The 118152-nt window shown below is 43.3% G+C and overlaps 6 protein-coding genes across 7 annotated transcripts; 3 read left to right on the top strand and 3 right to left on the bottom strand.

The window, feature by feature from the left end:
• Nucleotides 1–5582: 5582 nt before the first annotated feature.
• Nucleotides 5583–13697, bottom strand: LOC139478635 (ERI1 exoribonuclease 3-like). Its single transcript, XM_071261197.1, has 8 exons — nucleotides 13466–13697; nucleotides 12885–12906; nucleotides 10242–10358; nucleotides 8560–8619; nucleotides 8301–8392; nucleotides 8070–8142; nucleotides 7003–7099; nucleotides 5583–6521 (listed from the first exon to the last, which is right to left on the bottom strand). Exons 1-8 carry the CDS (start codon nucleotides 13630–13632, stop codon nucleotides 6439–6441), a joined length of 711 nt encoding a protein of 236 aa, XP_071117298.1. The 5' UTR covers nucleotides 13633–13697; the 3' UTR covers nucleotides 5583–6438.
• A 1453-nt stretch (nucleotides 13698–15150) lies between these two features.
• LOC139478632 (zinc finger FYVE domain-containing protein 16-like) lies at nucleotides 15151–57212 on the top strand. 2 transcript variants are annotated; one of them, XM_071261193.1, is made up of 18 exons: nucleotides 15151–15252; nucleotides 21406–21481; nucleotides 32792–34927; nucleotides 35078–35281; nucleotides 35600–35832; nucleotides 36325–36424; nucleotides 38496–38648; nucleotides 39271–39420; nucleotides 42748–42861; nucleotides 43287–43340; nucleotides 43680–43748; nucleotides 44984–45148; nucleotides 45931–46155; nucleotides 46818–47005; nucleotides 47852–48002; nucleotides 49634–49877; nucleotides 50147–50426; nucleotides 51290–57212. In XM_071261193.1, exons 2-18 carry the CDS (start codon nucleotides 21433–21435, stop codon nucleotides 51440–51442), a joined length of 4668 nt encoding a protein of 1555 aa, XP_071117294.1. In that variant the 5' UTR covers nucleotides 15151–15252; nucleotides 21406–21432; the 3' UTR covers nucleotides 51443–57212. The 2 variants fall into 2 exon arrangements, with proteins under 2 accessions (XP_071117294.1, XP_071117295.1); XM_071261194.1 differs by lacking the exon at nucleotides 38496–38648.
• A 2171-nt stretch (nucleotides 57213–59383) lies between these two features.
• On the bottom strand, nucleotides 59384–74222 carry LOC139478631 (dimethyladenosine transferase-like). The gene is made up of 12 exons (XM_071261192.1): nucleotides 74056–74222; nucleotides 72883–72956; nucleotides 69802–69888; nucleotides 69051–69112; nucleotides 68720–68813; nucleotides 68004–68053; nucleotides 66706–66829; nucleotides 64084–64176; nucleotides 62295–62359; nucleotides 60353–60416; nucleotides 60088–60194; nucleotides 59384–59560 (listed from the first exon to the last, which is right to left on the bottom strand). Exons 1-12 carry the CDS (start codon nucleotides 74111–74113, stop codon nucleotides 59518–59520), a joined length of 921 nt encoding a protein of 306 aa, XP_071117293.1. The 5' UTR covers nucleotides 74114–74222; the 3' UTR covers nucleotides 59384–59517.
• Nucleotides 74223–77274: 3052 nt separating this feature from the next.
• LOC139479881 (2'-5'-oligoadenylate synthase 3-like) lies at nucleotides 77275–83839 on the bottom strand. Its single transcript, XM_071262801.1, has 6 exons — nucleotides 83755–83839; nucleotides 81132–81321; nucleotides 80239–80515; nucleotides 79141–79292; nucleotides 78132–78322; nucleotides 77275–77860 (listed from the first exon to the last, which is right to left on the bottom strand). Exons 2-6 carry the CDS (start codon nucleotides 81312–81314, stop codon nucleotides 77713–77715), a joined length of 951 nt encoding a protein of 316 aa, XP_071118902.1. The 5' UTR covers nucleotides 81315–81321; nucleotides 83755–83839; the 3' UTR covers nucleotides 77275–77712.
• A 6649-nt stretch (nucleotides 83840–90488) lies between these two features.
• LOC139479699 (regucalcin-like) lies at nucleotides 90489–102909 on the top strand. The gene is made up of 7 exons (XM_071262542.1): nucleotides 90489–90549; nucleotides 93752–93838; nucleotides 95746–95917; nucleotides 97072–97254; nucleotides 97790–97990; nucleotides 100461–100613; nucleotides 102548–102909. Exons 3-7 carry the CDS (start codon nucleotides 95755–95757, stop codon nucleotides 102754–102756), a joined length of 909 nt encoding a protein of 302 aa, XP_071118643.1. The 5' UTR covers nucleotides 90489–90549; nucleotides 93752–93838; nucleotides 95746–95754; the 3' UTR covers nucleotides 102757–102909.
• Nucleotides 102910–109087: 6178 nt separating this feature from the next.
• LOC139479932 (tartrate-resistant acid phosphatase type 5-like) lies at nucleotides 109088–117228 on the top strand. The gene is made up of 6 exons (XM_071262868.1): nucleotides 109088–109168; nucleotides 110896–111107; nucleotides 111957–112081; nucleotides 113364–113558; nucleotides 115789–115936; nucleotides 116923–117228. The coding sequence occupies exons 1-6, from the start codon at nucleotides 109120–109122 to the stop codon at nucleotides 117172–117174; spliced, it is 981 nt and encodes a 326-aa protein (XP_071118969.1). The 5' UTR covers nucleotides 109088–109119; the 3' UTR covers nucleotides 117175–117228.
• The last annotated feature ends 924 nt before the right edge of the window (nucleotides 117229–118152 follow it).

The following is a 118152-nucleotide window of genomic DNA, read 5'->3' as shown; positions in this document are numbered from 1 at the left end:
AACTAAATCATGTGTTAATGAATCGCTATCCGATAGTGATATTATTCCGGGTATTCGCTAAAAGGTCAGCGTATCCAGCCTTACCAGTGGCATCCATCATAAACGCATTCAAAGCCAAGTCAATTGTGTACCTGCAAAAAACATGGGAACACATAGTACAAGTCAAAATAGGGCATAGTATCGGACGTATTTGTTTATAAAACATTGCTAAAAAAGCTTTACGGAGACCTCAATTGTTGTAACCTTGGATAGACAACTTCTGAGCAAGAGTCTAAGTCGTGAACTTAAATTAAGACAATCCACTCATTCAAATAGCCCAAGGTCTCAAATGGAATGTCTCTGATGATACCTTTGCCTTTGGCCCCATCCACAAAGATGGCTTATCTACGAAAATAGAAGTTGTGAGCACAATCAGTTCAGCCTTCGACCCTTGTGGATTTCTCACTCGATTCATATTTAGGGCGAGGTTATTTTTGGACGACCCGCTTCCTAAAATTTTGGCAAAGAAATGGGAAGAATGGCTCTTAGAAAGTTGTTCTCTGACTTTTCCGCCGGAAAAGGGATTATTCTCTTGTGGCGTCTTAAACGCATGTTGCCTCATTGCAGCCATCCTTGACTATTTCTAAATTTCTAAACTAAAAGGAACAGTCTTGGCAGTGTGTCTGTCTCCCTAACACATTGAAGGATGAACTGACTATACCTGTTGAAAGGGTACAGCTCTGGACAGAGTCGACAAAATGTCTGTTGGAAACCCGACTGACCACTGTTCACATGGATAATCACGTAAACACCTGATGGCTCCTCATTCTTGGTTTCAAGCACCTGAATTCATAAAAAGAGAAGCAAACACGGGGCCTTCGGAAACACTTGATTCTTAAAATCAACTTTGTGAAATTTACCCTGAGGTCAAGGGAGAGTATGCACGACACATATCAACAAACATTTGCGAAACTCAGTACTCAGAGAAACGTTTCTTTTGTGACTTGAAAATATTAAACTTGCTCAATCCTGCTAGCTTTTCCTGCTGGCACAGATTATGTCGTTATACTGCCTGGATAGCGCGTGCTGTACATCATTTCTGTCATCGGTGAAGCGCCTGCATCTCACATCTTTCAATTATGATAATCTTGTCTTGGTTGTCGGAATATGAAGGTCAAACCACGAGTACTCAGAATGGCTGATCTGCCTCCGTGTTGTCTTGGTGCACTTTATTGGCCCTTTGTGTAAACTGGAGTTTACCGCTTTGGTCCCATGTTAGGGAGCTCGGTCAAGTGCTGGGAATGTTTGTTCGTCTGCTTATCTACTACAGCTTTCATTCACCTCTTCCTTTCAGGTGCCTCATTGAAAGACGACGTCATCTGCAACATTTAGACAGTGACAACAGGACAAATTGCAAAGGTGCTAACTTGGGCAATGCCTTCGTGATGTCAAAAAAGATTATGTCAATGACTTTCTAGCTCCATAAGGCATCCTTTGGTATTTTAACCAACCTCAAGGTCCATACGTGTGTGGGGCATGGGAAAGACTGGTCTACACAGACTCTTGGTAACACCTTTGTAACTGAATCAGTGCCTCGCTCTGCACTGATTGAAGTTGAGCCTGTTTTGAACAGTCGCCCATTGACTCACAACAGCCATCGCCTGAGGACTATTCCCTGCTGACACCCTACCCCTTTCAGCTTGGCGGAGTTGATACCTTTCTCCCCAAAGACATGGGCACAGATCAGAAAATAGATAGTAGGAGGCAGGAGAGACACAAGACATTGCTGACCTCGAAAGTCAAAAATGGCTTAAAGAGTTCAACATAGGTGGAGCCGTGACAATCCAGCAATATCGGAAGGGGATCTTGTTCTTATTGTTGTCAACAACCAACCGCGGGCACACTGGGATGTTGGAAGGGTGTGTGATGTTTTCGCTGGTGGTGATGGACAGACAATGTCAAGATCCCAAAAGGTGAGTCTCTGAGACCATCAACTAACTTTTGTGTGCTGGAAGAACATGACTCTTATACACGAGTTGTGTAATTCATGCATTATTTCTCTGACAAGAAACTGGACTTGACTCTGTCAGGGTTTGGGAATAATGTTCGCCAATGACAGTTGATCATTAGCGGTATGCAGTGTGATTTGGTGTCATGGATTGTCCCCTTGCATACAAACTCGATTAGACATACGTACAAAAGACACAGTAATGAACACAGAGCACACGATGAACGCACATGGTGAAACTCCACGTTGCTGCACATGAAAAAACGCATTGTGACGTAAAATAATCATTAGAGGAATTTCCGACAGTAAAACAGATTGAAAAGAAACGCTTAATCTGTATATTCTTTCAACAACAGTACGATTATAGCATTCCTGAAGAAATAAATCTTAATGACAAGATATAGATTTTAATAAACATAGATTTTCTGTCATGTGGGACTGATGTGTCGTATAATACTTTAATAATTGTTCTTTATGTGCATAGAGTTGTGTCCCTTGGTTAACGTCTGAGACCTGCATCACTTCGGACTTTCCTCCCGGATGAGGCACGATGTGATATAACTGGAGTACTGTTAAACCGAACTCACTCCCCCAAACTGTCTAAATTGATGATACGATTGAAAGCAATATTATTTCGTTCATTCATTCATTTTTCATAAACATGATATCGTTTCCATATACTTAATTTGACTAAATAACATTATGATATTATTCACTATAAAATCAGATACATTCCCATATTTTCCCAAATCTGTGATTAGTTGGTTTGTTTCTTGTTTTACGCCACATTCGGCAAAATTCCAGCTGTATGAAGGCAGTCTGTAAATAATCGAGTCTGGACCAGACAATCCAGTGATCGTAATCATGAGCATAGATCCATGCAATTGGAATACAATGACATGTCAACCATGTCAGCGAGCCTGAACACCCGATTTCCTTGTCGCCTCTTACGACAAGCATAGTCGCCTTTTTACAGCAAGCATGGGTTGCTGAAGACCTGTTCTACCCCGGATCTTCACGGGTCAAAACATTGATCTCAGAAGACATTTCATATCAGTTCCCCAGTAGTACTGCTGTTTGTGATCATATTGTGTCGTATGTTTCCAGGGTGGCTGGAGTACTGTTTAGGTCGGATGCAACTGCTGCGGTACTCCTACTTGAACTACTTGGCTGCCGTGTGTGACGGCACGACCAACGTTATCCATGAAGGACTCCTCACACGCGAATGTGGAGCAAGATTACTGTTAACTGAAAAGCAAAAGGAACCAGACGTCTATTTCCGTTGTGGGTATTAGTACACACGGGACCTGCAATGAAAAGTTGAGTTAATGAGTTGGGTATAACGCCGATTTTAACAGTATTCCAGTTATATCGCCGCGTGTCAGCTTAATGTGGGAGGAAAGCCCGAAGTGATGCAGGTCTCAGACGTTTACCACTTCGGTTTGATGCTGACAAACCTAGAAACATAATCGGGGCGAACCGGGATTCGAACCCACAATCATAGGTTTCTGGCGTGCCCAAGGGACGCAACTCTGCACAGCGAATCGCGGCGCCTTAGGCGACTGGGCCACCCGTGCCCCTTTTACGAAAAGGCAAAAAGTAACATATGATCGCCGAAACCGGTATGTGTGTCAGCCCACGCACCGGAACACTGAAAACCCGGGTGTCAAGCGAGAGGTACAGAGGTGTTGTCAGATATAATACCCCCAACAACAGTCATCTAAGAGCGGCATGGATACTGAAACATGATCGATGGCATCATGAGATACGATGGGGTGCACGACGGGTTTCGGAATTAACAAGATTTCAGATTGTGTTCAAGAACCTTAGGTATGTTGAATATGGTGTTGCATTTTATGATGTGAGTGTGTGTGTGTGTGTGTGTGTGTGTGTTGTGGATCACGTGGGATACTGAAAAGTATTGAAAACATTAAGGCTTTTTTAATGTTTATCCTCGAGACCAACCAACATCACCTGTGTGTCACATGACCAAGGATAGCGTACCTTAGTGATAATTATTCACCGATACAGGGGTTTGGCAAACCCATAGATCATACAGAAAGTATTAGCCGGGCGTTTTGTTTTCATAAGAAGAAATTATTAACAATTTATGTCACATGTAATACTGACTTGTAAACAGACAATTGACCCCACTATAGCCTGAGATAGTCACTTGTGTTGACACTGTCACGATCAATTCATGTTTCATAGACCAGAGTCAATATCATTAAGATGCAGAATCGTTCATTGTTTGCGTTTAAGCAAGGCTGATAAACAAGTATGACTGACATTAAACACTATTAGAAGTTCATCAAACTAGTGGAAGATGATCCTTTATTGAAAACTGACCGTGAAGATCCGGGGTGGATCAGAGGATCTGTATTGCTGGACGGTACAGAAATGAGTGTCAACCAGGCGAAGTGCCATATCAAATCGTCCCAGTTTTTCAAGGAGATGCTATTTGAACGACCGCTGCATCGAGTTTATGTGTAGTGTGTTGAGACAATAAGCAATCCTGCAGAGTCCTCCGCTTGGATGAAGTCGGCTGGCCTGAAAAGCTGCTCACTTCCCACTCGAAACCGTAAATGTTTGATTTTGCTTTAAAATGTAAATATGAAATGTAGATTATGCAATGAATTTAATGAGTCTGTCCAACACATTGTCAGTGGATGCCCAGCTTTGGCTCAAACACAGTATCTTAAGCAACATGATTGAGTTGTTCGATCATTTTATTACCGTCTTCACCATGTTTGTGATTTTGACACAGATGTCCCACCGGAATATGTAGAGAGCGTCATGGAAAATGATAAATACAAAATTCTTTGGAATAGGCCCTTATACAGCCCCAGACCTATCCAGGGCAACAAACCTGGTCTTGTCCTTTTTGTAAGTCCAATAAAATCATTTATATCATTGAATTTTCTGTCCCTTTTGACACTGTGGTTGACAAGATTCTGGAAAAAGAAGGCAAATATGCGGACCTCGCTTTTGAAATGTCACGCTTGCATCCCAAGTACCAGGCTGGGTAATGCAAAAGATTGCTGCATTGGGATGTCTTCACATTCTCTGAAAAGTTCTGGGTGGATTCGACTAGGTAGTGCTTCCTGGGAGAAGTCCCATTCGCTGCCTGGGCTGCATGTACTGAAAATAATTACCCTCCCCTAACGCTAGTCATATTTTTGGATGACCCTCCCTATGTCCTTGTAAATTATTTACATGATCCCCCTGAAAAGACAACATGCAAATGCTTGTTAATATTTTATAATAAAATGTCCATTTTTCCATGGCCCTCCCCAAATATGAGTTTTTTAATTCCCTTCCCTGATTCCCGCTGACCCTGCCTATAATAAATGTCTGGGTCCTAAACACACATATCTCCTGAGTCCACCTGAACACACATCTCCATTGTGCCTTCTGAAACACACATCTCCATTGTGCCTTCTGAAACACACATCTCCATGCAAATAATACCATACAGCTGCTTTTTCACAGCTGAAATAAATAAAAATTCCACTTACAAACAGCTGGGGATGTAAGGCAGTTCATGTATGCGAGTCGGATAACTCTGACATTATAAGGACAGTATATTCTGGGGATGAATGTTTTATTCAAATATGATAGATACAGTCAAAAGTAGAAAGTCTCCAAGGATGCGGGATGACTTGCAAGTATCTGAAGCCAGAAACCTTGCAATGTGCCACCATATCTCATTCAATCTAGCTATCTCAACGGCCTGTCAGGGCACGGGTGGCACTGCTTTTGCTGAGTATGCTTGAAACCTATGATTGTGGGTTTGAATCCTTGTTCACCTAGATTATGGTTCTTGGTTTTTAAGCACCATGCCCATGTTCGTGGGCTTGACCAAGTTGGTAAATGTCTCAGAATGCATCACCTCAGGCTTTCCTCCCACAGTAAGATGACACGTCGTGATGTAACTGGAATACTGTTCACAAAAAAAGCCATAAGTTCACTGACTCTTCTTCACCTGTTACACAACCTGTCACACCTTTCTCAATAAACCCGACTCTTGGACATTCACGCCACATCACATACACACATCATGTTACTATTCTGCTTAAGGTACATAGCAGCAAGAGGTGTTTACCGATCTACAGCTTTAACAATGTGGCCAACACATTAACCTCACACTGCAAGATTAGATGATACAGACTGGTTCATAGCAGTGATTGCACTGCAGCACCTTTATGATAGGAAGACACACATTACTTCAGTGAATCAACATAAGCAGATAAGGTCATAGCTGTCGGATATTCATGTTGGTATTGCTTAAGGTGGACTGGCAGCGACATCTCTCGAGTCATGAAGTGGAAAATACAGGTTCTCACTCATCCGAACGAGTAGTCAGAACTCCCCAAACAAGAATATTGGTATCACAGAAAGCAGTTCTTCTCAGTTTGGTTATCTTGTGTCAGCTTGTGACTGTAGTCCCACTACCTCAGCTGGCCCGTGTGCTTGAACACATACTTCCTTCTGATCAGCTCCTTCACAGCGGCAGCGATGTTGGTGCAGTCGTCTGAAACAACAACAAGCATGCCGAAGTTGATACTCTTGATTATATGGCAAAATCACCTCAAGCTTTGTCATTACTTGCACCATGGGTCTCCTGGCCAATACACATTGACGGTGTGTCAGCTTAATGTGAGAGGAAAGCACGAAGTGATGCAGGTCTCAGACGTTTACCACGGGTGGCCCAGTCGTCTAAGGCACCGTGATTCGCTGTGCAGAGTTGCGTCCCTTTGGCACGCTAGAAACCTATGATCATGGATTCGAATCCCGGTTCGCCCCGATTATGTTTCTAGGTTTGTCAGCACCATACCCGTGCTCATGGGTTTTACTGAAGTGGTAAACGTCTGAGACCTGCATCACTTCGGGCTTTCCTCCCACATTAAGCTGACACGCCGTGATATAACTGGAATACTGATAAAAACGGCGTTAAACCCAACTCACACACACACATATTCCAATAGACAATGTTCCTGTTTTTCCCAACTGACCTATTCCACTGTGATGTCTGCCCTGGTGCTGCAACTGTAACAGGGACAGCATTCCAATCATCCCCCTGGGGAACACCGACGTCGACTCCGCACAACTCTGGAAAAATACAACTGAAACATCCAACAACAATAAAGCTGCCCTCCCTACCCAACATGCAACAGCAAATTAGATCTTTCACTCTTACATGATACCCATGATTGTGAAGCTGGGACACCATCACAGGAGCGTCAGGTGATCTTTCTAATTGACCAATCAGCATAAACTATTCTGTATAAGCGTGAACAATGCATTCTAACATCCAAATTTCATTTCTGTACGCATGGCAAGTACACCCACAAGAATTAAATGCACAATTGAATCATGACTGTAAATAAATGAACCCAAATTGTTGTAGAAAGCTGACCTCTTCTTCATTTTGATTGGGCGGTCAAAGTTTGACCGTAGTGAGACTGTAGTGGGACTGTAGTGAGACTGTAGTGGGACTGTAGCAGGATTGCACACCATGTCAGCAGTATCAGCTGTTGGGGCTACATATACAGTAAGCTATGTTTATAACCAAACTAAGCGGGACCACTTATTTTAGTTGGTTATAACCGTAGTTTGTTATAAGCATATATACATCATATATATAACAAATAGCCAGGGAAAATATGTTTGTTTGTAATAAGCTTAGTTTACTGTAGCCCCGAGTTGCTCGGCCAAGTGTTGAACGATATACACTGATCTGGAGCCGACATCCCAATTGTACCATGGTATCGTCCTATAAAGCTCTCGAACCCACACTACACCAGATTGCAGGGACTAGATGAATAGTGTTTTTAAATATTTAATTTAAATACCCACATGTGTAAAAACTAGTGGGTTACAGAAATTTGAATACCCAAATAGAATTACTGATACCCAATGATTTTAAAATGCATGGGTGAAATACCCACAACACCAAAAGCTGATCTGGAGCTCTGACGTCTTACTCCTTCATGAGGTGATGAAGGAGCAAGAAGTAGCTCTGAAACATACAAAGAATAAAAGAAGTTGCTATCCTTAAAAAAAAACGTAATATATCTACCTTCTTTATGTTGATCCACTGGCTGAAGTATGGTTTCGGTTTGATGTTGAAATGGCGGCACTGTCCCGGCAGCCTTGAATGACAACAAAAACAACAATAACAATCATTTCATCCTGTTACGGACGCTGATGCCACGACTGTGAATACTATAACCACCAGATAATAGACACGATCAAATTAAAGTCAAGGATTAAATTTCGGGAAATAATTTGATTGCACTGAAGATCTTACATGGTGCGGAGATCCCAGTCCCCACAGGTTACAAAGGCTGATGTCGTCTTCCCGTCGAGCAGCCCTTCCTTTGTCATCCATTCGTCAAACATCTGCAACAGCAAGTTCGGAGTGGCTTAATTCTATTGTCAGTTACTTGGCAGGCATTCAAGATAAAGTGATAGTATTAACTGTATATTCAGTTTCAGTGTTTAGAGGACAACGAGAGAGAGTTTAACAACAAAGCCATAATACTGAGAATGTATGAGCAGGGTCTTACCTCAAGCACAGCTTCAAGATGGGGCTGTCCATCAACCATGTCCTGGATTATGCCTGTGAGCTGCAACAACAACAATAACTGTGACTGCAACAATGATGGCTGTATTGTGGGTGGGTGAGATTTTACACCACTTTCAGCAATATTCCAGCAATATCGCGGCGGGGGACACCAGAAATGGGCTTCACACATTGTACCCATGTGGGAATCGAACCCAGGCCTTCAATGTGACGAGCGAACGCTTTAACCACTAGGCTACCCCACTGTCCCTCATGTTAGGGAATTTGGGTGTATTTGTGTTGTTTCTCACATGTGAGTGAGGGAGTCAGTTAACGCTGTTTTAACCTTATTTCAGTCCTATCACACTGCCATCTTACTGTGTCAGGAAAGCCTGAAGTGACACGGGGCATTGTTCCACAAAGTGATCGTAGCATAACGACAGTTGTTAGTCTACATATGGCAGGTACGATCACCTTAGCGCTAAGATCACTTTGTGGAACTGGCCCCAGTCCAAAGATGTTTATGACTTCGTTGACATAAACTAACAATCAAAAGCATGAGCATCGATCTATGCAATTGGGATATGATGACATGCATCAACCAAGTCAGCAAGCCTGACCACCTGATCCCGTCAGTCGCCTCTTACACAAGCATAGTCGCCATTTACAGCAAGCATGAGCTGCTGAAGACCTATTCTAACCCGGATCTTCACAGGTACTTTTTTAGAAATAAAAACACAAATTCATGGAAGGTGAGTTAGGTAACAAACGTAAAATTGTCACAACTTGCAACACTTGAGCTATGGTGCACGTATAAAACGGCTTTATGCGGCATAATTTCACGGCATGTGAAGCATGATACCTGTGCATATGAGGGTTTAAAACTGTTGCCATGGCAACATAAAGTCAGTATTAAAACACCAGTGAACATGGTAAGGTAAACTGCGGAACAAGCAGACAGCAACTGGTATGGTGCCCTTTGTTGTAGATATGCTCAGCCCCTCAAAACGAGGACTGCATACCCAATGAACAGATACTACTCTAAAGAAGTAGAGGATCACGCAATTTTTTCACATGACCATAGTTAATGGGTCTTGCCATCACAGATTAACTATAGTAATACGAAAGAGTCTAGCCAAAATAAAATCTAACTTGTGCTGCTTATTTCGAAGGTTGTGGGCAGATTAGAGCTGGGACGGGTAACTCGGGTACTCGGGTTTGGTGGGTACTGAGTAGGACCCGGGTACCCACAGGACTACCCAGACCCTGGTTAGTCACGTGATATATTGTTTAATGACAAAAAATATCTAGAACTCCATGGTTACACTAAAAGTCACTAATGTTCGCATTTCTTTCTGACTATGTATGCTTGAATAAAGATAAAGCTTGACCAGATCATTTCATACGTGTATTTAAATACTTTTTGCAAGGTCTACAGTCAAACTTTTCCCAATCAGACATTTTGTACCTATCTCTTGAGACCAGCAGCGGATACACGGGTAGGGTCGGGAAATAGTGGGTAGGGTCGGGAAATAGGGGGTAGGGTCGGGAAATAGGGGTTAGGGTCGGGAAATAGTGGGTAGGGTCGGGAAATAGGGGGTAGGGTCGGGTAATAGGGGGATGGGTACCCTGGTAGAAACTTTGGACTCGTCCCAGCCCTAGGGCAGATGTCCGTTGCCTCCTCACCTCTGTGCAGAAGTCTGTGAGTTGAGGATGAACACGCGGCCTCACATACTGGTGGAACTGCGACTCGATATCTCCTGTCTGGGCGTTCACCTTGAGGCACGGGAACTCAATGATTTCCTGACAAACAACAGTCTCATACTTTACAACAAGAAAAGTTTCCCATGGAAACCAAAACAGGAACAAACACCCTGACCTGCTGTCAGTGTGCCCCAAATAGGAACTGAACATGGACACAAACTTAGGACTGTAACAATACACTGTAATGCAACACGATGCAATACCATATATTGATAGTGAGTTGGTTGGTTTGTTGTTTAACACTGCACCCAGCAATATTACAGCTATATGACGGCAGTCTGTAAAATAATCGAGTCTGGACCAGACAATCTAGTGACTGATATCATGAGCATCGTTCCACGCAATTGGGATCGATGGCATGCATCAACCAAGTCAGCGAGCCTGACCACCCGATCCCATTAGTCGCCTTTTACGACAAGCACCGTCACCTTTTACGGAAATCATGGGTTGCTGAAGACCTATTCTACCCCGGAATCTTCACGGATAGTGAGGCTGTGATATGAGCATGTTGAGAGAGTGAGTGAGTTGGGTTTAACGCCGCTTTTAACAGTATTCCAGTTATATCGCAGTGTGTCAGCTTAATGTGGGAGGAAACCCCGAAGTGATGCAGGTGTCAGACGTTTACCACTTCAGTGAAAGCCATGAACATGGATATGGTGCTGACAAACCTAGAAACATAATCGGGGTGAACCAAGATTAAAACCCACAACCAAGGGACGCAACTCTGCACAGCGAATCGCGGCGCCTTAGATGACTGGGCCACCCATGCCCCTGGATGTGATAAGATACACGATACCATACACAATATGAAAACAACACTTGCCTTGCAAGGAGACATATTCTGTAATCAGTCAGACTGAATAAAAAATCCATTCAAAACAAATTTACTACATGTAGCAGATCTTAGTAATATATTCTTCTAAACAAAGTTAATCGGGTGGTCATTAACTTGTTTCACTGGTATATTTAAGAAGTGGATCCTAAGGACATACAGGCAGAAATTTCAAAAATAATTTTCACACAATATAACATATCACCCTTAGACACTAAACACACAATCGTATTGTATCGACCGTATTTGACATAATAAGCGCCCAGGACGCTCTCAAAATTAGAAATAGGGGGCTCTTATTAGAATATTATTTTGATGAAGAAATCAAGTTGAAAGATAAATTTCGTGGTTTATGCCGACAGCCTGAAATGTTTACATAGGAGAGATATATTTTTCCAGAATTTAATTGCCCATATTTAAGGGTGCATATAACACATAAATGCATATTATACACGAATAAATAAGTCTTGTGTACATTGATCAATCGGAAGGGGTGCTAATTGGGATTTTTCACTAGCCAATATATTAGCAAATATTGCTGTGGGCGCTTACTACAGAGGGGCGCTTATTACATTGAAAACGGTATATATGATCACGTGATGTGACACATAGTACATTAGTACCGGGATGCACTGGACATTTCTGTGATTTGTTGCCCCCCACAGAAATCATATGTCCTGCTCATGTGATTTTTATTAACAGATATGACATTTTAACACAACCACTAGTTTTAACAGCTTCCATATTTGTGTTATTAAGTCACAGTATGAAGGAATGGGACTGCCATTTCACTGAAGTGAGATTTGAGATTGGCGTATGAAAAATGACATTAGCCAGCTTAGGTCTTGTTTTTCTTGATTTTTTCAAACTGACTGGAAGGACCAGAGAGGGTGGATTTTGGTGATTTAAATTGTTTTAGTAACTTTCACGCCTTTAACAGTCAATTTGATTATACTGCACTATGATTTTGACAGCAGACACCTACAACGTGAAGACTGAAGACTGGCCATTGTCACCATGGCTATAGATAGCAGGTAATGAAGACTGGCCATTGTCACCATGGCTATAGATAGCAGGTAATGAAGACTGGCCATTGTCACCATGGCTATAGATAGCAGGTAATGAAGACTGGCCATTGTCACCATGGCTATAGATAGCAGGTAATGAAGTTCAACCCTTATTCTGCTTCTAGTTCAAAACCTAGTAACTTATCAGGGATTATCTAGACCCACCAAGAATCTGATATTCAGCCCTCAGTATGCAGCAAATGACAGTAAAAATTCCCAATTTGAATTAACTATTCCCCAATTTCTCAGGATTTTTAAAACTAAGAATATCAAAACAAATCAAATTTTGAACAATATCATGATTTTATTACTAATTTGGCTGCCGAAGGAACTTGAGTGGAATTCTAGATATATCCCTGCTTCTAGCAACTGACCCCAATCAAATCTAAAAAAGCTGTCCATGTGGGTTGAGATGGGTGGATGCCTACGACAGGACCAGAACCACTCGGTAACGCAATTCGAGTGTACCATGGTGTACAGTCCAATATATTTACAAATTAAAACAAAGCACAAGAGAGATCAGAGATACGAATGAAACATGTCAGAGGAAGAACTAAAGTGTTGTATTTTGTTTGAAATTTTAAAAATATATACACACAGAGAATATGCAGATAAAAATAATAAGAAGTAATCACTTCTTTGCAATTAAGAGAACTACTGATTTACCTGAGGTTGAAGTCGCTCTCCCCTGTCAAGAGAGAAAAAAACAGAAATAATTCAGAAGGTAATTCAGAAACAAAAACCTAGAGATGAATTTCAGGGATGTTTAATGTTCTCATGTTTTTATATAGGTTATACCAGCAGACATCACAGATTAATATCTATTTTCCACTAACAAATGCTTCTCACAAAAACAAAATAGAATGAGTACAAGGTATGATAGATCTGTCCTGGGCCCACTTGCACAAAGCGATCTTAGCGCTAAGAGGAACGTAACTCCCATACTTTAACATAGGCTTACAATAGTCTTAGCGCTAAGATCGCTTTGTGCAAGTGGCCCCTTATCAGCTGCTTACCTTTGTAACTTCAGATATGAGTTATAAGTTACACCTTTATGAAGTTTTATAAGTCTTCATATGACAGCCGTGTTATATACTTGGAATATTATGTATTCTTGTGCGGCTATTTTGGCTTTGCCAAGCAATGAAAAAGTCCAACCTTAGTAGATATACTGATATGAATTTGTCTTGTAAGAAAACAAATGTTGTTAGTGGTTGGTACATTCAGGAGTGATGAAAAAGCCCTACCTCGCGACACATGTTGCCTCAAAATCTAAAACTAAGAGAAAATCAAACTGCTGTCCAGATGTTTGCGGAAAGGAAGCCATCTTCCTGTAGACAAAACGAAACCCAGTTCTAAGTGTGACACTTTGCAGAATATTCAGGGTATAGGATGAAACGAAAATAGTGCACATGTTGTGAAATCCCGTTGAGCTCCATAACAGCACTTTTCGTCTGTCACTAACAGTTAAGTAGACTGGTTCCCGTTCGTTCCTGCGGTCCTTTGATTGGAAAGCGGAACTAGTGCAGCGATACCAAGCGGAGGATCCGGGAACCAGTCTAACAGTTAAGTGGAAAAGGCACTGTTTGGAGCTTTTAGACGTGGATACTATTCTCTTGACACATAATAACATTCCAAAAAAGGAGATGCGGTTCTCTGGTGATGATCTAGAATTCATAATCTGCAAATATATATTCCCTGAATACATTTACTGATAGACAGTTATTTTACCGTGACCACGTTATTACAATGTGTGTCTTTTTTCGCTCTTAACAAGTTCAAAGATAAAAAGAAATCCCGAATCATCGAAGAATGTTCACTGTGGTATAAAATTAATTCGGTACGTTGTTGAGTCGACTCGAGTTCATGTGAGCACGGGTGACCCGCTAGTCTAGTTAAAGACGTCATGTATATTTTCTGTGCAAAGTTGCGCCCCTTGGTTGTGCCGGGATACGCGGATCATGTGTTCCAATATCAGACCATCCCTGATTCCGTGCTATGAGGTAACTGAAATACGGTTAAAAACGGCGAAAAAAATACACAGTTAACTCACTAATTTGTATACTTCATTTTACCACAGGGATTAAAACACATAAGTAAATATCTTACTTTTAATTTTTCAATTTGAAAGAACAAACGCAACATGTTTAACTTTGATTTAGCAATCTATCCGTCGTGTTTCCGAAGTACAGCCTAGGTCACGGCGTATTTTTTTACATGGGTAAAGCTGAAATATTATTGACATTTCGGAGAGAATACTTACGCCTTCATAAGTACTTCATACCATAAAAGACATTTATTTGTCAGCTTGTCTTTTCTCATTAAACATTCATTCTGCAACGAAGATATGTGATACATTTTGTGGACGAGAAAGATATGTTTCAAACACTTAATTAAATATGATACTATAAACGTATGTTTTCACACACGGTACTTTCATATTTTTGGTGTTTCCACCGAGCGGTATTTCCATGTACATTATTTCATCTGCTATTATAAGTATAGTAATCAAAAGATTAGATGGCATTCAAAAACTATATGTGACAAATGAAATCTCTACACCGTAACACATTAACATCTAGAATATGTTGTTACATGGTAGTTTCCTTTAACAAACTGGGTCCACTGTTGGTACACGCAGTTTATTGTGCTCTTACTTTTCTTCATTGAATTTGTAGACAGAAGCCCAGTAAAATGCAATTTTTAAAGCTCCCCACGGCGTAAAAAATGCGCACTAGCACGTTGTTGAGAGTTTAGTATTTTTAGAAGGTTATTGAAATTAGATTAGATGCAGATTTTATAATACAACTTGCCCTGTTCGGAGCTTCAAAGGCATGGAATGATAGTTATCAATAAGCAAATAAAACAGAATAAAACTCCGACGTCTTCCGACAAATCACGAGTAGTCACGAATGGAAATAGGCTATCTAATATGGCGACTGCAAGAGACTACCTCTACTGAGTCAGGGAAAAATTGTTGTGATTTGGTCTCCAGAAGTGCCTCAAGAAACCAACGAAATGATATTTAGTTAAGGTATTCCTTCTTCTATTCATCATATTAACTATTTAATTTGTTTACGATCACAATTTCCAGTAGATATATAAATAGCAGGTTTATTCAGATGTCAACACTGACAACAATTTCGGGGATAGGTCAACATCTAAGACACCATCGTAATATTTGGTGCTATTCCTGGTGATGCTGAAAGTCTTAAGGTTGTCTTGTTTGATGGTGTATGTTCATGGAGGAGATAGGGGATGTGGTTTTCTATTTTCCCGAGAACGCCGGATCATCATTTTTGCTCTCAATGTGGTTACATTACAAAATGTTGACATGTGTGTCTAAGACTATTACTATTAGCACTCAACAATTAATCACATTTTTAAACAAGAGTAAGTGTGAGTTTTATATTTTTACTTTTGCAAAACTTTTTAATTCTACATTATTCATGTATACACCATGATTGAGTGTGTACAAGGGCATATGGTTCCTATGTGCAAGGGAGACATACCAGGTACAGTGACAATCTGGATTAACTTTGACCCAGGAAGTGACAGTAGATGATAAGATCACTTTCTGTAACAAAAAGCCTGTCATGAAACATGAATGTTATTATTCAAGTTAAACTAATATTTCCTGTCAAGCTTTTATAATAACACATGCATGTATTTACTTGTCCACAGTATTCACACATCACAGATAGATTCCAACATCTAAGATTCAATTCAATGTCTGAAACTATGCATGTGTGATAACGTTCTTTGCACACAACATGGTTAAAGATCATATTATGGTCATTATTTTTTAGAACTCGGAGGGAACTCTATTTTGCAGAGGGCATGAGAATTTGAAACCTTTCAAATTAAATGTTGGGCTCATGATATGTAACAGAAAGCTGCAGTTACATAATTTCTTGGGATGATATTATTGAACCCGAATCCCACATGAGGTTGATTCTCTGTCTTTCAGTTGACTCAGGTCATTTATTGATAGGATTCTTGTTTTTGCCTCAGTTAGTTGTTTGTCGGGACGATCTTGTTTGCTCTATGACAAAAACATGTATCTGGTAACTACTGTAAACAGGGAATTTTTGCGACCGTTTTATTATTGCGAGTTTTGCGAACGAGACTCAATCGCAAAAGATAAAAACGCAAAAATAAGTATGAATAATACATACATATTTTATTCATTGCAACACGTCATCAAATGTTGAAATCATCAACCAGAACCGCAGAACCACAAGTTACTTTAAAACACAAATGAATGCAGAATGGTCACACAATACATCACAAATGACAGTGTAAACAGACCAATTAGTGGCACTGTTACCCCTCGCAATCCCTTCCGGTCAACTTTCCGGCCAACTCAGATTAACTAGCTTCTGAGAGAAGCTGTCTATTGTTTGGTAATCGAGGGGTCATCTCAACACGGCAACTCGCAAAAATATCTCGTCGCAGTGTTGTCTTTGGTGTGATATTCGCAATATTTTAACGGCGCGGAAATAAAGCTGTTTACAGTATCTAGTATTTTGACCAAACTTACTGATGACTTTTCAACATTTTCAATTTCAAACTCTGACAGAAGTGATCTTTTATACAATTCATGTTTAATATAGATATTTCCATTAAGGGTGAAATGATACATCAGTGCACCGGTGCATCGTGAGTTTTCATGTGACGATACAATACACGATACCTTTTTTTGTATAGATACTAGATGATATACTTGCTGAAATAAATTACTTGCTACTCATTTAATGATTCCTGGCGTTTTTGTCAGTCAGATAGAGTAAAATAGGTTGTAAATGCTGTTTCAAGTTCACTACTAAAAATAGCCGCTACGACCATGTGTCTACTGATAACTTTTCCTTTTGAAGTTCCATGCGATTTGACCATGTTGACGTAAACATGGTAAATATGCGCTACGTGATACATATCGTATCGTGACCTATGTATCATGATCATGCTGTATTGTTTCACCCCTTATTTCCATACACCATTTTGAGGAAGTACAGTACATTGTGAATTCACACCCTTTGTGTTGTCATGATAATAATGTACTTTATGTAGTATGCCAGCGTGATAAGGAAGTTCAATGAGTGCCTTTAGTTCATATTTTCAATCTCTATGTTATTTAACTTTAATTAACTCAATTTATCTTACAATGATAAGTTACATGATGTCTATTCTAACAAAAGACTGTAAGAAGATGTTCACTTTCAAGAAATTGATAATTGTTACCATGGTTACAATCGATTGTGTACATTGAATTAACATGATTATGAAAGTAGCTTTTTTGTTATTAGCTGGTAAAACCTAAGTATATCTTTTACAGACTGTGTGTTTTAAAAGTGTAGCTATTTTAAATCAAGTATGTCAACATGGTCAAGGAATATTATATTTGAAAATTCCTAGATCTATCCAAATTTTCATTTGACTTTGTAATGAACACATGATGAACTTAACAGTTCAGCAAAATAGTACCTGAAGTTAGAATCCATGCTGCTCATTTTGAGTTTCTGTATCATAATCATGATAATAATAACTTTAACAATTTGTGGATTTAAGGAGAGTGAATGTCATAAGATCAGCCATTTTACTTTCAGTGGAAAGCTAATTCCTCACTACAAGGAGACATTTGCCTGTTTCCCATGTGTTGAACCATTGTCTTGCAAAATCATGAATGAAAATAATACTAGAATTCTTGGAGAAGAAATCTCCCTTGAAATAATTGTAGGACCAGAGCAACCGTAGAGTCTATGGTAGTTGTACACATTCAGCTGACATTGCTTGCATGTTCAAGGAAGGGGAAGTTGAAAATTTTCTGTTTTTCGTAAAACAGGAAAAGCCTTCATGTGGTCTCCAGTGGTTTTCTTCACCCTCTCCCAATTTTATTTTAAGGTCAACAGTGATTGAGAAAAAGTCATGCTCCATGCACAATTCATGCATAATTTTTTTAAAATTGCACATAAAGATATGAGGAAAGGGCCTGCAAAAGCAGTAGTTTTGTAACCTGCACCACCAAATTTACACTGACTAACATATCACAATATAATTTAGTCATCACAACGAATAAATCGCTGATTTGCTGCCATCTTTGTTTACACTACAATAGACATTCATACAAATTTATTTGTTTTCTGATTCTTCCCAAACGTTACGATAATGTTGATTTGAACTGGCTACGTCACGCATTTGCTCAGAACTGTTCCTAATATGGAATGTGGGGTGGGTGGTACCATACTTTCGTCATTTGTCACCACTCACTCCTTTCCGAAACCTGCAAGATGACACGAGTTGTCACAAATGATATTCAAGCTGATATTGCCAAATGATTTACGTGTATGGAACAGTTAGACAAGTCACTGGTTTGGCGTCCCGCTGTTTTGCTATTTCAGTCAATAAAACATTATGTTGACATATAATTACGATAATAGGCAAACTGCTACAAAATTGACTTTTCACAGGTCAAAGCATGTAAGATGGCACAGGGATATTTGTTGAAATGACATGTTATTGTTTGGAGACTATGATTATAAAGGATAAAATGTGTTACAGCTGCAATCATTTTTAAGGTTTTTTTAATTTATGGCTAATTGCAATAATATAGTAAAGTAAATGGCTCAGACTTGCAAAAAATGGCCCATAAAATGTTTACACATTGGACTTGAAAATGTCATTCCCAAGCACGGGGTCTACTGGCTAGAGATGAGTGCTCGCATGGTCAGTTATTGCCAACAACTCATTATTGCACACTCAGGGTTATAACTCATTTCATTAACCCTTGTTTTCATGAAAATGGAGACACATATTGTGTACGTGATATCTGAGCTAAACAGATTCTTGTTAGATAAATAAAAATATACACCTGATATGTCCAAATATGACTTAAGAAAAGAGCAGGAAAAGTTATGTGACTTGTTTCCATGTACACAATGTCAACAAGAGGATGCACATTTAGTTCAGGGATGTCTCCTCGAAAATATGATTTTGTGACCATATATAGCCCTTTTTGTCCAATATGCATGACCTGCATATATATTGAGATGAGAAACCCACAGCAGATAGTGTTATTGATATACATGTCTAGATCCTTGCTGGTATCCATTGGCAGAGGACAAATTGATAAGATGTCTTTCACATTATGATCAACAATGAACATGAATGTAGTGCTAGAGGTTCTGAAAAATGTAATTTGTGTAGCTAAAGACCTATATTTGATCATGTGCCCTGTGCTGATGTAGATGACAACCAGTAGACGGAGTCTATGAGAGAGTTCTGTGTCTGCTATTCCATCTCATCTTGGTATGAAAGAAGTCAACTCTAACGTTTTCATTGTTTCATTCAAGTACCTGTGTAATATTTTAGAGAGTTAAGAATACGATGAACAAGTGCGAAAAATTAATTTCATGTTCATATTATCCCTTGACTTTGTATGAAATCAAGCATGAATGATATCAAGAATGTATCACATAGGCTGTTTCAAGAAGATCCTTCTGGGGACTGCTTTTACACTTACGACAATGTTATAATGGACTTAATTTGCTCCAGGCTGTTTGACCACTGTGGGTATTCTGTGGTAGAACAGATTCCCAGCAACCTATGCTGGTCATACCATGGGGATTCTGGGTTAGAACAGGTCCCGGCAACCTATGCTGGTTCTACCATGGGGATTCTGGGTTAGAACAGATCCCGGCAACCTATGCAGGTTCTACCGTGGGGATTCTGGGTTAGAACAGATCCCGGCAACCTATGCAGGTTCAACCGTGGTGATTCTGTGTTAGAACAGATTCCCAGGAACCTATGCAGGTTCTACCATGGGGATTCTGTGTTAGAACAGATTCCCTGGAACCTATGCAGGTTCTACCATGGGGATTCTGTGTTAGAACAGATTCCCAGAAACCTATGCAGGTTCCGGCAACCTATGCTGGTTCTACCATGGGGATTCTGGGTTAGAACAGATCCCGGCAACCTATGCAGGTTCTACCGTGGGGATTCTGGGTTAGAACAGATCCTGGCAACCTATGCAGGTTCAACCGTGGTGATTCCGGGTTAGAACAGATTCCCAGGAACCTATGCAGGTTCTACCATGGGGATTCTGTGTTAGAACAGATTCCCTGGAACCTATGCAGGTTCTACCATTGGGATTCTGTGTTAGAACAGATTCCCTGGAACCTATGCAGGTTCTACCATAGGGATTCTGTGTTAGAACAGATTCCCTGGAACCTATGCAGGTTCTACCGTGGGGATTCTGTGTTAGAACAGATTCCCGGGAACCTATGCAGGTTCTACCATGGGGATTCTGTGTTAGAACAGATTCCCAGAAACCTATGCAGGTTCTACCATGGGGATTCTGTGTTAGAACAGATTCCCAGAAACCTATGCAGGTTCCGGCAACCTATGCTGATCATACCGTGGGGATTCTGGGTTAGAACAGGTCCCGGCAACCTACGCTGGTCATACCGTGGGGATTCTGGGTTAGAACAGGTCCCAGTAACCTATGCTGGTCATACCGTGGGGATTCTGGGTTAGAACAGGTCCCAGTAACCTATGCTGGTCATACCATGGGGATTCTGGGTTAGAACAGGTCCCGGCAACCTATACTGGTCATACCATGGGGATTCTGGGTTAGAACAGGTCCCAGCAACCTATGCTGGTCGTACCGTGGGGATTCTGGGTTAGAACAGATCCCGGCAACCTATACTGGTCGTATGAGGTGACCAAATCGGGTGATATAACCAGTGACTTGGTTGATGGCATGTCATTGTACCCCAACGGCATGGATCATTGCTCACAATATCAATCACTGGTTTGCCTGGTCCTGTTTTTTATTACTTACAGGCTGCCGTCATATATTGCTGAATGGGGTGCAAACCAGCCAATTCTACCTTGGCAGGATACTATCAATGATTATGTAGAGCTTCATCGGTGTGTTGTGAATGTTTTGAAGGGATTGAATAGCACTTGACCCGTGAAGATCCAGGGTAGAATAGATCTTCAGCAATGATGTCAATCACTGGATTGTCTGGTCTTGACTGGATTGTTTACAGACGGCCATCATATAGCTGGAATGGTGCTGAGTGCGACGTTAAACAACAAACAAACAAACAAACACAAACAAACAAATAGCACCACACCAAAGACAGAGACCTGACAAGTTATGACTATGTTTTATTTTGTGTTTCAGTGACATCTTCTTCTGGTATCATCGACCATGGATTTTGTTGATCTCGACAAAGTTCTTGATGAGTTTGAAGAAGAAGGTGAGTTCTTGTTACCATGGTTACACTGTTATCATATGTGAATGAAAGTTCCAGATGTCAGTCTTTTTTTATTGTCATTGGCAGAGGTCATCCAGCTTGTAAAATCAAAACTTTCTAAGACTGCATGAACTGGACCTGATGTTGTGTCATCCCTGTCTTACATGAAATCACAGGCTGTTAGTTGTTGTATATGCAAGGTCTTGGATGCTATTGATTAACATTTTCTTACCTCCTTCGTCAGAATGTTGAGATCTGATTGGTTCATGTGATCTTGATAAAATACTACATATTCCGCTTGGGAGGGAAATATATTTCTGAGCTTTCTACAAAGCTTTTGAGTCAATGAAAGTCACGTAACACAGCACAAGTTGAACTCAGATCAATCAAACAGCTGTTTGGTATCAATTTTCCATTTGTTTTTATTCTTTTACAATGGCAGATTGAAACATGCTGCAAGATAAATTCATTGTATCAGTATTGCGATGTGTTTTATACATCCCACGTTAGGTTTTATACCACAAAACCGGATATACCCCTCCTGATACTGTCGGAATGACTATTACCCTATTACTATTATTGTTACATGTAAAGATTGTGGAGTTTATGAAGAACGATAAACTTTGAACATTCAATTGAAAACTTATTATCGGAAGTAGTAACATGCATAACATTTTTTTAATAATGACAACATTGATGTATAATAATAACCTTATTGATAATTTATAACAATAATGGCTCTAGTCGTGGCAACTTCCAAACTTTCGGGAAGGTGTAATCTACCGTCATTCAGGCGATGTTTCTGACAGATCACGGTCTGAAAAATACTATCATGAAAGTGTATCCCATGGATAAGCCAACCCCTTTCTACAGCATCTTTTTTCTGGTCCTCAAAATTTGGCTTATATGCGGTCATATACGGTACTTCTTGGAGGAAAATGTGTTATCCAGTGCAAAAATCATCATCCACTTTTAACATTTTTTGGTTTGAAACTCAAATAGCCTTCTGGTGGACATTTTGTTTGAATTCTGTGTAGTCTGAATAACCCTTGATAATGATTATTTATGACTGAAGAAGTACTTGCTGACGTACACGATCCCTACCTGCATGCGTGTGTCAGGAAGTTTGTTACATGTCATAAATCACAGTTTTATATCAATACTGTACTTCATCTAACATGAAGAATGGGTCTTCAGCAACCTATGCTTGCCATAAAAGGCGACTATGCTTGTTTGTAGGAGGCGAATAACAGGATTGGGTGGTCATCCACTTTCAACATTTTTTGGTTTGAAACTCAGATAGCCTTCTGGTGGACATTTTGTTTGAATTCTGTGTAGTCTGAATAAGGCGACATTTTTTTTATTTCTTGGTTTACGGATTTCAAACTCATTTAAAAAATGAGGTAGGCCAGTTTAAAAAAAATCCTGAGATATTTTTTACTTGAATTTTGTCCTAAAAAGTTAGAAAGCTGAGATGTCATTTGACTTACTTAACACACGATCGCCTGAAAAGATGGAAATAATAACTTAGATATCAGTTTGGCAACATTTAGATATACTTTTATTGATTATATTACTTTGTATAATATATGAGGACCCGTTGTCGAAGTGTGTCCAAGAATTTTATTTTCAACAACATTTGGGGAAATAGTGATTAAGTTTTTAATCTATTGATAAAAAATGATAAAAGCAAATGGAATATGTATTGTGAAATTGGAAGACATTGTGAAATGTGATGGATTTAATAAATGATTGATATGACAAGTAGGTTAATAAAATTATGAACTATTTTGACGTGACTTGGACGGTCTACCCTGCGATGTCTGGTGACTTGTGGCTTCTGCAGCCTCCCTTCACACATCTTTTTCATCAATATCACATGACTCCCAGTTTGACTAGCTTAACATACTGCATTTGCTGCATTTACAGTCAATTCACAGTTAACATGCTGCATTTACCATCAATTCACAGTTAACATGCTGCATTTACTGTCAATTCAAAGTTAACATGCTGCATTTACAGTCAATTCACAGTTAACATGCTGCATTTACCATCAATTCACAGTTAACATGCTGCATTTACTGTCAATTCACAGTTAACATGCTGCATTTACCATCAATTCACAGTTAACATGCTGCATTTACCATCAATTCACAGTTAACATGCTGCATTTACCGTCAATTCAGTTAACATGCTGCATTTACAGTCAATTCACAGTTAACATGCTGCATTTACCATCAATTCACAGTTAACATGCTGCATTTACCATCAATTCACAGTTAACATGCTGCATTTACTGTCAATTCAAAGTTAACATGCTGCATTTACAGTCAATTCACAGTTAACATGCTGCATTTACAGTCAATTCACAGTAATGAATTAATTGGCTTCAAATTTATTAATTTCGAATTGACAGTTAGCATGATAATATGGGCTGCAAGTAGTTGTCAGTTGAATATCACTGCAAATTATGAATGGAGTAAAATGCACCATTTTGCCCAAATATAACCACATTAACGTACTGATATTGTGAAGGTTTCTTATCATGGTTATAGATTTATGTAGATCATCCCATAAACAAAAAATTCCACCACTAAGGGGAATCCCATTATTGGGGTTAAAACAGGTTTCGGTGTTTGATGTGTTTCAATGATTTGGCTAACGCCCAGTTTGTCTGCTTCTGCCCCGGATTTTATAGTACATTATGCTGCTCATCTATTTGATTACTTGTGCACAACTTATGTCACCATAGTTGTTTACTCAGGGGATTAATCCCTGACATGCATTCATTGTGTGGAATTGGGCCGAGGGCAGCTGGTGTTTTATCCCCCAAACAGGATGTAAGTAATAAAATGCTACTTACCAATTTTAGTTGTTATTTTAATTATTCACAATGTCAAGACTAAAGGGTGTTTCACACATTCAACAATGTATGCAATTTTGCTATTTTTGTCGGATTAACAGAAATAACAGAAACAGAATATGTATAACGGCTAAGAATTACAACATAGATAAACGTCGCAAATGTCCCAAAACAGAGTTGTTTTGGAAGCTGATTACGGAGCGTGAGATTTCAGCGCTTTCTACGAATATTGTGAATTTTTCTCTCTCGAGGAGCTTAAAACCATATTCAACAAAATCAGGATAATGTTATAATATACCAGATTTGTTCAAGAAATTGGATCATTGTAAGTTTGCTAGTTCTATCAATATAAAGTAGTGACAATAGTAGCCAGGGTTTACAAGTAATAAGTCCACTCATGCGAGAAGAAGTACCAGGGACATGTGACATTTCCTTGTGGGCTACCACGTTTACCATTAGGTAGATGTCAACTCTGAAGCAGTTCATCTTTGCGAACTGTGAAAACAAAAATTTATGTCAAACACCAGTAACATGCTCAAGTTTATCTTGAAATTGTAATACATCATGTCCAATAAAACCCATTGCCTTTGATCCCGTCACCTGGAGGTGCATTAAACATGTTAAAGTCTGTCAACTCGCTGCAACAGACACATATATTTGACACAACCTGCCCACCTACACAAGCAGCCGCTACATCTGTCCCCCGCCCTAGTCTCCTGTTTCAGCTGCCTGACATATTGTCAGACCTTGTCATGGTGTATACTGAAAACAGGAAATTTTCTAGGAGTAAACAAAGTGTCTGACAGGCAAATTGGGAAAATTATGATTATTTTTACAAATTTGGGAATTTTTAAAAGTCCTTATTTTCTCGAATTCAGAACTATTATGACATTGTATTCAATACAATAGTGTCTCTCCTATGTATTGGCTCTGTTATCAGTGAAATACTATTGGATATAACTATATCATGTATATTATTTGTTTGTTTGTTTGTTTGTTTGTTTGTTTGTTTGTTTGTTGTTGAACGCCACACTCAGCAATATTCCAGCTATATGACATCGGTCTGTTAATAATTGAGTCTGGACCAGACAAACTGGTGACGGACATCATGAGCATCGATCCAAGCGATTGGGATACAATGACATGCATCAACCAAGTTAGCGAGTCCGACCAGTACACAAAATGGGAGTGAGCCTGTCTCCCCGACCCTTGTGTCCGGAATCACATCTCACCACAACCACACATACAACCAGTCCAGGACTTGCCAGCCTTGTGCAGATTGTAGGACTGTTCCCTTTTCCCCCAAACTAGTACACAAAATGGGAGTGAGCCTGTCTCTGAGACCCTTGTGTCCAGAATCACATCTCACCACAACCACACATACAACCAGTCCAAGACCTGCCGGCCTTGTGCAGATTGTAGTGAGTGAGTTGGGTTTAACGCCGCTTTTAACAGTATTTCAGTTATATCACGGCGTGTCAGTTTAATGTGGGAGGAAAGCCTGAAGTGATGCAGGTTTCAGATGTTTACCACTTCGGTGAAACCCACGAGCATGGGTATGGTGCTGACAAACCTAGAAACATAATTGGGGCGAACCGGGATTCAAACCCACAATCATAGGTTTCTGGCATGCCCAAGGGACGCAACTCTGCACAGCGAATCCTGGCGCCTTAGACGAATGGGCCACCCATGCCCCCCTGCAGATTGTAGGACTGTTCCCTTTTCCCCAAAAACACAAAATGGGATTGAGCCTGTCTCCCCGACCCTAGAGTAAAAAATTAAAAAGGAGTCCAACTCAAGTGTAGAATGACAAGTAGACACTCTTTATGGATAACAGCATCTTTATTTAATTGTTATTCATAAATTGTGTCTACTTTGACATCTGTCAACTTCTTGGTCATGCCTATCAAACAATTCAAGTCAAGAATGATTTGGCAAGTCTAGATTGCCTCAACTCTGGGAAATTATGGATTGTTCTGGGCTTCATTTGGATTTTATTTTTATTATTTTGTAGATACTTATTTCGAAATAGATAACTTTACTAAGTCCTAGTGTTTACTCTGATACTCAGTGTCGACCGATCCATGTATTCCCACATGGTATAAGCTGTGTCACTGTGACTGACACTCTCTACCAGCAGTTTCAGATTTGTTACATGATATATGCCTGTGAGTCACAGGCAGTGTCATGTGTGTCTCCATATTCATGGGGCTGAAGTGGCTTGGTCCTATCAGCACATTGTAAATTGTATCATACATGATTAGAACCTACCAGGACTTAGTGTTGAGCTGTGACACACTGACAGCAGTAGGCCCAGCAACAGAACTTACATGCTGATTACACACGAGTGTATTTCTAAATAGATATTGTGCATAAAGATGTATATAGTCTAATTACATGTGGTATGTGGCATCTATGGGTTAACTCACCTGTGGTTAAATTTTGTTTGATTGTGGCAGTATTCCAGCTATATGACGGCGTTCCGTAAATAAATCCATGCATCATGATGCATCAATCCATGCAATTGGGATACAATGACATGCATCAACCAAGACTGCGAGCCTGACCACCCGATCCCGTAAGTCGCCTCTTACAACAAGCATAGTCACATTTCACAGCAAGTATGGGTTGCTGAAGACCTATTCCACCCCGGATCTTCACTGGTCCTGTAGTATAAGACACACCACAGGTATGTTATCTAATTTGTGTCTAATACTGAAGGTATGCTATCCAACCTCAAGTATAAGACACAATTTGGATAACATATGTGTTGCATAAGACACAAGTCTGTGGTTAAAGACACAAATTGGATAACTTTGGATAAAATGCCTGTGGACCCTAGTCTCCAAAAACATTGAGGTTAAGATTCTGGAAATACCTGATTTGTTTAGCATTTTCAGTTGGTTCAGCGTTAGAAATTGGCACTAGTCCTATAGTCCTTATAGTAATTAAAGGTATCCTAGGGACTAGTAGAAATTTGCCCATTTTAAGGGTTTTGCTATATCTTATCATTATAAGGACTAGTGGACAAAAACTGTTAGTTTCTAACCCTGTGGTTAAATGTAACATATTACTTCAATCAATTTTTCTTGCATATTTTAGATATTTTAGATGTACAATATTTGTTCTCCAGGATACTAAATGGATCTGCCCAATATATGCTAGACCAGATGATTATCCAATCTGAGCCAGAGTTGCTGTACACTTGCCACTATGTTTACAGTAATCATAATTATCACCATTATCACCCTAACGAAGACAAAGGCCAAAGTAGGTGCTTATATTAGGATACCAGCTAGACATCATTGAGGCACTTGTTCTGGACCAATTTTAATCAAGCTGAAGATCCGGGGTAGAATACGTCTTCAGCAACCATGCTTGCCATAAAAGGCGACTATGCTTGTCAAGAGGCGACTAACGGGATCGGGTGGTCAGGACTTAATTGATGCATGTCATCAATCCCAATTGTGTGGATCGAGGCTCATGATGTCAATCACTGGATTGTCTGGTCCAGACTCGATTATTTACAATATTGAAATATTGCTGAGTGTGGCGTTAACAAAAAACAAAAAAACACCACACTAATGAAGCTTTACCATCCAGACCATGAAATAACTAGATCTGAATAACAAAACCGAAGTGGGCAGCTTTTCAAAGTGTAATTACAGTGTTCCCGCTGGCTTTTGAAACTGACAGTTCTAGTGGACTGGCAGCTCTAATAATTACCAGTCTCCCCCTAATTTTTGCCAGTCCCAATTTTCAACAAATAAAAAAAGGTATGAAAATTGCCTGGTTTTGATTCTTTCAACATCATGTTCAGTGCAAAGACGTCATCTCTGAAGTAACTTATTTAGATCTATACATCATTCACACTAACTGCAGTCACAATTTTCTCCTTTTTTTAAAATATTTCATGACAAAGTTACTACAAATGGATATTAATTAACCTTGAAGCAAAGGAAAATGTTATTTCCTTGCAATGAAAATAGACAAGGGGAAACCCTGATGGTAACAGACAAGCTGACTTTGTTCGAAAAAATTTACTTATATGAATATCGCCAATGTTTTGTTCAACAACAAAGATATATATGACTTTATTTGCCGGTCCAGAGGGACTGGCAGTCACCTGAATTACCGGTCCAAGCCTAATTTTACCGGTAAAAAACTGGTAATTACCGGTAAACGAGAACACTGAATTAACTAATGAATCATGATGACAAGTCAGCACTTATTAGGGGAGGGTGCTAATTAGGTCAGTACAACATTTAAGGATGTGAACGGGGTCAAGGTTTGCACAAGCCCTCTGTTTGCAGTCACCATAGTCACAGAGTGCAGCAGTCTCAGCAGCAGGCACCGGATCCAGCGTCATCGGTCAGATCAGCACTGATGGCATGCACTCTCAGCTGACACTGATTTCTGCCTCATCACAACACTGTCAGATGTCCCTAAATACCCCGATCAATATCACTCCTAATTCGGTTTCCATGGAAACACAATTTCTCTCATAAAGTACCAAATCTATATGAACATCAATCTCAGTGTAATGAAAGACATCCAACATGTACTAGTCTTTGAACTTGCAGTCACCCTTTAACTTGAAGAAAACTGGATCTGAATTATTTCTGGAGGAGCCAGCATGAGGTTGCACCAATAATATCAGTCTAGTCTAGTTTACTTAGTAGGAGTTCCTACCATTTATCTACAATGGTTCAAAAACCAATTCCAGCAAGTAATCAATGGTAAGTATCATATCCCAAATGCGTGGATTGATGCTCATGATGTCAATCACTGGATTGTCTGGTCCAGACTTGATTACTTACAGACCGCCACCATATGCTGGAAGATTGCTGAGTGCGTCGTTAAACAACAAACAAATAAACAAACAAAAGTGTCTAAATACCTACCTAAGTACATTGACTGGAATCACACTTTTGAAGTGTGTCAAGTATATACCTTTAATAAGGATGTTTGCCAGTGTGCATTAAGAATATTTAACTTTTGTTTTCAAGAATGGTGTCTTTAACATCAAATGCTGTTAACATGGAAAAAAGCCTCACTGGGTGCACCATTGCTCCAGATTTACAGGGCAAGTACAGTGAAAAAAATTATTGCCATTTTGTTGCATTTTTATCAATTGTCGTATAATAATTAGGCAATTTAAGCAATATTCCAGCAATATCAGGCGAGGGACAACAGAAACGGGCTTCACACATAGCACCCATATAGGGAATAGAACCCAGGTTTTCTGTGTGACAAGCAAACACTTTAACCACTAGCCTACCCCAACACCAATTCTATAATGAGTTGACAGATGTACCATTAGCAGGGTTTACTCAGCTCATTATAATCCTGTATACCTGGTAAAACCAAGTCTGCATCCACTGCCTCAACTCCTCAGTCTCAGTCATGGTTTTCTGAAGAGCATGTCTGCTAAGGCAACATTTTAATAATATAAGTACAGATCTGCTGATTAGACTGCTGTTAGGAAAATATAAATGAACTTTAAAAATTCTGTTTTTATTCCTGTCTGATTCTTGAAACAGAATGACGTCCAGCTGACACTCACTTGAAAGTCGGCCTGACATTGTCAAGCACTTTTCATTGACCCACAGCTAGGTTTGATGGAGAAATTGTTTTTAAAAACCTGTAAAGTTTTAAAAATTGTGTTTATGACTGACCTCCCCCAAAACAAATGTAAATCTAAAAATGAATGTCTGTGTCCTAATGATAAACATTTTGATAAAAAGTTAAAGTGTGTTTGCATGACAACTTGTTCCACCATGCCGGGCCCTACGCAGTTGTAGTGATTGTTTGGGGCCTATACTCGAACATAACCACACTTGGAGGATATAAACAAACACAAAGATTATTAACATCTTCCAAGTGGCCCTGTGGAATTCTTATGGCCATATCATGGTCAGCATGGTCAAGGCCACAATATTGAAATCACAGACTAGTTGCACTTTTCCAAAATTATTAATGACTGTATCAATGCTATCATTAATTTGTGTAAGCACTTTCACTAGAATAGGGACCTGCTTTGTAAAAAAAATGAATTTTTGTTTTTTCAAAGATCAAGATCGGTGTTCTGTTTTTTTTATGTCAATGTCTGTTTTCGGAGGCTTAGTTAACTCTACAGCCATGAAAATCTATGTTTTCATGAAACAAATGTTAATGTTGTCTCTTTCAATGGATAAGGTCATCTGGGAGGATATTGTCAGACTGTTAATTATTGGATCTTAAGAAGTTCAAGGTACAAGTACAAACTTGGGACTACTGGTGACCAAAAGTAGTTTTGAACTCTTCGACATTTCAGGAACATTTACAGACAGATATGTCATGGTGAAAAAAATCAGTGGGAATATGAGTGTACATGGCACAGATTAGCACATTATGGTAGATGGGCACATGGTAGTACTTTGGCACATCATGGTAGATGGCCATATGATGGTAGATGGGCACAGATGGGTATACGTTGGTAGATGGGCACATGATGTTAGATGGTCATGTGATGGTAGATGGCACAGATGGGTATACGTTGGTAGATGGGCATATGATGTTAGATGGTCATGTGATGGTAGATGGCACAGATGGGTATACGTTGGTAGATGTGCACATGATGTTAGATGGTCATGTGATGGTAGATGGCACAGATGGGTGTACGATGGTAGATGGGCACATGATGTTAGATGGTAGTGTGATGGTAGATGGCACAGATGGGTGTACGATGGTAGATGGGCACATGATGTTAGATGGTAGTGTGATGGTAGATGGCACAGATGGGTGTACCCGGGTCCTACTTTGTACCCACCCGACCCGAGTACCCGAGTTACCAGTCCCAGCCCTAATACATATGACCTAGAAGTGTTCAGGAATCACAACTGGACCAAACTTTAGTCACACCTTTCATGTAGTAGGTGTTGAACCATACTTTATCTCCCAGGCTGTGCTCCCTTACTATACATGTCCACAACCTCCTCCACCTTCCATTTGGGGGGCGGTTGGGTAGCCTAGTGGTTAAAGCGTTCGCTCGTCACACCGAAGACCCGGGTTCGATTCCCGACATGGGTACAATGTGTGAAGCCCATTTCTGGTGTCCCCCGCCGTGATATTGCTGGAATATAGCTAAAAGCGGCGTAAAACCAAACTCACTCACTCACTCACTCACTCACTCACTCCCTTCCATTTGGAGCTGCCAGGCTGATCTGTTATTGTCTGTGGGAAGCAGCACTGGAGCCACCCACTCCTTCACTTTAGGATCTGAATTGAAGACTCATCTTGTTCTTCATAGATGCGACTTAACCTAGACCTGAAATCACTTTCCTATTCTCAAGCTGACATTTAGTTCATGTTTAATTGCATTTATGCAACTACAATGTTTTGTGTATGATCATCACTTGCTGTAACTAATGGAGATTGATAGCTCGGATCAATACAAACACAGAGGCATCAGTCTGTCGTGTCAGAGCATGTCACTGTCCAAGGCTGTCTCTGCATGCAACCTTGTCATGCAGCACAAGCAGCTTATGATGCCAGCCTTTCATTCCTTGTACACTCTGTCCCCACACACACACAACTTGCACACCACGGCCAAGGTAGTTGACTTAGCAATGGATTTTTGGCGAAGGAAGGACGTAAATTTGTTCTTTTTTGGTAAGATGCTATGGTGGTAGATATTAATGGTGATCCTATGGTCTTTGAGAGTTGCTGCTTTGAATATGTTAATATATTTACCCCCTAACTCTATAAGTTTTGACTGTTATGACAATTATACATTTGTTATGTTTGCATCAAGATGTCATAACACTGGTCTGTTGTCAGTTGTAACATGGAGGTTGGTGTGTTCCATGATGTATGCCGAGGTTCGAATACCTGATCAAAGGATTGGTTGGTTGGTTGGTTTGTTGGCACTCAGCAATATTCCAGCTATATGACGGCGGTCTGTAAATAATCGAGTCTGGACCAGACAGTCCAGTGACTGATATCATGAGCATCGATCCATGCAATTGGGATCGATGACATGCATTAACCAAGTCAGCGAGCCTGACCACCCAATCCCATTAGTCGCCTTTTACGACAAGCATAGTCGCCTTTTACGGCAAGCGTGGGTTGCTGAAGACCTATTCTACCCCGGAATCTTCACGCGTCTTTGTCAAAGGAAACAGATAGTATATGTTGTGTCTCTTGATCTGCAATGGATATCGGCTGGTCAATGAGTTCATGTGCAAGTGAAAAAATCATCTATAATATCTTGTACCCTCTGCTAATGCAGGAATGATATATACTTGCATACGAGACCAAAGGTACCCTTTGGATAATGTTGTCATTATTAGGCAAGTGCTGAAAAGGACCTGGAGTTATTTCGGAAATAAACAAGACTTGGAATAGTGAGTTGTTATTTAGACTTGTGCTCATGTCAAGTTCCTCCTATGTTGTGTATTGTGTTGCAGAGAAGGCAGCAGACTCTCTGACCCCAGGCCAGGAAGTGAGGCCCAGCGGCTACTCCGAGTACTTGGAGTCCCACCGAGACAAGCCATGGGAGTCCGTGGCGGAAGTTCCTGTCTCTGGACTTGGCCTGCAGTTGGGGTACGGCCTGGCAGGGAAGGGGACCTTGGAAGGTAGCATGTACGACTATGATACTCCATACGACGCTGGAGGTAACAGGAAACACGACTTCATCGATGCCACACATCTAGCTAATCTGAAGAAGAATGTCACAAATGTGGAGTTTGGCCGAGGTGACTTGGACCTGGGAGGTAGCATCCAGTATGGAAGTGGTAGCAGGCAGGATGGTCTTCAGTACAAGAATAGCTTGTCTGACAAGGAGGCTGATCTAGTCTCCATGAGTAATGATCTGTGTATTGAGCCAAACTCAGTTTTGACATTGAGAGCTTCAGGAGAGGCTGAGAAGGAGCACTGGAACAATTCGGATCAGGGCACTCTGCATGGTGATAATGATATTGATAATTCTATGTATTCCAAACATAATGGCGTAGTTGTTAATGACGACTTCCAGAACTCGACTAAAGGCTTGGTGGCTTCCCAGGTGACGGCAGTGCAGACTGACGCCTTGACACCAAGAACTGAGAGAGAACTCGATTCCGTACCGTTTCCAAAATCTGACATCATTGTTGTTGGTCATGGAAACTCTGAGGTTAATGTTATAGCTAATTTCCATGAACATAATTCAGTTCCCATTGGTTCTCAACCACATGCCCCCCATCAGCATTCTGCGCCCTATGCAAGGCTTGAGAGTGTGCCAACAAGACAGAGTCAGGCAGACCCTGTACAGAAGGATTCCAATGGCAAACCAACCGATAAGCCAACTGGCATGCAGATTCCCGATAATGTAAATGGGACACAATCAGGTCAAGGTCATTTCCAGTCCACAGGGGGAACAACTGTGGGGTTTGACAGTGTTAGTGGTGATATTGATGAAGATGAAATCGATCAGTATCTCAATGACTCATTGGACTCGTCTGACTCCAAGCAACAAAACCAGCCAAGTGCTGTTGTAAATACTGACGAGCTGAGTGCTCAGCGTGGAATAACGAAACAGGTTATTCAAAATCCAGACATTGTGCTCGACATCGGAAGAAGTGAAAACTTCATGCATGATCAAAAGGGCAATGTGCAATATTCTGCTCCACCAGGAGCTGGTGGCATGGCAAACGTTCCTTCGCAGATCCCTCGGTCAGAGGGGACGGATGTGACAGGGAACCAGAATCAAGTCTGTGAATCACTGAATAGTAAACAGTTGCAAAGTGCATACAACGGTTCTGATGTGTTGCCACAGACTGAATGTCAAGGTCAGGTGACAGTGTCAAATCTTGTTCCCGCTCTTCAAAACAACTCCAGAGTTTCGTCTGATTCCAGGGCAGAACAAAGTTCCTTTGGAAATCAGAACTCTACATCTGAAGAATCATCTTTAAGTGATGTTGGGAGAACTGGCAGTGCTGGTGGTTCTCCAGAGGCAAACTCCAGCCCCAGCGAGCAGGGCAGTCCCCCCATTGTCGGGGTAGGAGCCAGACCTAAAGATCCATCCGCTATTAAAAAGAATCGCCCTAATAGTTTATTAGGACTTTCAAAAATCAATATGGATTCTCCATATAATATTGTTCATGAGGTTTCTGAAACTTCGGAATCTGTAGCTCAAGTGGCTGAAGGACATTTGCAACCAGAGTCATCACAGAGTAGTGACATGGTTGCTAGTGAGGTGACAGGGCTTGCCCCTGGCAGTGGGAGTCAGTATGGAGGTAGTTTCTCGCAGCCTCCTGGAGGACTGGTTGGGGAGGATCCTGCTCCTGGCAGTGAACACAAGCAACTGACAAACTTTGAGATCCGCCAACAGATAGAGCAGGAGCAGAGACAGAGGATGGACAGGATGCCGGCCGAGCAACACAATAACCAGCTAAACCAACAAGATGGACATCCTGATGATGGAAGGATGGAGGGGGAGACTAGTGAAGATGAGGTGGTTGGAGAGGTGACTGCCCTTGCTGGAGCTGGGGAGACGATGGACGACATGCCGATAATGAGGCGGGGTGAGGAGCAGCTTGTCCAGCCAGGGCTCAACGTACAGGCTGGTAAGTGTCCCTGTTATTGCCTTGACACATGCTCCTAGGATCAATTACTTAGCTCTGTGGCTTTATTGTTAACAACAGCAGATTTGTTTCTATATGTGGATACACAAGTACAGTTGTAGGATACCTGTTGATACGGTTGGTTGTTTCCAGGTATGCCAGCCCGGCCCCACTCCTGGAGTCCAGGATCAGGTCAGATAGCCCCCCCTGGCAAACTAAGGCGCCCCACCAGCCTGAATCTGCCCCCTCGAGGAGAGCTGTCTATGCCCGGAGACCGGTCCCCGGACACGAGTGGGCGGATGCGGGGCATTGGCATGATGCAGGAGGAAATCCCCGAGGAGGAGACTGCAGAGCCAGGTAAGTACACAGTCCACGGCTGTCATGGAAAATATGTAAACATTGTTTCAAATTATAGGGTATTCTAGGTTCCTTGAAGTTAACCCCTGTATTTGGATTTGGGGATCTCCTACTTTTGTCTGAAAACAATGTCAATATTGTAACATTCCTGACATCAATTTGTTAACATGTGATATAATTTCATCAATTTTCATTAACAGAAAAAAGTAACAAAAATGGCATTATTTGTATATAACTGCACTATCCCTTCTGAATAGCACCCCTTGTTCATGTGTATGTACCGACAGGTCAGCATGTGTTTGTATGTTGTGCTTGCAGTGGGGGAAGAGTGCAGTGAAGGTGATGAGGGGCTCATGGAGGCTTCTGGGGTAACAGAGGAGGAGGGTTCTCTACCCATGTCCAGTGAGCCTCCCCCGCCCTCCATCATCCACTCCAACCTGGGTCGGGTTGCCCCCACCTGGGTGCCGGACCACGAGGCTCCCAACTGTATGCAGTGTCTGTCTAAATTCACCTTCACCAAGAGGCGGCATCACTGCAGAGCCTGTGGCAAGGTCAGTTAGGTCATTGTGAGGAGTCGAAGCAAGCCAGGTCGACTCATGTTTCCCTCCATCTTATCATAGTCCATATGATCATAGTAAATTATGCAGATAATTGTGCCAAGATACAGATTTACGCTAGTCGAGTCAGAAGTGTTTTGCTCAGGCTGATTAGGCGAAAATTGTTTTATATTTTGTAAGACCGATACCAAGTCAGTTACATGATTATATTGTAGGTGAATTCTGTGGAATGACCTTTCTAATCAAAAACCAAATCATTTGACATTTATGTTTGTGAAGCTCAAGTTATTAACCATCATGTGTGCAGCCTAGTTTCTTCTGACTAGGTCTGTAGTTTCTGTGTGATGTCTTCCAAAATAGGTAGCAATTAATAAAAGCATATCCACTGATGAGGTAACAACATCTGAGTCCCCGGGGCAAGACTCGTGTCTCGTTTCACCTGTTATATTGATGTGTAGGTGTATGCAGTGGTTGTCTGTTCTGCAGGTGTTCTGCTCCACATGCTGCAGCCAGAAGAGTGCTCTGGCCTACATGGACTTGAAGGAAGCCCGGGTGTGTCAGCAGTGTCATCAGCTTCTGCAGTCAGGTGAGACACAGTACCAGGACAGACAGACAGGGAACCTCCAGGACAGACAGACAGACAGACAGACAAGAAACCTCTAGGACAGACAGACAGACAAGGAACCTTCAGGACAGACAGACAGACAGACAAGGAACCTTCAGGACAGACAGCCAAGGAACCTTCAGGACAGACAGACAGACAGACAAGGAACCTTCAGGACAGACAGACAAGGAACCTTCAGGACAGACAGGGAACCACCAGGACAGACAGGGAATCACCAGGACAGACAGACAGACAGACAAGGAACCTCCAGGACAGACAGACAAGGAACCTCCAGGACAGACAGGGAACCCCCAGGACAGACAGGGAACCCCCAGGACAGACAGGGAACCCCCAGGACAGACAGGGAACCACCAGGACAGACAGACATACAAGGAACCCCCAGGACAGACAGACAGACAAGGAACCTCCAGGACAGACAGACAGACAGACAGACAAGGAACCTCCAGGACAGACAGGGAACCATCAGGACAGACAGACATACAAGGAACCTCCAGGACAGACAGACAGACAAGGAACCTCCAGGACAGACAGGAACCTCCAGGACAGACAGACAGACAGACATACAAGGAACCTCCAGGACAGACAGGAACCTCCAGGACAGACAGACAGACAGACAGACAAGGAACCTCCAGGACAGACAGACAAGGAACCTCCAGCACAGACAGGGAACCTCCAGGACAGACAGACAAGGAACCTCCAGGACAGACAGACAAGGAACCTCCAAGACAGACAGACAAGTAGCCTCCAGGTCAGACAGACAAGTAGCCTCCAGGACAGACGGACAAGGAACCTCCTGGACAGACAGGAACCTCCAGGACAGACAGACAGACAGACAAGGAACCTCCAGGACAGATAGACAGGATCCACCAGGACAGACAGACATACAAGCCTCCAGGTCAGACAGACAAGTAGCCTCCAGGACAGGCAGGGAACCACCAGGACAGACAGACAGACAAGGAACCTCCAGGACAGACAGACAAACAAGGAACCTCCAGGACAGACCGACAAGGAACCTCCAGGACAGACAGACAGACAAGGAACCTCCAGGACAGACAGACAGACAAGTAGCCTCCAGGACAGACAGACAGACAAGGAACCGCCAAGACAGACAGACAAGTAGCCTCCAGGTCAGACAGACAAGTAGCCTCCAGGACAGACAAGGAACCTCCAGGACTGACGGACAATCAACTACCATGACAGACAGTCAACTATCACGATGGACAGACAGTTCCACCACCAGGACGTACAGTCAACCACTTGACAATCAACGACCAGGACAGACAAACTGTGAGATAGACACAGGACATGGTGTGTTCATTTTGACAGCAAGGTGGGGTTGCCAATGAAGAGGAGGATGAAGAAGGAGGACACTGTATCACAGCCTCTTTCCTAGAGAGTTTTTCACCTAACTTTGCCTAATGCCTCTATAGACACACAACACCCTCACCACTACCATCTCCTTGATGGTCACTGATCGTTCAAGCTTCCTGATAAACCTGGAGAAGGCCTCTCAACTCATATCCTCCTCTGTCAGTCACATGTGGGCGGGGCACTGTCAGACCACCTGTCTATCTTCTTTGATTGACATCTAGTGAGCATGTTCCTAGACTACTGCATCTTCAGCTTTCTCGCATGTGTCGGTGCCTAATCCAGTGTTTGTGTGTGTCAGCCCTTATAACAATGAAACTATACAAACTTGTCTGGCCATATTTGGAGAAAACATATAGCAATAATGCAAAAGTAATATTCCCTTCCTGTAACTACTTCCAGAAAAAGAATGAAAAAAAACTTTTTTGTGGGGGTGTGGCTTTTTCATTCTGCGAGTTAAGACTTGAAAAACTAGGGTTTCATTGTGGAACATGCCAATGAAGTTGATCACTAATAGTTTCTGTAAATAATATGGGACCATTGTCAAACTTGTGCCTTTATTGGATTGGTGGTTGCTCCAAATGCTTGCATGTGATTGGCTTGCTGTCATCATGTGATCACGTGTGGCGGCTGGCTCATCCTGCTTTCTGCTTGGTGTTCCCAGCTGATTGGTCGCCGACCGGTGGTTCGTCTCGCCGGAGCCCCAACCCCAATAACCCCAGCGAATACTGCTCTACTATTCCACCTCAGCAGCAGGCTAATGCACGTGCCCCCCTGCCCACTGTTTTGGTACCGGTGGGCGTCCTTAAACGAGAGGGTGAGTTGTAGCCATGCTGGTGCCTTCAGTCTCAACTCATCAACAGATTTATCCAGATGTTCGATTGTTTGCTCATGTTAATAGAACTTTCAAGCCAAATTTCAATAAACACACATATCGATAATTTTAATGGTGGATGTTCTTGTTTTGTTTACTGTGAAACAGTGTTTCAGTTTGTTGCCCACTTCGTTATAGCTCTTCTCCAACATGCATAGAATCAGGATGTATACGGTGTTTATCCTGAGAAGCGTGTGTTATGTACCCAGCTCTCCAATCACCCCTAGTTTCGGCTTCCTCCATCATCTCTTCTGTTGATTCAGTTGCACTCGTTTCACTCTGTTCTTCATCACACGATTATTACAGTTCGGGAATTTATCGACTACCATTTTTACTTCCCTTTTGCATTTTAGTATCTGACCTCAAAATTGTTTTAAGTGATGTTTTCATTCATTTTATGTGGTTTTTTTATAGTTTGAATGGCTTAATTGTTCTTTTTCACCTTATTTGTGTTTTCTATGATTTGTGTTGAATGTTGCTGTGGCCTGGTAGCTAGCTAGTTAGTGACTTGCATGCTGTCTGTGGGTGTCGCTCTGGTCCAATTTTTCTCCCACTCCTTGTGTAGGGAGCCAGCGAAGAGCGGAGCCTAAACAAGTGATGTTCTCGGATGGGATTCGGCCGGGCGGAGATTTGACAGAGCTGGATGGGTCCAGTGAAGCTCGACTTCCCCCCCGGCGGACGGGACGACTTCAGAAGAAGGTGGAGAAGGCACAAGGTGAAATTTATCAAAATGTAGCTTTTGTGTAGGATTATGCATGTTCTTGCCTTGTCATATTTTGAGATGGAACAATCTCTTTGTTACCTTTGAAGGGAGGAGATGAGTTTTAACACTTTCTGTCAATGATTTATCAGTGATGATGTGCAAGTATAATTATGTAATCAAAACAGTGAATTGATAAATTTGAAGTGTCTTACAGAGATGCTTTAACTTTACATTTCTGGCTAGGATCTGGACAAGTATATTCTAGTAGTTCTGCTTAAGTCATAACAATCACAGTCCTACCACAGTGGTACTTAGTTTTATTATCCCCCGCCAAGTGGAAGGGGATATAGGAATGGGTGCCGGCCGGCCGGCCGGCCGTCACATTTCGTTTCCGGAGCAGATCTTGAAAACCGTACCATATTTCTTCACCAAACTTGACACATAGATAGATCTAGTGGTGAACTGGTGCCTTTTGATAGTTCGGGATTTAATTTTTTTTTTTAAAATTCGAGTTTCCATGGCAACGACTTTGATTTAGACTGAAAATGGCAGTAGTACTGGTTTCCAGAGCAGATCTTGAAAACCGTAACATATTTCTTCACCAAACATGGCACATAGATAGATCTAGTGGTGAACTGGTGCCTTTTGATAGTTCGGGATTTAATTATTTTTTTTTAAATTCGAGTTTCCATGGCAACGACTTTGATTTAGACTGAAAATGGCGGTAGTCCTCGTTTCCGGAGCAGATCTTGAAAAACGTATTATATTTCTTTACAAAAAGGCCCATCGAACATAGTTCTCAGGAGCTTATGCATTGCACACACCAGACATGTCATATTGGCGGGGGATGTGAGTATTTCATGCTTGTTTTTCACTGCTTTCATTCTTATTGCTGCTGGTGTGACGTATTTCTCTGTGTCTTTTTCCATGACACATGTGGCACTGACATGGGGATTCCGGGTGGGAATTGGTCCCCAGCAACCTATGGCCGTCGTACAATTGGGATTCCGGGTGGGAATTAGTCTCCAGCAACCTTTGGCCGTCGTACAATTGGAATTCCGGGTGGGAATTAGTCTCCAGCAACCTATGACCGTCGTACAATTGGGATTCCGGGTGGGAATTGGTCCCCAACAACCTATGGCCGTCGTACAATTGGGATTCTGGGTGGGAATTGGTCCCCAGCAACCTTTGGCCATCGTACAATTGGGATTCCTGGTGGGAATTGGTCCCCAGCAACCTATGGCCGTCGTACAATTGGGATTCCGGGTGGGAATTGGTCCCCAGCAACCTATGGCTGTTGTACATTGGGATTCCTGGTGGGAATTGGTCCCCAATAACCTATGCTGGTTGTACCATGGGGATTCCATGTGAGAATTGGTCCCCAGCAACCTACGCTGTTTGTACCATGGGGATTCCATGTGAGAATTGGTCCCCAGCAACCTACACTGTTTGTACCATGGTGATTCCATGTGAGAATTGGTCCCCAGCAACCTACACTGTTTGTACCATGGTGATTCCATGTGAGAATTGGTCCCCAGCAACCTACACTGTTTGTACCATGGTGATTCCATGTGAGAATTGGTCCCCAGCAACCTACGCTGTTTGTACCATGGTGATTCCATGTGAGAATTGGTCCCCAGCAACCTACACTGTTTGTACCATGGTGATTCCATGTGAGAATTGGTCCCCAGCAACCTACACTGTTTGTACCATGGTGATTCCATGTGAGAATTGGTCCCCAGCAACCTATGGCTGTTGTACATTGGGATTCCTGGTGGGAATTGGTCCCCAATAACCTATGCTGGTTGTACCATGGGGATTCCATGTGAGAATTTGTCCCCAGCAACCTACGCTGTTTGTACCATGGGGATTCCATGTGAGAATTGGTCCCCAGCAACCTACACTGTTTGTACCATGGTGATTCCATGTGAGAATTGGTCCCCAGCAACCTACGCTGTTTGTACCATGGTGATTCCATGTGAGAATTGGTCCCCAGCAACCTACGCTGTTTGTACCATGGTGATTCCATGTGAGAATCGGTCCCCAGCAACCTACGCTGTTTGTACCATGGTGATTCCATGTGAGAATTGGTCCCCAGCAACCTACACTGTTTGTACCATGGTGATTCCATGTGAGAATTGGTCCCCAGCAACCTTGGTAAGGTGACTTTGTGGATTGGATGGTCAGACTCGACTTGGTGGATGGCGTGTCAGTGTACCCCGACTGCTTGGATCCAGACTGGTCCAGACTTGCTTATTTGCAGGTCATACATAATACAGCTGGAACGGCTGTCAACACAGCGTTGAACATCCAACACCGCTCACGTTAGGATTGTTATATCACTTTTGGTTACAAGGCTTACATCATAACAAATTCTGTTGTTGTGTGTTTTATGTTCACCTTTGATATTGACCCGTAGTGGTGCATAGGAATGGGTTGGAGGAGAGTATATAGGAATACGTGGGAGGAGAGTATATAGGAATGGGTTGGAGGAGAGTATATAGGAGTACGTGGGAGGAGAGTATATAGGAATACGTGGGAGGAGGGGGATCTAGGAATGGTTGGGAGGAGGGGGATGTAGGAATACGTGGGAGGAGGGGGATCTAGGAATGGATGGGAGGAGGGGGATGTAGGAATGGGTGGGAGGAGGGGGATGTAGGAATGGATGGGAGGAGGGGGATGTGGGAATGGGTGGGAGGAGGGGGATGTGGGAATGGGTGGGAGGAGGGGGATGTAGGAATGGGTGGGAGGAGGGGGATGTGGGAATGGTTGGAGGAGGGGGATGTAGGAATGGGTGGTAGGAGGGGGATGTAGGAATGGGTGGGAGGAGGGGGATGTAGGAATGGTTGGAGGAGGGGGATGTAGGAATGGGTGGGAGGAGGGGGATGTAGGAATGGATGGGAGGAGGGGGATGTAGGAATGGTTGGAGGATATTGTTAAGGGCATCAGTCGGCAAGAAGCAATCAGTATTTGAGTGGCATCATTGGCGCTTTCTGTCCCAGGAAGTGCTTTTGGTCTGGGCCTTGAGCATTGCACTCAATGGAACATATGATCGGCGGGGGATATGATTATTTCAAGCTAGTATTTGTATAATTAATGGAGGATTAAAAAATATATTTGGAATTTAATGAATTTTATAGATTTCTTTTGAAAAAGCATGTTATTTGTTACTTGAGAGAAAAAATTGTCATTTCTTTTGTAAATTATAGAATATTTGTTCTTAGTGATGTTGTAACCATGAGCCATGTTTGGATCATCTGTGGATTTGTTTGAGCAGCAAATCATGTGACAAATCTTCTGTTTGTAATCTCTTACACTGATAGTGATGTGTTATGTTAGGTGGACAATCCTCACCCAAGACCAGGAGGCTGAGAGGAAGTGAGAATGCGAGGAACAGGTGCTTGATCCCAGAAGATGGTCTGCCCCCATTGTACTCTCTCACAGATGCAGGAGGTAAGACTAACTCCAGTAGTGCTAACTGACTCATTCTCACCTTGTTAGCCTTCTTGACTCTCTCCAGTAGAGTGCTGACTGACACATTCTCACCTTGTTAGCCTTCTTGACTATCTCCAGTAGAGTGGACCATGACTCATTCAGGTCTTGTTAGCCTTCTTGACTAGACTCATTCTTACCTTGTGAGCGTTCTTGAAAATCTCCAGTAGAGTGCTGACTGACACATTCTTACCTTGTTAGCCTTCTTGACTAGCTCCAGTGGAGTGCTGACTGACACATTCTGACCTTGTTAGCCTTCTTGACTAGCTCCGGTAGAGTGCTCCATGACTCATTAAGGGCTTGTTAGCCTTCTTGACTTGCTCCAGTAGAGTGGTTGATGTATAGCCTGGCTGTTGCATTAAAAGAATCCATTCTTTCTTTTGCAGATGTCAGTCTGGAAGATAACTATGACCCAGACAAGCATTTGCCACAGATTAAAAGTAAGGACAGATACTTTGAGATCCATGTTAATCATTATATTAATGGACCAAAATATTTTAGTGTTTTCAAATAAAATGAAGTATGTTGAATGTTGTTTGAATGGGAGAAAGGTTTTGCAGGGACAAGTGGTTCAGTGAGTGAATGGTGTTTTATGCCTCCAACTATATCACTGTGTTAAAAAAGTAATCAAGTCTGTGCCAAAGACACTACAGTAACATCTGTAACACAACTGATGTTTTTCACAACTTTTAGCATCATATGATGGTGTATAAACAACAGAAAGCTTCACATGTTGTGCCCATGTGCATGGTGTTGAGGCCATCTTGTCTTGTCTCCAGATGACGAAGCTGAACCCATCATATTTGCAATCAACAGCAACCTGCAGGTGCTTGTCAAGATCCTCATGTGTAAGTAGCATTCAGCCACTATTCACTTCTTCCATACAAGCATGGCTTTGCTCCATCAGTTGTACTTGTCAAAGTCTATATGAATTTTGACCGCCTGCGTGGTCTAATGGTAGAGCGTCCGCCCAGAGAGCGGAAGTTCCGGGGTTCGATCCCCTGCCGCGTCACACCAAAAGACGTGAAAAGATGGTACTTGTTGTTACCCTGTCAGGCGCCTGGCATTAAGGTGCTAAAACAAGGACAGGTCGGCTTGGAGTCAGTATACTGTGTCTGAATGGAGTAGTCATGTTAAACTGCGGCATGGTATCTCAGTGAGCTAGCACTATAAATCGGCATCAGTCCGGACTAGTACAAGCAGCCACACACACACATACACGTGCATGCACGTCGCTTTATAAGTGCAATAATTTTGGACGCAACATTAAACCCCATTTCACCTCACCACCTATATGAATTTTTTTGGCAGAACTCATTTATAACAGAATGGATTTTGTGGGTTCTAACAATAAAACAAGGACTGGTCTGCTCAGAATCAGTATGCTGTGTCCACGAAGGATATCCTTTATAAACTGCAGCATGGTGTTTCAGTGGGCTAGCACTATAATATCAGTCTGGCCTACTACAAGCAGCCATACACATACACACGTGCATTCAATAGACCCGTGAAGATCCAGGGTAGATTATGTCTTCAGCAACCCATGCTTCGATGACTATGCTTCTCGTAAGAGGCGACTAACAGGATCAGGTGGTCAGGCTCGCTGATGACTTGGTTGATGCATGTCATCGACCCCAATTGGGTGGATCGATGCTCATGATGTCCTTCACTGGACTATCTGGTCCAGACTCGATTATTTTCAGACCGCCGTCATATAGCTGGAATATTGGTAAACAACAAACAACAAGCATGCAATAACTGCAATAACCTTGAACACAATCTTAAACCCCATTTCACCTCACCACTTTCTAATCCCGTGGACTTGGTCTGAAAACTCGCCCGATATCCCAGATGTTTTCTTGGGCCTGTTTGTATGTAAATGACGTAGTGAGAGCTGAAGACAGTTTGACAGAACTTAAACAATGTAGAATGCTGGTTTGGACAAATTCCTGAAGCTATTTAGCTTTAGTAAAAAAAACACAGGAATTATTCCTTCTCTCGGCTAATTGTTGAATGTTTAAAAATGTCAGTATGGATACTTGAATGTTGATGCGATGTTAGCGACTTGTTGCCATGGTTACAGTGGACTGTTGCGTGAACCGTGAATGCTGGTCCTTCACGACGCGTGGGCTGTGCACCGTGGGTCAGGACGAGATTGTCATCATCCTGGAGTGTTTCCCTGACGAGAGCCGACCTGCCAGGGACATCTTCTGTCACTTTGCCACCATGTACGAAGAGGCCGGGAAAGGTGGGTGCACTGGCAGATATTTCTATACACACCATGTACGAGGAGGCCGGGAAAGGTGGGTGCACTGGCAGATATTTCTATATACACCATGTACGAGGAGGCCGGGAAAGATGGGTATATTGCAGACATTTCTATACACACCATGTACGAGGAGGCCGGGAAAGGTGGGTGCACTGGCAGATATTTCTATATACACCATGGACGGAGGAGGCCGGGAAAGATGGGTATATTGCAGACATTTCTATATACACCATGTACGAGGAGGCCGGGAAAGGTGGGTGCACTGGCAGACATTTCTATATACACCATGGACGGAGGAGGCCGGGAAAGATGGGTATATTGCAGACATTTCTATATACACCATGTACGAGGAGGCCAGGAAAGGTGGGTGCACTGGCAGACATTTCTATACAAACCATGTACGAGGAGGCCGGGAAAGGTGGGTATATGGCAGACATTTCTATATACACCATGTACGAGGAGGCCGGGAAAGGTGGGTGCACTGGCAGACATTTCTATATACACCATGTACGAGGAGGCCGGGAAAGGTGGGTATATGGCAGACATTTCTATATACACCATGTACGAGGAGGCCGGGAAAGGTGGGTGCACTGGCAGACATTTCTACACAAACCATGTACGAGGTGGCCGGGAAAGGTGGGTATATGGCAGACATTTCTATACAAACAAAAATCTTGCCCCAGTAATTGTCGTGCAGCATGACAGTATTGTAGATGGCATTCTGCTACTTGCTGCCACTAATCCCCATCTGCTTGCTACAGGTAACACTGTGTCAGACATGGGGCACACAATCTTCAACCAGAGTTTCCTGGACAGTCGAGACCACGGAGGCTTCCTCTACCTGCGACCAACGTTCCAGTGTCTGCAGAAGCTGCCGCTGCCGTCACCACCACATCTGTTTGGCGTCCTGCTGCAGAAGTGGGAGACGCCCTGGGCCAAAGTGTTCCCCCTACGACTCCTGCTCCGACTGGGGGCTGAATACAGATGTAAGGACTGCTCTATTGTTGTATTGACTTCAATTTTATTTGGCATTTATGGAGGTATAAACATAAAAAGCAGTGTGCAAAAAATCGGTTGTTATATATAAGTAATATATATTGTTTGGTTAGCCAATCAAATGCCACGGAGTCACTTGATTTTTTTTATCCCCCTACCTTTTGCTATTTAGAAATTTTAGAAATTTTTATTTTTTTACGTTTCCATGGCAACAAGATGGACTGTGAGGTAAGGTTCGTTTCCGGAGCATAACTCATAAACCGTTCAATATTTTTTCGTCAAACTTTGCAGGTCTGTCAGGTACATGCTGAACTGGTGCCTTTTGCTATTGAGAAATTTTAGAAATTTTTATTTTTTACGTTTCCATGGCAACAAGATGGACTTCCAAACTCATCTTTTTTTTACTATTTCCATGACCTGATGACAAGTTCCACCTCGGTTAAAAAAGGTTAGGGTTTGTTTAGATTTAATTATGTTATAAATTCTGCAACAGGGGCGGAGGATATAGCCACGTTAGTGGCAAACTCTTGTTTTATATTGAAATTTGAATTAACAGTTTATTATATTTGCATGGAAGAATTGCAGGTGGTGGGAGTCACCTGGCACATCTAGAGGTCCACCATGTGTATTTAGTCTATAATTCAATCCACAGACTACCCCTGCCCTCTGGTGAGTATCCGCAACCGCAAGCCAGTGTTCTTCGAGATTGGCCACACCATCATGAACCTGCTGGCCGACTTCCGGAACTACCAGTACATGCTGCCACAGATCCGAGGGGTCCACATACACATGGAGGACAAGAAGACTGTCATCAACTTCCCTCGCAACAGATACGATGAGGTGAGCTACATAACACATTACCCTTCAGCCAAGTGAACGAGTAAAGCTGATTGTGGTTTCAAGGTAGTGTTGTTTCACACAGGAAACTTGCAATAAATAAAGTAAGCCTCCCAAAAGGGTATGGTCTGTTGACATGATGAATAATTGTCAGTCCAGTGCAATAAAGAAAAAAGAAAAATCAAGTTGGGGTCACCTTGCCACCTGGGCCCTGTTTGACATTGCGATCTTTTCGCTAAGACGATCGTAACTCCCATGCTTTAACATTGACCTGTGACACCACTAATATGATCTTAACTCCCATGCTTCAACATTAACCTGAGACAGCGCTAAGATGATCGTAACTCCCGTACTTCAGCATTGACCTTTGACACCACTAAGATGATCGTAACTCCCATGCTTCAGTATTGACCTGTGACACCACTAAGATGATCGTAACTCCCATACTTCAGCATTGACCTGTGACAGCGCTAAGATGATCGTAACTGCCATGATTTAACATTGACCTGTGACAGCTCTAAGATGATCGTAACTCCCATGCTTCAACATTGACCTGTGACACCACTAAGATGATCGTAATTCCCATGGTTCAACATTGACCTGTGACAGTGCTAAGACGATCATAACCGCCATGATTTAGTATAGACCTATGACAGCGCTAAAATGATCCTAACTGCCATGCTTTTTAGCATAGCCCTATGACAGCGCTAAGATGATCGTAACTGCCATGATTTAGCATAGCCCTATGACAGCGCTAAGATGATCGTTACTGACATGCATTAGCATACACCTATGACAGCGCAAAGATTGCCTTGTGGATTAAGGCCGTGATGTCTCTTGTTGCTGCAGCTGATGAAGATGGTGAACAGCAGTAATGAGCATGTGATGGCCCTGGGCTCCAGCTTCAGTGCGGATGCGGACTCCCATCTGGTGTGTATTCAGAACGACGAGGGCAACTATCAAACACAGGCCATCAACATCCAGAACAAACCTCGCAAAGGTCAGTTTTCATTCCTCCATCTGTCCACGACCTCCACCAATGTGACCTATGACCCTGTAGGAACTTGTATCCACTGTATCACACCCTCTCAATGTTTAAGGTGATCACATCTCCCATACTTTAACATAGACTTACGTCAGCCGTAGGGCTAAGGTGATCATATCTCCCATACTTTAACATAGACTTACTACAGCCATAGGGCTAAGGTGATCATGTCTCCCATACTTTAACATAGACTTACATCAGCCGTAGGGCTAGGGTGATCATATCTCCCATACTTTAACATAGACTTACATCAGCCGTAGGGCTAGGGTGATCATATCTCCCATACTTTAACATAGACTTACTACAGCCGTAGGGCTAAGGTGATCATATCTCCCATACTTTAACATAGACTTACTACAGCCGTAGGGCTAAGGTGATCATGTCTCCCATACTTTAACATAGACTTACTACAGCCATAGGGCTAAGGTGATCATGTCTCCCATACTTTAACATAGACTTACATCAGCCGTAGGGCTAGGGTGATCATATCTCCCATACTTTAACATAGACTTACATCAGCCGTAGGGCTAGGGTGATCATATCTCCCATACTTTAACATAGACTTACTACAGCCGTAGGGCTAAGGTGATCATATCTCCCATACTTTAACATAGACTTACTACAGCCGTAGGGCTAAGGTGATCATATCTCCCATACTTTAACATGTATGTACAACAGCACCCACAGCTTTAACCTTTTATGGTTTTATGGTAATAATTTTTGCTGCAACACATTGTTAACCAGGTTTATCATAGTGTTCTCAATGTAATAAACCAATCCATTAACTTCATAAAGGGCTTTGATAAATATGTAAATAAGGTCATTCAGCAGGAACTTCTTTTAATCTCTGTACATAGATTCAGATGCTTCGATGGGATTTCCCAGTGTGTGGGTGATTCTGTAGACAAACCTGGCTGCAGACTACAGTGTCCCCATTTACCAGTAAATACCAGTTTATTACCGGTAAAATTGGGATTGGACCAGTAATTCATGTGACTGCCAGTCCCCGTGGACCGGCAAATAGAGTACCTTATAAATCTTTCTTGTGGAACAAAACATCGGCAATATTCATAAAAGTATATTTTTCAAATGAAGTCAGCTTGTCTGTTGCCTTCAGGGTTTCCCATGTCTATTTTTAGTGCAAAGAAATAGCATTTTACTTTGGTTCGAGGTTAAATATATATTTGAAGCGACTTAGTCTTGAAAAAAAAAAGAGAGAGAGAGACATTTGTGACTGAACTTTGTGTGAATGATGTGTAGATCTAACTAAGTTACTTCAGAGATGATGTCTTGTTGAATGAATCAAAACCAGATTTTTATATGTTTTTTTAAGTGTTGAAAGTTGGGACTGACAAAAATTGGGAGGGAACTGGTAATTTTTAGTGTTGCCAGTCAACCAGGACTAGCAGTTTCAAAAGCCAGGGAGAACACTGCACTAACATATGGGGCAGTTCACTCAAACACTGTTCATACACGGTTTCTAAAGTGTATGTTAAACTGAGTGCGGCGTTAAACAACAAACAAGCAATCATAATATGAGCAATGTCTAACAAAGTGTCACTAGAAAGCAAACCTTGTCTTTGCAGTGACTGGTGCTAGTTTTGTGGTGTTTAATGGTGCACTAAAGACAAGCTCAGGACTACGGGCAAAGTCGAGCATAGTAGAGGACGGCCTGATGGTGCAGATCCTGCCAGAATGTATGGTGGCAGTGAAACAGGCCATCAAAGACATGACAGACTACACCATCGGCTGTGGCAGCGCCACAATTGACAAGCCGGAGGAGGTGGTGGTCCTTCAATGGGTGGACGACGACAAGAATACCAATGTTGGGTAGGTGGACCATGACAAGATCGCAAATGTCAGGACAAGATCACCAATATGGTTGTTGTTGTTGTTGTTGTTGTTGTTGTTGTTGTTGTTGTTGTTGTTGTTGTTGTTGTTGTTAGGTGGACCATGACAAGATCACAAATGTCAGGACAAGATCGCCAATATGGTTGTTGTTGTTGTTGTTGTTGTTGTTGTTGTTGTTGTTGTACTCACAGTCTCCATCCTCATGTTATTTTGTCTATTAATCTATTAAGTTATTAATCCACTTTCAGTGTGAAGAGTCCTATTGACAAGATGTCCCTCGATGGAGTCGAGAGTATCCACATCCACAACTCCACCGACTACGTAGGGGAGCACCGCGCCATCCGTTGGACAGATGTCTTCTTCATCCAGAACGAGGACAGTGGAGCACGCTGGGAGCCGGTGGACCTGAGTCGACTGGCGGAAACGCTAGCATCAGCGACGTGCATCTGCCTCACACAACACCTGGACCGATTGAAGGAGGCAGGGACCGTCAAGATAGGACTCCGGGTCACGCTGGATACAGAACAGGTGGGTGGAGCACACTTTGGTAGACTTCAGGCATGATTTTGACGTAAAGGTTTCACCTTTTGTGTACAATTTAGGAAATTACTGGCATGTTGATAATATATAAACCTAGAATCCTACAAAGATAACCATATTTTTGAAAGCTATTTCTCAGTGAATTCTGAGGCCTTTCCTGCATCGTGTTATTTCCAGAGGGCGTTGTTCTGATTGATGACAAACCTGATCCACCTTGACCCGCTTCTTTGAAAATATTGATGCTGTAGAATTATCCACTGTTTATTATCCCCTGCAGTATGTGTGTGACTCCTACATTACTTTTGGTGACCGCTTCAGTGGTCTAGTGGTAGAGTGTCCGCCCGGAGAGCGGAAGGTCCGGGGTTTGATCCCCGACCGCGTCATACCAAAAGATGGTACTTGTTGTTACCATGTCTGGCGCTCGGCATTAAGGGGCTAAAACAAGGACTGGTCGGCTCGGAGTCAGTATACTGTGTCTGAGTGGGGTATTCATGTTAAACTGCGGCATGGAATCTCAGTGAGCTAGCACTATAAATCGGCATCAGTCCTGACTAGTACAAGCAGCCACACAAACACACACACGTACATGCAGGTCGCTATATAAGTGCGATAATCTTGGATGCGACGTTAAACCCCATGTCACGTCACCTCACGTTTGGTTTTCCTCCTGCATTCACCAGACATGCTATGTATCACCGTTCAGTGTACAAGGCATCATTATGAAGTATGGAATGATAATTCCCTTAGCTGTTTCTCACACTCAGATAAGTTTTGGGGGGAACAAATCAATAAATCCAATAGAAATTCAGTCCTTTAAAGAGACTGAAGTGGCACAATTTGTATACTTGCAGGTTGGGTACGAGATTGGATCCAATGGCGAGAAGCTGGCCGACTTCTACATGAACGACCTTGACAGTGGTCTGATTCCGGTGATTCATGGGGCAGTGTCACAGAGTCAGGACGGTCCTATTGTCCTAGAGCTTGTATTCTATGTCCTAGAGTGACAACACTGAACAATTACAGGTTGATTTTAGCTGCTTCCTGCCATGAACAAAAATATTCAAATCCATGCTCATTGCAAGTGCTTCTAAAGATGATATGAAGATTAGAAATGAGACACTCCAGTATGGTATATTTGATCATCTTATTGTGGGCAACAGATATATTTTAAGATGAAGCACATTTGATGTAGACTTCATTGCCCTGTGTACAGAGTGGGGATTTGTGACACAGTTTTAATTTTCCAGTTACCTCTGAGAATGTATAGTCCTGTATGGTGTGTGAAGCCGCAACGTTGTGAATATTCCATTTTCTCTTTAATCATCCTCTCAGCACTAATAATGTTTTTTTTATAAAATACGGTACACAAATCACACCAGTAATATCAGTGAAAGCCCATTGACAGTTGGGATGTGGATAAGACTGGTGTCCAAGAAATCAGAATTTGCTGTGCAGAGTTGCACCCCTTACCCTACCAGGATCTGCAGGTTGTGGTACGAATCACTCTGATGATCCTTGGTTTGTCAGCACCATACCCATTCTTGTGGATTTCACCCGAGGGGTAAATGGTGATGATGTCACCTGGTGTTTTCCCCCCACATTAAGCTGAAACTAAAGTCACATTAAAACCAACTTACTAACTCTTACGGGGCGGTCGGGTAGCCTAGCGGTGAAAGCGTTCAATCGTCACGCCGAAGACCCGGGTTCGAATCCCGACATGGGTACAATGTGTGAAGCCCATTTCTGGTGTCCCCCCGCCGTGATATTGCTGGAATATTGCTAAAAGCGGCGTAAAACCAAACTCACTCACTCACTACTAACTCTTACATTTTCATCAACCAATTTCCAAGTTTTGTTGTGGCTGGACTGTGGACTGACATTGTAGTGTAAATATTACTCAGTTTTAACTGTAGATAATTTGTGTATATAGTGTTGAAACTCTACACTTATGATGCGGCCCATGTAATGATAGGAAATAACTATTGGACAATTCTCTCAAATAGACGAGTTTTTTTGTGAATATTGTGCATTACTGTTGTGTATTGTGTACGAAAAGTGTTATATTTATTATATAGTGGGCAGATTGTTATAAACTCTGGAGAGAAATATATTATTGCAAAGACACAGATCTGTAAATGACATGTACAAATTTGTATCTACTATGTAAGTGTAGGTAGGTTGGCGTATGTAATCAGTGGTGTTCATGGACAGAACGATGAGTCAGGACTCCAGGGCCCCGTTCCTCAAAGCGATCTTAGCGCTTAGGTGATCCTAACTCCCATACTTTAACATAGGTTTACGACTGTCATAGTGCTACCATCGCTTTGAGGAACGGTACCCTGGACCTCAAACTTCAACATGTCACTGGAGTCAGTCTTTAATGCTCAGTATTTCTGTTGATGGCATTGTATGTGCCAGACTAACAGCCTCTCTAGACTGTGCTGTGATGGACCAGTTCATTGATGCAGTGCTTCAGGTTGACCCTTGGCTTTGTCTTTGCCCATGAGTGAACTGTGTGACACTCCCGTGTGAGGTGCATGGCTGTGGTCCATTACGGACACCAGGTCCATCGTTTTGAATGGAGTTACTTAACCTGAGTGGTGCCCTGAGCGGTGATCCTGTCTTCACAAGGCTACTGCCTCACCTTCAGGTTGCCTCCTATGCTAGACCAGAGGAGGGGAAAACTACGATGCCAAGTGACAGGCCGTGAAAGGAAATAAGTTTAACTACCAAGAGCAAGGAGAAGGTTGGGGACAGCCCCGGTGTCCTATGTATTCATGCATCTGTTGGCCCTTGTGCCCTAGTGTCCCAGTGTCTTGTGGGTCCATCTGTTGGTCCCAGTGTCCATCTGTAGGTCCCTGTGTCCATCTGTTGCTCCCAGTGTCCATCTGTTGGTCCCAGTGTCCTTTGTGTCCATCTGTTGGTTCCAGTGTCCATCTGTAGGTCCCTGTGTCCATCTGTTGGTCCCAGTGTCCATTTGTTGGTCCCAGTGTCCATCTGTTGGTCCCAGTGTCCATCTGTTGGTCCCAGTGTCCATCTGTTGGTCCCAGTGTCCATCTGTTGGTCCCAGTGTCCTTTGTGTCCATCTGTTGGTTCCAGTGTCCATCTGTAGGTCCCTGTGTCCATCTGTTGGTCCCAGTGTCCATTTGTTGGTCCCAGTGTCCATCTGTTGGTCCCAGTGTCCATCTGTTGGTCCCAGTGTCCATCTGTTGGGTCCCAGTGTCCATCTGTTGGTCCCAGTGTCCATCTGTTGGTCCCTGTGTCCATATGTTGGTCCCAGTGTCCATATGTTGGTCCCAGTGTCCATCTGTTGGTCCCAGTGTCAATCTGTTGGTCCCAGAGTCCCTCCTTTGGTTCCAGTGTCCATCTGTTGGTCCCTGTGTCCATCTGTTGGTCCCAGTGTCCATCTGTTGGTCCCAGTGTCCATCTGTTGGTCCCAGTGTCCATCTGTTGGTCCCAGTGTCTATCTGTTTGTCCCAGTGTCCATCTGTTGGGTCCCAGTGTCCATCTGTTGGTCCCAGTGTCCATCTGTTGGTCCCTGTGTCCATTTGTTGGTCCCAGTGTCAATCTGTTGGTCCCAGAGTCCCTCCTTTGGTTCCAGTGTCCATCTGTTGGTCCCTGTGTCCATCTGTTGGTCCCAGTGTCCCTCCGTTGGTTATGTGTGTCCATCTGTTGGTCCTAATGTCCTTTTTATTCAACTGTTTGTCCTAACATTGTTTTTATCCATCTGTTGGTCCACTAAGTGTCCTGTGTCCATCTGTTTGTCCTGTTTATCCATCTGTTGTTCCCATGGTCTTCCCATGGCCATGCATGGTAGTGCGGTCACACTGGAGGGTGGGTCATGACTGATGTAATGATGAAACGTGTTACTGTAAATATTGTATGTTAGTCTTGTGTTTGTGAAGCTTTTAAAAAGCATTTCATCATCATCATCATCATCATCATCATCATTACCTTGGGGGCGGTGGGCTGGCCTAGTGGGTGATGGGTTGTTTATCAAGCATTAAACAGGTTCAGTAGTACTGACATTGCTCCAATACTGTTTTCAATAGCAGCTTCAATCCTACCCTCTCTCTCATAATCCTCCTCCTCATCATAACCCACTGATCATCTTCAGTGTAGCACCATGCCATCATGTAGCGTAGACGTGTGATCGACAATTATTTCCAATCAATGCATTTTGATCCTTTACAGATCTTATTTCATAGGGCTTTATCGTGTTTGTTGTCAGTATATTGAGTTGCACCTGATCATCCTTTGTATGTTTGTGACAATAAGTTTGGGGTTTCCCCTGTAGGTCTACATGTGAGAAACTGTGTGGTGTGTGAAAGTATGGTTCTCCAGGCTACTAGCTCAGACTCTGTGGACTGTTCAAATTTGTATCAAACAGGCAAGAAGATAGTATCTTGTAACATAATGGTTAGAAAATATACCAAATAAGGCACAGGATATGTTGGATATTCAATGGCAATGAGATCAACAGTATTAATCTTGTAAAAGTTCCTTTGTGAAATAATTTGTATTGAATGTTAACCAAATTGTATGTTATATTACCATCAATAACATGAGTATGTCATTTCTTATCCACGAATAACTTTAATTCACTACATGTCTTGGCATGTTTCATAATAGACTGGTTCTTTCTGGTTTGGAGAGAATCAGTTCAAGAGGTAGGTCTTTGTAACATGACACAATCGGTGGGAACTTGTGGAACAAACATCCTTCAGTGGGTGTTGCAGCTGTGAATTTTTCAGTGTATATCAATGTAGTTGGCAGAGCATCCCGATCCATACACCCCAAAAAACCCACAGATTCCCTAAACAATACATTTTCAAAAAAGAACTAATAATAAATGCACATTCCTTTAAGAGGTTTGGTTTTCATGAGTAAGTCTGTATCTTGTATTTCTTCTCTTCCTTGAGAGTTATTTTTCAGTGTGTTTACGGTCTTCTGGACGCTTATCCTGACCTTCCCACTCATCCGTTCATGTCACTCCCCCCACAATCTGACTACATGCTGTCATGGAGTACTTCTATGTCTGGACCTTACCCATAACCTGACTACCAGTCTGTCACAGAGTACTTCTATGTCTGGACCTTACCCATAACCTGACTACACTCTGTCATGGAGTACTTCTATATCTGGTCCTCCCCCATAACCTGACTACACTCCGCCACACAGCACTTCTATGTCTGGACCTGGTAACATGGTTGGATGTGTCAGTCCGGTCATGCTGCACACCAGGCAGCATTAGAAACTAACATGACCACACTGCATCATCTCATAGCAGTCAAGGCTTAAGTCAGCTTCATCTTACCAGCTGCATTACATTTTAACTGACTTCCTTCAACCATGCCAGTGTTTTTCTAGCATCAGAAATAAGATGCATTCACGTAGCCATCTCACCCATGGAAAAGATCCATTTCGACAGTAGTTCGTCAGGGCCAGTAATTGTCTGACTTCTGGCCCACATTGCTAGTGACTTCTTTTGTCTTTTTATGCTGCAATGGGTACAAACACTCAAGCTTATGAATGATGTTCTTAACTGACTTGCCCCTGACCTTGTGAATGATAGGCTTGTCATTGAATGCTGTGATGGTTGGGTACATGTTATGTGCTGTTGACTAAGTTGCAGTTTGTTGTCTTTTGGCAAGAAAATGTGTGGACAAATGCTGGCAAATCCACTGAATTTAGTCAAATGAGGAAATGTAGCTATTTCAAGGACTCATTACCATATTTGGGATAGAATTCATTTCAATGTGTAATGATATCTTGCGTGCAATGGTTCTTTAATCAAAACTTTTATCTCCCACTGAAAGAAACATACTGAGCTGTTGGTTCCTCCACAAGCTGCTTCATGTTCCGGTATTACTGAATCATTAGTTTGGTGGAGTCATGTACATTTCCTAAGAGGCGACTAACGGGATAGAGTGGTCAGGCTCCCCGACTTGGTTGATGCATGTCATCGTATCCCAATTGCGTGGATCGATGCTCATGATGTCAATCATTGGATTGTCTGGTCCAGACTCAATTATTTACCGACCGCGGTCATGTGGCTGGAATATTGCCGAGTGCAGTGTTAAACAACAAACAAACAATGAAATGTGCATTTTGAAATTGTTTCTCAAAGGGAGATAAGTAATTGTGCATCGGTCAGGTCAGTTCATTTTCAGTATACACGCCCCAGCTGTTACTGTTGAATTTAACATATTTAAATTTAGCTCAACTTGTTTTCAAGATATTTGTTGATCTGTTCTACAGTAATACCAGCCAGACATCACTTGTTGACTCTCACCGGAACATCAGGCTGTGGTCTGACTATACATAACCACAATGTACCACCAGTACAATGCTTGACATTCATCATTGATGTTTTATTCAAATATACAAATCAAAATAAGTTAAAGAACACTCATGTTTCCATGACTATACTTAGTCATGGCTAGTGATTATTGCAACTCACAGCCTTCCATTGTGAGTATTCCTTACCTTGTGTTGTGTAGTACATAATGAGTAATTGTTTCAAAGAAGAACGGTTTAATTTGACACGTCAACAGTTAATAATGAAATATTTGCTAATACGAGGACGTTTGAACAACAGTGTAAGTATTTTCGGAAAACAGTTTGAAATCCATAATCTGTGTATACATGTCCTCATCTTGGAACAATCAGCTCGTCATGCATAGGACTGGTGGCACACTGTTTTCTATTGTAATATACTACTCAAAAGAAGTCAAGGATCACCCGATTCTTTCATATTATGGTAATGTTAATCTGTCATGAGAGATTAACTACTGTAATATGTAAGAATCAGGTGATCCTTAACTTCTTTTGAGTAGTATATGTCATGTAATCATTCAGGGATGAACTTAATGGTAGCTCCAGCCTACAGCAAGTCATATGAATCACTGACTGTTATTGTTGACCATAGTTACATCTACACAGGCAGCCAGGCAGGCAATATTTTGGTCTGTTACGGACGTAGCGATATGGTGGCTGCAGGTAGCACAATATGATATGTATACCAATTAATATAGTAGGTATGCAATCAGTATGTATTCCCAATAATTAAGTGAGTATGTAATACGATATGTATTCCCATCGATATGGTAGGTATGCATTCCTATTATGTATTGTGGGAATGCAATATATGTATTCCCAATAATAGTGAGAATGTAAAATATGTATTCCCATTAATATAGTAGGTATGCAATACGGTTTGTATTCCTGTTAATATTGTGGGTATGCAATACGGTATGTATTCCTATTACGTATTGTGGGTATGCAATATATGTATTCCCAATAATATAGTGAGTAGGTAATATATGTATTCCCAATATAGTAGGTATGCAATACTGTATGTATTCCCATTGATATAGTGGGTTACAGTACAACTTATGTCATCTATATATCCATGACAATATGGTTGGTATGCAATATGATGCATATCAACTACCGATTGTTTCACCATATCGTTACCACCCTTAATGCACTCCTAATTATGCCATAGAGTGAGTCATTGTTAAAACAGTTTGACTGTAGCAGATTTGTTCTGTTTCACGTAAGACCACACTTTTTTTTAGTTTATGGTTAATGGATACATGTTAATCAGCTGTTAAATTGTTGTACCGTTGACCCTAGCTGGAACATGGACTTGATTGCTGAAAAGTGGCAATACTTAATTCATTAATGTCAGTCTTTGTTTACCAGGACTTCTTTATGTGTACTTTATGTATAGGCAAGGAAATCTTCCTCTTATAACTGCAAGGTTATGCTGATATCTGTTCCAGTTCACTGACAGTATGGCAACCATTGCCTCCTCATGTACCATCTCCTGTTCCTAATGGAATATTACACAACAGCCATGCTCACGGTGGGCGGGTTGTATTAAAAACCTGGAACCTTATTTCAACCAACACCAAGTTTACTTTGGAATAATAATCATTCTCTGAAATCGTATGTGGTCCTATTTGTTGAGATCGGAAGTTGGAGCATAATGACGAGCGTTCTTATCATGTTCCAGGAACCGGGGATGGTATTAGGTGATTACTGCCAGGAAATGTCATCAATGCAGATGCATGTGTATTTGTCATCAGTTCCTGTGTACGTAGGACCACACACCTGTATATAGGTGGAGCAAGCTGGAGAGAGCGTGAGCGTGCAAGCGAGCGAGCGAGGCTGGCTGTGTGTGAGACTGGGCGTTGAACGTTTGACATCAGTGTCAGGGAAACAAGTGTCTGCAAGATGGGTGTGTTGAACCACCATGCCACACACATCCGTCTCGACAGAGAACACCCAAATGTACATACATATTTATTTTCTGGCACTGACCAAATAAACAAGTGTTTATAGAATCGATTTACAGGCTTCGTGTATTTCTTTTAACGATTCTTGTAGTCACTTGTCACCCATCATGTTCTGAAAACTTTTTAAATATACAATGGCTTGAGAACTCCTGCACACGCATATATACACACTGTCAGCAAATAGTATAAAATTCATTTTCATACCATATGACAAGCTGCTGATATACGTCACGATACAGTTCACACAATGGAGCTCAAGGTATCGCAAGGTATCGCCACAAATGTAATACCTGTCATCTGGTCAGACTGACGGTCACCACTGTTGGCAGTCAATAGTGTTCCACGATATTCAGTGTCTGAGATTCCTCGACACAAGCTTCATGACAGACTTCAGAGTGTTCCAGCTCATGACGACGTGTACTGTACAACTGGCATTCATGCATTCAGATGTCACAGTTGGTTTGTTGTTTAACGCCACACTCAGCAATATTCCAGCTATATGCAGCGGTTTGTAAATTATCGAGTTTGTACTAGACAATCGAGTGATTAATATCATGAGCATCGATCCACGCAATTGGGATCGATGACATGCATCAACCAAGTCGGCGAGTCTGACCATCCAATCCTGATTGTCGCCTCTTACGGAGATGTCACAGTGTTCAGTGTTCACAGAAACAAACAAATGAAGCTTCACTGTCCATGAAGAGCCCACTGCCTGTTGTCCATCGAAAGTTCCCACACTGCATCAGACAATACTGGAACCACATCTTGCATCAGGAAAAATGGAAGCCGTCCTTGTTGAAACTGTTCAACAGCCTGGAAAGAAGATGAATAATCATGATAATCATGATATTAATAATTGCTCAATTTAAATATGCATTTATTATCATCACTACTACTACTACTACAACTACTAAATGCACATTTAAATTTAGCTGTTCACTTGCCCTAAAACACGCTCATAGTGCTATACAATTATTACTAGTGGTGGGACGATGCATCGGTGGATCGCTATATTTTACTTCCCTAAGTATCGATCTTAGTCGCAGACTAAGTACAAAATATTGATTCATGCCATAAATATTTACTTTAATGGCTGTTACACCAAACACTAATCAGTAGTGAATGAGTTTTGTTTTATGCCGCTTTTAGCAATATTACAGCAACATCATGGCGGGAACATCAGACATGGGCTTCACACATTGTATCCATGTCGGGAATCGAACCCGGGTCTTTGGCGTGACAGGCGAATGCTTTAACCACTAGGCTACCCGACAACCCCTTGCTAGCTGGATAATGTTAGGTGTGGAAGTATGGGAGGAAGGGATGGACATGGTACGTACGCCAGGAAGTCATCAATATCCATCGTGCGGGCTCGCTTCTTGTCAAAGCTGGTCTCTTCAAGAATCTTCACTACTTTTTCCTTGATGTCAAAATCTGCAGGTATTGTCTAGAAATAAACAGGGACAAGTTGCTATCATGAACACCTTTTATGACCCATTTAGATTTATCACAAAACGCAAATAAATAGAACGTCCAACATCAATAGAATACACTTCCGTTGTGGAATATGAGCATGTGGCAGTACAATCACAAGCCAGTACTTACTATGTTATTGACAGAACAATGAATCTTGTAGTTCTTCTCCATCAGATTCAATACTTTGGTGAATCTGAAATGCAAGGAATACAGTAACAACCTCAGTCATGCTTTTAACAGTCCTTCCTATTACCCTGCGAGTAACCAGGCCATAGAGAAGCTGTGGAGATGAGGACCTACAAGAGTCGCCTCCCTTGTTCACAGTATTTATCTTTCAGTATAGATACCAGGCCATAGAGAAGCTGTGGAGATGAGGACCTACAAGAGTCGCCTCCCTTGTTCACAGTATTTATCTTTCAGTATAGATACCAGGCCATAGAGAAGCTGTGGAGATGAGGACCTACAAGAGTCGCCTCCCTTGTTCACAGTATTTATCTTTCAGTATAGATACCAGGCCATAGAGAAGCTGTCGAGATGAGGACCTACAAGAGTCGCCTCCCTTGTTCACAGTATTCATCTTTCAGTATAGATACCAGGCCATAGAGAAGCTGTCGAGATGAGGACCTACAAGAGTCGCCTCCCTTGTTCACAGTATTTATCTTTCAGTATAGATACCAGGCCATAGAGAAGCTGTCGAGATGAGGACCTACAAGAGTCGCCTCCCTTGTTCACAGTATTTATCTTTCAGTATAGATACCAGGCCATAGAGAAGCTGTCGAGATGAGGACCTACAAGAGTCGCCTCCCTTGTTCACAGTATTCATCTTTCAGTATAGATACCAGGCCATAGAGAAGCTGTCGAGATGAGGACCTACAAGAGTCGCCTCCCTTGTTCACAGTATTTATCTTTCAGTATAGATACCAGGCCATAGAGAAGCTGTGGAGATGAGGACCTACAAGAGTCGCCTCCCTTGTTCACAGTATTCATCTTTCAGTATAGATACCAGGCCATAGAGAAGCTGTGGAGATGAGGACCTACAAGAGTCGCCTCCCTTGTTCACAGTATTTATCTTTCAGTATAGATACCAGGCCATAGAGAAGCTGTGGAGATGAGGACCTACAAGAGTCGCCTCCCTTGTTCACAGTATTCATCTTTCAGTATAGATACCAGGCCATAGAGAAGCTGTCGAGATGAGGACCTACAAGAGTCGCCTCCCTTGTTCACAGTATTTATCTTTCAGTATAGATACCAGGCCATAGAGAAGCTGTGGAGATGAGGACCTACAAGAGTCGCCTCCCTTGTTCACAGTATTTATCTTTCAGTATAGATACCAGGCCATAGAGAAGCTGTGGAGATGAGGACCTACAAGAGTCGCCTCCCTTGTTCACAGTATTTATCTTTCAGTATAGATACCAGGCCATAGAGAAGCTGTGGAGATGAGGACCTACAAGAGTCGCCTCCCTTGTTCACAGTATTTATCTTTCAGTATAGATACCAGGCCATAGAGAAGCTGTGGAGATGAGGACCTACAAGAGTCGCCTCCCTTGTTCACAGTATTTATCTTTCAGTATAGATACCAGGCCATAGAGAAGCTGTCGAGATGAGGACCTACAAGAGTCGCCTCCCTTGTTCACAGTATTCATCTTTCAGTATAGATACCAGGCCATAGAGAAGCTGTCGAGATGAGGACCTACAAGAGTCGCCTCCCTTGTTCACAGTATTTATCTTTCAGTATAGATACCAGGCCATAGAGAAGCTGTGGAGATGAGGACCTACAAGAGTCGCCTCCCTTGTTCACAGTATTTATCTTTCAGTATAGATACCAGGCCATAGAGAAGCTGTCGAGATGAGGACCTACAAGAGTCGCCTCCCTTGTTCACAGTATTTATCTTTCAGTATCGAGGTTTCTACTTTCAACTAAACCTCATTTAACAGCTCATGTAATCCGAGAAAAAATTGTATGCGGAAAAATAATTTGCGGGTAAGTTTGTGTCTGAGTCATGATGAAAATTGGTCTTGATTGAATCCGAATAACATTCTATATATCTGATACTTCAAATTATATACTCACTTGAAGGCGGCTCCTATAGTCTTGTTTTTCCTCGCAAAGCAGATTCTCACCAGGCCATCCCACTCCTGAAACAACAGAAGGACTTGTGAACCTGGTACACTAGCACCACCACATATATCTGACCTGTGATGATCCAGTGAAGAATAGGTCTTCAGCGACCCATTCTTGCTTTAAAAGGCGACTAACAGGGTCGGGTGGTCAGAATCGCTGACTTGGTTGATGTATGTCTTCGTATTCAAATTGCATGGATTGATGCTCATGATGTCAATCACTGGATTTGTTTGATCCAGACTCAATTATTTACAGAACGCTGTCATATAGGTGGAATATTGCTGTGGAGTGCGGCATTAAACAACAAACAAACAATACTCCCACTCCTCGAACAGCAGTCCTCCAAACTAGGCACACACACACACACTAGCACTGCTACACTGCAGTGTCCAACCCAGAATTGCAAATCAAAGGGGGACTTGTCCCCCCATCATGTAGAAAATAAGGGGGATTTTGAAAATGTAGTGGGGAATAACTGCTTTCTTAAAAAATGTTGTATTATGTACTGGAACATCATCACATAAAAGTGTAACAGATCAGAATAAAGAACTGAAATGAATAACAATGCTTTGTGCTTTTTTCTATCAGTAGTAATTACAGTGACTGTGGTTTCAGCATTGTCTTTTTTAGAACATCTATTTTGATTAAAAAAGTCTGTAATTTATTTGTTTTTGCGCGACATTTTCACTATTCAAAAGATTGTCTGCAATGACAGTCGGCGATTCATATTGTTTGATTTCAGAAACGTAACTAAAACGAACTAAAATGCTCAAAAATATTTTCAGAACTATTCAAGATAGAATATTTATTGTCTTTTGACATCTTGTCAAAGGTTTTTGATTACTAAACAACAAAATACAACATAATTTTGATCAATGTTTTGATACACTTTCTTTTTAAGTAAATTAAATTTTGTTTCCTATGCAAATCCTGTCGATAATTTATTCAGCAACCCAAGGGACGTAACTCGTGTTCGAACTTCTAAATATATCGATCGGGTCTTCGACAGTTTACAATGTTTGCTGTGAACTGTCTTTCTTCGTTAATTGATTAAAGATTTAGTGAGAATTGAATCTAAAGGTAGGGACTGTACAAGAAATTACTGTGCGCGACAGATCGCTCTTTGAGTTTTTTATGATGGGCGATTTGATTTTTTTTAGCGTGAATCGCCCAATCGCGCGGTCTAGGTTGGACACTGCTACACTGACATCATGACTGTGACAAGTCCTGGGGGATCACTTAATAGTGACAGAGATCCTATCAATGGACGGTAGGGCTGGGACGAGTCCAAATTTACTACCCGGGCCGGGTACCCACCCCTCTATTACCCGACCCTACCCGGGTACCCGCTGTAGGTCTCAAGAGGTAGGTGAAAACTGTCCGATTGGGAAAAGTTTGGCCGTAGCTCTGGTAAAATGTGTTTAGATACATGTGTGAAACGATCTGGTGTATACACTGAAGTTGACTGAAGTTTTATTTTTATTCAAACATATAAAAGTCAGAAGGAATGGGCGAAGTAGTAAGGAAGAACTGCGAACATCAGTTTAAACAGAGTTTTAGATACTTTTTGCCATTAAACAATATATCACGAGACAAACCACGGGTCTGGGTAGTCCTGTGGGTACCTGGGTTTTAACTCAGTACCCACCCGACCCAAGTACCCCAGTTACCCGTCCCAGCCCTAATGGACGGGCTGAGGGTTAATCTCAAAGGGAGATAATCAGGAAGCAAAATGTACCTTGAAGTTTATCGGAGGGGGAGGGTTCCGGGGCTCTATCCTGACAACGCTTGACTCAACTTTGGGGGGCGGTCGAAAGTTGTTCTTGCCAACCTGAAAAGAATCATTCCTTGATGCTGAATGATTTCAAAGCTGGATAGTAACTAGAACTCCTAATGTGCTACAGCCTGCCGTCAAATACACAGATAATAGTAAGTGAGTGAGTTGGGTTTAACACCGCTTTTAACAGTATTCCAGTTATATCACGGCGTGTCAGCTTAATGTGGGAGGAAAGCCCAAAGTGATGCAGGTCTCAGACATTTACCACTTCGGTGAAACCCACGAGCACAGGTATGGTGCTGACAAACCTAGAAACATAATTGGGGGGAACCCGGATTCGAACCCACAATCATAGGTTTCTGGCGTGCCCAAGGGACACAACACAAGGGAGTTAAGGTTTAAGGATACCAATAGTACTGAAACTTGCTATATATCTTTTACCCATTATACAGGAACAGAAAAAAATATTGCGATATGAATCATTTGAAGAATGTATTGCAATATTGTAATACCCTGTAGTCCCAGCAGAAATACATCTTACCTGTGTCTGAGTACTCTGTATGGAGATTAAGTTCTATGCTAACTGTTCCAAAGATTTATGTTCAACGTGCGGAGTGATGAAATAAAGTCTGTCATCACCTTCATCGGGTCGTCAACGCGGGCCAGAAGCTGTGTGTCCACAGACAGTATAAGACCCTGACCCCCACTCTACACACCTTCATCAAGTTGTCAACCCGGGTCAGAAGCTGTGTGTCCACAGACAGTATAAGACCCTGATCCCCACTCTACACACCTTCATCAAGTTGTCAACCCGGGCCAGAAGCTGTGTGTTCACAGACAGTATAAGACCCTAGTCCCCCACTCTACACGCCTTCATCAAGTTGTCAACCCGGGTCAGAAGCTGTGTGTCCACAGACAGTATAAGACCCTGATCCCCACTCTACACACCTTCATCAAGTTGTCAACCCGGGTCAGAAGCTGTGTGTCCACAGACAGTATAAGACCCTAGTCCCCCACTCTACACACCTTCATCAGGTTGTCAACCCGGGCCAGAAGCAGTGTGTCCACAGACAGAATAAGACCCTTGCCTCCCACTCTACACACCTTCATCAAGTTGTCAACCCGGGTCAGAAGCTGTGTGTCCACAGACAATATAAGACCCTAGTCCCCCACTCTACACACCTTCATCAAGTTGTCAACCCGGGTCAGAAGCTGTGTGTCCACAGACAGTATAAGACCCTAGTCCCCCACTCTACACACCTTCATCAAGTTGTCAACCCGGGTCAGAAGCTGTGTGTCCACAGACAATATAAGACCCTGAACCCCCACTCTACACACCTTCATCAAGTTGTCAACCCGGGCTAGAAGCTGTGTGTTCACAGACAGTATAAGACCCTAGTCCCCCACTCTACACACCTTCATCGGGTTGTCAACCCGGGCCAGAAGCAGTGTGTTCACAGACAGTATAAGACCCTAGTCCCCCACTCTACACACCTTCATCGGGTTGTCAACCCGGGCCAGAAGCTGTGTGTTCACAGACAGTATAAGACCCTAGTCCCCAACTCTACACACTTTCATCAAGTTGTCAACCCGGGCCAGAAGCAGTGTGTCCACAGACAGTATAAGACCCTGACCCCCACTCTACACACCTTCATCGGGTTGTCAACCCGGGCTAGAAGCTGTGTGTTCACAGACAGTATAAGACCCTAGTCCCCCACTCTACACACCTTCATCGGGTTGTCAACCCGGGCTAGAAGCTGTGTGTTCACAGACAGTATAAGACCCTAGTCCCCCACTCTACACACCTTCATCAGGTTGTCAACCCGGGCCAGAAGCAGTGTGTCCACAGACAGTATAAGACCCTAGTCCCCCACTCTACACACCTTCATCAGGTTGTCAACCCGGGCCAGAAGCAGTGTGTCCACAGACAGAATAAGACCCTTGCCTCCCACTCTACACACCTTCATCAAGTTGTCAACCCGGGTCAGAAGCTGTGTGTCCACAGACAGTATAAGACCCTGACCCCCACTCTACACACCTTCATCAAGTTGTCAACCCGGGCCAGAAGCTGTGTGTCCACAGACAGTATAAGACCCTAGTCCCCCACTCTACACACCTTCATCAAGTTGTCAACCCGGGTCAGAAGCTGTGTGTCCACAGACAATATAAGACCCTGAACCCCCACTCTACACACCTTCATCAAGTTGTCAACCCGGGTCAGAAGCTGTGTGTCCACAGACAATATAAGACCCTAGTCCCCCACTCTACACACCTTCATCAAGTTGTCAACCCGGGCTAGAAGCTGTGTGTTCACAGACAGTATAAGACCCTAGTCCCCCACTCTACACACCTTCATCAGGTTGTCAACCCGGGCCAGAAGCAGTGTGTTCACAGACAGTATAAGACCCTAGTCCCCCACTCTACACACCTTCATCGGGTTGTCAACCCGGGCCAGAAGCTGTGTGTTCACAGACAGTATAAGACCCTAGTCCCCAACTCTACACACCTTCATCAAGTTGTCAACGCGGGCCAGAAGCTGTGTGTTCTTAGACAGTATAAGACCCTGACCCCCACTCTACACACCTTCATCAAGTTGTCAACCCGGGCCAGTAGCTGTGTGTTCACAGACAGCCGACAGTAGAGTTTGTCCCCAGGCTTTGCCACCAGTCTCTGGGCAAACTCTCTCTGAAACATCAGCACAGCACATCTGGAACAGCAACAAGCCTCGTGGTGATACAAAGTTGTGGTTAATTCAGCACATAACAGCACACCGAAAAATAATGAAAATGAAGGGTTGGGTAAATTTCACAAGTAGAAATTACCTGCACTAGGCATGCTATGTGCACCCTGCCCATGACATCAATACCTGGACAACTGGTTGCACTATGCATGCTATGTGCACCCTGCCCATGACATCAATACCTGGACAACTGGTTGCACTACGCACTATGTGCACCCTGCCCATGACATCAATACCTGGACAACTGGTTGCACTATGCACTATGCACTATGCATGCTATGTCCATCCTGCCCATGACATCAATACCTGGATAACTGGTTGCACTATGCATGCTATGTGCACTCTGCCCATGACATCAATACCTGGACAACTGGTTGCACTATGCATGCTATGTGCACCCTGCCCATGACATCAATACCAGGACAACTGGTTGCACTATACACTATGTGCACCCTGCCCATGACATCAATACCTGGACAACTGGTTGCACTATGCATTCTAAGTGTACCCTGCCCATGACATCAGTACTTAGACAACTGGTTGCACTATACACTATGCATAACCTGCCCATGACATCAATACCTGGATAACTGGTTGCACTATGCATAACCTGCCCATGACATCAATACCTGGATAACTGGTTGCACTATGCATAACCTGCCCATGACATCAATACCTGGACAACTGGTTGCACTATGCACTATGTGCACCCTGCCCATGACATCAATACCTGGACAACTGGTTGCACTATGCATGCTATGTGCACCCTGCCCATGACATCAATACCTGGACAACTGGTTGCACTACGCACTATGTGCACCCTGCCCATGACATCAATACCTGGACACGGCAGTTTATGAACCAGGTGTCGATTTTGATACTTAATTTCGACTGGAATATGCATTGACTCCAGCCAATAGTATAATTTCAGTCTAGTTGAGCAAGGGTGGAAACTGGACTTTTATAGTCAGTTAAGATTGCCACCGAGTAACAGTACCATCACAGACACTTGTATTCTGTCCAGCTGGATCACGATGATAAACCACCCCTCAGACCTCTCTATACCCAGCCTGTCATTCGGAATTGCTTGTGTCGTACAATCAGAACATCGCACAATGTTTAGTCCCACAAACAAACTCACCTGAAGAATGGTCTGTGAAGAAGTAACTTGAAGACAAAGGGAGATGAAATCTGAAATAAACAGAATACTGCGCTTAATAATATATTTTCTGTCCATTAGCTGGCTCATTCTTTCCAAAAGCTTTAATCAGGGCAATCAGGTAAACCCAGACCCATGAAGATTCCGGGGTAGAATAGGTCTTCAGCAACCCATGTTTGCCATAAAAGGTGACTATGCTTGTCGTAAAAGGCGACTAACAGGATCGGGTGGTCAGGCTCGCTTACTTGGTTGATACATGTCATCGATCCCAACTGCGTGGATCAATGCTCATGGTATCAATCACTGGATTGTCTCGTCCAGACTCGATTATTTACAGACCGCAGTCATATAGCTGGAATATTGCTGAGTGCAGTGTTAAACAACAAACCAAACCAAAACCTAGCGGTTTAAGTGGTTAGTGGTTTTGCCGAAATGCCAAAACCCCGGGTTTGATGCCCCACACAGGTACAATGTGTGAAGCCTATTTCTGGTATCCACTGATGCTTTGGCAGGAACATTACTAAACGTGGAGGGAAGCCATTCTCACTCAATCACTTTAACAATCACACCCCATACTAAAGTCACAGAAACCCCCGTGATGTCTAGTCCCTTGGAAACAGCAAAACCAGTCAGGAAGTGTACACAAACTAAACCTGGACACAAGCACATTCCCTGTATAAATCTACTAGTCTCCCTACCTGGTAGGGGAGATTGGCCACACAGATGTCAAAGAAGGGCAGCTCTGTCTTGAGGACGTCCCCCACCATCACCTGCAGCTTGCTGGCCTGGGGGCTGAGACGGAAAACAACATGCATTCATTTGTGTAGTGTGACATGCATACTATAGGGCTATTCCTAAAATACAGCATTGAAAACATTCTTTTTTTTCATTGATTTGATCTCGGGGTTTTATTATCGGACTTCTTGATAAGACTCAAACCTAAGCACGTTTAGCCGCCAACACTTCCTATCATTGTGTGAAATAACTCCATAAATACAAGACCCAACATCTAAGTGGAGGTGCACTCACGTTCCTTGAACTCTCTTGTGCAGCTCTGCCACCAGACGGGGGTCAATCTCACAGGCCACCACCTGAAACATGAGACAATGTTAACCACCGCTTGAAACATGTGACATTGGTATCTACAACCTGAAACATGTGACATTGTTAACCACCACCTGAAACATGTGACACTATATCTCCCACCTGAAACATGTGACATTGTTAACCAACACCTGAAACATGTGACATCGTTACCCACCACCTGAAACATGCCACACTGTTAACCACAATCTGAAACATGTGACACTGTTAACTACCACCTGAAACATGTGACACTATATCTCCCACCTGAAACATGTGACATTGGTATCTGCAACCACCTGAAACATGTGACACTGTTAACCACCACCTGAAACATGTGACACTGTTAACTACCACCTGAAACATGTAACACTATATCTCCCACCTGAAACATGTGACATTGTTATGACTGTAAGATCTACCAGCAAGCCAGGCCATTATGTAGTTGGCAGAAAAGAGAAAGTGTTGCTATTCAGTAATAAGCAGCACCCACAAGTAGCCGACGCCAGTGCTCTAGATAAAACTCTCAGTGAGTATTTACTCCAATGTAATCATTCTCTTTCGCTCATTGGGTATTCATAATTTTCTTTTTGCACAAAGTATATCTTTACTCCAGTCAAGTACTGGTCCAGTATATTAGATCTTATTAAACCCAACCATAGAAAGTTTGAATGATTGACCGCTGGTCCAGACTGACCTTCTTGACCTTCTCCAGCAGCTTGACCGTCATGTTGCCTGTACCAGGGCCGACCTCCAGGACCACATCTGTCGGCCGCAGCGCAGCCTGCAACATCATCACAGCGACTTTAACAATCAGCTGCCACACACTTTCCTCCATCAACCAACTTGTAAATTATTGACTTATTTCCTGTATAGTTTCTGTAGATATATACATCTTAACATGCTTAATGTCTGTTTTTCTTAATATTGTTAACTCTAGTCCAACATAAATGACAATGTTGGATTGTGAATCAAAACAGTGAAAATAGAAGATTCCCATCAACCAGCTGTACCAGTTATCGCCATTGTCTAAAAAGCAGGTGCCACCTGACCACGCTCACTGCTTCAGTTATACAAATTACATTTTTTATTTTCTTTAGTATTGCACTCAATTTTTATAGTCATTAAAATTAATAAGATATGCCTGTATCTATTTGTTGTTTGCAAACTGACGTGAACCGATATTCCCCAAATTCGATTTACACAAGCTTATCCTTAACACCATGTTCTATGGATTTTGCGACATATACAGGCTATGCATTTTTGAGAAAATAGCTTAATTAGATTTTAGAATTGTATTTTAGGAAGAGGGAGTGAGTGAGAGAATATGGTTTTATGCCACTTTTAGCAATATTCCCCCAATATCAAGGCGGGAGACACCAGAAATGGGCTTCACACATTGTACCCATGTCGGGAATCGAACCCAGGTCTTCTGCGCGACGAGCGAAAGCTTTTACCACTAGGCTACCCGACCGCCCCTATTTTAGGAAGAAATGATGGTAGGCAATGACAGAACTTAAAGGGCATCATCATGTTGTTTTAGTTTAGTTTTACACGTGAATGAGTCACATGACATCGTCCACATGTCTTTTCTAAATTTGTATTTTGAGCAAGGTGATTTTATGGTGTTTTTTAATATTTCCTGACAAGAGTCAGTTTTGTTTATCATCCTTGGATAAATATTTCTAACAAGATGCAATCATGTATGTCATGCTATATAGGGCTTGGACGAATCAAAGTTTACTACAGGGGTACCCACCCACCTATTACCCAACCCTAACCGGGTCCCCACTGTTGGTCTCAAAGATAGGTACGAGGGGTGTTCATCAAAGAATTCCCCTGACCCACTTCCGATGGACCTAGTGGAATGAAACTTGGCATAGGTATCAGTCTTTCTCCACATAGGAACCACCAAGTTACACACTTCTCCCATCGTTTTATGCAACTATGGAGACCTCGCTTGTAAAAGCCCTCATTTTGCGTCTGAAACCAGGACTTGACTTCAGAAATCAGTGTTTCATCATCTGTGAAACGTTTTCCCTTCAAAAATGACTTCATGGTTGGAAAGAGGTGGAAGTCACATGGTGGAAGGTCAGGAGAGTAAGGAGGATATGGAAGGGTTTCATAGCCACAGGACCGTGCTTCTGTCTGGGCAACATGAGAGTTGTGTACTAGTGAGTGAGTGAGTGAGTTTGGTTTAACGCCGCTTTTAACAGTATTCCAGTTATATCACGGCATGTCAGCTTAATGTGGGAGGAAAGCCCCAAGTGATGCAGGTCTCAGACGTTTACCACTTTGTGGAACCCACGAGCAGGGTTATGGTGCTGAAAAACCTAGAAACATAATCGGGGTGAACCGGGATTCGAACCCACAATCATAGGTTTCTGGCGTGCCCAAGGGACGCAACTCTGCACAGCGAATCGCGGCGCCTTAGACAACTGGGCCACCCGTGCCCCCTGTTGTGTACTGGAGCACTGTCAGTGTCTTGCAGGAGACGGACACCCTCGGTCAGCATGCCATGCCTCTTAACCTTGATAGCGTCCCGCAATTTCCACGGCAGTGAAGCATAATAAGCTCCTGTAATTGTGGTACCCTTTGCCAAGAAATCCATCATCACTACTCTGTGCTGGTCCCAAAACACCGTGAGCATGACCTTGCCTGCAGAGGGTTGGACACGTGCCTTCTTTGGGGGTGGTGACTCCGTATGCTTCCATTGCATCGACTGAACTTTAGTCCTTTGTGATAAGTCTGTCAAAACAGTTTGCCTGATTTTTTGGGCACATGTCCAAAAGATCCTTTGAGCAATTGACTTGCTCCTGCTTTTGGAAAGGTGTGAGCAACCTGGGAATCCATCGTGCAGACACCTTATGCATGTTCAAATTGTCATGGATGATTTTTTCCACAGACCCTACACTGATCTGGACATCTTGTGCTAACTGGCGAACAGTTATACGTCTGTCTGCCAAAATGGTGGTCGCCACTTGATGGATAGTGTCCTCATCAATGGCTGAATGGGGGCGACCAGGAATGGCAGCTGTTTCCACAGATGTCCGACCACACTTGAACTGGCGATGCCAGTGTTTAACAACGTCATATGATGGGGCATCTTCCCCATAAGCATGATAAGTTGCTTTCATTTCATTGAAAGTTTCTTTTGGTGTGCGACCTTTCAAATATAAAAACTGCTCGGTATTCTACTGGCTCCATTGTCACACCCTACTCGATCATAACACCTGTGAAAGTGGTAAGATTAATAGTTCGGTGCTGCAAATTCAGACATAACCCATAGATACATGTATCATTACACATGTGAAATTCCAACCAAATATGATAACCCTAAGTGGTTCTGGGAAATCTTTAATGAACACCCCTCGTACAAAATGTCCGATTGGGAAAAGTTTGACTGTACCCCTGGACAAGATGTATTTAGATACACGTATAAATCGATCTGGTCATGCATATACTGACGTTGGCTTAAGTTTTATCTTTATTCAAACATATAAAAGTCTGTGTGCATAGACAGAAAGAAAGGCAAATATTAGTGACTTTTAGTGTAACCATATAGTAAAAGATCATTTTGGTCATTAAACAATATATCACATGAACGGGTAGTTCTGTAGGTACCCGGGTCCTTCTCAGTACCCACCCGACCCGAGTACCCGAGTTACACGTCCCAGCCCAAGTGCTATAACAGGGAGTTGGCGATGTCAACTGATCGCTAGCCAGTAACCATTTCTTTGAGTGCTGAGAACAAGAATGATGTCCAATGTAGACTGACCTTCTCCACCATGCTGACGACAACCAGAGGGTTCTTGAGGATGTGCTGGCCGAAGTCATGCTTGAAGGTGATGCCTGCAATGACAGTGTGATACAAGATTTGGATACTACCGTGCATTAAAATCCTGTAAAGTTATATCATTGGGTGTGTCTTGACCGAATCACCGGTAGATTCCAAGAAAACGTGTGTACAGCTGATTGCTGTTTCCGCCTTAGTTTACGAGAAAATACACAAGGTAATCTTAATCTTAAAACTTGCACGTCTATACGATCAAATACCCCTTTTCGGTCTTAGGGAAACTTACACGTCTTTACGATCTAACACCCCTTTTCGGTCATAGGGAAACTTACAAGTCTTTACACTCCATCACCCCTTTTCAGTCCTTAGGGTTAGCTTGCTTAGGGCAAGGGCAAGCCATAAACTCCTAACTCAAGCGTTAATCCAGTTAATCCGATGAGTCGGTCATGTTGACATAAACAATGGCGGGTGTGGTTTCATGAAAAGATGAATGAGCGAGCGGACCGTGACAACACATGCATGCACAATTCAATGTTTACTTGATTACACATGTGTGTTAATGGGGTGCTAAAGACGAGCACTGATTACATGTGATAGCGCTTGTTATGTTAGTTATTCCTTCAAAATCAGGACGGACGCAGGAGTGTGTTTGAGACACGTTTATTCGTGTGGGCTACATCATGACAACTGTTGTTGTCTCCCTTTGTGCATACCACTACAGCGCTTGTGGTCCAGTGGTAGAACATCGGCTAATTAATTAAATGCACTAATGAGGCAAGCCCATGAGCCTGGGAAGCACGGTCGAGTCCCCACAGAGCTAATTTAGGATCTGAAAAAGTGTTCCCAGTAAAGTGCACTACTCCCACAAAATACTTTGAATATTATCCTTATTCCGAAATGAATAAGACCATATTTCAAGCTTTAGAAATTGGCACTAGTCCTGTTGTCCTTGCTAAACTGCCCAATAGTTAAAGTATCATATGGAATAGTAGACATTTGCCATTTTTAATGGATTTGCTCTATGTTACCACTATGAGGACTTGTGGTCTAAAAATGTTAGTTTATACCGCTGTATATCGATATCAGGTCTCTGGCTGCTTTTACGCTGTGCACATGAACGCCATGATTCCTGACTGTTCGCATACTAAACCTCACCTTGTTTTTGAATTTGTTGGTGTTGACGGCTTTTCTTGTCTTGTTTAACTTTCGGCATATCTAATGTTCTTTTTGAGTGGAAATGATTATCACGATGTCAGCCCCGAACAGAGCAAATCTGAAGTTTCAACAAACACGTGTTCATGTTTTCACAATTGCATGATAACTTCCGGTTTCAGGGGCAGATAACTCTAAACGTAGTCGCTAGAAAGAAGCGGCGTTACAATGTCAACGAGAAATCAGAATACCCCAATTCGCCAACACTCGCATGTTTCCGTAACCTATGGAATGGGACGAGTCGGTCACGAATGCCGAGCACCCATTTTATTGTCTCCGTATGAAGAAGAACATAGCCTCCAAGTCCAGTATTCTGATAATCAACCAAATTAGTGTGATTTAAGCGGCGTGTGACTGTTTCTATAACATTTTGTTATGAAGTCAAAACCTTTGAGGGTTTTCATTTTAGAAAATGAAATATGACTAAATAAAAATTTATGAATGTTTGCTCTACGCATTGTTATTTTACTCTTTGCCGCAATGTATACTTTGCGGATTAGTTCATCAGAAAGGATATAGGTACTCTCTAAGTGTATACATGTGTGTCTTATGTAAACTCCCTGCTCTAATAGCAGTCGGGGCGGTCGTGTAGCCTAGTGGTAAAAGCGTTCGCTCGTCACACCGAAGACCCGGGTTCGATTCCCGACATGGGTACAATGCGTGAAGCTCATTTCTGGTGTCCCCCGCCGTGATGTTGCTGAATATTTGCTAAAGAGGCGTAAAATCAAACTCATTCACTCTAGTGTAAGCCAGAGATTAGATCACGTGTCTGTGTCTTTATATAACCATATTAACAGTCAGTGTGAAAACACCATGCTTGTAATGCACATTAATAAGTATGTAAACTATGACAATTAAAAAGTACTCCCCCAGTAGTACACAGGGATCTTTTCACCAGTTATGCGAGAAGCTTTCTCCATGTTAAGTCGGACCGCGTCCGTGCTATTGGTAGAGCGTCCGCCCGGAGAGCGGAAGGTCCGGCGTTCGATACCCGGCCGCGTCATACCAAAAGACGTTAAAAAATGGGACTTGTTGTTACCCTGTCTGGCGCTCTCGGCATTAAGGGGCTAAAACAAGGACTTGTCGGGCCGGAGTCAGTATACTGTGTCTGAGTGGGGTATTCATGTTAAACTGCGGCATGGTATCTCAGTGAGCTAGCACTATAAATCGGCATTAGTCCGGGCTAGTATAAGCAGCCACACAAACACACACACGTACATGCACGTCGCTATATACGTTAAACCCCATTTCACCTCACCTCACCTCCATGTTAAGTCACGTGTTTTATCCGCTGCGTGTCGTGATAAACCAATGGCTGCTTCGTGAAACCAATACATAACCAATCCGTGAAATATAATTCTTATCTCACCAAGATAACTAGGGATGGTCTCCGTTCCTCGTACAATTCATCCAAATCAGTGTTCTCTCGACACAGGGTCTCACAAAGCGCAAAATCATTTGTGCCCTGGGAATGATTTTCTATCACGTCCATATGCATGGACGTAATAGCTGCAATGTCGTAAAGGATTTCAACTCTTAGAGCACACGCACGACAGGCACACACAGACACACACCGCTTTTCATTGATTCACTGATGCTACCTAACAAACCTCACGTACTGGAAAGCCATGCTTGAAGAATTATATACATAATAAATTGTGCATACTTTATTTGATACCCCAATTGTTCTACTCTGCCCGTATATAGCATGAATGTATTTGCTACCTCAATTGTTCTGCTCTATGTTCATGTGGTAAGGATGTATTTGACACCTCAATTGTTCCTGTGTGTGGAAAGAATATGAGACCGTATACCATCAGTAGCAGCCATCTTGGATTTTCAAACACACTCTTCACATATTGCACAGGAAAAGTCTGGTACAGAAATTCGTTATTCGACACTGTTGTGTGTTGATTAATTGTGATGTGCAAGGACATTAAAAAAAATTAATCACGTTCGTGACTTTATTGATAAAGATTATAGTTAAAATGGTCAACACGGTTTGGCCTCAAAGATTAGAAGAGTAGTTTGACATGGATGCCACATAGTGTAAACTTGCTTGATGGATTGCTGACTCTTTCTCTCTATACCTGATGGATGTTCCTGATAAACATGTGAGTGAGTGAGTTGGGTTTTACGCCGCTTTTAACAGTATTCCAGTTATATCGCGGCGTGTCAGCTTAATGTGGGAGAGAAGCCCGAAGTGATGCAGTTCTCAGACGTTTACCACTTCGGTGAAACCCACGAGCACGGGTCTGGTGCTGACAAACCTAGAAACAAATCGGGGCGAGCCGGGATTCTAACCCACAATCATAGGTTTCTGGCGTGGCCAAGGGACGCAACTCTGCACAGCGAATCGCGGCGCCTTAGACGACTGGGCCACCCGTGCCCCCTGATAAACATGTATCCGCCGTAGAAAATGTATGTTGTTCTAGGGGATACTTCTTTAATCTACAACACAACTCCGTCTGCGACCCCACAACGTTTTATTGTGCATGGGAGCTTTACTAGTTGTTTCATGTTCAGCTCCCAGGTCTCAACTGCTAGCTTGCGCCGGTCTGGCTGCATATATCTCTTTCTAACATTCATACTATTCTTTATAAGGTAATACAGCTATGCCACGTAGTATCTTGTCCACAACCCACATGCCTCTTGTGCAGTGGTCATCCGGATGATCATAACATTGGCCTTATAAAACAACAGCATCAAGTTTAGTCCCTTAACTCCAAGAGTATGTAGTGAAACACTGACCAGTGCACGCCTGTCCTGTAACCTGGTCACTCCCCCACGAGGGGTTTGCTTGAGTGAGTGAGTGAGTGAGTTGGGTTTAACGCCGCTTTTAACAGTATTCCAGTTATATCGCGGCGTGTCAGCTTAATGTGGGAGGAAAGCCCGAAGTGATGCAGGTCTCAGACATTTACCACTTCGGTGAAACCCACGAGCACGGGTATGGTGCTGACAAACCTAGAATATAATCGGGGTGAACCGGGATTCGAACCCACAATCATAGGTTTCTGGCGTGCCTCAGGGACACAACTCTGCACAGCGAATCGCGGCGTCTTAGATGACTGGGCCACCCGTGCCCCCCGGTTTGCTTGAGGGAGAAGGAGGTGTGTGTGTGTGTGGGGGGGGGGTGGGGGGGGGGGTGGGGGGGGGATATGCGCTACTGCCCAGCGCACACTGCTCGCGGTATACTGTATGTTACTCTTGAAATACTGTATACTGCATGTGATACATGCATTCGCTGTGGTTAAATCACTGACCCGAATCCGTCATTACATATCTGTCAGGGTAGTAATATTTATGCAAGCATTCAGCGCTACATGTTATTGTTATGTTATCCTGTTTGTTTAATTCTGTCAACATGTAAATGATATATCCAAAATAAGCACCCGCTTGACTGGTAACTCGATATTGTTCGATGGTCCCAGAACTGAGACTGAGTGATGTTTCGCTGAGCTGGTTGTGCGCGGACTTTATCTTGAGAACTCCCGACATTTCCACACAGCTATCGATTGTCATATGATATGAATCAGTCGGATCCATATATCTATGATAATCACATTGCTCCATAAATTGCACTCAAATAGACCCGTCGTTTCATCTGCTAGTCTGAGTGGATACACTTCCGTCACGTGCAAGGCTTTCTAGCACAGCGTCCGCCTTCTTCTTTACCATGGGAATGTCACCGATAGAGGGCGCCATGTTCTTGTAAGGGTCACATGGGTCTAGCAGGTATGGCGGCTTCCTGCAGAAACAGAAACAATATCTGTTTGTAAATCCAGTAATGGCTTCAATGAACAATACATATACACTTTCTTGGTTAAAGTATTGATACGCACTTACAAGTCAGAAATGTTCAAATCAGTGATTTTTTTATGTATGTAGAATATCCAGTTAATATATAAATTGACTAAATGAGAAAAGCCTCTATGAGCTTCTTTTTTGGCAATGCATATATTGATGTTAAATAATTGTTTAGTGACAGGAATGTGATGTCACATTGATCACAAACATACAGGTCGTTTCTGTACAAGCGGTGGTTGTAGTTGTCGTCGAAGACGACGGCGAGAGTCTTGATCTGTGACAGACGCAGCATGACGTGTCGGAGGTACTGGTTCATATCAAAGTTTTGAGGTTTGTGGTCTTCCCGCCAGACAGCAATCACAAGTGTCTCGATGAAGCCGCTCCCAATGGGCACGTCCTCGGCCTGTTCAAGGACAAAGTAAACAGTCAACGAGGCGCCTTTATCCCTTTCAGGTCAAGTGAGTGAGTGAGTGAGTATGGTTTTACGCCGCTTTTAGCAATATTCCAGCAATATCACGGCGAGGAACACCAGAAATGGGCTTCACACATTGTACCCATGTCGGGAATCGAACCCGGGTCTTCGGCGTGACGAGCGAACGCTTTAACCACTAGGCTACCCGACCGCCCCCTTTCAGGTCAAGGAACAGAGTAGGTACCAGCTACCCAATGCTAGTCTACATACCCACTGATCCCCATACGTTGACAATAAGGACCAGCAATGTAGGAACCAGCCTTCATGTACAGTAGTATAACATGTCATTGATTAATTGTGAGCACATTTTCCCATGACAACTGGGTGTTGATTGGTCAACAAAAGGTACTTAACACACGTTAACAAACTCTGTGTTCAAGTAGTAACTGGGAAGTGAGTTTTAATCACAAGGCAATCCCACCAGGTTTAAAGAGATTTTGAAACTAATTTTGCGACCCCAATTCATCTTCCCGAGGCAAGTGAAACTGGACTTTTGTAGTCAGTTATAACTCCCTTGCCTCGGAAAGATGACACCAATTGGGATAAATAAACAGTGAAACTGGACTTTTTAAGACAGTTAACTCCCATGTCTTTGGAAGATGACCGCAATTGGGTTAAACAAACAGCATTTTGAATTTTTTGGAACGTAAATTTAGGCCAGAGAATGTCATTTTTACGGTACGAAGCCTTCAAATTATAAACACAATAAATGGGACCCGAATGGCTGAAGAATAAGAAGTACACTCCACCCTTCTCCAGTACTTGACGAGTCTGATGAGATCTTTGACCTTGGCCGGCACCTTTTGGTAGAACCGGAAGTGGAAGGGGGCGAGACTCACGCCGTAGAACCTCCGGATGTCTGTCTGGTCCTTCATCTCTTCATAGATGGCGCTCTGCGACACTGGAACAAACAGGATATTAGTTATTGATATCTTGCCGAAGAACAATGAGCCACCTGCAGACTGTGTCAGAAACCGACATAAGGACAGTCTATAGTACACGCATTATTGTCCAAAAGGAATCGAGAAGGACAGTTAAAATTATTTTTAATCTGCTATACTACTGCTTGCTACTCCCCCACAATCGCTAGTATTAAGAGATTATTATTGTGTGATTTTCTTTGGACGGAGTCAGCAATATTGTATAACCAGTAATGGAATCTTTACCTAGCGAACCAGTGAAAGCTCAGCAAAGATGGACGCAATCACAATCTCCTTGATATCAAATCCTAGTGCTCGTAACACAACGCTTTGGTGTAGCGGCAGCGAGAACTAAGATACGATTTGATGATTGAATGCAATCGGGATGTATGCTGCTACACTATAAGCAAGATCACACTTAGAACATTATCATGATGCGATACCATGGGAAGGTGTGGACGATTCTTCTCCTAAATTCTGGGTTCGTTATGCTGTGTGAAGGATTATATAATGCCAAAATATTTATTCATGACATGACATTTTTCAGCGGTACACAGTTAATCACGTTTGCTGGTGTGACTTATCTATTGGTGTACAAAATCATGATTGGAATAAGCACAGCACGCAATAAACGTCAAGCCCAAGGTGAGGTTAGGTGAGGTGAGGTGAAATGGGGTTTTTCACCTCCAAGATTATTGCACTTACAGTATACTGACTTCGAGCCGACCTGTCCTTGTTTTAGACCCTTAATGCCGAGCGCCAGACAAGGTAATAACAAGCACCATCTCTTAACGTCTTTTGGTATAACGCGGCCGGGGATAGAACTACCACTAGACCACGGAGGCGGTCACATTAAATTAGATGAGTGACCATCCGAGACCCTTGTAATACTATGACATGCAAGATCAACTAGGTTTCTGCAAGTACTTGTTTTCGCGATGTCCACAGCCGGGAGCAGGTCGACTGTATGTTCGGTGTCGTTATCGCCAAGCTTGAGGAAGAACTGTGCAGAATGTGGTGTCATTGCCTTGAACACGAGGCTCTTGGCCCAGATGACGTCTGTTTCAATGTAGGTCTTCAGATGTCGTAGCACGTTGCCAATGTCTCTGCTGAGATCTCTGACGCTGCTGTAGTCGTTGAGATAGATGATGAGGTCGATGTCGGCCCTTGCCCTCTCGGCAGTACCACTCACGAGAGATCCTGTCTGGAAGAATCATTAACCAAAATAAGCTGATATACTGCAACGAAGACAACGATTCCGTCTACTACTACGACAAATACGGCAATAACTAGCACTGGTGCACAGTTTCAAATCTTAATGACACAATGGCACACACCACTACCATGCCAGTGGCTAATAAATTAATTCTTAAACAATGAAAACTAGGAAAATCTGGAAGAGCATAGGATATGCAATGGATTTTTCCGTAGTTGAAGTGAGCGGAGTGTCGACGTTAGACAATACTGCCAACATGGCATCTAGCGGAACCTTTATACAGAGTATATCCAGCCTTCTAATTGCATTTATGTAATTGGGGTAATCGTTAACAGAATACATATAGTGAGTAATGAATGGCTTCAAATCACTAGGACTGTTGCGTTTCCTGAGCGTTGCCCCGTTAAATACATCGACTTAAACGATACAGGGCCATACCTGAATTCGAGTGTTTCACTGAACGTACCAAGAAGCATATTTAAGATCAAATATGTATATGTTCGTGTTTGCCATAATGGAAAGAACAACGGTTAGATACCTCTAAGATACAGTGTGCTGGCTGCACTGGACCGATGTCTGCATTGAACAAGTTCACAACTCTCACCGTTACTATTTTATTCACATTCAGGGGTCCGTTTTTCGACTCAAGAAATTTGACGAACTTCCCAACTTGTTCCTGACATTTTGCTATATACCCTGCGTCAGGGCGGACAACTCTGTCGATGAACTTGAGTAAGGACTCCCCCGAGTTCATGCCCTTGACAAGCGGGGATCCGGCGCCTGCCATGACGAGGCTGTGGCAGAACAAACACATGGCATGTCAAATACGTTGTCTACAGTGAGTGAGTATGGCTTTACGCCCCTTTTAGCAATATTCCAGCAATATCACGACCTTGGACACCAGAAATGGGCTTCACACGTTGTACCCATGTGGGGAATTGAACCCGGGTTTTCGGCGTGACGAACATTGTCTACAGCTTTTAATGCATCGTCTTCCTTTATTTGCAGACACACGTATAACCATGCAGAGCGGAACCTGTGTTACCCGACACCTGGCTACTCAGACACATTGTACCTGGGTTTAGCCACAGTACGGGAACATGGAGGGCTGATCATAATTGAGGTGATCCGAGGATTCGAACTCACCGTCGTCGGATCCTGGTATGGTCAGAGTCGCAGCTGTTTATACAACTAAATAGAAAACACTTGACATATCATTTAGAATACCAACGCCTCTTTCACTTATATTATAGCCCACCCGGGTTACAATAGGTCTTCTTATGGGGCACGGGTGGCCCAGTCGTCTAAAGCGCCGCGATTCGCTGTGCAGAGTTGCGTCCCTTGGGCACGCCAGAAACCTATGATAGTTGGTTCGAATCCCGGTTAGCCCCGATTATGTTTCTAGGTTTGTCAGTGCCCGTACTCGTGGGTTTCACCGAAGTGGTAAACGTCTGAGACCTGCATCACTTCAGGCTTTCCTCCCACATTAGGCTGACACGCCGTGATTTAACTGGAACACTGTTAAAAGCCGCGTTAAACCCAACTCACTCACTCACTACAATAGGTCTCCAGCAACCCAAGCTTGTCGTAAGACACGACTAACGGGATCGGGCGGTCAGGCTCGGTAACTTGGTTCATACATGACATGATCCTAATTGTCTACATCATTGCCGATGATGTCAATCACTGCATTGTTTGGTCTAGATTATTGTCGCATTGTCGCATATCTTGAATATTGCGGCGTTATGTAACAAACAAACAAATCATATGTATAGGGACGTGTTAGCCCTGTGAAATAAGGCGACCCACCTCGTCAAACGGAGTTGTCAGCCGTGCACATATCCCGTGGTAGGTTTGAGAGTAAAGACCTGTGTTTGTGAGCGTATTGACCGTGATATTCCCGAGGCAAAAGAGTTAACTGACTATAAAAAAACAGTTTCCACCCTTGCCGAACTAGGCTGGTATTATGGAGTTACATTTTGGCTGGACTAACGAGTCTTTGCATAGTCCAATCAAAATCGCGCACCGAAATCGAAATCCGGTTCGTAAACTGTCGTGCAGGTTTCGATCGACTGCAGGATTTGCAAAGCATGAGCACCGCTAACTCGTTGTCAACAGATATTATTCCAAATCTTTTCATGTTTTTAATCAAGGTGCTCACGTGATTTGATGCATTTCGCGATGTGAGACCCGTTTTATTACAATATAGATCTTGATTATCGATCAAATCGTCCTGACTGGGTGCCACCATTTTGTGTGGGTGCGTGAAGTGACACGAGAATTGGAATCCGATTGGTCCATAGGAGAGGCTTAGAATGGTCATAACTGGTAATAGCCACTGGTGGCGCTACGATCGAGCCAAGTAATTCCAGCCTAGTTCGGCAAGGGTGGAAACTGGACTTATAAAGTCAGTTAACTCTCTTGCCTCGGGAAGATGGATAACAGTTGACTCATGTGGACTGCGTCACTTTTGACTTTCCTCCCACATTAAACAGACAGCAATGATATCTGACTCTTATAAACTGCTCACAGAAGGGTTAACCCGATAACTCACTCATGCTTTCTATCCCAATGAGTACACGTTTTTAGTAAGAGCAGATATCAGGTTACTATTTACAGCAATTGGATTCAGATATGATTATTATTTATTAAACAAAGGTAAAATATATTTCTCTTTGGCAAGGCATCAATAGTCGGGTATTTCTGGGAAGTAGTGCATTAGGGAAGAGAATATATGGATGTCTACTTCTTTATTATGAGGAACACAACGTTTCGGAGTACATGCTTACTCCTTCATCAGGTGAATGATGAAGGAGTAAGCATATACTCCAAAACGTTGTGTTCCTCATAATAAAGAAGTTGACATCCATATATTCTCTTCCTTATCCGAATCGCTTCTAAATGCCTTTCAAAGAAGTAGTGCATTGTATGTGATATTTTAGCAGTACATGTATTTGATCTTTGACGCTTGTATCGACTTCACAATGTTAAGCACAGAGTAGCCATCGACCAGCATTAGTAATTTGATAAGACGTTATACTCTAAGTAAGACTTTATCGTTATATAGAGGGACTCCTAATCCTGCGGATGATAAATCCACTAATAAGGACTTTACCTGAACAGCACATAGCAGTACTTAATACGTACGGTACATGGGTCTACTCGTTGAATAGGCTTGAAATAAACCCCCAGTTAGTATATAGCAGTACATAAATGCGTGTACTTACTGTATATATATATAAGACCGGACTCGCGAAGCCTTCAGTGTATCCGTAGTACAGGGCTAACCCACGTTGGTTGACTACAAAATGGCTGTAGAAGACTGCGTGTATATCTCAATAGGTCCGGTCCTGTGAGGGGCATTGTTATGTTGCTACTCTGTTACTGGCGACCGTATAAACAGTGTGTGAGGTCATAGATGGGTGGATACATAAATATCTGTCAACTGACGAGGCAGGACGTCTTTGAACACTGTCGATATACATAGGGCAATATCGGGGTATCGTGTGTGATAAAAACAGTTGTATTTCAAGAGTCGAAGACGGTGACACAAGTGACCTATTAACTACCGCGATACCGCATTTCTTCGGGTAAACGTAAATGTCGAAAATATAAGTATGTATATTTTATCAAAGTATTTAAAGGGGTGCTTTTTTAGAAAATGTTTCGTTTAAACTGTAAATGTCATGAAGAACTCTTCAATCGAGACTGTTCGTTTCGAAAAGCCATTTTTGTTACTTGACCAGCGTGTATTCTTTCGATTCCAACAGCGGTCTCGTAGTTTTCAAGAATATTTTTTTGTTAAAGTTGATTTTGTACATAATCATATCTATAAGTACGATAAAGAATTTTCTTGATACTTTTTTGATACTTTTTTTAAAGATTTTGCAAACACAAAACTATTTTTTAAGTCTCAATTACAGGGTGTGATGAACAATCCCTGTGTGTTAGGTAGGAATAATTTACATTTCAAGATTTTACATCTGTAATGAAATAGTTTAAACTACATACAAAGTATTTAATAATTAGAATATTCCATGTGTCTCATGAAATATCACGTTTTAATATAAGTATCATGTGGCTATGCCACTCGTTAAAAAATATCCTTGGCCCCCGTCACTTGATGAGAGAAACATGACATTTCATTCGACACATGAAATATCCTCTATTTATTACCCATATGGTTAGAAATAACCCAGTTTAAAACATGACATGTGCACTAGTGCAATATCACATTGTTTGCGTCATCCCGACGGCCTTGTTAACGTCATTCGAAGCCTATTGTGACGTAAGGTCGGAATAACGTCACACTAGAAACGACGTCTAGTAAGATGTTACTCCACAATTTGTTTTTTTTATAAGACGGCGGTCGTGATCAGTGCATTTTTCTGAAGGTGTGGTAAAAAGGATTCAGAAATAATGGGTAATAAAAAAATAATGGGTAATAACAAAAAATATGTGTAAGGATTCATGTATGCTATCGCTCGGGAAATACAACAATTCTAACACTCGTTTTGGTAAAATCGGTATGGTTGGTGGGATTGTTGTTTAACGCCGCACTCAGCAATATTCCAGCTATATGACGGCGGTCTGTAAATAATCGCGTCTGGACCAGACAATCCCGTGATTAATATCATGAGCATCGATCCACGCAATTGGGATCGATGAAATGCATCAACCAAGTTAGCGAGCCTGACAGGATCGAGTGGTCAGGCTCGCTGACTTGGTTGATGCATGTCATCGATCCCACGAGCACGGGTATGGTGCTGACAAACCTAGAAACATAATCGGGGCGAACCAGGATTCGAACCCACAATCATAGGTTTCTGGCGTGCCCAAAGGATGCAACTCTCCACAGCGAATCGCGGCGCCTGGTTGCAGAGATTTACACTATCAGGCATGTTTTTTACAGGGAATATGATATTACAAACAACACACCTTACCAGTCTGTGCAGGTTCAGTAAATACCAATACAATTGTTCATTCCGCATGCATTATCAGCTGTAAGACATGCCTATGGGCACAGCGTGGCAAAGCGGTATTCAAAACACATTATCTGTGAGGCTCGCAACATGTCACACTGTGTATATATATATGCTAAAGGAGATTCCAAACACTTGAAATGAAATCGCTTACAGTCTATACGATCAATAGGCACTGAGTCCCATTCAAGAAATATCTTGAATTACTGCGTGTTCTATTTTAATATATTCTGAGGATCGGCTTTGGGTGATAGATTATATCAGGCATACGAGTTAATCTGTTGGGTGAGGTGAGGTGACATGGGGTTTAACGTCGCGTCGTTGGTTTGGTTGGTTTACTCGGAGATTTAACGTGCGCTTTCCGCATGTAATAATAACACTTTAGCGTATCTCGCACACGGGGCTGCACTTATACTATTGGGGGAAAAAAGCGTAATGAATAAGATAAAGAAGTGCAGCCCAAAAAAATATAAATTGGGATAACCTAATCTAAGAGGCTAAGGGGGGTGGATGATTGGCTGGGTGGGAGTGGGAGAATGAAAAGAAGATATAATAGTAACAAATTTGGGCTTGGGTTGGAGGGGAGGGGACGGAGCGTGGTAAGGCTTGGAGTAGGCGGCCGAGCGTGGGTGGCGGTGTGGCGTCTGCTGCCGTCTAGTGGAGCTGCCCGTCGAGTAGCCTGTTGGCTAGGGCAGCTTCCTCAGGGCTGAGACTCCTGTAGAGGCTTCAGGTCAGCCTGGCGGCGCATTGGGCGATGAAAGGAAGGGTCGACTTGAGACCCCACAGTCGGCCAGGATGTCAGATAGATCCTGGTAACTGTGGATCTCTTGTTCGAACCTCTCTGTCCCCAGGAATTGGACCATGACCAGAGGTGGTGGGGGCTTCCTGGTGCTGACGTAGAGCTTCCCGTGGTCGTTGGAGAGGGCGATGGAGTGGCCGGACTTGTTGCGTCCAAGGACCTGGGAAGCTTGATGGTCCAGGCTGTTGCGGGGGTCCTCATCCCCACTCAGAGGCTCAGTCTGGCAGAGACTGTCGCTTAGAGTGGGGCCAGTCACCTCGACCGGAGTGGTCTGGGTGTGGCTGTGGATGAGGGACCTGGACAGCGTGGGTGGTGGGCTGGGGGATGACTGGGGAGAGGGGATGTCTCTCCTCTTCCTTTTCTTCCCATCTTTTAACGTCTTTTGGTATGACGCGGCCGGGGATCAGACCCCCGATCTTCTGATGTCCGGGCGGACGCTCTACCACTAGACCACGGAGGCAAATTTTCACTTAAGTAATTTATTAAACGCCTTAATATTCAGTTATTTTACAAATTGACTGGAAAATATGTCCATCTGTAATATTATGACAACGAATTCCAAACATTTCTATGTTTAATATCATCACCAAGAGATTGAAAATGATACGATTAAAAGTACATCTCTATATTGTTTGGCTTCTAATCCTACATAATTATCTATTATGATCGTCTTAATCATTTTTAGTCAGTCTGTTAAAGAAATGGACAGAGTTTTCAATCACTGATGACTGAAATATTTAGACATTTTATAAATTGCCTGTAATATATACACGCTTACAAAGGAAAAGACTTGTGAAAACAACGTCTATCGCGCATCGAAGAATTCCCACGGTTTCCACGGTACCTAAAAAAATCTATTGAGTTAGATAACGTTGTTTTTACATCGGCACTTCACGCCATGATATGTATTCCCTTTGCTTTAGTAAACCTAGACATGTAAACACTCACTTTTGACATCTCCGCTGTGCAAGATAACAGTGATTAATCAATCAACGTAATTTCTGTTCATCCTTTGATGACGAGGAACGATCCGTTGATTTACAAAAAAGTAAATCAACAGATCATTCATCTATTGCTGGTCAGCCACGTGCATATTACATAACACACATTTCACCTCACTTCAAACTTGGATTTAGATTGAATGATTACCCCAGACACAATAAATGCCAAATGGGAACCTTTGTCAGGTAATCTGAGAGGTGCGACCACTAATCATACCTGTAATAAATTCATTAACTGAGCATCAAGTGAATGACGACAAATACACAAGTGTAGGGTTATACCAGAAAACGTGGAAGATGCCTGGGGAGTTTGAAGTCGTTATGACAATTTTCACTTTTTGACAGCAAATACGACATTGAGCACCACACTTGGCCGTCTTGGCCCCGTTTCCTACCAATAAATTGTCGGATGGGTCTCAGACCTTGTCAAACTGAGATTTAGGTCACCTGACCGGCCCATAGCCACTCGTCATGTCGGCAACGAAACGGATTCCATAACCCCTGGATAAAAAGGGGGAAATGTCAAGGTCGATTGCCAACACTGTTGGAGGGTCAAGGCTGACCCGCCTGGCGAATTTCAATTTGTAAACTTCACCTTCAATACGTTTTATTTTACGTCTTGGCTTTCAGGAAAGGTGCCCCCTAACCCCTGGAGAAAAAGGTAAAACTAAAATTCGACTGCCAACGTTTTGGGAGGGTCAAGGCCGACCCGCCTGGCGAGTTTCAAGTCCTTATGACAATGTTCATTCTTGCCCGGAGATGAGACCATGGGGATTATTAGACTTAGGTGTTTTCCCGACCAAAAAATGAAAATTTTCGGATGGGTCTCATGCCTTGCCAAACGAGGTCTCAGGTCACCTGGATGGCCCTTAGTCGTTAGTTTTTCGATTTTAGCAAGTCATGTAGGCCCCGAAACGGGCCCCCTAACCCCTGGAGAAAAAAGTGGAAAAGGTCAAGGTCGACTTCCAACGTGGTCGGAGGGTCAAGGTCGACCCGCCTGGCGAGTTTCAAGCATTTATAACAATTTTTAAATTTCACCTCAAAACGTCGTTAGGTGGGGTTTCAAAACGTTCTACGGTTCGTCAGCACCATACCCGTGCTAGTGGGTTTCACCGAAGTGGTAAACGTCTGAGACCTGTATCACTCGACCTTTCCTCCCATATTAAGCTGACACGCTGTGATATAACTGCAATACCGTTCAAAACGGCGTTAAACATAATTCTACCATGAATTTGGAATTTACTCGATTCTGATTGGTCAATCAGAGGCTATTAAATCACATTAACCCCTTCTGATTGAAACAGCTGGTTTGACGCCCGCATCACCGCGGAAGCTTATATTCATAGAATAGTACTATTTTCAGTCATTGTCGGTAGGCATATTTAAATAACTATATCTACAATTACAGGTTACAAAATGCACAGATGGGGTTACTACATTATTGAAAGGATGTGTGGCAATACATTTCGTGCAGAAAAACACGACAGAAATCTACAAAGGGAAATGTATTTACGTTTTGGAGACAACAGAGAGCTTGAAATTTTGGCGCTTTTCTATATACGACTGTGACGTCATATCTTTTGCGTCACAATGAGCGATATGACGTCATAATGGTGATGCGCGATGTAGAGCGAAAGCCTTGCAAAGCTTGCTTTGTTTTCTTTAGGGATTCCCCCCTCATGTTAGCTTACCAAGTTGCCGTGCTTATATGCTTTCCATGCCTGTCATATGTTCGAGTGAAGTATTACGGTGTAAACAAACTGCTTGAGTATATACAGCACCATATTTTGTTGGGTGATTCCGTAATTCAGATCGATAACCAACTCAAAACACTGAACTCAACCCATGCCGCTTCACTCAGTATATTTGCTAACACCAAAGAGTTCGCGTTTTATTTAGTCATGGTAGAATGGAGATAAACATACTGTGTTTTCAATGTAGAGCTAGGTTACCTGTAGATAGTTATATTTAAGAACGAAATATTTATATATTTATGTACTCGTCACAAAGCTGTGTCCTCCTCCATGCCCATCTGTTTCTTTATGTATTCGAGTAGGAATTTCAGAATTTCAGCTCAGATTGGCAAAATCAAAACAAGAAGGAGAGCGTAGGAAGCAATTTATCATCCAAAACTGGCCCCCACAGGAGATATCGCTTGGGTGAGATCAAGCGATATCTGGGGCGCGTTGCAAGCCACGAATCGCTAAGAGAAAGCAAATTAATCGCTCATCCCAGGGTCTGCAACAGTTGGAAGCGCTTGCGCACACTTCCAAAATGGCGGCGCAACTACCGCTTGATTGCCTTTACGTTATGAAGATCATAATAGAAGAGGCTCGATGACGAGCTGATGAAATTTATGACTACTTTGAAGATGTGGAGCAGACTGAGGATGATGGTGTGTTAGCTACCTTTGCTCATTTTCTCGTTGATCCAATCAATAATTCCTTGTTCCGCTGTCAAAGTAAGCCGCCATTTTGGTTTGAGAACGAAGCGACCTCAGTCAGCGATTGTTTCGCTTGCAAGCGGCTGAAAGTTAGCGCACTGTTGTGAGGCGAATCGCTGTACATCGCTTACAAGCGATTGGCGCTTTGCAACGCACCCCTATACTATAGATATCGCTGCAATGAAATTGCATCACAATGCTTTGCAGACCATTGTGACGTCATTGGTTACCATGACGTCACAATCAAATGACCTCACTAATGGCTCTGCTACTGAAGCTGTTAGCAGTATTTTTGACACTTAAGACACTGCTTATTACTTTCTACAAACTGAAAAAGATGGAAGAATGATGTTGGATGATAAATAAAATCTCATCCTCGTGTCTTTTGATATCAAATATATCAACACCAGTTGATAAAAGCGGGGAAAAATCCTCGGCAAGCCTCGGAGTTTTCCCACTTTTATCAACTCATGTTGATATATTTGATATCAAAAGACACTCGATTGAGATTCTCTATATACACGACAGTGGAATAGTAGAACATGATTCAAAATGGCCCCTACCCACTCATCCCCCATGTTTTCTGCTTGGGAAGTTGATTCATTATTAGTTGGAGCTTTTACTCACAGAGAAGGACAGCAAGCGCAAGATAGCCATGAAGGGGTCTATCATTTCAGTTTGTGTGTGTGTGTGTTTCTAAAACGGGGGCGCGTCCCTGTTCACAACCGTGACTAATGTCAGAGTAACCTCGGAATCTAGTTCACTGGCCGTCGTGACATGTCCTCCAAAGACGCAAGGTGAGTATCTACCACGATTATCTTTCTGTGTTTGCTGTGTATCGCTGTCTATCGCTGTCTACTCCACACCCTGTGTGCACATGTGTATTCTGGAGTGAAATGTGCGTTGGTGAACCCAGAGATGTGGCTATGTTTAGTGGTGCCTAGAGTGAAATGTGCGTTGGTGAACCCAGTGATGTGGCTATGTTTCGTTGAGTCTGGAGTGAAATGTGAGTTGGTGAACCCAGAGATGTGGCTATGTTTAGTGGTGTCTGGAGTGAAATGTGTATTGGTAAACCCAGTGATGTGGCTATGTTGAGTGGTGTCTGGAGTGAAATGTGCGTTGGTGAACCCAGTGATGTGGTTTTATTTACTTGTGTCTGGAATTGAATGTTTAATGTGCATTGGTGACCCAAAGATATGAACGCACACACACACACACACACACACACACGTGCATGCACGTCGCAATAAAAGCGCAATGACTTTGGAGGCGACGTTAAACCCCATTTCACCTCACCTCTAATTATTTTGTACTGTGTCGATTTTCAAAAAATAATACGTACGAAGTTTTGCAACAAACATAATGTTAAATGTGATTGCATATATCATAAAATTGGTCCTAAATAACCATTCATGTGAGTTAGACGTGAACAGATTGAGAGCACTGTAGATAGCCTCATTGATAGCATCGTTGATAGCATCGTTGATAGCCTCGTTGATGACATTGTTGATAGCATCGTTAGTAGTATCACGATGCATATCGTGATCAAGTATAAAATCCCACGTGGAATAAAACAAAATGGCATTATGTTACATTGTTTGTCTTCTGTAGCATCCACTATCGTGGGTGCAGCTTTGGAAGAGAATCTCTCCTTAAACCCCATGTCCCATAATAACGTCTATTGAAAGGTATTATGGAAGGCATATCCATAAGCGGATATTGTAAGCGGACGTTAAAAGGTGGTACTTGTTGTTACCCTGTCTGGCGCTCGGCATTAAGGGGCTAAAACAAGGACTGGTCAGCTCGGAGTCAGTATACTGTGTCTGAGTGGGATGTTCATGTTAAACTGCGGCATGGTATCTCAGTGTGCTAGCACTATAAATCGGCATCAGTCCGGACTAGTACAAGCAGCCACACACACACATATACACGTGCATGCACGTCGCTATATAAGTGCAATAATGTTGGACGCGACGTTAAACCCCATTTCACCTCACCTCTCAGGTACATTTAATCATTAAAAGCAAAAAGCAATCAGATTTTTTTATGAAAACAACAAAACCCTTTCCATGACATTTCTGCTTACAGCGGAGTCGATCGTACGATTCCGACTGTATCATGAGCACGAAATTAAGATACGTTGGGAATTTGAGTGAGTTGAGTTTAAGGCTGCTTTCGACAGTATTCCAGTTATATCACGGCGTGTCAGCTCAAGGTTGGGAAACCTGATGTGACGCGGCTCTCAGACTTTACCACTTTGATAAAACAAAGGAGTACGGGTATGGTGCTGACAAACCTAGAAACATAGTAGGGACGAGCCGGGATTCGGACCCACGATCATAGATTTCTGGCGTGCCAAGGAACCCAACTCTGCAAAGCGAATTGCGATGCCCTAGCCTACTTGGCTACCTGAGCTCCCTTATGAATTTGTAATCTACTTAAATAATTTACCTATAATCATAATCGGTTGGATTAAGAACACCGTAGAGGTGACTCGATGGACTGGTATTCCACAAATCTCATTGACCCCTGAAGATCCGGGGTAGAATAGGTCATCAGCAACCCATGCTTGCTGTAAAAGGTGACTATGCTTGTGGTAAGGGGAGACTCACGGGATCGGGTGGTCAGGCTTGCTGACTTGGTTGAAGCATGTCACCGATGCCAAATGAGTGGATATCATGATATCAATCACTGGATTGTCTGGTCCAGACTCGATTATTTACAGACCACCGTCATATAGCTGGAATATTGCTGAGTGCGGCGTAAAACAACAAACCAACCAACCAACAAATCTCATTAGAATGAAATCTTAGTTCTTGCTACTGCTAAACAAAGATCTGAGGGCATCCCATTACAAGTCACGTCGGGGGAACGGATGGCCCAGTCGTTTAAGGCGCCGCAATTCGCTGTGCAGAGTTGCGTCCCTTGGGCACGCAAGAAACCTATGATTGTGGGTTCGAATCCCGATTCGCCCCGATTATGTTTCTAGGTTTGTCAGCACCATACCCGTGCTCGTGGGTTTCACCGAAGTGGTAAACGTCTGAGGCCTGCATCACTTCGGGCTTTCCTCCCACATTAAGCTGACACGCCGCGATATAACTGGAATAGTGTTAAAATCGGCGTTAAACCAAACTCACTCACTCACTACAGGTCACGTCAGAACGACCTTTCGCGAACTTTGACCCACCAATGAACTGACCCGCAAGAAGTGGACATTAGCCAATCGGAAAGCAGTTTTCTCGAGCAATACGGGACTGGTTTCAAACTGGCGACATCCATTCCAAACTCTCCATTCAAAATTTGGAAAAAGAAAAGCTGTGATCAGTGGCGTTCTGAATCACAACGAGCTCACTGGGCCAAGGTCAACAAATCCTGATGAAGGTCGCTGCTTAAACTGAGTCTTTTCCTTGCTGGTTCTCACCCCAACCTCTGCCGAATGGGGGACTTGTGTTGAAGGTACCACTACCCAGCATTGTGAAGGGGGCAGCTTAGAAAACGTCAATACAGACAGCCCGATCTCGCCTCGCCACGAACAAGAGACAGACGTGTATTAATCAACATTTGGACAATGTGTCACATCTGACTGCATATTAGGTTTTGAATCAATGTCTGAATCAATGTCTGAATAGGAATGTAGTTCATTGATTGCACATCCGAATATATCAGACATCGCATGTTTTAGTCTGAATTTCAGGCTGATACATTATCCATGATATGGGGACAAAACCCCGCTTTTCTCTGAGCTTGACCATTCTGTCAATACAATACAACAAGGGGCCGGACCGTGTGTGGTATGGTGTGGCGTGTGGTGTGTGTTGTGGTGTGGTGTGTGTGAGATTACTATTGGATGTGAAACATATTTTATTACCCCTTTATCCTTGACCGCGTTTCGTTACCCATATTCAGTTATAGATTTGTTATCGTGTGTGAGGTCATCGTTACCTCGGTATGTTACACGTGGCATCTGAGTGACGCTGTATGTCTTGCGCTGCATAACAGGAGGAGCCACCACAGCAAGCAAAACAGTTCGATTCGTCACAACCACCGCACAGGGCCAGCCAGTGATTGCCAGCGTCTATACTCAAGGTAAGTGCACATGTATGGCTTCTTGCAATTTCTCCCACCAACCATGCAGTAAAAGTTTTCGACTTATAAAGTCCCATATCCCCGGGGCTTTGTCAGACAGTAGGCCCCTAGTACCCTATGCTTGGCGTAAGAGGCGAAATATCAGTGAGTGAGTTGGGTTTAAACCATTTTGAACAGTATTTCAGTAATATATGAGGCATGCCCATTTGACGCGGAAGGAAAGCCCAAAACGAATGCATTATAATTAGACTTGCAACACGTTTGTTTGTGTGTTTGTTGTTTAACGCCGCAGTCATCAATAATCCAACTATATGACGTAAATAATCAACCAAGTGATTGACATCATGAGCATCGATCTACGCAACTGAGAACCAACGACATGCATCAACCAAGTCAGCGAGCCTGACAATCCGATCTCGTTAGTCACCTCTCATGACATGCATAGTCGCCTTTTACGCAATCTCATTAAAATCAGATCTTAGTTGTCGCCACCGCTAAACAAAGATCTGAGGACATCCCATTACGGGTCACGTCAGACCGACCTTACGCGAACTTTGACCGACCAATAGCATGACCAATCAGAAGGCAGCTTTCTCGTGCTTTACGGCACTAATTTCAAATTGGCGAAACCTAAACGAAAGAACACTCTGGAATGGCTAATAGATGGTCTAGATTGTGTGGATTCAGTCGTTAAGCCTGTAACTATCACACTAAGCTGACACGCCGCGATATAACTGGAATAGTGTTGTTATAGTGCAAACCATTTCAATACTTTTATTTAAAATAGTGCAAACCATTTCAATACTTTTATTTTACATTTCATTTATCTGAATACCTAACTGGTTCAATATGTTTCCAAGTGCACCGAAATTCTATGCCCTTTGTCTGTTAATATATTCAGCAAACATTCGGCGTGTCCCCTCTTATCATAAGCCCCTCCGGGCGGGACCCTTAATCTCCAGCGCTATCTATAAATTTCAATTAACACCTCCTAACGTCGCCGGATCTTACGTATATAGATACACGTGGGACAATGACCTTGCCACACGTTACGTAATACTTCGCAGAAGATCGACTCGTGTAAGTGACAGAACCGTTCTCAATGGTCGACACTTATCTGGATGCTTCTTATCAAGTCTGTGAGCTCTCTCGATAGCTCTACAGTTTAGCTTAATCATTGGTAAAACACTGCTAAACAATTCCATAGCTCTGAGAGTGTGGGTTTGATTTGTTTGTTTGTTTGTTTGTTTTACGCCGCACTCAGCAATATTCCAGCTATATGAGGGCGGTCTGTAAAATAATGGAGTCTGGACCAGACAATCCAGTGATTAACCTCATGAGCATCGATCCACGCAATTTGGATCGATGACATGTATTAACCAAGTCAGCGAGCCTGACCACCCGATCCCGTTAGTGAGTGTGGGATTGAATCCCGGATGAGGCTCAACCCAAAAATGTACTAGAATTTGTACTTTACAAAGAAAGTGTTCTCCCAAATATTAAGATTTTTTTATATATGACAGTGGCCTGAAAATAATCGAACTTTATCATCCAAAACAGGCTCCCACGGGAGATATCGCTTGGGTGAGATCAAGCGATATCTACACTGTAGATATCGCTGCAATAAAATTGCATCACAATGCTTTGCAGACCAGGTGATCAAATGACATCACTAATGGCTCAGCTCACTCGGGTGAGATTCTCTCTTTACACCTCAGTGGTTGATATTATGAGCAACGCCCCATGTCGTCAAGGACGATGGCACACAACCAAATAGACGCCAAGCCAGACCAACCGATCCACTATCTCCCTTCTTGCAACAAGTGGGTCACAAGGGATATATGGTAAACTGGAACCCTCACTAGGACCGTTAACATGAAATGTCAGACATCAAACGTTGTTTGCAGAGTTTCAAGATGTCCTACAAGGTTGAAACAGTTCTGAAGAACCCTGTGTCCACCATCGGCGAAGGTCCCCACTGGGACGACGCCACACAGACGTTGCTGTTTGTCGATATCATGAAGGGAGACGTTCACAGATACGACCCCGCCACTGGCAAAGATGACGTCATCAATCTAGGTGAGCTTACCGTTACCCATACAGCATTTTTCAAACATATATAACTCTTTCAGGTCTAGTGTTCCCAGAAAATGTTAGTTTGAAAAATTCGTGGCAGTTCAGCTTCAGACAAACCAAAGCGTCTGCAAAGGCAACATCTCTGCCAGTATTCTGAACATTGGTGTAACAATGTCGGCTCCTGCTGCAGTTTCCTTCACAATACGTGCACATGTCGGTAGGGCAGCCCAGCGGTTATAGCGTCCGCTCGTCTCGTCATAGATCCAGGTTTGATTCCCCACATGGGTACAATGTGGGTAGCCTATTTCTGATTTTTTTTTTTCCCCGCCATGATATTGCTGGAATATTGCTTAAAGCGGAGTAAAACAAGACAGAGTCTCACTCACTCCTTCAGGCTGTGTTAAAGCGTTCGCTCGTCACGCCGAAGACCCGGGTTCGATTCCCGACATGGGTACAATGTGTGAAGTCCATTTCTGGTGTCCCCCGCCGCGATATTGCTGGGACATTGCTAAAAGCGGCGTAAAACCATACTCACTCACTCCTTCACGTTGTCTTTAACACATGTCGCACGTTCTGCTGAACAACTGTTTTATCAGTAGTGACATGTGAAGGAACATATAAGAACCTCTTTGAACACTTAACTTGACTTTGCATGTGTTTGTGGGCAGGATACGCGGACCTTTTCGCGAATATCTTGTTTCATCACTATTTCATGGTGATTCATAAACACATCCTCACAGTAAGAATCGTACAATTGGCTCTGATTTAGCAGAGAATGTTATGAATATTTATTTGAATTTATCACTTTTATTTAGAATATATCAAGCTAACCACCGTGAAAGAGATTTCAGTGCCAGGGACAAGCATGATCGCAGACGTCTGGGCCGAATTTTTGTTGATGTATCAATAAGCTTCACATTTTAATAGTAATAGTTTATTTCTTTCATTTTATTTTTAATTTATGAAATTATTCGCATTCTAGATATGATAGCCGGTGTGCATTGATGGAACATATCCTTCGCATGTTTTATTCATCAGATGATCATACGGAATGGCCACTTTTCAGTCCAGTAATCTTTGGCTGCATTCCATGTCATTCAGACCACTTCCTGGAAGTGGAAATAATCTTTTTCATTCTACATGGTCTTACTCCACAGACGATGTTGTGGGGTTCGTTGTTCCTCGCAGCAAGGGAGGACTGGTCGTGGGGCTCGGTCTGGCGTTCGCAACATTGGACTGGGAGACGAAGACGGTGACTACACTGGCGGAAACAGACCCGGGAACGAAGAACCACAGGCTAAACGACGGGAAGTGTGATCCTAGAGGGAGGGTGTGGGGAGGTGAGTAGACCCTGGAACACTCAACCATAAGCTAACACGGGAAGGGGGGGGGGGGGTGAGACTCTAAGTGGGTCAAGGTGTGTGTTGGTGTGTGAGAGTGAGTAGATCCTTGAACACTCATCCATAGGCTAAACAACGGGAAGTATGACCCCAGGGGGAGATGAGATCCTATGATTAACAACCACAGACTTCACGACATTGCGGACTTTAGATATGAGTGAGTGAGTGAGTAGGGTTTTACGCCGCTTTTAGCAATATTCCAGCAATATCACGGCGGGGGACACCAGAAATGGGCTTCACACAATGTACCCATGTCGGGAATCGGACCCGGGTCTTCGGCGTGACGAGCGAACGCTTTAACCACTAGGCTACCCGACCGCCCCTCTTTAGATGTGTCGGACTTTGGTCTGTAAGCCTAATTCAACAAGTAGATTCTTACATTTGTCTCCCGTGCATGTCATGGTGGACATAGTGTGGGTATGCCATTCCCTACATGGCGACGTCGCATGTTTCATGTCGCTCCGGTTGTTTCCAGGAACCATGGACAAGGAGTTTGCCCCAAAGGAAGGTAATCTGTACTGCCTGGACACAGATGGCACCCTGAGCAAACAAGATGAGAACATGACCATTTCTAATGGCATGGCATGGTCTCCAGACAACAAGACCATGTACTTCAACGACACGACGCCTCGGGAAATCTACGCCTACGACTACGATATCGAAACAGGCAAACTGTGTACGTATTATTATGGTGACACTAAAACAGGGGCATGGCAGAGTATATAGCACATGGATTAGTCAAGGACATGATACATTCAGTATCACATGATTTCGTAAGGGACATCATAGTCTATAACAAATGTATTAGTCCGGGACATCACAGTATATAGCACATGGATTAGTCAAGGACATGATACATTCAGTATCACATGATTTCGTAAGGGACATCATAGTCTATAACAAATGTATTAGTCCGGGACATCACAGTATATAGCACATGGATTAGTCAAGGACATGATACATTCAATATCACATGATTTTGTAAGGGACACCACAGTCTATAACAAATGTATTAGTCCGGGACATCACAGTATATAGCACATGGATTAGTCAAGGACATGATACATTCAATATCACATGATTTCGTAAGGGACATCACAGTCTATAACAAATGTATTAGTCCGTGGATTAGTCATGTACAGTAGATGGCACGTGGACTCATGTCCTCTGAGGCTAAATACTATTATCATATATACCTCTCATGTGAGAATAACGAGATCGGATTAGTCCACGTGATCTTAATACTATATATATTTCTGAGAGGAACAATAAATCCCTTATATCTCGCCACGAAGAAAACAGGCTGCACGTGGATTTCTCAGCGGGAGAATACATCCCTTCTACTCCGCTAAAGGCCTCACTCTTTGAAAGTCACGTGACAATACAAATTAGCCTCAGCAGTTTTCTATGAACTTGAATTTATTTTATTTCTTTAACAATAGCAGATTACAACATGGAGATAAGATAATTCGTTGTAGCAGGATCACTTGGCGTGCATGTACCCCTCGCGATCCTGCTACAACTTGTAAACTAGTGTCCAAAAGAAACGATACCACCTGTTTGCAACGACATAAAAGAAAAACTAAACAATGTAGAAGTTTAGGATTGGTGTTATGCTTTTGAGAAATCCTTTCACAACATCTGTACAAAAATTTCATTTCAATAAAATCTGTACAACCAATATGACAAGCCTTTAAAGATGGGTGGGGTCGAAAAATGAACATTTCGTTAGAGCACTGATCACAGAAACAACGGGAAATGTCACACCACACGTCTTAAAGTCAAGTCAGTAGCCGGTATGTCCACCGTGAGCATCAATACATGCCAGAACACGCCTACGGACTGATTACGCCAAACGTCTGATGGCGTTGGGAGTGATGCGTTGCCATTCCTCGAGGAGACATCGTTCCAAGTCCTGGACGTTGACTGGAGGCACACGGCGACGTCGGATTTGCCGATCGAGGTGGTCCCATAAGTGCTCGATGGGATTCATGTCCGGTGAACATGCAGGCCATGGCAAAACCTGTACGTTGGCGTTGGCAAGGAAGTTCTGTGTCAATCTTGCTGTGTGTGGCCTTGCATTGTCATGTTGGAAAAGGAGTCCACGAGGCTGTTTCCTGAATAAAGGGCACCACAACAGGCCGTAGGATGTCATCAAGATAACGCTGTGCATTCAGGTTTCCACGAATTACGACAAGCATCGTTTTGACGTCACCACATATGCCACCCCAAACCATTAACCCTCCACCTCTAAAAGGCCGGACCTGTTGGATACAGTTAGGCGCCAAACGTTCACCAAATCGTCGGTATACAAGCTGCCGTCCATCGTTTCTGAAGATGAGGAATCTGCTCTCATCAGTGACACGAGAACATAACACGTGCCCAGTCCCGCCGTTGCCAACGTTGAACTCGCCTGGCCCAGATCAGTCTGTTGTTCCGGTGTCGAGGCGTCAGGAGCGGTCCGCGGTAGGGATGACGTGGCCGGATACCATACTGCCGTAGTCTCCTGTAGACGGTCTGTCGACTGATCCTGTGTCCCTGTGCTGTAGCCGCCGTGGACGTCGCTGTTACGGTGCGGTTCCTCAGGTGTAATACCCGGATGTAACGATCTTCACGGGGCGTGGTTACTCGTGGTCTTCCACTCCTGGGCCTGTCTGACGTCTGACCTGTCTGACGTAACCGCTGCATCAACCTGGTGATAGTGATGCGTGCGCAGCCCAACCTTCTGGCGACGTCGACGTGTGACGCTCCTTGTTGGACCATTCCAACGGCTCTCTCTCTCTCGATGGCTGTCAAACGTGGCATATCTTGTGTTCTTTTTGTTGCTGTGATATCAACGTGTCTGATCAGCCGTTTTATACAGTTTTTATGCACGTGCAGAACATGCTAGAGAGGGAAATGTCACTTTCACGAAATTTACTTTTTTTCCCGGAAGTGATCACGTGTTCCCGGTATATTTTATCGACTATGCTGTGTTTGGGATGTGCAATACGAATTGGCATGTTTTCATACTAGGCAATTCACTTAGTAAAAAACAATTTTGAAAATAAGTTGGTATCGTTTCTTTTGGACACTAGTTTAGTAAGTATACCCCTTTAACACCAGACAATAATAATTATGGTACAAGAACATATTATGTATTCCAGCAAATCGTCGAGTGCTGGTTAATTTCAACGATATCCCCGAACTGAGCGGGAAAGAAGTATTTGGCCCCGACGGCATGACAATCGACACGGAGGGCAATCTATGGGTGGCCTGTTTTAATGCCGGGTGTGTGGCCAAAATTGACTCGAAAACAGGTGGGTAAAAAATAATCCAATCTCCTCCCTGACATAACAGGTCTACAGAAAGTGTGTGTTTATCCAGAGTACTGTGGGTGGTTAATAGCAGTGGCAGCATCAGATGTGACGCAATATATTTTGAGTGAGTGAGTGAGTGAGGGAGCTAGTTTTACGCCGCTTTATTCCAATAATATCACGACTGGGAGATATATACCGGAAACATGCATTGCACGTGGGGAAATGAACCTGCGCCCTGGGCGTAACGAGCGAAAACTTTAACCACTCAGCTACCCCACAGCCCCATCAAATAGTGAATTATCATCCCAAATCCCTGGAACGACACTGCCCCTGGCATGCGACGGTGTGCGTGCCCCAGTTCTTATTTTTTTTTGTAGACCACTATGACATAGTTGATATGTCCATGCCAATTTACGTTAGGTTGACATACGCTGTTGACGTTCACTCGAAGCCGCCATGACATGTTGACACTCTGTTGACACAACATGTATAGAGACGAGGCGTTGTTGAAATAATTATGAGATTCGTGGCCGTCGTTTATTAGTTGATATACTGTGAGGTGACATACTGCCAGCACCCATGACCACTGAGAAATACTCGATTTACTTAAACGCCCCTAGGTACCGAGAAACACTTGATATATTATTGACGTAAGAAGGTTCATATCCTCATTCGGGTGCGGGGGCACGGGTGGCCCAGTCGTCTAAGGCGCCGCGATTCGCTGTGCAGAGTTGCGTCCCATGGGCACACCAGAAACCTATGATTGTGGATTCGAATCCCGGTTCGATTTTGTTTCTAGGTTTGTCAGCACCACCAAAGCGGCGTTAAACGCAACTCACTCACTTCTATCCTCATTCATGCTGAGAAACATGTTTTGAAAAACGTTTGTTTTTTTAGCTCTACATGCTATAACTAGTGTGTGTGTTGTGTCTGGCCTGTACCTGTAAATGTCTGTAATGTTCGCATTATTTTGATTTTGTTGTAGTCCGGTTCAATCTTTTTTATTTGAATAAATGTCGTAGAGTAACAAACCTAACCTCACCTCACCTCACCTCACCTCACATCACATCACATCACCTCACCTTATCTCACCTCACCTCACATCACATCACCTTATCTCACCTTATCTCACCTCACCTCACCTCACATCACCTCACCTCACATCACCTCACCTTATCTCACCTCACATCCTCTCACCTCACATAACATCACATCACATCACCTTATCTCACCTCACCTCACATCACATCACCTCACCTTATCTCACCTCACATCACCTCACCTCACATCACATCACATCACATCACATCACCTTATCTCACCTCACCTCACCTCACCTCACATCACCTCACATCACCTCACCTTATCTCACCTCACATCACCTCACCTCACATCACCTCACCTTATCTCACCTCACATCACCTCACCTCACCTCACCTTATCTCACCTCACCTCACCTCACCTCACCTCACATCACATCACATCACCTTATCTCACCTCACCTCACCTCACCTCACCTCACCTTATCTCACCTCACCTCACCTCACCTCACCTCACCTTATTTCACCTCACCTCACCTCACCTCACCTCCCTAGGAACACGGGTGTCCTAGTCGTCTAAGGCGCCGCAATTCGCTGTTTAGCTTTGCGTCGTCCCTAGGGTTTGCCAGAAACCTATGATCGTGTGTTCGAAATGCCAAATCGGTATGCCAAATATGCTTCTAGGTCTGTCAGCAAGTGGTTTTCACCAAAGTGGTAAACGTCTGAGCACTTCGCGCATTCCCCCAACAATAAGCTGAAAAACCGTGATAGATCTGGAAAACGATTCAAAGCTGTGTTAAACCAACTCACTCACTCACCCTAATATCCACGCGTGTTTATTTCATTCCAAAGTTTTCAGTAAAAGTCAAAATGTATTATCTCATGTCATTTCAGGAAAATTATTACAGAAAGTTGAAATCCCTAATGCAACCAGAATCACCTCTGTGTGTTGGGGCGGCAAGGACCGAGATGAGCTCTATGTCACCAGTCTAAAAATGCAGCCAAATACGAGTTTCACCGTCAGAGACACGCTTGATGGAGCTCTGTTCAGAGTTACCGGCCTTGGGGCACGTGGTGCGCCAGCAACTATTTATCAAGGTTGAACTTGCTAATGGGCCTTTACACAGGATGTCGACCTTTGTGCCTCCAGAGTGCAACCATATCATTTGCCAGGTCGTCTTTGGAGGCTCAAAAGAGGCAGAATGGTTGCCTAGGTCGTTCCAAGGTGGTACACAGGAGGTTCAGACATCGCCATGGACACCATGGTCGCCGTGCGCACAAAGGTCGCCGATGAGGTTGTTTGCTCAAAGGTGGCTCATGGAGTCAGAAGAGAGGCACAAGCATTGCCGTCGTTGCAGAATGAAGGCACAGTGGTCGCCCAATGGTCGCCAGGTGAAAAAAAAAAGATGCGTTCTGCTGCAAATTTTCCCGTCAATCTGGGCGATGCTTCTGCCTCCCTTGTGCCTCCTTTGGGCGACCAACAGCGTGCATAGAACGATGACTGTGGCGACCGCCGTGCCTCCATTCGGCGACCACGGTAACCCTTGAGACACCATGGCAATGCTTCTGCCTCCCTTGAGCAACCTGTTGTGCCTCCTCAGTCTGCCTATAAATATAGGGCTTGAACCTGAAATGTTTCAGTGTGGTTGCAGACGCTGAAAAACTCCAGCAGTTACTGCTCAACAACTGCTGGAGCAGTAACATAGAAACGTGATTTTCTGGCGTCCTGGCCAGTTTTTGATCGCTCAAAGGTGGAACAAAGGTGGTAGCCCAGTGTAAAAGGGGCCTTTAGATAGAGACTGTGACTCCGTGCGTGCACATAGTGTGCAGTGTGGTATGGCTGGGCCTAATTTTACCTACTTATTGTATATCGTTTTTTCGATACTTTTTTAAGAATAAAATTGTATATTCCTGGACATGATATATTTTGTATTGTCTTCATCGTCGGTGTCACCATTCCCCTTCTGGCATAACAGGGTTTATGATATTGTTACTTACACAACTCAACATGCTGGCATCATAAGTATACACGAAAACACATGCTGGGCCAGTTTATACAAGGCGCCGCAGTTTGCTGCGGCATGTCATGTTGGTTGGGGGTTCGAATCCTACATCATAACTGCATGACAAGATTTATGATGCAGGTAAAATTGGTGAGATTATAGGAAACATTGGTGAGATTATATGTAAAATTTGTGAGATTATAGGTAAAATTGGTGAGATTATAGGTAAAATTGGTGAGATAATAGGTAAAATTAGTGAGATTATAGGAAACATTGATGAGATTATATGTAAAATTGGTGAGATTATATGTAAAATTGGTGAGATTATAGGTAAAATTGGTGAGATAATAGGTAAAATTAGTGAGATTATAGGAAAAATTATGGACGTCCGGACAACAAACAATGGGTCATCAGTTCACATACGTATGGTATGGAGAAAATCTAAACATGAAAATAACAAACAAACAAGTCAAACATCGTGGATTTTATCACATATGACACTTTATTACATCACACGGTGAGGGATATTTCATATTTCCCTTCGCACAAGAAATGTCTCGATCAAGGTGTGTTTCTTATGAACCAAAAACATATCTCCGGCTTCAAATTGCCATTCGTGTTGCACATTAAATGCAAATCCTCGCGCTCCTTGCAGTAAGGGTTACACATAATGCGACATAATTGACACTTCAATTTTAAGGAGAAATGAAACAGCGCACCAAACAATTTCATCATAAAAACAGAAATAACTGGCAATAACAATATCAATGTTAACACCATTTCTTCATTCTTGTTGTTAATGAATTACCACCTGCTTCCACGGTGTAGAGAAATGTAGAAGCTTCCTCAAGAGAGGATATGGGTCACTGGATCTACCGAGGCGTGAAGTTTATCGCAGCAGCAAGATGTCGTCCAATTTTGAATACTTTACAACTAGCCATGATCCATTGGTATGACAATGCATGACAAAGTGTATTTGGGGGTCTTGGCATTGTTTGTTTGTTGTTTAACGCGGCACTATTCCTGCTATATGACGGCGGTCTGTAAATAATCGAGTCTAGACCAGACAAATCAGTGATTGACATCATGGGCATCGATCGACGCCAATGGGATACAATGACTGGCATCAACCAAATCAGCGCACCTGACCACCCGATGCCGTTAGTCGCTTTTACGTCAAGCATAGTCGTCTTTTACGGCAAGCATGGGTTGCTGAAGACCTCTTCTGCCTCGGATTTTCACGGGTCCATATTGTATTATGAATAAAGTGTTGTCATCCATTTCATAGTACAGGTGCTTGGCATTATGTAGTTGGTGGAGCAACCTTGTGCTTGGCATTATGTAGTTGATGGAGCAGCCTTGTGCTTGGCATTATGTAGTTGGTGGAGCAGCCTTGTGCTTGGCATTATGTAGTTGGTGGAGCAGCCTTGTGCTTGGCATTATGTAGTTGGTGGAGCAGCCTTGTGCTTGGCATTATGTAGTTGATGGAGCAGCCTTGTGCTTGGCATTATGTAGTTGGTGGAGCAACCATGTGCTTGGCATTATGTGGTTGGTGGAGCAACCATGTGCTTGGCATTATGTAGTTGGTGGAGCAGCCTTGTGCTTGGCATTATGTAGTTGATGGAGCAACCTTGTGCTTGGTATTATGTGGTTGGTGGAGCAGCCTTGTGCTTGGCATTATGTAGTTGGTGGAGCAACCATGTGCTTGGCATTATGTGGTTGGTGGAGCAACCATGTGCTTGGCATTATGTAGTTGGTGGAGCAGCCTTGTGCTTGGCATTATGTAGTTGATGGAGCAACCTTGTGCTTGGTATTATGTGGTTGGTGGAGCAGCCTTGTGCTTGGCATTATGTAGTTGATGGAGCAGCCTTGTGCTTGGCATTATGTAGTTGGTGGAGCAGCCTTGTGCTTGGCATTATGTGGTTGGTGGGGCAGCCTTGTGCTTGGCATTATGTGGTTGGTGGGGCAGCCTTGTGCTTGGCATTATGTAGTTGGTGGAGCAACCATGTGCTTGGCATTATGTAGTTGATGGAGCAACCTTGTGCTTGGTATTATGTGGTTGGTGGAGCAGCCATGTGCTTGGCATTATGTAGTTGATGGAGCAGCCTTGTGCTTGGCATTATGTAGTTGATGGAGCAGCCTTGTGCTTGGCATTATGTAGTTGGTGGGGCAGCCTTGTGCTTGGCATTATGTAGTTGGTGGAGCAGCCTTGTGCTTGGTATTATGTGGTTGGTGGAGCAGCCTTGTGCTTGGCATTATGTAGTTGATGGAGCAGCCTTGTGCTTGGCATTATGTGGTTGGTGGAGCAACCTTGTGCCTGGCATTATGTAGTTGGTGGAGCAACCTTGTGCTTGGCATTATGTAGTTGGTGGAGCAGCCTTGTGCCTGGCATTATGTAGTTGGTGGAGCAGCCTTGTGCCTGGCATTATGTAGTTGGTGGAGCAGCCTTGTGCCTGGCATTATGTAGTTGGTGGAGCAGCCTTGTGCTTGGCATTATGGAGTTGGTGGAGCAGCCTTGTGCTTGGCATTATGTAGTTGATGGAGCAACCTTGTGCTTGGCATTATGTAGTTGGTGGAGCAGCCTTGTGCTTGGCATTATGTAGTTGATGGAGCAACCTTGTGCTTGGTATTATGTGGTTGGTGGAGCAAGCATGTGCTTATTGGCAGGATTGGTACAGTATTTAAGTGTCGCAGTGTGTGACGTCATACCACGAGTGATTGATATTTTCTGAGCCTCACATAGAAAGACTTGATCTAAAGACATTACAATGACATGTTTCCATCATGATCCCCTGTCACTCTGATACACTAGCGCCAACGATGGTAATTGCTTTAAACGTTCAACAGGTTATGCTTCGTTTATTGTCTCGCCTTTTGGAAGATAGTTTAACAATCAATAAATGAATAATAAATAATAAATAAATAAATTAAGGGTACTTATATTATAACTATGAAGACACTGAGTATCTGCAAGTTGATATTATATATTTTATGTACACACAAGGAACAGGAAGGGAAATCTGGCAGTGAAAATGTTTTTGGAAGAGGAAGGTCTTTAAATGGGACTTGAAAGAGGCTAGTTTTGGCAAGAGCCGAATATCATGTGACAGGGATTTCCACAGAACTGGAGTAGTGTAACTGAATGAAAGGCAGCCGAATGATTTCAGTTGACATTTCAGCATCAGCAGATTTTGACATCAGCAGATTTTGACGATCTTGCGAGAATCACCCTCGGCATCCCAGAACACGTAGATGGGACAGTTTGGTGGTGGTGATGTCAAACGTTTTCACTGTTTCGATAGATGTTTGGAAGTGGTGAACCCTGTTTCATCCATGGTGTCATGCAAAAACTTTCTGGCTGAGCTTCAGTCAGAGCTAGATTATCACGGGACATGCTGTGTCTGGTGCATTTATATCAGATGTTAGAAGCTTTGGAACATAACGAGCTGATACTGTCTTCAATGTCAAAGTTTCAGGGATAATGGAACGCATTCTCTCCTTGCCAATGTCTACTGAGGTAAATATATGACGCTCAGTCATTCGCAGGTCGTTCATCAACATATCATGTATTAACAGACCTTCCAAGACAGGGATCGTTTTCAAGGTTCTCCCTGCCACGGTCTGCTGCCCGCCTCTGTGCAGTGGAACAAGAAGGGGCATCATTCCCTTGTGTTGTACTCATTCGTCCATGGATGTTTGTAGGCGTTGAGCTGATTTTCTACAAGCAGGTCATCACTGCCCTATTCCTCAAGTTTGTCAGTTTTACTAACGTTTCACAACAAAACAAATTTCCCTATTGTTGATTTGTTTGTTTGTTGTTTAACGTCGAGCTATATGACGGCAGTCTTTTAATAATCGAGTCTGGAACAGACAGTTCATGATTGACATCGTGAATATCGATCCACGCAATTGGGATACGATGACATGCATCAACCAAGTCAGCGAGCCTGACCACCCGATCCCGTCAGTCGGTCTTAGGACAAGCATAGTCGTCTTTTATGGCAAGCATGGGTTGCTGAAGACCTATTCTGTTCAACTGATTCATGTGTACCTCAACATGATATATCCACAACAAAAGATTTCACTATTTCACACGTCTTTCTATTTGAGGCTCAGAACTTATCTGTCACCCCTCTTATGTTTATAGCGACCCTTTGTGTTAAACCCAAAGTCGCTAAGTGCAGTTGCATAAACAAACGCTACTTTGTTGTCCAAACGGTCGCTAACAAAATGCGTGTGGAGCACACTTGGACACAGCACTGTAGCTCACCTGGTACATGAATATCAGGATCGATACAACCTTTGTTCCGAAGACTCAAATACTTTAGCTTTCCGAATGATTGACAGCTCTTAACACGGAATATTAACTGCCATCAGGTCAAGTCAAAAATAAATATGAACACATAAATTTGCTGACATCTTAAAAGAATGAAATACGAAAAAAACATTTATTCTTGTATGTTGATCACCACGACGTACCACATGTAGTACTATAGATGATGGGGATCCTGGCCCACCACCTACCATCACCTATCAATGCTTCTGGACCGCCACCGTGGTCTAGTGGGAGAGCGTCCGCCCGGAGAGCGGAAGGTCCCGGGTTCGATCCCGGCCGCGTCATACCAAAAGACGTTAAAAGATGGTACTTGTTGTTACCCTGTCTGGCACTCGGCATTAAGGGGCTAAAACAAGGACTGGTCGGCTCGGAGTCAGTATACTCTGTCTGAGTGGGGTATTCATGTTAAACTGCGGCATAGTATCTCAGTGAGCTAGCACTATAAATCGGCATCAGTCCGGACTAGTACAAACAGCCACCCAAACACACACACACATACATGCACGTCGTTATATAATACTTGTGTAGTGGGTTTGTTCGAATCCATTTTATTGGCCTCAGAATATCATTTTGCTGTCATTGATTTACCACCTCTTAATCCTTTCTCAACAAACAAGTGAATATCATAATCAGTGAGTAATTTAGTTCTACACCGGTCTTCTTCAAAAATGCATCACGCAAGAGTCCGGGACTGGAAGAGTACCATGCCGGATCCAAGCCATATTGTTTTAAACATGTACATCAGTTTTCAATTTCAGATCATGATAATCGCCTAAATTCTGACAACCTAATTTATCCCAAACATTAAGAGCATGTTCATAATCAGCATCAGTTATTTTAGATTCTGTTAAGTTACTATAGAATGATTCAACGGGTGGTAATTTAGTTTCGTCGAATCTAGTTCAATCATCCATATATTCGTAAGGCCGCACTCTCTCACACACACACACACACACACACACACACACACACACACACATCGTTATTGATAGTTTGTTACAGTTCATTATATCTGGTGATCACGCGGAAAGTCACTGGCGCCACCTGGCGGTAAGAAGTGCACGTACATTGGCCGCAGTGAGCGTTGTGATGATGTTCAGATAAGATTAGACAAGCAGAAGGACAACATGGCAACGGTGACTCTCTCCCTCGTTCTCCTTGCGCTGGCAACGACAGGTAAATAATCACAAGGATAATATATGCAGGAATTCTTTTTTGTCCTTTTATGTGTGAGAGTGCTCGGAACTTTTAAAAGACGAGGTGACGTGGATGTGGTGAAATGGGGTTTTACGCCGTGTTCAAGATGATTGCACTTAAAGAAAGTTACATAACTACGGTAGAGGCAATGCTATTGACGATTTCCTCGTATCATGCAGCAAATCAGTGCACTTGCTTGTCTATGCGCGATGCTGTGGTAGATTAAGTCTAGATTTTAATGGAGAATTCAGTTTCGGTAACTGCCTTCTTGCTTCGTTTTTTTGTTTGTTTTTTTTGTTTGTTTTTTTGTTTGTTTGTTTGTTTGACGCCAAACTCAGCAATAATCCAGACATGTTATGACGGTGGTGTAACGTTATTGTGTCAACTAGTATCTATTCCTGAAGTGACACTGTTCCATTGTACTATATTCCACCGGGGAACAGTTTTTGTAGGAAATGTTTTCCACAATACAATAACACCAGCAATATTTGTTTCGAATGAAACTAATTTCACGTAGAATTCACCATCGTTGACAATTGAAGCATAGCGGTACATGTAACACATGATGGCGACAGGGCGAGACACACTATACATATTAGGAACTGCATAGAAGTCCAAGACTGCATGGAAGTCCTAGACACAACATGGTCGACCCGTGAGGACCCGCGGTAGCATAGATCTTCAGCAACCCATGCTTGTCGTAAAGAGGCGTCTAACGGGATCGGGTGGTCAGGATTGCTGACTTGGTTGAAGCATGTCATCGACCCCAAATGAGGGGATATCATAATATCAATCACTGGATTGTCTAGTCCAGACTCGATTATTTACAGACCGCCGTCATATGGCTGGAGTATTGGTTGCGACGGTAAACAAACATTACATTAATAATTAATAATACTTAACAATACATCAGTGACTAAATCTGCTACATTGACAGATCGTTAAATGAACTACTTTCAAGTGGTGATGATATAGATGTGAATGGCAGGAAAGCATTGATAAAAAAAAAACTGTCATCAGAGCGAACGCTTCAACCAATGGGCTACCTTACCGCCCCACATGACGTCAGTGAGTGAGTTGGTGTTCATGCCGCTTTTAGCAATATTTCAGAAATATCACGACGCAGTCCCTAGGGAATCGAACTCAGGCCTTCGGCGTGACGGGCGAACGCTTTAACCACTGGGTTAGCCAAACGCCCAAAGTCACGTCAGTCAGGAGAGTTCAGTATTAAGGACGTAGAAAGTTATTTCAATACTTTAGCAGGTATATGTCTGATCCAATCTTTGTCAGTGGACCCGTGAAGATTCCGGGGTAGAATAGGTCTTCAGCAACCCATGCTTGCCGTAAAAGGTGACTATGCTTGTCGTAAAAGGCGACTAACGTTAAATGAACTACTTTCAAGTGGTGATGATATAGATGTGAACGGCGGGAATGCATTGATAAAAAAAACTGTCATCAGAGTTGTTTGATATCCAACACGTAGGCATTTCTTTCCTTCACTGTGACAGTGAGGGGATTAAGTAAGTATACCAGGGCGATCCCCAAAACATCGACAAGGAGGGATGAATAAGGGGTTAGCAGTTATCGGCCCTGGTTCGACACCAGGATATGGTGTATCTGTTTCAAAACCAGATCCAGCACTGCTACCTGCCACGCATCAGCTGACATATAGCCGACTTGTCCACCTTTGACCACCTCCCCTTTAGGGTGCCTGGCGTCAGACGACACACTGCGTTTCATCGTGATCGGCGACAATGGAGGGGCGGACACCTTCCCCTACACCACCCCGCTCGAGCTTGGCACGGCCGACCGTATGGCCATGTGGGCCAAGAAGGTGGGCGGCATCCACTTCGTCATGGAACTCGGCGACAACTTCTACGACTACGGTATTAAAGACGTGGAGGACGCGCGGTTTCAAGTAAGACACGGAGATAGAAAAGTGGACGGTTTGGGGGTTCCCGATTTGTACTGCTTCAGTATCTCAGTCTGTATATGATTACACTTTGTGTGTGAAATACCATTTTGTAATGTCCTGTACTCTCTAAATAGCCGGGGGCACGGGTGGCCCAGTGGTCTAAGGCGCCGCAATTCGCTGTGCAGAGTTGCGTCCCTTGGGCACGCCAGAACCCAATACAACACTCACTCTGTTATCTGTTTCACATAAATGTCTACCGGAAGAAACTCAAACCACACCAGCAGCTAACCCTCTGCCAAATATCGCCAGGGAAATTATTTCACGAAACATATGTCACGGTCGGAAACGTAATGTGGTGTGTTTGCCATCATGGGTTAAATTCTCTACGTTTAATGACCATCTTCCCGAGGCAAGGGAGTTAACTGACTGTGGCCAGTTATCTCCCTTGCCTCGGGAAGATGGTTAAAGTGAGTGAGTGAGTTGGGTTTAACGCCGCTTTTAACAGTATTCCAGTTATATCACGGCGTGTCAGCTTAATGTGGGAGGAAAGCCCAACTGATGCAGGTCTCAGACGTTTACCACTTCGGTGAAACCCACGAGCACGGGTATGGTGCTGACAAACCTAGAAACATAATCGAGGCGAACCGGGATTCGAACCCACAATCATAGGTTTCTGGCGTGTCCAAGGGTCGCAACTCTGCACAGCGAATCGCGGCGCCTTACACGACTGTGCCACCCGTTCCCCCGAAGATGGTTAAAAGCGCATCTGTGATATTCTCCGACATAGCATGATATAGCTGCTGTAAGAACAAAAACAAATCCCATTCACTTATCTGCTTCCTGTTCCCCTAGAACACCTTCGAGGACGTGTACACAGCCCCATCCCTGCAGGTGCCGTGGTACATCGTGGCCGGCAACCACGACCATCGCGGCAACGTCTCCGCCGAGATCATGTACACCAAGATGTCAAATAAATGGTACGTCACGTCAGTGAGTGAGTGAGTTGGGGTTTGCGCCGCGTTTAGCAATATTTCATCAATGTCAGGACGGGGTTCCTGGGGAATCGAACACGGCGTGACGAGCGAACGCTTCAACCACTGGGCTACTTTACCGCCCCACATGACGTCAGTGAGTGAGTGGGTGTTCAAGCCGCTTTTAGCAATATTTCAGCAATATCACGACGGGGTCCCTAGGGAATCGAACTCAGGCCTTCGGCGTGACGGGCGAACGCTTTAACCACTGGGTTAGCCAAACGCCCAAAGTCACGTCAGTCAGGAGAGTTCAATATTAAGGACGTACAAAGTTACTTCAATACTTTAGCAGGTATATGTCTGATCCAATCTTTGTCAGTGGACCCGTGAAGATTCCGGGATAGGATAGGTCTTCAGCAACCCATGCTTGCCGTAAAAGGTGACAATGCTTGTTGTAAAAGGCGACTAACGGGATCGGGTGGTCAGGCTCGCTAACTTGGTTGATGCATGTCATCGATCCCAATTGCATGGATCGATGCTCATGATATTAATCACTGGATTGTCTGGTCCAAACTCGATTATTTACAGACCGCCGTCATATAGCTGGAATATTGCTGAGTGCGGCGTTAAACAACAAACCAACCAACCAACCAACTTTGTCAGTGACAGGGGACTGTGTGAGGGTGGCCGCCGCTTTGAACAGTATTTCAGTTATAACAGGGCGTGACCCCTTGATGAGGTAGTGAAGCCCTAGTGATGTAGGACGTTGCCGCCTTTGGTGAAACCAACGACCACGGGTATGTTACTGTTAAAACACATCTGTGACGTCATTCTATTGTTTGAACACTCCATTACTTTTCAGGAATGGAGAGTTGCTTGCCAACTGTACATTTTTTTGAAGCATCATTTGAATTTTTTCAAATATTTTCAACTACAGAATATTTTGTCAAAGTGTAAAAGTAGGGATGAGTTTTAAGTAGGGGAATATCCTCGTAACTCTGCGTGGACTCTGCTCCATTATTTTTAAGGAATGGAGAGTTACTCGGACATTCCCCTCTATATAAAGTAGGGATCATTATCAGGTCGAATTTTGGGATTCGAACCCACGATTGTAAGATTCTGGCACGCCACGGTCAATCGCGGCGCGTACAGGGCAACGCGATTCCTCTCGGGATTAAAGCTTTTGGCGAACAGCACCATGGTTGACTTTCCCCGTGTTTCCCGATGTGACTTTAAAATAGTCAATATTGCAAACTGACATAAACCCCTCGCATGTTGTCCCCCACAGGCGGTTCCCCGACTTCTACTACCCCCTGAGCTTCAACATCCCCAACAGCAACGCCACCATCGACTTCGTCATGATCGACACCGTGGTGCTCTGCGGCCAGGCCGACGACGTCATACTTCACCCGGAAGGACCCGAGGACGTGAAGGCCGCTGCCTCTCAGTGGGTCTGGATTGACGAACAGCTGCGTTCCAGCAAGTATGTCACGTGTAGTGGAACATCATCCGTTAGCCGGGATATGCTATGCCCATTTTCGTATCAAATACCCTGATCTATTCGCTGACATAGATTCTATTTTGAGAGTGAAGTCCCAATGTCCATCTAGCTTATCAGTAGCTTATCACAGAGTATCTTGGATGAGTGTTAAATGAGTGTATGGTTATATTAAGTGTCTTAATACGAGGTGAGGTGAGGTGAAATTGGCCTTAACATCATGCTCAACAATATTGCACTTCAAAAGCGAGGTGCAATGTGCGTTGCTGCTTGTCCAGTACTAGTCCATGTTAAGGCCGGTTTCATAGCGCAACCGCGTTTAGATCCCAAGCCACAGTTTAACATATACACACCACTCAGACACACAATACAGATGAGTCTTTGTTTTATCCGTTTAATGCCGAGCGCCAGGCGGGGCAACAGATCACCTGACCCGTGAAGATCCGGAGTAGTATAGGACTTCAGCAACCAATTCTTGTCGTAAAAGGCAACTATGCTTGTCGTAAGAGGCGACTAACGGGATCGGGTGGTCAGGCTCGCTGACTTGGTTGTTGCATGTCATCGTATCCTATTTGCGCGGATCGATGCTCATGATGTCAATCACTGGATTGTCTGGTCCAGACTCGATTATTTACAGACCGCCGTCATATAGCTGGAATATTGCTGCGTGCGGCAGTTAGCAAACAAACAAACAAACTGCAAACGTCTTTTGATATGACGCGGCCGGGGATCGAGCCACCGATCCTTCACTCTCCGGGAAGACGCTCTCCATCAACAAGTCCACCGAGGCGGTCTGACTCAGCACGAAGGCGATGGGGAGGGAGTAGATGGGGTGGGGGTCAGCTACAGCTGCTGATACTGTAGGCATGACTTGGATACATCTGCACCAAGCAACATATGATGTTCACATTATGAAGAGATGGGTGACGCTAGTCCAGCAGTCTAGATAGTCTAGAGCGAATGTCTAGTTCGGAGTGTTGTCACTGAGTAAGAGAGTAAGTACAGTGACCCGGGCTACAGTGGAAGACTAGATCAAGGACACTGGGGCTAGATAGCAAGTCTGATAGCAAGGACACCGACATCGGAGCTGGAACGCAGGTGTACTATCAAGGACAACTGGAGTGAGATAGCAGGAAGAGGAATGCGGTCTGATAACACTGGGGACCAAATCCAAAGCTGAATTGGTCACAACTATCCAAACTGTGCCTCTTTTTGGAGATTCCGTGGAAGAATTGTTTCCAGTATCCACTCAACACATGCTATATTTAGGATAACACCTTCTGAACACTCCCTGATTGGACGCATCCCCAAAAGTACTAGAATTTGTACTTTACTGAGAAAGTGGTATCCTACATATATTACATGGGTAGGAAACAGGTCTTCAGCAACCCATGCTTGCCGTAAGACGCGACTAACGGGATCGGGTGATCAGGCTCGCTGACTTGGTAGATGCATGTCATCGATCCCAATTGCGTGGATTGATGCTGATATTGTTAATCACTGGATTGTGTTGTCCCGACTCGATTTTTTACTGGCCGCCGTCATGTAGCTGTACTATTGCTGAATGCGGCGTTGAACAGCAAAAAAAAAAAACCTGCATGCTGGGCGCTACCCGTTTTTCTCTGTTACATATCCACCTATCTGTTCACTGCTAGCCACTATCCGGTTTTCTCTGTTACAGAGCCCCCTATCAGTTCACTGCTGGCCACTACCCGGTTTTCTCTGTTACAGAGCCACCTATCTGTTCACTGCTGGCCACTACCCAGTTTTCTCTGTTACAGAGCCACCTATCTGTTCACTGCTGGCCACTACCCGGTTTTCTCTGTTACAGAGCCACCTATCTGTTCACTGCTGGCCACTATCCGGTTTTCGCTGTTACATATCCAGCTATCTGTTCACTGCTGGCCACTATCCGGTTTTCTCTATGTTACAGAGCCCCCTATCTGTTCACTGCTGGCCATTATCCGGGTTTCTCTATGTTACAGAGGGGCGGTCGGGTAGCCTAGAGGTTAAAGCGTTCGCTCGTCACGCCGAAGACCCGGGTTCGATTCCCGACATGGGTACAATGTGTGAAGCCCATTCCTGGTACCCCCGCCGTGATATTGCTGGAATATTGCTAAAAGCGGCGTAAAACCATACTCACTCACTCTCTCACTATGTTACAGAGCCACCTATCTGTTCACTGCTGGCCATTATCCGATTTTCTCTGTTACAGAGCTACCTATCTCTTCACTGCTGGCCACTACCCGGTTTTGTCCATCGCCGAGCACGGCCCTACCCTGGCGTTGGTGTCAATGCTGCAGCCCCTACTCTACAAGCACCGAGCCAGCGGCCACATGTGTGGGCATGACCACAACCTCCAGGTGTGATGCACTGACTAGGACACATAGAAATAGCCAGTGCCACTACCGGGGCATATATCCTACATATATTTTTAACAGTATTCAACACCGCGCAATTTAAGTGAGTCAGTCAGTGATTTGGGTTTAACGCTGCTTTGAACAGTATTCAAGTAAATTCACGGCGTGTCGGGGGCACGGGTGGCCCAGTCGTCTAAGGCGCCGCGATTCGCTGTGCAGAGTTGCGTCCCTTGGGCACGCCAGAAACCTATGATTGTGGGTTCGAATCCCGGTTCGCCCCGATTATGTTTCTAGGTTTGTCCGCACCATACCCGTGCTCGTGGGTTTCACCGAAGTGGTAAACGTCTGAGACCTGCATCACTTCGGGCTTTCCTCCCACATTAAGCTGACACGCCGTGATATAACTGGAATAATGTTAAAAGCGGCGTTAAACCCAACTCACTCACTCACGGCGTGTCAGCTTAATGTCTAAGGAGAGCCTAAAGTGATGCAGGTCTCAGACGTTTATCACTTTGATGAAACCCACGAGCAAGGGTATGGTGCTGACAAACCTAGGCACATAAATTGGATGAACCGGAATTCGAACCAACGATCATAGGTTTCTGGTGTCCCCAACGGATGCAACTCTGCACAGCGAATTGCTCCGCCTTAGCCGACTAGGCCACTCGTGTCCCCTTTAAATGTGTGGGAGATAATACAGGTTTGAAGTATGACGCTAAAGGAATAGGGACGTGGCTCAGGAACTGGCTGAACTGTTTGAAGAGCTAACAATAACATATTCTTTCACGCCAGTTCCAGACCAAGCGCCTCTCAGTTGTAATATGCAGTCAGGCATTATTTCACGCCAGTTCCTGACGACGCCCCGCTTTATAGTTGTACACTGGTCATAAAGTTGGAAATGTACGTTGCCATTGTTGACATTGTGTTATGCCAGTTGTGCGATAACAAACTTGTTGACGTGGTCCTGACCTGATGTTCCTCCATCGCAGCACCTGCAGGAGACGAAGGACGGTGTGACATTGGACTTCATCCTGTCTGGGTGTGCCGACAAGATGGACACGAGCGAGGCTCACAAGACCAGCGTGCCCGAGGGAACATCCAAGTTCCACTGGGCCGACCCCACCAGCAAGGGAGGGTTTGTGTACGTGGAGGCGTCAGCGTCCAAGATGGTGTCCACCTACATCACCGCCGAGGGCGACATCCTCTACACCACTACTACGTACCCTAGGGAGCTGAACTAAATAGTTCGTGAACATGTAAATATCTGGCAGTGGGATAAAACACATTAAACGCAACATTGTCTTGGGCTTTTTTCATTACTTGTTAAATGAAGTTTCGATACGTATTTAGTCTACAATCTTTTAAAGTATACTCGTATATACTACGCGACATCGATTATTCGTTTATCTGGATTAACGGGAGTTCATTGGAGATGTGACACATTGTGGACTGCGCGAAGCCTGATAACTGTTATAAAAGCACTGACAGACATCCTGGAGAACTACTTAAAAGACTGCCATTATTTAATTCTCCATCGATGTGTCAATAATTTACACACCTCGTCCAAACAGTGAGTGAGTACTGTGTAACTGGAGTTATGCAATACTCCAACCATAGCACCCATGAAGATCCGGGTTAGAATAAGTATTCAGTACCATGTTTGCCGTAAGAGACGACTAACGTGACCATGATGCTTGTTATGGTAATGGCATAGGTCAATGCTGATGTCAATCACTGGATTGTCTGGTCCAACTAGATTATTTACAGATCGCAGTCGAATTGCTGGAATATTACGGAGTACAGCGTTACAATACAAAACTCCAGGGATATCATGGCAGAAGAAATGGCTTCACATATTTGGTGGGGAAATCGTATCCAGGCTTCAGTTGGTTTGTTGTTTAACGCCGCACTCAGCAATATTCCAGCTATAAGACAGCGGTCTGTAAATAATGGAGTCAGGACCAGACAATCCAGTGATTGACATGAGCATTGATCCACGCAATTGGGATCGATGACATGTATCAACCAAGTCAGCGAGCCTGACCACCCAGTCCCGGAATCTCCACGGGTCCCAGGCTTCAGCTTCAACGGGTCACTTTACCCAGTGGGCTACCCCACCCTCCTAAGAATATTAGAAAGATTGCAAGTCTGCGAATATGTTGTGATCTCTGTATTATCAACAGTTTATGATCAATCTTAAACATAAGTCACATTTCTAT

Source organism: Haliotis cracherodii, unplaced genomic scaffold, assembly GCF_022045235.1.
Source record: "Haliotis cracherodii isolate W230 unplaced genomic scaffold, xgHalCrac1.p SCAF_4, whole genome shotgun sequence".
In the NCBI taxonomy this organism is placed as follows: domain Eukaryota; kingdom Metazoa; phylum Mollusca; class Gastropoda; order Lepetellida; family Haliotidae; genus Haliotis; species Haliotis cracherodii.
This window is presented reverse-complemented; position numbering and strand designations above follow the sequence as displayed.

Bases quoted from the DNA above. Each gene is read 5' to 3' on its own strand.
- LOC139479881 (XM_071262801.1), bottom strand. From the start codon at position 81,314: ATGGCAGGCGCCGGATCCCCGCTTGTCAAGGGCATGAACTCGGGGGAG. The intron at 80,516-81,131 runs GTGAGAGTTGTG...TGATTCTTCCAG, and splicing joins ATGTGAATAAAATAGTAACG to ACAGGATCTCTCGTGAGTGG. The intron at 77,861-78,131 runs GTATGTTTGTGA...CTGTTTCTGCAG, and splicing joins CGCTTGTACAGAAACGACCT to GAAGCCGCCATACCTGCTAG.
- LOC139478631 (XM_071261192.1), bottom strand. From the start codon at position 74,113: ATGCCGAAAGTTAAACAAGACAAGAAAAGCCGTCAACACCAACAAATT. The intron at 62,360-64,083 runs GTACATTTTGCT...CTGTTGTTTCAG, and splicing joins CCCCTCCGATAAACTTCAAG to GAGTGGGATGGCCTGGTGAG. The intron at 60,417-62,294 runs GTGAGTATATAA...CTTGCATTTCAG, and splicing joins ACTATAGGAGCCGCCTTCAA to ATTCACCAAAGTATTGAATC.
- LOC139478632 (XM_071261193.1), top strand. From the start codon at position 21,433: ATGGATTTTGTTGATCTCGACAAAGTTCTTGATGAGTTTGAAGAAGAA. The intron at 34,928-35,077 runs GTAAGTGTCCCT...GGTTGTTTCCAG, and splicing joins AGGGCTCAACGTACAGGCTG to GTATGCCAGCCCGGCCCCAC. The intron at 47,006-47,851 runs GTGAGCTACATA...TTGTTGCTGCAG, and splicing joins CTCGCAACAGATACGATGAG to CTGATGAAGATGGTGAACAG.
- LOC139479932 (XM_071262868.1), top strand. From the start codon at position 109,120: ATGGCAACGGTGACTCTCTCCCTCGTTCTCCTTGCGCTGGCAACGACA. The intron at 109,169-110,895 runs GTAAATAATCAC...CCTCCCCTTTAG, and splicing joins CCTTGCGCTGGCAACGACAG to GGTGCCTGGCGTCAGACGAC. The intron at 113,559-115,788 runs GTATGTCACGTG...TCTCTGTTACAG, and splicing joins GAACAGCTGCGTTCCAGCAA to AGCTACCTATCTCTTCACTG.
- LOC139479699 (XM_071262542.1), top strand. From the start codon at position 95,755: ATGTCCTACAAGGTTGAAACAGTTCTGAAGAACCCTGTGTCCACCATC. The intron at 95,918-97,071 runs GTGAGCTTACCG...CTTACTCCACAG, and splicing joins AGATGACGTCATCAATCTAG to ACGATGTTGTGGGGTTCGTT. The intron at 97,991-100,460 runs GTACGTATTATT...TATGTATTCCAG, and splicing joins TATCGAAACAGGCAAACTGT to CAAATCGTCGAGTGCTGGTT.
- LOC139478635 (XM_071261197.1), bottom strand. From the start codon at position 13,632: ATGTGCACTATTTTCGTTTCATCCTATACCCTGAATATTCTGCAAAGT. The intron at 8,393-8,559 runs GTAAGACCCTGC...TTGCTGTTGCAG, and splicing joins ATCTTGAAGCTGTGCTTGAG to ATGTTTGACGAATGGATGAC. The intron at 8,143-8,300 runs GTAAGATCTTCA...TTGTCATTCAAG, and splicing joins GACTGGGATCTCCGCACCAT to GCTGCCGGGACAGTGCCGCC.